Below are 108548 nucleotides of genomic sequence, written 5' to 3'. Positions count from 1 at the left end.
TGATGGTATCTACTATAGCTTGAATTTTCCATCTAAGCTGAGTTCTACTCACACATGTGCCCCTACCTCAGAGTGATCAGTTCTTTCTCTTCAGAAATGTAAATCTTAAGGTAGCTGTTCTGGAGGTATCTGGGGCCCTGGACCGGGAAGCTAATCACTGCTGCTCTAAAGACATGAAAAACTCCCTTTAGAACAGAATTTAATTTAAACATTAATTTTGTAATCCGTTATTTCAGTCCTCTCATAACCACCAAATGCGGCTTAATTTTTTTTTGGTAAAAATAGCAAGATTGGGAAATCCGTGTGACCACTAGATGGCACGAACTGCTCAAACATACTGTCCAAAAGAGTCAAAAAGCTGAAATTTATCAAGGAGAAGGTACAGAAAATACACATGAGGAACAAGTGCTGAGGGTCCTTAGAGCCCTACCATTTGCTATCAGGTTAGATGAACTTCCCCAGAATTTCATGATGAAGACAAGATCTCAGTAAGGTGTTTTGTGGTATGTGTCCATTGGGCAGTTCAATGAGTTGTCCTCTCATGGTTGGGATTCCTTTGGAAGGAAGTTTTCATGCACTGTCCTCCCTGAAGCACTTGGAGTTAGTGCTGGGCAGAGTCTGTCCCTCAGAATAATTAAATTGTGTTAATTTGTCTCACACCCATGGGAAATGCTCACAATTTCTGTATCTTATGAGATAGCCAATTTCCCCTTCCCATATTGAACGTTTTATCTGAAAATTTCCAGCGACCCAGGTAAGAACAAGATGTACCTGCAAGGCAACACACTTACCCAGGGTGCCTATTGCCCTGACATTCACCCTACTATGCACCAACAGTTCTGGAAAATGATATATGGACATATAGAAAAGGTTTTCTTGGTGCTTCAACTTTCTTCTCTTTATACTGCCATTCAACAGAGAGATACCAGGTACCAGGACTCAGCAACCTGCCTGACTGCCCTGATGACCTCTTCAAAGTGGGTTTCACAGCAGTCCCCCAGACAGGGTCAGACATCCTCAGCACCAAGGCCCTTTGGCAGAGTCTTTAGGCCTATTTCATCAGAATAATATCAGATTTTGAAGTTCTGAAATGCTCTGCTGGGCCATGGTGCACACAGCTAATGGCAACAGGGAGATCAACAGCCAGTGGGACCCCAGAAAAGCCCTTTCAGGAACACAGGCACCTCCCAAATATTGTCAGAACTCAGGACCATCAGGTCCCATCCAGATGTTTTAGAGGAGATTGATTAGATAAAGTCCTGAAAGAAAATATTTAGTGTAATTCCCTGAACTTCACCCTAAGTCATTTTACCTCTGGACATTTATCAATGTCTATGCCTGTGCAACCCTTTGGGACTCTTGCTAATTGCTTGAGCAAATTGCTGGCTTTGAATGCCACTAAATTCTACAGTTTGTTAATGCTTTGGGTAGATTTAGTTCCTGGTTCAGTTGGCCATTTAATGTAGGTGCCTCTGCATGAGGTGGGTGTCTGGTGTCCCATTCTTCTACCTAGAAAAATAGAGAACTGGAAGCCTTGAATTTATGACTCCATGCAGCCGTGGCACTGATGTTATGACCAAATGCAGCTCTAATCTTGTTCCCTCAGCTTCAGTCTGGAGTCTGGAAAACCCCTGCTCTTGAGCTAGAAGGTGCCAACATTTTCTTTAGCTTCAACACTCCCCACAGGGTTTATTTAACTGGTACTGTGAAAATAAGGAAGACTAGTCCTACCCATGAGCCTTGCATGGAAAAACAGGGGCATGCAGATATGTGAAGGCAGAGCATCACCAAGGTGCATGTGTTTGCATGTCAACACAGAGAGATTCCTTGGCATAACATGATCCATTCCAGGTGAAATGTGTGTGGAAGCTCAGTTGTTAGATCATGCCTCTCTCCAATGTCTTTTCTCATGCTGGCTGCAGGCATGCCAGGCAATTTAATTTGCTGAGCTCCCACCCAAAGAACAGCTGCTCATCTAGTTAAGTCAGCAAAAGTCAGCACCAAACACGTCTAATGTGAACACACCTGAGTAAGTGCTTATCGTGGTCTCCAATGGCATCCCCAGAACAATGCCTGCCATGTTCACCCCCAAAATCAGGAGACTGTATTCCAAGGAGGAGCAAGAGGGAATAAGGTGAACAACCAATACCCCAGGCTTAATGTTCGCTCATCAAACCTGACTGCATCTGAACCACACTAAAACACACCTCAGTCTTATTTAGCTACGTGCTATGTCCTTATGTGCCCTTGCTGAGGAGAGTATGAGCAGAACTGGCTGCTCCTAATCACTTTGGGAAGGGCAGTGCTTTTCCCAGCTCATTCTCTTATGCCCGTTAGTTATCCCATACCTGCTCTAGGGTCCTGTTTTGGTCTGAATATCCTCCTTTCACCAGATGTGCTTCAGATCAGCTTTATTGCAATATCTTTGCACTGTCTCACTGTTTTGATTTACTCTGGCCCTCAGCTCCTCACCTGTGCAATGGGAGAAGCAGAGTGGCTGTAGAAACAAGCTGAATACTGATCAGGAGGCAAAGAGAGATAGCCGGTGAGATCTGGATGTTTTTCCAAATGCCTCCTGACTGCCCAATGGTTATTTCAAACGGGCAAACACGTCCCCTTCCTGCCCAGGAACTACCGTTACCTCTAGGGTTAGCAGGGTAGTTTTGACTTGCTTTTACAGAGGTGCCTTGGTTTCCTCTAGGTTTTCCAAATCAGTAGGAAAATCATTCTATATGTATTGTTTTAAATGCCCGTTTCCAGCATTTCTAAGCATATGCTGCAAGACATTTTATTCATCCGTGTCCCCTGGTTAGTGCAACATGGACAGAGCAGGTTGAGGAGCAGCCCATCCTAATGTCAGTAGTGAGGGCACAGGAGGCTGCAGCCCTACTTCTCATGTTACTGCAGTGCACTTCTGTGTCTGAGGGAGACAAGACATGCAGGAGCTGAAACAAACCGGACCCAGATGAAAAATACTTCAAACCATTTTTTTGTGTGTCCTTAAACCAGGTCTCAACCTGAACCATTGCTTTGAAGTCTTTCTTGATTCCCACCTGGATGGTTGAGCCCTCTTCCATCTCCCTTTGAGAGAGGGAGCTGGTGAGGAGCTGAAGACAAGGCTTTGACTATCTCTGGCAGGGACCAGATAAGCACAGCAATCATTTGGGGTGTCTCTGGGGGCCTGCCCAACCTCCCTCCAGTGTTCTCCCACTATCTTCTCTTCTCCAGCCACATAAGCACTTTGTCATTCCCTGCAGTGCTGCCCAGCTCTGCAGCTCCCATCGGGGATGTGGCCACTCCAGAGGCCTTTGTACCTGCCAGTGGTGGACTGGTCCCAGTGGCAGAGGGGCTGGCCAGGCTTTTGATTCTTTCCCTCCTGCTGGCAATGCCAGAAGGGGCCTGTGTGTGAACACGGTGTGGACTCAGCCTAAATCTGAGCCATTGATTTGCTAAAGGGGAGTTCCAAAGGTGCTGACCTTGCTTTCCCTTCCCTTTACTCCAGCACCAGCTCCTCTCATCCCTTCTGAATGGGGACCAAGCACCTTCCTGCTCCTCCATTACACGTGCTTTCAGGTGGGTGCACATGTGTCTGTCCAGAAGGAGAAACTCCAGTGGCCCAAGGGTGTGTTTATACATCCCAGCAAGGCCAGAGAGACATTGAGCCACTCACTGAACCATCACTGCCATGGACTGGAGCAGAAGCAAAACAGCTTCAGTCCCTGATGACCCAAGAGCTGGAAAGGAAAAAGAAAATGCAGTGGTTCAAATCCTGACAGGTTTGTGCATGAAGTACGTAGCATCTGCAAAAAATCAAACAAAAAAAAAAAACAAACAAAAAGAAAGAAAATTTGGGTCTGCTAGATTTAAGAAGTTACTGCTGGCATTGAAAAATGAAGTAGTAAATGTGTCTGATTTGGGGATAGGTGAGCGCTGCAGATGCAAGTTTGTGAATGCCTGGGGATGAGCCATGCCTTGTCCGTGCCAGCTGGCACAGCCGTGCCTGGAGGAACGTCCCTGGCAGCTGAGAGGTGGGGACCCAGCCTGTGTCCACCTCCGTCCTGGGGCTGGTCTGGGAGACAGAGGGAAGAGCAAGAGGCTCACTCTGGCTTTGCCTACCTGAGAAATGGAGCCCAGGTGATAAGAAAGAGGGGTGAAAGTGCTGGTCTCGGCCATCTTTGCTGGCAGGAAGGCACCTGGCTGCCTGGCAGGGTGCCAAGGTGAGGGTGTGGAGGGAGCCCTGCCCTGCTCCGGGATGGCGGCCCCGAGGCAGCTTTCACAAACAAACCAGGGCTCTCCAGACTGGGGAGCAGGAGAAGCTGTCCCTTCAGAGGTGGTGAAACCGGAGGGTTTTACCCCTCCTGGGTAAAGCCCCAGCCTTGAATTCTGTCCTTGGATCACACTCCCCAGGGGAGTGGGTAGCAGGGTGCTTTCTACCGTGGCCTGTGGCATAAGCCCTTCAGGCCTGCCCGTCGCCAAGGCTGACCCCATGAGGAGACACCCCAGCAGCCCAGCGTGTCCTTCCAGCTCCCACCGGCGCTGGGCACCAGCCTCTCAGGCGGGTGCCGTGTGGCAGCAACCATCTTAGGCCCTGCCTCAGCGCCCAGCCCGCTGGAGGGAATGTCTCCTCAGCCTTCCCCCCCCCGCCGAGGGCCACCATGGGGCTGGGGGGCTGCTGGTGCCAAAACAGGGACCCCAGCACCACCCCTCTCTGCCGCATGAGGCGAGATGGGGGCTGAGGCTGAGGGTGGCATCAAGAGGGGCATGGTGGTGGCTTGTGTCCAGTGGTCCATGAGACCCCTGGCTGAGGGGAGTAGCTGCGGGATGGAAACCCTGCAAGGATCCCCCGCAGCCCCTGACAGCGTGGGAAGCCGCCCTGAGTGGAAAAGGGGCCGGTCCTGAGCTGGGAAGGAGGAGAAGAGGGTGGGTCGTGTCGCCTCCTGTCAGCCTCCTCGCAGCCTGTCCGGCAGCGCAGGCAGCAGCTGCAGGCAGCAGGGCTCTCCTCTCACCTGCGGGGCAGGGAGCCCCGGCCAGCGCTCCCCCTCCACCATGATCCTTTGGCTGTGGCTCTGCTGGGGTTTCTCCACCTCGGCGGGGCAGCCCGACTCGGAGCTGATGGCAAGGTACCTGGAAGAGGAGCTCATGGCAGACTACAGCATCAGGGAGCAAGTAAGTTTTAAGGCGGTCGTCATTCGGGAGCGTCTGGTGTCCAGGGCTGGCTTGTCCCCTCTTAACCATCAGTAATCGACACGCAGGGCAGTCTGATAAAGCTGCATTTATTGCAGCCATCCCTGCAGCGTGCCCGTGGCTGTGGCAGCAGCTCAGCTCCATGGGAGGCTGCTACTAACAGTTGTTGGAGGTGTTAAGCCAGGAGAGTACAGGCACCGTCCTGTGCTGGGTGCTACTGCCTGGGGATGGGTCCAAAGCTGACATCCCCATAGCTGTGCTAATGAGGCATTTCACAGGGACAAGGGAGTTAACACCGTGTCCTGGCTGTGGGCCAGCCTGAGTAATTCAGAGTATTTCAGGCTCGGAGGAAAGATTTTCTGCCTATGGTCTCAGTCTTACCATACTTGATTTTTAACTCATGCTGGATGAAGTGAACCACATGAGTTTCAGCTTGTAAAATGCTTCTTGACCAGGAGAGAAAAAAAATATATTCTGCAAGTGAGGGCTGTTACGTTATGTCATTGTGTGGCTTAGATTTTCTGGGGAAATAGGGCTGAAAGAGCAATGAACTTTTTGCAAGTTAGCAAGAGAGTTTGGGTGGTGGTTTGGGAGGCTGTGATTTAAAAGGCTGAGCTTCAGATCTGTGCTCATGTCCTTCAGGTCCATACCAGCTATCATGTGTGACTATCAATCAGCTATCAATCATTTATCTAAATTTGATCTGATCTGAGAGGCTCTGTAGTATCTGAGACACCTGTGTGGGACTGGCAGATACGAAGCAGAAGCTATGGAAGACCTGTGCCTTGCTGGAGGCCAGGTGGGATACCCTAGCATGTCTAAAATGTCACTAGATGCCTGTATTATGGCATCTTCTGCCATACAATAAGCAGAAAGTGTTAGACTTTTCATATGTATCTGTACCTGAGTTGGTCATTCAGTTGCTCATCCCACCCATGCTGGAATGGGAAGAATTTCTCTCCAGAAGTGCCCATCTCTCTCCAGTACAAGGACCTCAGCAACTTCGTTGTCAATTATGATTACTGTGAACACATATTCCTTCTTGGGGAATTCAGCTACAAACCAACATTGTCTTGCAGACCCACCTGTCCAAGTGGGAGAGAATATCTCCATCACTGTCCTGCCAGTGGAGTGATATCTGGGTACACTCACTTATCTACTTGAGGGGGAAAATCAGTTGCAAAGTTCAAGCAGCTGGCTCAGAGTGTTGAAATAACCTGGCTGGTCTTGCTTGAGGCAGATGAGGGTGTTTTCACAGGAGCTGTGCTGCTGGCAGATCAGTGGCAGCAATAACTTCTGACAGAAAAGCAGTGATGTATAAATAGAGGTGGTGACCTGGTCCCCTGGGACTGCCAAATCTAGAAGAGGACATCTGTCCATCCTCACTGAACACAAGAGCCAGGTTACGAACAGGCAGGTGCTTCCCTAGATCAACATACTACACTATAAACAAATCTCTGACAGATTCTGGAGAGCATATAGGGCTGCGTTTAACTGTAACATCCTGGAAGGATCTTCCTACATAAAAGCAAGTACAGACACAGGTCTTTGCTGGACTGTGGCGTTTGCAATAACTGTGGATTATTGTTGGCTCATCCAATGATTGGCCACTCTGCTAAGGTAGTTGATAAGGTTGCTAGCTATTACCATTGCACTAGAGGTAGTTCTTCTGGACAGGTCTTCACAGGTGGTTGAGTTGCTACTACCCAGCTTATTCTCTGTATACTATGCTAAGACTAGCAGATGACAACAGCTATGGGGTCACTACTAGCAATTATTGGACTTTAATGAGTGCTTCGTAAAGCTTTAAAGCTAAAGGTTGACGATAACTTGGAAACTGTTCCATTAGATGATGCTAGTGAAGCTGGATGGTTCAAAACACTTTGATGGACTGATCAGTATCATAAACCCTGCAGCAGTGCTTTGGCATTAGTCATGAAGTCCTAGCAAATAGAATACTGTTATCTGGTGACCCTTAGCTACTCACCAGTGTCTACTGGCTATCCTCAAGACTTCAGAAGGTAGCTTTTGAAGGAGACAAGTCATACAAAGCCTTCTTATGCAAATAAGCAAGCAAACAAAATGGGTGTGTGGTGGAGAAAGATAAAACCAGTAACCAAATTTCCAGTTTCACCAATTGGTCAGTAAAAACCATAGTGACTCTTCCATACAGGACAACAGGTGGATTTGTTCCAAAAGGTAAACCTTTAGTAAAAAAGAGTACCGAGGAGCACTGATCTCTCATCCCTGCCTCTGCTCCAAGCAGGACCAACTTCACAGACATTTGTCTGGCTTGTTCTGAAGAATCTATAGTGATGGAGACCCTGCAGCCTCTCAGCAGGCTCCTGAAGTGCTTTACTTGCCTGAGAGAACAGACCCAGACAGAAAGTTTCTTCCAAAATTTAAACTGCAGAGAATTCTCTCCCCTCCTCTCCCCTCCTCTCCCCTCCTCTCCCCTCCTCTCCCCTCCTCTCCCCTCCTCTCCCCTCCTCTCCCCTCCTCTCCCCTCCTCTCCCCTCCTCTCCCCTCCTCTCCCCTCCTCTCCCCTCCTCTCCCCTCCTCTCCTCTCCTCTCCCCTCCTCTCCCCTCCTCTCCTCTCCTCTCCTCTCCTCTCCTCTCCTCTCCTCTCCTCTCCTCTCCTCTCCTCTCCTCTCCTCTCCTCTCCTCTCCTCTCCTCTCCTCTCCTCTCCTCTCCTCTCCTCTCCCCTCCTCTCCCCTCCTCTCCCCTCCTCTCCCCTCCTCTCCCCTCCTCTCCCCTCCTCTCCCCTCCTCTCCCCTCCTCTCCCCTCCTCTCCCCTCCTCTCCCCTCCTCTCCCCTCCTCTCCCCTCCTCTCCCCTCCTCTCCTCTCCTCTCCTCTCCTCTCCTCTCCTCTCCTCTCCTCTCCTCTCCTCTCCTCTCCTCTCCTCTCCTCTCCTCTCCTCTCCTCTCCTCTCCTTCTCCTCTCCATTGACAATTGCCTGAGGGAGCTGTTTTTCCTTGTTTCTAATTTTACAAGATGTTGGCTAAAATAATGAAGAAGGAAATAAAAAGTGGTTTTTACAGTCTAGCAGAGGAGACTGTTTAATTTCTCCATTGGGCTTTCCTAAGCTTTGCAATGCGTGATATAAACAGACATAAAATCATCTATTTGGCAAGGAATGCTGTTATTTCAGTGTAAATCAACAGAAAGGGCAAATCAGGTAAAAAAATATCATTGCATTCCTCTGCTCTCTGGAGTTTCACCGACATTTTAAGAAGTCACTTGGCTTCCCTCATTGACAAGAGACTTGTACTTTCTGTTTTGGGAAGGGATTTGGTTTGGAGACGTTGCTAAGCTGAGGCTTACATCATGTGCAGGGAAGAAGTCAGAGGAGTTGTTGTGAAGGGTGATACGAGTATGATTGCGTTATCATAGGCGAAGCACTTTGTTTCATAATAAAATCTGTAGCTGAGTTTAAATATCTTTATTCCCTTTTTGCACGTAACTAGTGGTTTTCTGTCACTGAGCAATAAACCCACTGTACCTGTGGAGAGTTTTTAGGCAACAGATCTGCTGTTGAGGTAATATCAATAAAGCTGAGGCTGTAACGTTAATTTATACAAGTCCTCCCTTGGAGCGGGTCCACATGTGCAGCAGAATGGGCTTATGCTTGCCAAGCCCCACCACACGGGTGCGAGGTGTTAACCTGGTCACTGCTCAAGCTCAAAGCAGCCACACTGTGCTGAGATGAGGACAGCCTCAAGTGATTGGTCTTGTTGTGCCCTCAGCCCTCTCCCTGCCCAGTGTCTGTAACCCCTGATGAGTGCTCTTGCATGGATGTAGACCACTTCTGGACTGGGGAACGGGCTTTGGCTTTTACTCGCCTGAGGATGTAGATGTGTCCTGCATGGCATTTGATGAACATTGTGGACCATTGAGCAGCCCTTCTCATCATGTGCCGTATACCATGCAACAGGGCAAAAACAGTGACACAGAGCCTTTGTGTGACTCCATAGGAAGCTATAAGGGAATACACTTCCAAGGCCAAGACATAATGTCCAGGGCTCGGGCTAAAGGCTGAGGGTCCTGTATTCATATAGAGGGTCTCTTGACAAGTAGCATTTGCAAAACACACAGTACCTCCTCGCCTGCGAGAGCTGCATTCCACTGCTGAGCTTTGATCAATGAGTCTGTTAATATAGGGGAGATTCAGGTTTTAATTTTAACCAGAGGAACGTTTGAACCTGGCCATGGGTGATCAGTCACACAAACCCGTGTCTGGATTTAAACAAGTGACATGTCTTCTGTAAGTTGACTAGGCTCCATTAACTCCCTTAACTCTTTGCAGGTTGCACGCCGTGTTCCAAGACAGGCCAAGTTTTTGCAAAGGCTGGTACGTATCACACTGTGTCGTTATTTTACCTCATGGGAATTACACTTGCTCTATGTATATATTTGTGTGCATCCCTGTGCCCAGGAATGAACTATGTCAGTGGGTGATGGTACAGTGAGATTCTAGGTAAAAAAAAATCTTCATTTTGATCAATGCAACAGGTACAGGTTCTTCTGATACTTCCAAATCCATCTTCTCAACCCCAGATTTGGAGAGAGAACATCCAATGTTACAAACCTTAACCAAGCAGTGAACATAGGCCTGATGAAATGTCATTGAATTTGAAGAGAAAGGGAGAGTTTGCTTTCAAATTTGAAGATCTCTGTTGTTCTCTGTCCAAAATTTACTGAAGAAAGGAAGAAAACAAGGAAGCCAATATCCTTCTTTTAGCACGGGAACCTAAGCTTTAAGATGTAAACCTGCAATTGTGAGGTGTACAGCAAATCTGTGAGATCTGGCTGTATTGCTGCACTGATTGTTGCACAGCTTAGATCAAAACTTTGGCTAAAGAGGCAGACAGTGAAATTGCTGTTCACGGCCAGTTATTTTTCTGGCTTTTCTGAGGTATGGAGGATTCCCAGTTGAGAACTGGAGGAACTCATTTCACACACTGAGCAGCCATCATATGGTAATAACTTCTGGTCCTTTTGATCTTTGACAGATTTGAATCAGCAGCCTAGAGGAAAGCAACTCTAAGTCTTATTACCAGTTTGTTACTTCTAATCTGAGATATGGTCAATTTGTTTTGATGAAAGGAACTGATAAAGGTAAAAACATGGAGTGTATTACATTGATCTTCAGCTCTCTTCTGTCTTTCCAAACATTTGACGTAAACAAGCATAAAATCATTTTCTTGGCAAGAAAATTTCAGCTCCCAGTTCATCATAATCACCAGGACACTTTCATAAAGCATCCAGCCAACCTGCCTCATAGTAGTGTGTTAATCTGCTACCTTGGCATTCCCTAGCTTTATTTTTAATAGGGATAATAAGTCATGGTAATAACAATATTAAACAAATGGTTTGTTTTGTTTTTTCCTTCTGCTGCCTCTCATCTTCTGAAGGCCTTAATAAAAAGTGGAGAAAACAAACAGGCATTTGCGCAGCTGTAAGTCAGAGGATCAGGCGCTGATGGATTGTGCAAGAGCTCCAGGGAACGCACAAGAATCGCAGAGTGGAACTTGGGCTGACCGCCAACCCCGACTGAGCAACCTGTTTGGAAACTGCCTCTGCCCCCACCGTTTATATTTTCTACATACAAGGAATGGCAGATCCCTTCCAGGGATGAGAAGATGAATCAGTTCTTTCATCCTCAGTTGTATGTGATGCCCTTATTCAGTGGTTGCTTTCTCCAGCAGCAGCTCCTATCTACCAGGAAGAGGGAGAAGTGCCGAATGTCTTTTTTTCATTTGGTTTTGCCATTCCTCAGTCTGTGACAATATCAGAGCTGGAGCTTGTTCAGTGGTATAGAAAGAGAAGACAGAGATCAGTTGAAGCCAGTAAATAGTAGACTCAGAAAAACCCCCTAAGTGATGTGGTTCTTCATATAAAATATCATTAAGCTGTGGAACTACAAGATGTTCAGGATGCTAAAAGTTTACATGGATTCAAAAAGCAGCTGTGTAAAGTTGTAGAAGAAAAATCCGCAGAGGTTTACTAAGCACAAAAGTACCACCCTTCATTCAGGAGTTCCTTCAGCAACAAATTACTGAAAACTGAAAAAATATTTCTGGGTAGTATCAGTGCAGGTTGGACTGATTTTACACTCTTCTCTAAGCGTGCACTATTGATCTCTGCCAGTGGTAGCCTATAGGGTTAGAATTGCTTTTGTTCTCACCCAGCATGACCATTCTTATGTTCTTGTCATAACAAGGGCAAGTCCATGTCCTCTGTCATATTCTAAAGACTTTCTGACTTCAGATAAATCCATCACTGCATTCACAGTGTTAGACTCAGTGTTGAATCTGTCACTGAAGAACCACCTTGTATCTCAAGTAAAAGGCAAAGGGCTCTTTGATCCTCTTCTGCTGTTGAGCTGTCCACCATGTTTGAACCCACAGCTTATGATGAAATGTGGAACATGGGAGTGGATGCAGGACATCTGGAACCAAAGAATTTGCTGTAGTTTCAGATTCTTTCTTTTACTTCTGTTATTAAATCCTCTATATCTCTTGCTATGCCACAGGCAATTAGTGGTATGAAAGACTGAAATGAAACATCAGCTTATTATATCTGGAAATGTTCCTACAACACTACTTCAGATCAAAACCCCTCCATCCTCTCCACCTTCAGGATAATGAGACTGGAAAGCCAAGCCTATGTATCAGGGAAGGTCCTAAGAACAGCAGGATCTAGTTCTAGTCAACAGCGATTGAGTAAAAGCCACTAGTGGCCTAAGGGGGGACGTTAGATCTGAGCAGATGTGTTCTAGGCTAGATCCATCACACTGAGCTGTCTGAAATCAGTGAGATGAATCATGCCCTATAAGTGCTAATTTCTTGCCATAGTGCTCCATGTGAGCTGAGCCTGTGCTAAGCAGGACGATTGTGGACACAGAGCACATCACACATTCTCCAGCTGTTAAAGATATCTGTCATGGTTAGGTTCATTTGAGACACATTTATCAGAGTCTTTCCAAGCCTTGAAAGTGTAAGCAAATGGGGTTTTATTTCTAAGTCTGTTAACGGTTTTGTGTTTGTTTCCAGAGGATCCTCATTCTTCCATTTGCCTGGAATTCACTAGCCCAGCAGCTTGGTTAGTTGGATGCTCACTTATTACTACTTCTGATGCCATCAGCTACTGCAGAAATGTTCCTGTTTCATACTTACTCATACAACCACGTGCTCTCTTTGTTAAGCTGTTTGTCAAAATAATTTTTGTTCAGAAAAAAAAGCCTGGAAGTGCAGCTGAAGAGCATGTTCTTGTCTTCACAATCCTTATGAGGCTGTGACTTTTTATCAACCTCAATAGGAAGAGTCTCGGTGTATTTGGCTTAGTGAAGTTGCTGTGTATTTGCAATGTATTTTACTCTTTAGCTTCCTTCTGCTTTTAAGGGTTCGGTCTTTGACTGTTTAAGGCAACATTCAGAATTTGTTTTACATGGACTGCTTATGGTTAAATACACTGAAGTCTTCCAGGAAGAAAACTGTTGAGCTCCATGGAGATGTTGCTGTCAAAAAATCACATTAGACTGGAGAAATGCTCCAGCCCGGGACTTATGCACAGAAACACATTCCCAAGAAGCAGAAATTGGCTTTCAGCTTCCATTGCTACATCATGTGTCATTTATTGCAGTCTCTGCTGCTTCTCTGCTGGAAAGAATCCAGTGTGGGCTAAAAGTCTTAAAATATTTTACTTGAGACATCACAGTGTCAGTGTTTCTTATTAAATTTCTTCCATCCATTGGCTGAGACCTCCAGGATGGATTCTCAGCAGAGGGGGACTCAGTTGACTCCATTGGCAGCTAACTTACAGATCTGATTGTATGAATTTGAAGATGGTGCTTCATAGACAGTGATTTCAGTCTTTCAAGAGATCTTACATCTGCTCTTGTGCACATTCCACAGGGCAGTTTCTCTGACATCACTTCTGGACCCTATGGGGCCATATTTTGGGCTTCTATTCCCAGGCCATAAGGGACTAATCCTGATCCTCTCACACAGTCAGAGTTTAAGGGTGCAATTTAGGATACAGGTGGCTTTTATCAGTGACTTTCACAACATAAAGGCTGGCATAATCAGAGCTCTCACCCTGCCTGGACCCTTCCCAAGCCTGGAGAATGACTGTGGCCTTTACTCTTGTGTGTGAACGAAGGCAGTGACACGTCTCTGGTTTACCTTTTGCAGCTCACCTGAAATTTTGAGGGCAAGCCCACCTTGCCTGCTGTTGACTGCTTTTCATAGGGAGTCTAATACTCATAGGGTGGTTATCTGCTTGAGCATATTAAGTGTTAAACCCTGTGAAATACTGAAGGGGTGAGTTATCTAGCTGTCAGCATTAATAGACAACCTTTTGATACCCACAGGAAACCAGGCCTCGGATGTCTGAATTCACTGTGAAATCCACAATCATTTCTCGGTATGCTTTCACCACGGTGTCGTGCACAATGGTGAACAGCGGATCTGAGGCACGTGAAGGTGTGTTTGAGATGCAGATCCCAGCTGCAGCCTTCATCTCCAACTTTACCATGTAAGTAAGTAAGTAATGCTGACAGCTGGGTGGACAATGGTTCTCCCATCCCATGGGTAGCTCTCTGAGATTTCAAAAACTGGCTAATCTGCAGTAGGAATGTATCAAGGTCTTTTTGAGTATCTTTGGGAAAAATAAAACCATACACATGGTATACTCCATCTGATACTGGTCATGGCCCCAAAGCACAGAGCAAGTCCTTGGATGATGGGGTGCTAAGATTCAAGCCCTCAATGTACATGGGGAAGAAAATTGTTCTATTTCCCATCTGAATGTCTTTTAACAACTTCCTTCTCCTCCTCCCTCTTTGATTGGGACCAAAAAAATCCTCCTAGACCTCAGAAACCTTTCCAATTAAAGTTTCAGCAACACTGGCACACGATAGTTATCCCGCCTGACTGTGGTGTCTAAGAAGCTCCTTGTTGTTCCAGGTTCTCCATACTGTCAATGCAGGAGGGGAGTCAGCTCTAACTAGCAGATTCAGGTTCACTTGCTGCTGGAGGTGCTAGTGATTCTCTGTGGATAATAGAGCAAGTAGAGCACAACCAAGCTCGTATTGAAATGACTCACTAAGGAATAAATTAAGCTCTTGGTTTCAAAAACATATTTGGTTTGGTCATGCTCAGATCCCTCCTGTGGGTAGATATTGAGGCCCCAACTTTGGACCTGACCATAGCAGGGGACCAATGCTTTTAGAAAGACTTTCATTTGGACTGAATAGGAGGAAAACCAGTCTTTTGCCATTGGCCAGCCAAAATGTATATTAAGGGCTGTTTCCTTATGGTATTCATGGCCCTGTAACTCATTCCTAGGGAGAAGCGTTTTAGTTAGGGAGGCAGCTAATTGAGAGCAGTCATCCTGAATATTGCCATGTGTATCGACACAGATGGTGGATCTGAGACCAGACAAAAAAACTTGCTCGTTGGGATTCTTGGCAATTGTTTTGCTTTCTGGTTTGCATCCTTATGCTTTGGAGATTACCTACTGAACTGACATTTTAGAGAGGTAAACTCCCAGACTAAAAATGTGTTCTGCTGGTATAACCAGCCAGGGAACTTCTAAGTTGGCTTCTGTCTCAGTGACTCAAGTGGACTCCAGGAGAGTTCCACCAGCAGCACACACAGCCTATTCACATGTGTACAGTCTGTGAAGCCTTCTACAGCAAGCTGTACAGCTGTCACTGTATGGGTGCAGAGTGGTCATGCTGACATCTCTGGTCTCTCCAGGAGCATCGGCAACAAGACTTACTATGGGGAGGTCACAGCGAAAGAAAAGAAACATAGCAGCGATGACAAAGCAACGCACAAGAAACCTCCGAGCCCTGCAGATGGAAGGTAAGTGTTCTGCATTTGGCTGTGCTCTGGGAAGCGATGTACTCTCCTCCCATCTTTATTTTGGCTGCTTTGGCATACCCATCCATGGATTTATAGGAAGAAGCAGCTAAATAGAACGTTATCTGCACTGCCTGATGTCATTCCCATACTCCAAGTCATGTAAAACCGCATGTGGCGTTTTCTAATCCTGTTACACAACATTTTCACTTCCAAGATGCTCCAGGATGTACTTGAGAGGGAAAGAAATCTTGTTACTTCCTGAATAACAGGCAGGAAAATTAAGGCATACAGAAATTCAACGAGTTACAACTTCAAGACTAAAGTTAGTCAGTGGCAGAACCACGAGTAGCCTTTTGCAGTCGTGTTTGCTTGCCCTGTTCTCAGTGCTTGACTGTGTTTAGTCCTCTTGGCCAAGCACTGGCAGAAAGTCCCATCCCTTTAATGATCTGAAAGCCTATAGGTTCACCCGAATACAATTCAGCAGCAGCACTATGGGCTATTTTTCCAGGTGCCCAAATTCCCCCAAATGTGTCTCAAAGAGATATACCACGGGATGGATTTTTGCTGCTCTGGAAAACCCTGCACTATTCCCAGTTACCTGGGATAGTAGCACTATTCCAACATGAACACATGATCAGGAACAGCTAAGCAGACTATGATTTTCAGACCAGAAAAATGATGAACTGTGAGGAGGGAGAGAGAAATCTGAACTAATGAGTAATACATGGAAGGAGAATAAGGAATCTTTATTTTCTGTCTTTAATAGAAAAACTAGAGAAAATTGAATGAGATGATCAAATATCAGGTTCAAAACAGCCAAAATAAGGTATTCTTCACATAAATTGTGTTTCTTGCCACTGGAAACTGTGAACGCCAAATTTAATGTAGGTTCAAAAAGTGACTAGACAAACTTATGGTAGGAAAAAACTATCATGAACCTTTAGCAAAGGATGCTGTCTTAGGATCCAGGCACAGACTGGCAGAACCAGAAAGAGTGGAGAAGAAAATCACTATATTTCTCTTGTCCTGTCCTGTTGCATCCTCCTCTGTAGACGGTTACTACCTGTCATTGTGAGACCGCTGCTATCACCCAGAGACGTCATTCCAACTGTCCTAAAGGGTAACATTAAAAAAAATTATCTTTTTATTTGTGTTAGAGAAATCAAAGTCTCAAATCTTTTCAATACTCACTGAATTGTGGGCATCACCAAAATCTTATATCAGTGAGTTCTGAAATTACCCCTATATGGCATTAAAAGTTTCCATTCTTGTCATGCGGCTTTTTTATTTTCCTTTCACAAATAGCAGTGTCTGGCATCATATCCATGCCTGGTAGCTGGACACTACAGTGCACTGTATGGGAGACAGAGCATCTTTAGTTATCTCTGTTTAACAGAAGGGCAACTGAAGCCAATAAAGGTTAAAGGTGGGAATTTATCTCACCTCAAATCGGTCAACAGAAAGCTGACCGTCAGTTGTATACTGGGTGACTGATGGCACACTGTGGCCAACTGGAGGAGAAGAGTCCTTTTAGAGAAGTGTCCAGTGGTGGAATTGTCTTAGGGGTCCTATTTCTCCCCATTGAGTATGTAGCTATAAAGAGCTAATATTAGGGAAGAGGAATTAATTTGTACTTTGGTTAAGATATTGCAATGACTCCACAGTGGCAAAGTCAAGAATTAAATATGGGTCTTGCAAACCCTCTGTGTAAGAGACCAAGAGACAGCCTTTCCTCTGGCCCTGCTCTAGGTTATACATGTCTCATATTCCTCTCCGTAAGAAATCATCTTGTCTGTTAAGACCTTTCCTCCAGTGGAAACATCCTATCTGCCTAGTGCTTTGTGAAGCATTATGATGTTTTCTTTCTTCTTGGTTTAACATATTCAATGATAGGAAATACTTTTATCAGACCAATAAAATCCAGATTCATCATTCACTGGAGGAGGTGGTATGGGGTGTGAAGGTGTCTTTGCATTTTCCTTCCAGGGATAATGGCTATGAGACATTCAAAGCTTCTGTCTTCATTCCTCGCAAGATGCAGGCCAGGTTCCTACTGCATTATGAAGAGCTTTTGCAAAGGCGACTGGGAAAATATGAGTATACAGTCAGCATCCGGCCCCAGCAGCTGGTGGGGAGGTTACGAGTGGAGGTCAACATCCTGGAGAACTCAGGCATAGTTTCACTGGAAGTGCCTCCCCTTCGAAACAGCAAGCATAAAGGCAATGGGAAAGTTGAAGGTAAGGAGAGATTTTATGATGACCCATGGTTCTGTTACTTGTTGGGCCTTAATCTCTTCTCGAAAACTGGACTGGCAGTGTTGAGAATTCTCCAAGGCAATCTTGGATAATTGTGTAGACTGGTGTTTCATTCGCTTTCCCTCTGGTCCAAGTCTGGCACTAAACAAAACCCCAACATTGTATTAAAGCAACATCATCTAGGATCAAGGCTTTATTAGAAACTAGAGGACACACCTCATGAAGACAACAAGAAAAATGAATGCTAGCAGCTCATTAGGCACAAATTATTCTGGCAAATTCCAACTATGACTTTATTTAGAAAGATACATTTTTTACTTCCCCTTCTTAACTCTTGCTGCACTCACTGTATGATAGGTACATTCCACCCCAGAGGTGGCTACATTTGAGTGACAAGCAAGTCTCTAAAGCATTGCAGACCATCTGCGTTTTCTATTTAGCAATCTCTTATTCACTGGCAGGGCAATCTCCGAGTTCATGAAAGCTGGTATCATGGCTACTACATGAAAGGGATTTCAGGATTATGAACTCTGTGAGGTTCGATGGTGAGAATTCAGTCTTGTCATAAAAACTGATGGTTTTTGGTCTATTTTTTGTAGATGACTGTGTCTATGTGGCATCTGTGCATAAGCATGTGAGAACTTTGAAACTTAATGAATATAGGGCTGATCCCATTCAACTCAATAGGATTTTTTTTCTATTGTCTTTGTGAGCTTTGAACTGAGCCTTCAGGCCTTGTGATCAGCATTTGAGCAGGCTCTTCCCTGGCTTCACATCTCCTGGGAACTGTTTATTTTAAATGAATTGTTTTTTCCATCCATCCATGCCAAGGCAGATAGGAAATCCTGCATTTTAGAACATGGGAAATTCCAAGAGGAAAATCTCTGTTTTGCCAAAGCACTAAGTGCGATCCGAGTATCTTATCTTACCTCCAATTGTCCTCACTCACTGTTCAGACAGTGTAAAGGTAATTTTTCTAGTGTAAACTAACAGTGAGGGGCACAGGATACCGTGATTGCTACATGTTGACAAAAAACCCTCACCAAAAAAAGAGGGTGAGTCTGACCTGGAAGCAGGATGTGGAGTTTTGTGGGACTCGATCCTCAGTTACTCTTAGTGACATAATGCCAGCAAAATCAGTGGAGCTATTCATATCTGCCTGGTAAAGACCCTAAAGCACGTGAACTGGAATTAAACTGATTGCTCAGTGTGATCCTACTGGTTTCATCCAAATCACAGTGAAATGAAGGCTCTCAGTGACTCGGACTAGCTTCAGGTCAAGCCTCATACAGCTAATTAGTCTCTCTGCCATACATCCATGTACTGTGTGATAAATGTGCTCTGCCCCTCTTTAGGAGGGACAGGAAGCCTTTTTCACCTATCAGGGAGTATCATAGTGCATTGCGGCATATAGTTTCCTGCAAAGCATCTGGTACTGATCAAGGTTAGAGACAGACTAAGCAGAGCAGACACACTGTTGGTCTAGTACAGTATGGAAATTCCTATATGTAAATGACATACAGGGAAAACTCTTGTAACTTGCTATCCAAATGGCAATCTGTGAGCACTGATCATTCTTGGCACCATGCTTCAGATTTAAAACAGGTCATATGGACCCGAGCTCTAAGATTCCATAATCCTCCCTAGCCAGTAAAATGTATATAAAATATATGTCCCATTTCAGGATGAGTAAGGCAACTGAAGCTCACATTCCGTGTGCTTTAACCTTGCTCAGAATTCAATTACAGACCTTTTCTATCTGGAATCGCCCTACACAGTTGGTGAAATCTGTTTGCTGTGGTGAAATCATTGTTATGGAAGTCACTGAAATGCCAAACACACTTTTAGGGTCCATCATGGGCTGTCAGGAGTGGGTTGTTTCTCTGCCAGATCAAGTCTTCATTGGTACTTAGGTGTATGCCTCTCAGATGAGTGTATAGGGTTAATGAATTCAGTAGGTTTGCTGAGCTTCTTTCTGATCTAAAGCAAGACGAGGAGATTAGGGCATCACCAGTAGCCAGATAAAAAAAAAAAAGGAAAAAAAAAGAATTGGCAGAGGGTCTCGGAAAGGTCTAATATAGGTCGCAGAGAAGGACAGCTTGTTTTGGATAGGAGGGATTTATTGCTTGTGACCCCTTCTGGCCAACAAGATCAAGTACACTTGGAGCAGACAACAGGAACTTCCTGCCTTGCTAAATGCAAATGGAAACCAGAAGAATACTCCTAGGGAGGGCAAGGCCAAGGCAAGGAGCATTTCCACTATATCCACTATATTCTAGTCAGCTGTCATCTCTCAAGCTTGATCCAAAAAGCAAAACATCTGAGTCGTTAGATCCTCCCCGCAAAGTCTTCTTGCTCATATGACACCTAAAGACCCAAGAGCATGAGATCTGAACATCCATTGAAACCTCCAGGGAAGGCTATGGGTTTCTAAATGAAAGACAGGTGAATTGTGAGTCTTACATTTAAAGAGTGGCTGCTTGGCAGACAGTCTGCAAACTGGGAGCAAACCAAGAAAAAGACAGTGTCTGGTCTCTTCATGGACTCCTGTGGCTTAAAAATCTTCAGTATCACTTGACTGGAGTGCATGGTAGCAATCTAGTAAATGAGTGGCCAGCAAAGGATGCCAGACCAGATGCTGCTGTACTGTGCTACCTGTGGTGCCCCAACTGAGAGGTCATGACTTAAAAAAATGACCAAATAAGGAATGAAGGCCTGCACATTGGAAAATGGTACTGCTTGACTGGTTTGAGTTTGAATATGTCACGAAAACTCTCTTCCTCAATTTCCTATGTCTACAAAGATGTCTATAGTATCTCATGGTTAATGATAAAATGTAAGATTTTGATAAACATTAATAAATTACCTTGAGAGTATTGGGTGAAAAATGTATTGTGACATCAAGTCATCAGTTAAATTGCATTCTGAGTAATATGTCCAAAGCACTACCAACCTGAAGCCATTGCTGCGGATGGGATGTAGCTAAACAAGTCATTTAGGTACTTTTGACTCTGACTGACCTGGATAAGAAACTACATTCTTTTTTTTCTGAGTACAGGTCAGAAGATCCAGTGTAAGATAGGCAAATTAAGTTGAAAATCAAATATGTTTGGCTTTGGAGTCATCCACAGCTCCAGATGATGAGCACCAGCAGTGACTGATGTTCATAACTGAAATGCCAACCTGTTGCGGCAATAAATGCTGTTAGCAAAACTAATGAAAAAAATAATAACAATAGTTTAGATGTCCAAAAGTGGAGGAATGGCTGATCTGCCTTTATTTCATTGACCAGTCCTCTTACATTTGTGGTGCTTTCTACATACTATCCGTAGAGCCAATGTACCATGCAGGAAGCATAGTGGAAAAAACAATTTCTCTGTTTAATGGTCATTCAGGATTTGCACTTTTGACTCGAGACAAACTGCCAGTATCCATACAGTCTGTGGTGAACAGAAGAGATAAAACTTAAAGACCTGTAGACAGAAGATGTCCCTTGACGAGAAAGAATGAAGGACACGTTTTTTTTGCCATTTATAAAACAGCACAGAAATCACAGCAGCAGGAGCAGGAGCAGTAAGGAGTCCAGTTCTGCCTGGTTTTGTCTGTAGGGACACATGATACAAAGGTTGGACTTGGTTCCACGAACTTTCAGTGATTTATGAAAAGTAAAGCTGTGCTTTGCTATAGATAGAGGCTCTTGGAAAGTCCTGCGTACATCCTCTCTGAATATGGAGCAGAGACAATGTGATGACAGGTCTTTCCAGGATATTTCCTTTGTCTGTGACTCCTGTACACACAGCTGCATCTGGGAGTTGCATTTTTCCCAGAGGAAGGTATTAGGCATGTAAGTTTTGGAAAGTGATCTTTTGACATGTACAGTTGTTGTCTTCTGTCACATACAAACCCCAAAACAGGAGACATTGAGGCCAATGATCCTGGCCTTCTCTGGTGACCTCAGAATGGAGCCATTTTCTGAATGATGTCCTACCCAGCATCCTCATGGATGACTGTCCTCATCCTTTTCCTCCAGCACAGAAGTGTGAGAACTAGTCACGGACTTGGGCAGGGAGCCACTGGGCTGCTTGAGAATGACTATTTCTCTTCAAAGTCATAGGTCTCAGAAAGTTTTTTATTTCTTGTCACAGTTGTCTAGAAGCTTCCGTCAGTTAGCAGAGGAGGAACTTTGCATTTGAGCTCTAATCTTGACTCTGCCAGTCTCTAAAATAGTTTAACTGTTCATCATATGAGGACTACAGTTTCATATGAAAAATGCTTTTTCCTGCTCTGTTGACTTCTTTAGCTGAATTTGGTGGGAAATTTGTCTAAAGGCCCTGTTAACTACCTCAGTATGAGCACAGACCAGCTCCAGTCTTTGGAGCTCATACATGCTCTGTACTCTGCAATATCTCATAGATTTTCCTCTCTCAGTCACTTGTTTGAAAAGAACCGGGACAATAAACAGAGGAGAGTAATTGTGATCCACATATCAAGTGCTGCCTAAAAAAGAAACCTGGGGGAAGACATAGTTACTGTATTCAAATATACAAAATCTGCTGCAAGGAGGAAAAGAATACTGTGCTTTTTGTGTCAATAACAGAAAGGACAAGAAGCCACGGGTTTATAATCCAGAAAGAAAAATGTAAATGAGACATTGAAAATGTCTAACAGTGAAAAAGTGAAGCTCTGGAAAGGACTGGCAGGTACTGAGTTTCCATTACTGGAGGTCTGGAGTGTTTCCAGACCATGTCATAAAACCAAGTAGGAAGGGATTTGGTCTGGGAACATGAGATGAATCAGGTAACCCGTCTTCCAGACCTGATTTCTATTATTCCAGGCAAAAAACAGATGTTTTGGACCTTTCCTATCAGACTATTTTTTGTTTTTCGTCTCCACCCTGGAGATGGGAGATGAGAGATGAGCAGTTATGAAGAAGATGGGAGAGCTTCCCTAGCTATTCCTGTCACTGACAATGGCTATGTGAGGCATTCTTGGAAACCTCCTCTCCAGGAGTTCCTAAAGCACTGTCTGTGTTACAGGGGATGACATTTCTCACCTTCAAAGAGTGTTTTGAGGAGTAATAGAGGAATGCAATGTGATCCACGTGATCCCATCTAGATTCCACAGTGCTTTACAAAACTGGATACATGTGATTATACCCATTTAACAGATAGGGAAACTGAGGCATGGAGTGGCTACCTAACGCAGCTAATTCCAGATGGTCAGAGTCTATAGAAATGCTAGGACTGGAACTCATGCTCTTGTGGCACACAGCATATTGTGCTCACTCATCAATGTACTTATGGCAGAGAGACACAGAAGTGAAGTCCAAAGGCCACAGCCACAGATGTAGGTGTGCAGTAGGTATAAGGAGAGAGCTTCTGTTTCCAGTGTGAGACTGACTTTCACTAACCCCGAACTGATGTGTCCAGGCAGCCTAACCAATGACAATGTTTGCATTTCAACAGTTGAGAAGTAATGTGAAACCCTCAACTAGATCAGAAAATATAAATGAACTGTTAAGCCATTTCTATGAATTCTGGGTATTTCCCACACACTATCAGTTAAATGGGATCTGGGAAGTGATAGAAGACAGATGGAAAATCCGGGAAGGCCAATACAAGCAAATCTGATGCATTGTGTATTAAAAACACATTACATCTGTTGATTCATCAGATCAGAGGGCAGCTGTAAAAGTAAAAACAAATCAAGATGGAGGTAAAATCTTACAGATATATTGATTTATGACTTTCCTTTGCCAGGAGAAATCTGAACTGTGCACAGATTTTAGAATAAATGTCAAAGCTCTGGGTAATCATTTCATAAGCCCCCTTTAAGATCCAACACTAGTGTCCTTAAGTGATTTTAATGTACTGACTAGGACCTCTCTCTCTGTTTCTGTCAGGATGGATGGGTTGGAATTGGCATAGTCAGAGAAGTCATGATGCAGACTCAATTCTTGACTTTACTGAAATTGAGTAATATCTGTCATTCAGCCTCCTTGGACGAGACTTTTGCTGATGAGTTTGTTTCACATGCCAGGTCCTGCACCTATAATTCATTTGTGTAGAAGTTTGGCCTATGAGAAAACCCTTACCTGCCTCAATAGTACGGTCTTGTGCCTTGTTCATTCAAGTGTTGTCACAGGACAGCTATGAAAGCAAAACCAAATCAACATGGAAGTAACATCCTAGAGTGCTATTGATTTATAACTTCTACTTTCATTCCTTTGCCCAGAGGAGTCTAGATCATACATAGCATTTTAGAGTAAACACGACAGCTTTGGCTAATGTTTTTATAAACCCACAAGAACCCTAGTCCTGGTATTTCTATGGACTTTGACCTGTGGGAAATCAGGTGAGTTAGGTAACCACTCCATGCCTCCATTTTCCTACTTGTTAAATGGATATAATCATATGTATCCAGTTTTGTAAATCACTGTGGGATCTGGATGCGAGGTGGATTGTATTCAATGTTGCACACAGATGTCATGCTGCATTCCTCTTATGCTGCTCAAAGCACTTTACAAAGGTGGAGAAGTCCCACTCCTCATTACATAGTGTTATAAGAAACCCTGGAGAGGAGCTTTCCAAGACTAACAGCACCTTGTTGTTGTGATCAGTATTGTTAATGGGCACATAACTAAAGTAATCCTAAAGCAGATGTCTGTGTCTGGACAAGTGTATCGTACCCTAATCTCCCCTGACACTCTTGAACTGATCTGCATTGAGCATGGAAATTTTCTAGGAGGCGTAGGTAATTACATTGTGAACACCTAAACCAGAACTGAATCTCATCCATCTTTCTTTTCCCTGCCATACCAAAGACTTCTTGGGCCATCTTTGGTAAAGAATTTAGACACATCCCCCCTCTCCCCTCCCAGTATAATTAAGCAGCTCATTCCCACCAAATCAGCACATGAGCAGATATAATAGAACTTCTGTGCCTCAGAGGAGTGTTGGAATAATCACTGTGAGAGCTGAAGCACCCAAGAAGAATATCAGTTGAGAATCTGTTTTGGTGTTTTCAATAGCTGGTTAGGATAAGGGGGAAAGCCCTCAAAATCTGGGGAAGTTCAAAGCCAAGTCTGACCTTTGGCCAGTCCCATGTAAGGGTCCTTAAGGGGTTCAGAAAGAATGAACAGTTGGCACACCAAAGGAGAGTAAGGTGCGATTTTGGCCACACAGAGAGACAACAAGGAATCTCCGTATCCCTCAACTTTATAAAATGAACACAGCTAACAAGACAAGCAGAGGTTCCTGCAGGGTGACTCAGACCTAAATTATTATCTTTCTCTGAGATGCCCTCTGAAAGGCACATCTCTCTTTATTGACTCAGGAAGGGCTCTCAGAGACTAGGATGAGTTATATCTCACGGATGCAGTTTGCATGACTGCACTAGCAAGTGTTGCATTTTGTCTTAATCAGTAAGACTGAAATTGCAGTGACTATACTGATAACTCTTTGCTGAACATAAAGGCAGCTAAGATGACTTGTTCAAATGTAGACATTACACATAAGACGCTTGTCAGGTCAAGCGATCAGTTAGTCATATCAATCCCACCTCACATGCCTACAGTACATCCGAACAAGTCACCTCAAGAACTCTTTATAATCAATGGGGAGAAATCTGCAGTATGATTCATCTAATCCTAGAGGAAACATTTAAACAGGTCAGATGAATCATACTTGCATTGACTGGCAGGATCTCATGTATAGGATCTGCATTCTAGATGTCTAGAGTTGGCTGGAATGAATACCACATACATGTCTGAAGTTGTGTGTTCGTTATTTGCAGAAAGCAATTAACAGTCATACAGAGAACATCTGGCCTTAGAGTTCAGTGACCTCCAAACAGAAGCGAGCACAGGAATTTTGCCTAAACATTTATATCCCTGATAGCATTGCAATGTTGGTTTCAGTTTAGAGTTAGAGGGGTGGGGTTATTAATTTCTTCTTTTATCACTGGTGAGCTGAATCTTTAATCTCAGTATGTAACTGTACCAGTTGACCTGACTCCATGGTAATACTGTGTGTGCTGTGCGTAGACATCTGTAAGACAATGAGAAAAACTCGTAATAATGTGGTTTTATCTCAACAGGTGATGTTTCTCCTCCTCCTTCTACTGTAGTCGGACATACCAAAACCTTAGCTAAAGTTACGTTCAATCCCAGTGTTGTCGAGCAAACCAAGATTGCCCGAAACGGCATTTTGGGAGACTTCATAATTAGATATGATGTCAACAGGGAGCTGAGTATTGGGGATATTCAGGTACTGTACATATGACTCACCTTTTCTGTTTTATTAACTATACCTGAAATGGTTCAATTGTCTTGCATGCTCCAAATGTCCTAGAAAATGTTTTCCAAGTGAAGACTACTTCTCCATCTTGTGAGAACTATCAAAAATAAAACCAGTCAGCTGGCAGCCACAGGATGGACTTAAAAACCACAGGTACCTACTTCATTGAGTTACTTTTTTGTATCTGCCTTTCAGTTTCTCAATATACTGGCTGTATATACCTGGATACAAGGCCAGTTCCCCAATGCATGTTGTGATTCTGATCCCTGGGATACGTTATATCCTTACTGCATTTGGAGGGAAACCCCAGTGTCCACTGTGAAAGAAGATGTGGAGAGCTCTAGTAGGCTCCCCCAGTCTAGATAAACAGGGGACCAGAATTAAGAGGGATACCAAGGAGCACTCATATCCTCCAATGTAGACACAGACATTGAAGGCATGATCAGATGTGCCCAACCAAATATCTCATAATGGTGTGTGTGGAACATTGCATCATGATCTACCTTCAATTCCTGACTTCTTGCTCTTCCACAGATTCTTAATGGGTATTTCGTGCACTACTTCGCCCCCATAGATCTTCCTCCATTGCCAAAGAACGTTGTATTTGTGCTTGACAGCAGTGCTTCCATGGTGGGAACAAAACTGAAACAGGTGAGGTCCTTGCATCTATTATAGACTCTTTGGCTGTAAGGTTGCAGAGAGCTTGGTTCAGGCTTCATCTCACCAGATAGGTTCTTCCGCAAAATGTTTTCTATGTCTGAGGTGAGAGGAGGTTCTGAAGACACCTCAAGGTCAGATGATTTACCTACAATGAGAAATTGTCATGTTAATGGGAATGGGATAGGAACAAGAAGTGCAGAGGAACAAGAAGTGCAGAGGACTTCATCACTCTGTAAAAAAAGGTCGGTGCTGTCCAAACTGAGCTAGGATGCTGCAGGTAGGATTGTCCTGGGCATTTCTGTTCTGAGCAGTTTGAAGAGAGGCAGATTAGGGAGAATTCCCAGCAAAGTGCATTCAGGAGACCATTGTATCCAGCTTAACTGCTGTCTTTAAATTACCTTGGCAAAACCCTTAGCAATGTATAACTCAATGGGTTCTGTTGAAAGAAACGTCAGTTTGTCCTATTTGAGAATCTGAGTCTTTCAGCACAAATCTCAGATATTTTTCCAGGGCACAGATCTTAACATGAGCCAACATACCAAGCTGAAGGGCACATCACCAATGCTTAAAATTGACCTTTGACATGGAGGGTTCAGGCTGGTGTCTAAATGTTTTTGCTTCTTCAATTCTCTGAGCTGGGCAGATGGAAACCACCTCCAGTTCAGGAGCCAAGTAGTTGGCTTGGAAGGGCACCATGCCTGGAGGAATATACTCTTTCTCTCAGCATAGTATTATCAGTCTAAACTAGAAGCAGAGATGAATTAAGACTTCAATTCTGTTCTGAATGATTTGACAGATATATCTCAGGTCTGCACTCACACTGGAGAGGTAAGTCCAGTTTCCAGCTTATATATCTGTGCAGAAAAGGAGAAAAGTCCTGGTAGGGTTAGTATTGTTTCCTTCCATTTGAAGACTTGCCCCACAGGCATGAGATACGGGGAAGTTATTTGGCTTCTCTCTGTTACAGAATCACAGAATCAACCAGGTTGGAAGAGACCTCAGGGATCATCGAGTCCAACCGTTGCCCTGACACCACCCTGTCAACTAGACCATGGCACTAAGTGCCACGTCCAGTCTTTTCTTAAACACATCCAGAGATGGTGACTCCACCACCTCCCTGGGCAGCCCATTCCAATGTCTAATAACCCTTTCTGAAAAGAAATTCTTCCTAATGTCCAACCTGAACCTCCCCTGGCGAAGCTTGAGGCTGTGTCCTCTTGTCCTATCGCTAGTTGCCAATGGCCACATCTTTACTTTCTACTTTCTTACCATGGCCAAGATAATGACAGCGGCAAGTGACACTTTCCACATGGGTTGACACCAATATGGGGCAATTTCAGCTTGTATGGATGATGTTTTAACTCTACTAGAATGACTGAAGGCCAATGGCTTGGACTGGTACCTTGGCCAGTTAAGGAGCTCTAATTAGTCCATTCAGGCTCCTTGGTTGCCTGCCTGGAACATGGTGATATTTCTGGAACATGTGGTTATTTGAGAACTGTTTTTTCCCTTGGCCACCAACACCAGCCCAAATGTCCTTGACAAACACAGACCATGGTAATTCTCTGACACTTCTCTGCCTTTGAACAAGGACATTGGGGGTTTATATGCCTTTCTCTCTCTGCTAAAAACTTTACTATCTGTTTTCAATGGTGATCATAAATCTTAATTTAGAAGTTGTGTCCGCTAATAAATCAAATTATCTCCACTGTGAGCTAAAATGAAATATGACTTTTATGGCTCCTAATTATCTTCCCCAGCGACTGGAGTAGCAAACAGAGAGTTGTTAACAAACATACCTAGGACTATGCTGAATGAGGTCTTGAATGAAATGCCTTTGAATCTTTACAAATTCCTGTGGATGGAGCCTGGCTCTTGACTTTCTGTTATCCTTCTGCTGAAAAATGTCTATCTTGCCTCACAGAATAAACATGTACTGCACAAATGCACCCAGTCCTGCATGCTGAAAGCAGCCAGTCAGCGATACAGTGCTGAACCAGGGAGATTAAGACTCTGAAGGGCTTTGGTGCTAGTGTGAGCTGCGCAAGTAGTGCCTCAGGTTAGCAGATTAACCTTGTACTATGAAAGCTTTTATTCTCCCCCTGAATGCATTAGTGTTTCATTTTCATATACTTACTAGAAACAACATCGCCAGGGATTAACCCTTGAAGGTCTACTTCATAGCCCAGCTAGCTCCTACTGGTAAACAGACATGAATCTCAACTAATTAGCTACAAATAGGTGCCTCTTGAGCCTGAAGTGAGAGAAGTGCCTAGACAGAATCTTCATCAAGGGTGTACCCAATTTTTTTCCCTGTTATCTCAGATATACTCTTTTTTTCTTGAGAACCACTGGTATGTAATGGTGGAGTGCTACGTGCAGGAAGCACTTATCTTCATCTGATTTCAACTGCTCCAGAAAATAGAACTTTTTGGAATTATGACCTAAATCACAGAAATCCCACACAGACCAAAATCTATGACTGGCTGCATAATATGCCTCTTTTGGTACACTAAGAAAGTGTGATCACTTACAACCATGACCCATATCTGCTCAGTGGCCTTTTTACCCAATTGTTGTTGTTATTAAGATGTTTGTTAAATTACAGACACGTCCCCTGGTGGCAGGATACATCTGAGCAGAGGAAATGCCTCCTTTTCTTCTTTTCTCTCGGATTTCATGCAGCTGTGGTGATCTACGGTGGTGTGTAGGGAGCTGGGAGTTCCCATGGGACTGCCTTTCCTCATTTCTCTCTACTGAGTCATATGCAAGATCAGCTAAAAATACAGTCAGCACTTGTAAAGAGTGCTTTGCAGGTCAGCTGCGGTAACTATGACAAAGGACAGTTTTTAGGGTTGTATAAGCAAGGATGAGAGACATCAGCTGTGCACCCTTTTCTACAGTAGCTCAAGGAGATCTTTTAATCTTCACTCAACTGCTTTCATGAAGTTAATGGCAAAGTGACTCAAAATGGGTCAGGATTTCATACATCCTTTAGTTCCCACAATCTAATTGTGAGTCATTTCTTCTTTTCCTCTCCCAAGGTTTCCTTTTCCTACATGAATTTTTACCTGTTTGTGCCACCTCTTTCTTCCTTTCTCAGTCTTTGAAGCAACAAGATGTCCAGACCCAGTTTCAAACACATACAGTGAGACTGGCTGATTAGCTTAAATCAAATCATTAAGACCCTTGAGACATTCCCCTCACATCACTGAGGCATATATTAACTTTGTGGGGAAGATCAGCTAACGTGCATATTCCTCCTGCAGTTTGCACAGCCTCTGGACTCTGGTAATGTCTAACAGACTCAACTGCATTACAGCAATCCACCTCCACTGAGGATCTGGGCTTTTTTTTGTGACATTCACCTTCTAGCACTGGCAGGGAGATAAAGGTCAGGAAAAGAAAACTGTTGAGCATCACGATAAAAAAATTTGTCATGTGTTCAAGACTTTGCACATCATTACTGCTGTTCCACTGGCAAGGCAAATACTGGTTTTGTCCTCACAAGCTTTGTCTCTTCATTTGCAAAGAGACAGTAAGCTCTGTGTGGTATAGTTGCTTTTAACAGGAGCCAGAAGAGCCTGGGGAATAGGTTGTATCTGCAAGGTTTACTGGGAAGTAAAATTATTTGCCCATTGAGCAGTCTGACCTACTGATTTTTATGGTATTTTGGCTTTAGCGGTGGAGGGGGACATAGCAGTTTTACATTGGTATAACGAGGAGAAAAAGGGGCCAGTTACAGGTTTACCACCTTCTGATTACCATTATTATCCCCAGCTTCACTAAACATGGTGGAAAAGGACCTTTATCAGCCTGCAAGTCAGTGTTATAGAACGAGCATGTTCGAAGCTATGCATGTGTCCAAAGAGCATGGATTTGCAGATGTTTTGCAGACATGTGGTAAAATGTAGTTGTTTCAACCACAGATTCATTTCACCTTACCTTTCCCACAGGCAATAAATGCCCACACACTCAGTTAAACAGTTGGCTACACCACAAGCCTGGCAACTTGTCAACGGTAGTGTGCCAGACTGTAATTTTCTTTGAGGTTAATTGTGCTAGGAGGAACTCAACTGAAGCTGGGACCTGCTGCGTATTTGCAAATGCTTCAGTTTATTTGCCTGCATCCATCCAAGGGACACTGTCGGTACCCTTGATCTGTGACCCACACTGTCTGAGCCCTTCTGAGGGCCTGAGTGCCTTATATACACGCATCCCTAAACCTCTGAGTAGTTTCAGGATAGTGGGAGAGTAGACAAGCACCTGAACACTCAATGTTCTCGCTCCAAACTCCACTGACTTCTGTTGGTTGCTGCAGAGCTGGCTGTTGCCCCTTTGACTGCTAACCCAAATAATGGCTGCTGCCCAGGAGAATGACCTTAAATCACCGGGGGATTTTGGAAAAAATGCTAATTCTAATTACAGCCTTTAGTGAGTTTAAAGCTACTGTGAAGAGGAAAGATTTGTCAGCTTTTCCATTTATTTTGGAAAAAAACAGCCCAAGTGAACGAAGAGCTGCATGCAGTGTCTCCAGCACTGAAACCTTCACGCAGCTGCCTCCTACTTGGGAATACACAACAGCTGTGTCATCTTAGTCCTCACTGTAGATGTAAATATAGAGTATAGGAACTACTACAGTAAATAAGACATCAGATTCATACAGACCTTAATTGCCCAGCTTCCAAGAAAGGTGCAAGTACCTGTCACGTAGCAAAATAATCTACCTTCCCCAAACCCTAAAATTTATGAATAATGACAGGGTCATATACAGAGAAACAAGTAACCTTCAGAGCAAGATGCCCTCAGATGTTCAGGACAGGAAGCATCTTCTTCTGGTCTCAGGACTAACAACCAGCATGTCCCCAGCTGATTTGCTCCATGCTGAGGCAGTAGAAGTAGAGACAGAAGTTCCCAGGAAGACCCCAGACCCAAATCACACTGGGAAGTCAGCCCATGGATCAGGGTCATTGAGGTCTATGACCAGGCATAGCTATGATAGAGCTAGAGACAGCTACAGCACAGCTCTTGGTCTGAGACTCAGACTGAGACTGAGGGCCCAGACTGGAGCTTAAACAGACAGGAGTGTGGGTGGAGGCCCCAAGTGGGGCTAGTCAGACCCATTAAAGTCTATTAGTATGCTCAAGGCCCTGGCATACACATGCAAGTCTATGAAGCTGTAGATATGTGTTTCTTTAATAGTCCTTTCCAAGCTGGAATTGTGTTTTTCCAGTGGCTGGAGCAATACCTGGAAGCCAGACCTGGCTTCTATTCATGGATCTGTTATGTGAACTTAGGTAGGTTATTTTCTTTGTCTGTGCTTGTCTCTGCAGAGTCTTGTCTGTTTAGCTGGCAAACCCATGGCTGGGCTTATGGCTGTATGAGATCCCCCAAGTCTAAAAAACACCAGATCTTTGCCAAGACTTAAGTTATTAGTCTATCGCTGCTTGCAACAACACTGCTATCTCCAAGTAAATACCCCTTCACCCTAATATGGGGTGTGTACTACACATTGCTCAACTGGGACAGTCTATTTCTAACTGTGAAGAGCAGTTGAAGCTCAGAAGTGCTTGTGGGACCTTGTGTGGAAGCCTGCTGGAGTAAGGTCTTCCATGTTATATTACTGTATGAAGTCATCAAACAGTGTTCATAGGCAGTTCTGACCCTGAGGTCGACGTGATGTAATTTGAGGTCCCTTAGGAATGAGGGATATGATACCACCTGTGTCATGAGGAGAGAGCTTTTGCTTGGATAGGTACCCCTGATGTAGTGACTACATCTTCTCCAAAATATCTGCTCTCTTTTCTGCAGAGTTTTGGGCAAAGACTTGGCCTGTGCTCACATCTGAGGCAGTAGCTTGGGATGGAAGTTGGCAGGGGAAGGGTTGGAGGCAGAGATGTGCAGGAGGGAGTGGGGATCCTGGAGATGCTGAGGGGATTTGGAAATGGGGAAAATGGGAAGGGGAGCAGGTGTTGGAGGACTGTGAGGGCCTTGTGGCAGACTCTCAGGTGGGAAAACAGGCAAGTTTGCTTTTTTTTAAAGAACAACTTAGATCTCTTGTATTGCTTAATGCTAACCCTGAGCAAAAGTGCTGCGTCTTTGCTCCAACCGCCCAACCATCATCACCATCCCTCACTCACAGGAGATGAAAATGGGGAAGTCTCATGTAAAAGTAAGAGGTATCACAGTTCAAGGAAAAGGGACAGGGCTATGAGAGGAGGTGGCTACAGAGTCACAGCCTCTGCAGCGGGATAACAGATGTTTCATCTCTGTGGAAGTACAGCACTCCTTTTCATGGAGAAATAACACCTCCTCCCTGAGCAGGAACAGTGCAATCTCTCCTCGGTGAAATAGCACAGATCTTTTCTCCATGGAGAGGAAACATCTCTCCATGAAGGAGCAACACATCTCTCCTAGCAGGTTACACACACAGGTAGGATGTGCGTGAAGAAGGGGCTAGAAAGCTGCAAACCTGGCAGGCTGCTGACTGCTGAGCCACCCGCTGTGAGAGAGTGTCTGCATGAAGAAGAATGGAGGCTAATCAACATGAATGCATAGCAAGCTGTGTCTCAGCCCAACTCCTGCTGCATAGCGTAGCAGTTAATGGTTGCTGAAATCGAGGGGATGTGCTGTGGATGGTCTCTTGGGCATGTCAGCTCTTCCCAGCACTGTGTTGGCAGCTGATCTGTGTGACAGAGAATGAAAGTCTCGAGTTGCTGGTACAGTTTTCATGTGCTGAGACCTACTCCATCTTCTGATGATGGGCAGAGGGAGAGGTGTCAGGCTCTGTATTGAGGGCATGGGGCACTTTTCCCTTGGTGTTGACCTTTTTGCTGCTAGCTCCATGGAAATTGTTTGTCATGCTGACAAGGTCAGGGTTTGAGTGTCTTACTGGCATGTTATGGGATCTGATCCCACTTAAAATGAGCTAAGCACAAGATAAGAATGTGGCCTTCATGCACTGCTGTGTCAGTCTGGCTGTCTGCCCGGGTAGCCCCATGGTTTCCAGTGGCATTATTTCAGTGTGGCACCGTGGGGCAGCCTTTAAACTTTTCCCTTTGACTTATTGTACAGAAACATTTACTGCTCCATACTGCACTGTTGATAAGGACTTGAAGTAACAACGCTTGGTGCTGATAAAAGCTGGCCTCCTTAAAACTTTGTACAGGAATTTATTTATATCCTCAACTCTGCAATGAGATTGCAAAGACTGAGCATCTACTCTGGGCACATGAAACCCTAGTTCCTGAGGAATCAGATCATCTTGCAGTTTTTCATGTATTTATCCTTACTATGCTGTTGGGTGCTAGAGAAGTAAGTTACTCCAACTGATAGCTAAGCTTGCCCACATCCTTGAAGATGGTTTTATCTTCCATTGAGCAGAAATCCAGTGCTTAAACACCCTGGACGAACGTGGAGCTAAGTGATTTACTCAATGTTAAGTGGAAAATCTTTTTCAGAAAAGGCAATACAAACAGTTGCTATAAATGATGGGGAATTTCTTTTGCATACAGGGAAACTACAAAGCAACTTTTTCTAAGGCCATATAGGGAGTCAGCAATGTTCAAGTTATTAGCAAGGGATCCATGATGTTCACAGGAGAGAGACTGGACCATGGATTGGAGACAGATCTTTATTGTCTGGAGCTCTACAACCAAACTCCCTCCCATCACAGGCCAGTGTCAATGTAAAACAAAACGCTTGTTGTCCAGAACTGTGAAGGAGTTTTCCTTGGTTACGTGATCAATGTCTGCCAGGAATAAAGCACAAAGATACATTGACAGGGAGAGGGTGAGCTGCAGTCCCTGAACTGCACGACGCTGCCTGCAGAGGAAGAAAGGGCAGATTGTCCTTCCCAAGAGGGGGATGGAGGAAGGCAAAAAAAATCCAAGGATAATCTTCTGTGTTAAAACCCATTTTTGGTACAAAAGTCCCTGTTCCTTGCAGCTGGCATTTGATCTTCATTAAGTGAGCAGAAAGGAAACAGGGCCACAGAGGAAAGCAAAACTCACAAGATGTGGCTTCAAACCTTATCAGGAACGACCCTGCCCAAACCTTTACTCTCTCTGCACCTCAGCTCCTCCCTGTAAAATGCCAGTGGAGCTCACCTTTCTCTTGGCTACTGGATCCCAAACCAAGTCTATGGCAGTACGTTGTCTGGCCTTGATAGCACCATTTCAGGTGTGACTTTGATGCCAGCCTTTCCTTAACTCACAGTATTAATCCCTCTGACACACTATGGGCAGAATTGACCAGATATTGCTGTTGTAGCTTGGAAAAGCCAGCTCTGGACCTTTTTATCATCTGCCTGTGCTTGTTTGGAAAGTGAAAGATATGAACCAAAGCATAGAGGATATTGAAGGGTAGGGGAGAGCTCTTCAGTTTTTTCTCCCTGTGCTTCCTTGCAGTGTTTTGCAAAACAACGTATTTACTTGTACTTTTCTCCTCACTGTAGGAGATCTGGTTTCTGAGCCCTTCTCTGCACTGTTGCACCCTCAGACAAGTTACTGGACAGAGCTGTGTGTTCCTAATTCACTTTGAGCTTTCATCTTGTGCCTTAGCTCCTTTCTTGTCAAATACAGTTTCTCACAAGGGATCTGGAAGGACAAAGTAAAGCCCACTGAAATTTTGTCTTCTAGCTGTGGCATCCTTCAGTATATGGTTGCAGATGGTCCCATGTCTGCTGTCTGCAGACTGTCCTCATGCAGCGCTTTCAGCTGATGGGTGCTGCTTTCCAAAGGCTTTGGTTGTGAATGCTTTCCTCTCCACTAGCCATGCTCTTTAGACTGACTGATCTCAAGCACACGAGGTTCCCTGGTGCTGGCTGATGCTGGAAAGGGGCTGTGTCACTGGTGTCGATGTCTCACTGCCCAGCTGTTGCGAGGGCGGATGCCAGCTGTGTTTGGGCGTGCAGGGTGCCGCTGAGCCTTGCCAAGTGATCTCAGAGGCACTGGCAGAGTGGGTGCTGGGAGAGATCCCTCTGCATCCGGAAGCCGTTTCCAAGAGGGGCTGAGTTATGCTACAGTGCTGTGGAGACCCACTCTCCATACAGAGCTGAATTAAGCACGAACTGAAAGTCTTTTTATTTCTTTTTTTTTTATGGACTGTCATGGAGCTTGCACAGAGGATGTGGGCCTAAGATGAAGCACTTACAAGTGCTCCTAGGCAATGGAAAGTGTGAATACGTGGGCTTGGGACATGCATTATAATGAGGTGCTTGAATTCCCCCCTTGCTTCATAGCAGGGCCAATGTCTGGCAACGCCATGGCATCGAACAACCACACATTGTCTCCCTTTGAACTGCGCAGCTTTCAGGGTAGCCAGGCTTCACCCTCACCCCGCTCCTCAAACAAACAAGAGACTGTGGGAGAAATGTCACCGGGACTCAGATTCCTCCTAAAAGGTGCCCAGATGGTCTGACATCATCCCAGACGTCTCTGAGGCAGCTCTTTGACCCAAGAAAGGGCTGAAGGCTCTCAGCTCTCCCATGGGAGTGTGTCTCTTCCCATGCTTTGCTCCACCAGTGTTTAAGCAAAGTGAGGTCTCTCAGAGCTAGCCCCAAGGGCTAGGTACAAAGGTGGCACATCACAGCTGAACTGGAGTGTAGCTGAGGGAGGCAGTTCTCTTCCCTGCTGTTGCTGGGGGTTCCACAGCCCCTAATCATCTTGGCTGCGATGCAGGGCCCTTAGCAAGAATGAACCACCACAGCAGCAGTTACGTTGCATGTCTAGGTATTGGTGTGGAGGTGACAACAAAGACCAGAGTGGTGGCTGTGAGCTGGCTTGTCTCTGACCGTGTAGGCTTGAGAAGACACTATCTGCACATGGGTCATTTAGGAAGTGTGAGCCCATCTTCAGCTCCTCCCTATTTCTGAATCACAGACAAAAACTGTGATCACTCCCTGGCAGCTATGGGCATCCCATCTGTCCTCAGCTGTAGACCACCATTGTTCTGCTCCAGATTTGGGGAGTGATATTTTGTAGCCCTGGAGGTGGCAGTTTCAAGCCCTAGGTTCCAGCTGTGCTGACTTCTCATTCACCAGCACAGCTTCTCGACTCAAATGCTCTGGAGTGGCAATTCAGCCTTCACTTTTCAGCTCAATTTCATCCATGCTAATTTGGGAGAAATGGAGGAATCTTCCTCCACTGAATTATCCTCTTTTAAATCCTTATTTAAAACTCATCTCTGACAGCTGCAAACCGTTCCCAACTGGTAAAAATAGATTTTTTTTTTCTTCAGCTGTTCTGTATTGCTACTTCCCGACATCCTCTCCTTTAATCCTTGCTACACCCTCCACACAAAAATGCATATACCCAGGCAAACAAGTTGGGAGAAGTATTTTACCTTACAGCACCTGGCACAAGGGCGCTGGACCCTTAAACTGGGCTTCGTCAGTGCAAGCGGGTTAGATCTGTGCCCAGCTTATCTCCAAAATGAATCAGTGCTGTATGCACAGCCGCGGAGGAAGGATCTGGCCCTCACCAGGGAAGAAATGGTTAATCTTCTGCCTCGAAGGAGAGCGCCTTTGGCATGAGTTTCAGTGCAGTGAGTCACTGGGGCCAGGCGGGAGTGGAAGTGCAAAGACCCCATCGGCAGCTTGGGAATCCCACGGCAGCCTCAGCCCTTGGCTCCCTCCGAGCCAGGAGAAGTTCCAGCTGTGGCCTTACAAGGCCAGAACCAGAAACCTGCTGCCGTGTCCCCGACTGAAGCTGCTGCCAGGCACTCTCTGCACGAACAGCTCTGCAAATCCTTGCCTGGGGGCTGGTGGAGGCTGGAGGAGAGGGCTGGGCACCAGGAGCATTCAGTCATAGCTGCATACTTAAGGATTTCAAGCAGTGCACTTTTACCAAAATATTCTTGTTATTTAAATTTGTTTTTGCCTGCCAGCTCCTGAATCGCATCCAACCCTCCGGAGGGAAGTCACGTCTCTCCCGCAGCCCATTTATGGGTGAAGGATATTGGTAGCAAAGTGTGTGTTGCCACGCCAGAAGGACTGTAGTCTTTAGGATAAACCTGGAGGTACTTATGAGCTGGAGATGAAAACACATAGGGTGAGCCAAGCAATTCAGAGCATTTTGGGGGAGGTGGAGAGTCAGTTCAGCTCCTTATGACTCCAGTAAGCACTATAATGATCAGGACCAGGCAGGATTAGGTCTTGAAGTGAGTCCCACCTTCTCTATAGCTGAGCTACTCAGCCTCTTGGAGGCAATGCAGGGAAACAGGCACTTCCAGACAATGACTCAGCCCATCCTAAAACCTATCCAAAACAGATGGGATGGATCACTCTCTGGAGGTGTCTTCCCCTGCCTAGAGAGGGATTAGATGCAATGCCTAGCTTTCTGATGACTGAGTTGGTAAAGCTGAATCCCACCCTTCATTTCTACTGAGGATGAGGTAAAAGCTACAGGAGAAGGAACCATATGGCCTCCCTCATTCTGTTTGCTTTGGAGCAAAACCATGTGCACGCACACACTTGTACAAATGTTTGTGTATATATATATATATATTACATAAATTCAAAAGTTTTTATTGAAGTTGCAGAGGCAGCACATCATAGAGATGCCAGAATCCAGGCTGTCTGTGCAAGTGCATTAACATATGACAGAACTTTTTCCTGGGAAAAACTGACTCAAACTCCATGGAAATGACTTAACTGTGACAAAAATAAGAGTCAAAAAGGAAAGACAGAATGGAAGGGGAGAGAGAGATGGTCCCAGCCTCATATTTGGCCCCTGTATGAGGGTGTGGGAAGTGCTGTGTTTTCTAGGAAAGTCTGCTTTGGTTCCCTCCTGACACCTTCTGCAGTTCCAGCTTGGATGCTGTGTACATCAAACTACACTGCTGCTCTGTGTTGTTTCACCTTTTCTTTCCTTTTCTTTTGGCTGAACACAGGCAAGAATGTCAAAAGGAATTTCTGAGCGCACTGGAGGTGAGACACAGTCTCTCTGCAAGAAGGCTAAAGCAAGATTATTTTTTCTCTTGCCTTGTTCTCAGAAACAACAGAGCAGTTTGGGCCCGATAAATCCCTCTGAGACAAGTGCAGTTTGACAGAATTGTAAAAAAATGAAAAGAGGGTTTTTGTAATGAGAAAGGTCAAGTGATGTTAATTATAATCAGAGCTATAATATGGATAATGAGATTTGGGGAGTTTCCCTCCAAATCATTGCTTCTAGGCACCTCTCTTTCTCTTCCCTGTCTACCCTGGGGGGGAGTGGAGGGGGGACGTTGCACGTGGGGAGCTGTCGTGGCCTCATTGTTTCTTGCTTTAACATAGTGCCCACAATGTCCTTCAGCAGAGGTTGGCATGAAGGCCTGACCACACTCACACAGGATAGAAGCTTCTCCATTTTCACAGAATAACAGAACGTTAGGGATTGGAAGGGACCTCGAAAGATCATCTAGTCCAATCCCCCTGCCGGAGCAGGATTACCTAGATCATATCACACTTTGATTGCATTTTTTTGAGGGACAAATGCATGGGCCACTCTTGTTATCATGAAATAAATCCAAGAGTCCTTTTCTCCACTGTGTGATTCCTGCTTTGCCCTTCTAAGCATGCATAAGAGATGGTTTGGCCCACTGGATTGAGAGCTGGAGACTCTAAGTTTCAGAAAGCTCTCCCTTTGTGGCCTTGGCATCATTACTAAAGTAGTCTGTGCCTCAGTTTTCACTTCTATAAAATGGGACTGTGAATGTTTGAGTGTCCTTCTGAAGGGCGATGTCATGTATTATCTGATGCACTTTTACAATACAAAGGCTATTGTAAAAGAGGAGATGAGAGAGCATAAAACTTACCCTTCTTTTTCAGATAACTGCTATTTAACTCATTTTAGCAAGTTCTCTATGGACGGTTAGACTGGGGAGACAACCTTCCTGTTTGAGGCAGGCATTCATCTTGAAGGTTTATTTGGTGCACGTCATGGTGAGAACTTAGTGCGGTTCTCCCCTTCTCTCTGAAAGAGCCTCTTCCATCAACATTTGGTTTAGCATTCTTATCTGTGAAACATTCATAAAACACATGGTGGTGAGACGTGGAGCAATGTTCCAGCTAAGCAAATTGGGGGATGAATCCTGCAATCCCTACAGAGGAAAATGGTTTATACAGAGGACAGAAACAGACAGGGAGGGACTCCAGACCTGGCTCCAAAATGTTTGAAGCTATGGGAAATATTCCCCTTAACTTCAGATGGACTGGAAGCCAAGTCACCAGCTGGGAGGATTGGAGATTCCACTGTGGTTCATAATTTGTTTGCAGTTGCATCATTGCATCAGCAGCTTCAATGCAGAATCCAGAGGGATACTGATGACACAGCTTGATCAGTCCTTTGAGCTCCTTTCCAAACTCTCTTTACATAGCAACATCAGGCTTAGAAACATGTGGTTTCCAGCACTGCTGATTGATTACCTTTTGTATTTTTCTGGACAAGCCCTTCACATATTTCCCTGATAGGCATGAGAGAAACCTTTAAATGCTGAAGAGTCCTCCATATTATTCCTTGCATAGCTTTCCTTGGAATTTGAAAGGCTTAATGGTGGCCAAGAAGGGGCAGAGCTGAGAAGCTGTTGATCCCTCTACTTACAGATACTGCCTCATATTCCTCCCATGTGTTTTGCATCCAAGTATAGGGTATGTTTGCATGGACAGAGGCTGCTTTTGGGCATCTTCTCAGCTGATCTTACTAAGCTGAAGTTTGTATCCATGTGAACACAGCTGCATGTCTGCTAAATGAAAGTTGGTCACACTGGGGAGAACTGGACACAACTGCACTCTTCCTGTTGGCTTATCCTCAGTGGCCTGTCTTTCCCATTACCCAGGAACCTTAACCTCTCTTGCTATGAACTCATCTTGATACCAGCTTTCCTCGCTCTGGTTGCCTATATTTACATAGGACAACAAAGAGCAGAGCAATATAATGTTGACATATTGCTGGAAAAACAACATACCTGGTACAAAACTGACAAGCAGGTAGAATCTGCAATGGCTAGTCAGGGCTTCTTTTTATATCTTATTAATTTGAACATGTTAGCTTAAATGTTTGTTAATTGTTGGAACCATTCATTGGAGAATGTCTATACCAATTGGTATTCTAATTATGGACAGAGCAGTTGCATCGTTGACATATTTAGAGGTATTTCAACTTACAAGTAACCTTTTTAACCATATGGCACTTACAGCAAGTCTGGAAGGCTTTAGAAGAACTCCACGAGGCATTTGGTATTAGTCAACATTATTCAGTATCCCATAGTTCAGAGCACGGTTCTCCCAGTCACAGGGAGCTTTTATCCTAATTGTTATGCACGATTTTTAAGTTTAGTCTAGACATGTGTCTCAAAACTTTGCAAGATATTGTTTGGGCAAGAGTTGTTCTTGCGTCTTATATTTGCATAGCACCTGGCACCGCAGAGATCAGGCCTTGAGACAGGGAAGGACATTTCAATTTTCTTCGTAAGCCAAACTGGCAGTGTAGAGATATCTATAAGATCAGTAAACATCTTAAGAATTAAATTCTGTCCCACTAAAGCAGTGATAGTTGTACCTACTGGTCTCTCTTTTCTTCTTTTTCTAGACCAAAGAAGCTCTCTTCACAATTCTCCAGGACCTAAGGCCTGAAGACCACTTCAATATCATTGGCTTTTCCAACCGAATAAAGGTCTGGCAGCAGGACCGGCTGGTGCCAGTCACTCCAAATAATATAAGAGATGCCAAAAAGTACATTCATAACATGTCACCTACTGGAGGTACGATCCAGAGATATGAATGGGATTAATTTTGCTATCCAATTAACTACACAGAATGGAGAGCGGCGAATGTGGTCCTGTGGCATGTAGCAGTAAAAAGACATTGGGTCGTGGGACAAGGGGGCACTTCCCTACCTCCACTCAGGGTTATGTGACACAAGGATATGTGCCCTTTATTTGTGTACATGATGGGGAGGTGTCCCCAGATCCAGTCATATGACCTCATATACTTATTAAAGCCAAGTTGAGCCCATTCTCCCATTTTTCTGGTGAGACTTTCAGAGTGGGAAAGTTCCCAAGATTATTTTTTGAGGACACAGGAAAAAAATACCATATCCTGGTGAAGGACACTCAGGGCCGGTACTTGTGCAGTTTCTGAAAGCCTGTGTAAAAGCAGGCACATGGTTTTGTCTGGGCTGGAAACTCCATGGATGGACAACCCAGTGTGGGCTGCAGGATTGCCTTCTGCAAGAGCTGGCTCCTCACCTAGTACTGTCATCTTCTTGTCTCTATCAAGGAGCAGCCAGAATGACATTTAAGAATTTCTTGTCCTTTTTTTGCTTGTGCCTTGTTGCCAACAGTGAAGAGGGGAGAGGAGGAGAGCCCAGAACAGTGGCAGAGTGCAGGCACTATTTTTAATTCAATTCAGTGGTCTCCTATGAGGCTATGGACACTAGTATAAAAAACCATAGTGAGGTTTGTAATCAAACATACTTTGGCAGCTATGCCCATCCTAGTTCAGCACTCCCCAAGTAAGCAGAGAGCTGCAAAATTACCTATGCAAATCCTTCCCCATGCAAGCAGTCACAGCTGGTTGAAGGTCAGACAGGGCCTTTCCATGGCTGCCCCTGAGCAGTGACCACTCCTAGCAAAGGAAACTGTCTGATGGAAAAACACAGCAAACAGGATGGTTTGCCGTACTGTTTGTATTGTGAGAGGAAGAGTTTAGGAAGTGGTCAAGGGACCTGCCCAGTTAAACAATTACCAATAGTGGGACTAAACTCAGACCACAAAGCTTTTTACTCCTGAAGCACCAAAACAGCTGTGCAGGGACCAGCTGAGTTTGCCCATGAACCTGCCAGAGAACAAAAGTAAAAGGAAATTATTAACTCAGATTCAATAGGAGGGTGCAATGATTCTCCACTACAAGCCACTGGTACTTTAGTTTTGGCTAACTGCATTTTCCCTGTAAAGGTGCTGTTGCTTGAGTATCTTCCAGTGAACATGAATGCACTCAGGCTCGCAGGCCACACACACGAAGAATGTGCTGTGCTTACACCGCTGTGGCATACTCACACACTAAAGAAGTGGGAACAAAATATTGCTGCTAAATATTTGTGCATTTGGCAAAAGGCAGTTTTCATTGCTGGGTAGCTCTCATGTGGCTGGGTTTGAAGTGACACTATCTGCAGCATGGGATGGTTTTCTTCTGTTTCTGTGGAAAAAATTCTTTCTGAAAGTTTGGATCTGGATGCAGACTGAGAGTATTAGGATATTTAGGTGCAGGGTTTTGGTTCAAAACCATTTTGCAAAAAACACAGTCTGGATTTTGAGGACTTTTCAGAAGTCTTAGCCCTTTTCTTGTCTTGCTGCAGTCACTGGAGCTGTGCATGCTAAGTTTCTAGGTACATGATGCATGGCCACACCTGCTGGCACATTCTTGATGATAACCTCCCCAGATCTCCTCTTCTGGACCCCTAGGAGGAGTCTGTTGTGTATGGCTCCTAACACATTTCACTTGCTTTTTTCTGAGAGTTATTTTTAACCCAGAGGTACTGATCTTGCAAAGATTCCACAACCAATCCCTCTTTGCTTTGACTAGCACAAAAAATACATGGACCAAGGAGATATCTGTACTGTTTTCTTCCTTTCTTTTTTTTCTGAACAAACAGTAGGTTTGAGTCCTTTTCATGGCTATTCTTCTAAAGTACATCTATTCCCTCATTTACTTTCTGTTTTGTTCCTCTCTCCCCACTTCAGGCAGCTCCATTCTTCACTAGCCAGTTGTTTTGTGAAAACACACTCAGCTATCAAAGCAATTTCTCTTCCCTTTAAACTTTGTTAGCCCCTGGGGGTTGAAGAACAAATCCAACCCCTTGTATCCCCATTTGAAGGCTTTTTTCCTCTCTTCAAATCTTGTGCCCTTCAGACAAAATGAGCAGAACTTGTTTTCCCAGTTCAGATACCATCTGGGAGAGTCCCTAATTAAGCTTAACTGGTTTTGTATGAACCTGCAGGACATGGTATGTGCTGTGACTCTGCTTACCACGGCTGACTATTGTACATCGAGACATTCAAGGATACAGCAATTTCACATACATAAAAAACTGTAATTCATAATTCAATTCATAAGACTATAAACACCAATCCCAAACTGGTGCTGAGTAACAGAGCTGAGCTGAGTTAAAGGGTTAGTGCAACCTCATGTAGAGAAAAGGAACATCCTGATGAACAGAGATGCTGTCATCATGCTAAAGGGAGCTTAGGGAAATTATTTGTACCACTCTCAGAAGAAGAAATGAACTAATAATTTTGGTACCTTCCCAGGGACTAATATTAATGGTGCTCTCCAGACTGGTGCAAAGCTGCTAAATGATTACATTGCTCAGAATGACATCGATGCCAGGAGCGTCTCTCTGATCATCTTCCTCACGGACGGGAGGCCCACTGTTGGGGAAACACAGTCGTCCAAAATCCTCAGCAACACCAAGGATGCCATCCGTGATAAATTCTGCCTCTTCACCATCGGCATTGGCAATGATGTGGACCACAAGCTGCTGGAGAGGATGGCACTGGAGAACTGTGGCATGACGAGGCATTTCCAGGAGGATGAGGATGCAGCCAGCCACCTCAAAGGGTTTGTTCTGCTTTTTTTGTGCTTATAGCTGAATCAGGTCCTCTGGGCAAGGGTTTTGGGAGGAAAATCCTCTAAGGAGACATTGCAAGAGACAAAATTTTCTCTGAAGCTCAACTCTGGTTGAGAGAGGCAGAGTATGCTCAGACGCTGAGGTTGCCTACCCAGAAACTGTCTCCTTCCTAGCAGACCCCCTGAGCTTCCCAACCCCTCAGAACAAGGCATTTGTCTCCCTAATTCAGATCATTGTTTTGGGCATGTAAACCCGGAGAGATGGGAGGCATGAGTGCCACATCTCTGCAGGTGGACAGAGGGAGGAAAGGATGCATTGCTAACTTCAAATCGACAACATAAACAGCATGGAGGGTCTCAGGAATGAAGATCCCAATTAGGGGCAGAAAATTATTTCTTTATTTTTTTGAAAAAGATAACCTTATGTCTAAAATCCAAAATATTTGACTTTGAAAAAAAACCAAGGGGCATTCCTGGGATGATCATGTAGTTGCTTCATTCCCTCATTCTTTGTGACCAAAACTCCTAACAAGTTTCCTGTAATCCTCATCATTCCGCAGGACCAGAGATTGTGTTCCTCTTTTGTGACTGGGGAGCCGTAGTCGAAGGGGAGACCCTAGTGAGGAACAGCAAAAAGATATCTATCTGAACCACAGCTCTCTCTAAAATGTCAGGCAGCGTGTCAGTACTTCCAGGCAAAAATGTTTGGATTTCACTTACAAAATGATAGTGTTTTGAACCTCAGAAACCAGAAAGAGACAGTCATTGTGCAGAGATCTCTTGCCTAGTTAGTGTCTAATTCATAGAATCATAGAATCATAGAATGTTAGGGGTTGGAAGGGACCTCTGGAGATCATCGAGTCCAACCCCCCTGACAGAGCAGGACCAATCTAGGGCAGGTTACACAGGAATGCATCCAGACGGGTCTTGAAAGCCTCCAGAGAAGGAGACTCCACAACCTCTCTGGGGAGTCTGTGCCAGTGCTCTGTAACCCTTACAGAAAAGAAGTTCTTCCTCATGTTGAGGTTGAACTTCCTGTGCTCCAGCTTGCATCCATTGCCCCTTGTCCTATCGCAGGGCACAAGTGAAAAGAGGTTGCCCCTTTCCTCTTGACACCCAGCCCTCATATATTTATACACATTAATCAGATCCCCTCTCAGTCTTCTCCAGACTAAAAAGCCCCAGATCTCTCAACCTTTCCTCCTCAGGCAGGTGTTCCAGTCCCTTCTTCATCTGGAGCAATGAGACCATGCACTGTCCACTAGTGCTTTTATTTCTGTGGTGATTATGCACGGACAAGAGTGTCTTCCTTTTAAACCAGATTTTGTAGATCCATCTGCCACTCTGCCCATGTCATTTGCTTCTCAGAACATGCATTTTGGATAGCAAGTGGCATTCCCTGGCCAATGAATGATGTGCTGATTGATTGGGCCACAGGAACCCAGCACTGCAAGGACTTGTCCAAACACCTCTATCTGATAAACAGCTCACTGTTTATCAGCCTCAGTGATGGCAAACCCATTTGGCATCTGGTGCCAAATTTATTTGGAAAGGCACAATCACTTACTGGAGGCCAATTCAAATCACTTTTGGAGGGAAAATCTACATGAGTGCCAGTGTCATTTCTGATTGTTGTGGTCAGTGGGTTGTATTTTTAGACAGATAATTCCTTGCATTGTACTATAAGACAGATTGTATCCCTCACTCCACTATTTGTTATACCCCGGGAGTTATTTCACAGAAAGTTCTCAGGTTTAATTCACTCGTATTTTAAAATGCATCGAGGTCTCTGCATCAAAGACACTGAGTGCTCAGAGATACTTTAAAATAAAGCCAACTAATCCAGGCATTGGGTTTCCTTGGATAGAGAATAAAACAGAAAGTGTGACTCCAGCTTCCAGACAATCTGTTTAAGCAGATGTGAGAAATAAATGCAACCTGAACTAAAACAGGGCTGAGGCCAGTTCTTTGTTTATTTACCAAATTAGACTCAAATGACTTGCCAAGAGAAGAGGAGTCTGGCATTTAAATGGGAAATACAGCATTCTGGGAGAAGCTTGGGAAGATCCATCAAAAGCACATCGCTGCAGGGAAAACACAGTACTATAAACTTAGGCCTTGGACCCTTGTAAAGGCTTTCTGATCTGTCCAGTGCAAAGTATTCTCAGAAGTATGGTAGGCCATGTTAATAAAGCATTATAGGGTTAAACTCTCTGGTTCCACGGAAGTCATTGCTTGTTCCAACAGAAAGTCAGCAGTAAGGTATCAGTGAGTTCTCTTCTGCCAGTCCTCCTGTATTTAGCAGTTAGGATTCCTCCATTCCTTGGAAATGTGCTCATTTATGGGGGCATAGTGAGATTCCTTCTTGATTTTCTTTCTCCTCTGACCCTCAGAAAACCATGTTGCTGCCTGTCCCACGCTAACTACCCCAAACTATTAACTAGGGCTCTTCCAGTGATACAGAAGCTTTGGCTCAGATACTCTCCAGCTTTGGTGGACCTAACATCTTGGTGTTACAGTTTCTGGCTCTGGAATACTATGCATAACAGCACTAGAAAACTGTTGGTAACAGCATCTCTTCAAAGTACATTTTGAAATAACTAGGGTACTTTCTTTGAGCCTCGGAGGCCAAGAATTTACATTTGATGGACAGACCCTCTTAAGCAAACTTAAGTGGTCACGAATATCTCCTTGCAGAACTCTTGAGTCATAGTGCAAGGTAGGTGACTGACAGACCATGCTGGGATGCTTCTGAACATACTTAAGAGATGCTGTTTAGATGCCTGAGAAACACTGAAAATTAAAATGAGGCAGGTGATAACTCTGGTTGAAAGGGTTACTCTGAAAGTCTGGAAGTTGTGTAATCCAGCCTTCTGCTCAGAGAAGAGCTAACTTCAAATTTAGGTGAGGTTTCTCAGGGCCTTGTCCACTCAATTTTTTAAAATCTCTAAGGGTAGAGACTCTCCTGTCTCTCTGGGCCCAGTTACAGTGGATGCAGTAGATAGATAAACTTGGGGCCTGTAGCTCTAACTGCTCCTGAATGTCTTAGAAGCCATATTAGATAGTCTGACTGTATCCTTGGCCATGTATAAGTGCAAGAGTGTGTGCATACACTTGGATGAACAGTACTAATGGTGAGAAATGTGTCTTTCTTTCAGGTTCTATGATGAAATAGGAACACCCCTTCTCTCTGACATCCGTGTTGATTACTCTGAAGACAATGTGGAGCAAGTCACCCAGAACTTCTTCCCTAACTACTTCAATGGCTCTGAAATTATAATAGCTGGCAAACTCATCAATCACACGTCAGATAGCCTCCACGTGGAGGTGACTGCTAGCAATTCTAAGAAGTACATCCTCCTCAAAACAGATGTGGCTATTGACCTTCCAAGCAGGAATGATATCAGAGGTGTTCCCGGCCTGGAAGATGGCAAAGGTGATAAAAATTACATCGAGAGGGCATGGAGTTACCTCACCATCAAGGAATTGCTTAACTCCCGGTTGAAGAGTGATGACAATCAGGAAAAAGACTACTTGATGGAGAAAGCCAAGTCAATGGCCCTGACTTACAATTTTGTTACTCCCTTCACTGTTCTGAAGATGAAAGAGGCTGGGCTCCATTCAGAACCACCTCAAGAGGAGTTTATCAGCCCTTCTACTGATGGCATCGGTGAAAAGTTGCAGAGCTTGCAGGGACACAAGGCACCACCAGGTATGAGAGAAAAATAACCATGTGCTGGTAAGAAATCTTTTCACATAGGTGATGTCTCATGACTGACTTTGGCAACAGGGATGATCTAGCCAATGAACAGAGAGGTGGTAAACAGAAAGCTGAGATTTTCATATTGATTTTGCTAATTGAGGACTGGGTGACCTTAAGCAAACTTTTTAGGCATCTGACTCACCCCCTTGAAGCACTTACTGCTCTGTAGAAACTATTGAAGAAAAATTGGTATTCTAAATGAAGCTTAAAGTAGCTGCAGGAATATGTCACATAATCTCACTGAAAAATATTTTGGGAACATTATTATACTATGGCTCTTAATGCTGCTCAATAAGTAACTGTAACAGCCTTCCTTCCCTGCTTCTAGGTATACACAGACAGCAAGATAAACAAAGAATTAAAATCTCCAAAACTTCAGGTTAGTGCCTGTTTTCATGCCTTTAATAATCCAAAATAATAGCAGTCGATTTATGGAAACCTCAGTTGCATGCCACTGTGGTATCACCGTCCCAATGGATGAGCCAAAATCCTGTTTACTAGACCTGCAGAGTAGGGAGAAAAATTAAAACAAAACCAAAATACATAGAGGATCAGTAATGAGAAGAAGTGTGAGGTAACATAGCAAGGCAGATGATCTACAACACTTGATCCTCATGTTTGAGACTTCTATAGATCAGGGGAGAACAGGAAGCACATCTTCTCTGTACTAGAACTAGCCAAAAATTTTATAAAGTAATGTTGCTGAACCATAAAAAGTATTGTTGAAGGAAAAAAAAGAAAATTATATAGTGTTTTGCTATTTTCCTGTTGGTTCTGCACCTCTACTTAACATACTTTCATACATTAAACACTGAAGAATAAACACAGATCAAGAATTTAGACTTGCATTTCATTGGATAAGGTCAAATTTACCTTAAATACTAGGGGTTTGGCTTCTCTTATTATTAATGACACCTATCTGGTAGTTGACTGTAGGTCAGAGATTGTTGAAAAATTAAGGTCGTAGGATTGTTTAAAATCTGCTGTTGACTGCTCCAATCTGATATTGAGGACCAGGAGGGTTCAGTGTGAGGTGTGCCCATGAAACGGTCCTTGGTTAGAGGATACATTTTTTGTGTGCTATGCGGGATGTAGCTTCCCAACAGAGTATGGAGAAGAACAGTATAAAACACTTGCATGACAACTCTCATACATCACTGAAATAATATTCCAGGAAGAAAATATCCTGATTTTCACCTGGACTGCACTGGGTTTTGAGTTTGCATTGAAAACCCAACCTTTTCTGTGAGAAAAACAAAACAAAACAAAATAACCTTTGTGAAAAACAAAGCAAAACTTGGCATTTCCTGGCAAACTCCATCTGACCCTCTAAAAACAACAAGCTGGGAGGTCTTAGAAAAAACAGGGACAAATACACTTTGAAAGGCAGTTCTGTTACATTCTCGGACACTGCGGTTCTGTGGAAGTCTCTCACACGTGTCTCTTTTTCCATGTCTTCTCAGCGGATGGAGACCCTCACTTCGTCATTGATTTTCCCTCCAGCAAGTTCTCGGTCTGCTTCAATATTGACGGACAACCAGGGGACATTCTCCGACTGGTCTCTGATCATAAGGAATCCGGTGAGCAGCCAAGCAAAGCAATTGCTCATGGAGGAAAGCTGAAGTGCAAGGCCAGCTCTCTAGCATTAAGACTAAGCACCAAAGTGCTTCATAGGCAAGGAAGTGTCAGGAAATTAGAAAAAGTTGCTTTTCTGGCCAAGCAATGGAAAATCAGTGCACATCAGTTTTCTGGCTCTAATCACCTGGATTAGCAGGGGTGGTAAACTGTTCATTTGCACTTACTGACCTCCAATTTTATCATGGCTTATGGGTAAATTCACAGAAAGCCTAAGCAAGGAGGAGGGCTGGCCACTGTTACATACGCAATTCATCCACAGAAGTGTTTGCCAACAGATTAGACCTAACCATAAAGGGAACTTTCCTTTATTTGTATCCAAACTTTTCCTAGTTCAGGTCTTCATTGACTGGAATCAAGGGAGCAGCAATTACATGTAAACATCCAAGAGACTGACTTGAGTGCATGAGGACCACACGGCACCCCTTCAGTCCTGCTAGATTGGAGAGCTCAGTTCCTGATGATTAGACCCAGTATGGTCTGGGGGTTGTTCTTGGCCAGGGCTGCAACAGCCGCAGCTGAACGAAAAGCCACAGACATTTTGCATATTTCATGTAGTGTTTGCCTGAGCCATGCAGCCACCTTCATGCTGAGAGATTACACAGGGGATTCAGCTTTCTCATGCAGAGACAGTGCATTTCTTTCATGGTACAACTTCATCAGTCCTCTAGTTACAAAGACACAACATGCAAATAAAAGATTTGGCCTTGCCAAGATTGCTCCATTATTGGAACTTCACTCTTTACTTACAGTGCTGTTCGCTTCAGGACAGAGCAAAGTATCCAAACAGGCTAACCAACAACACTGAGGCTGTTTCAGTGAAGGGACCACCAAACTGGTTACCGAGTCATGACAGCCTTGAGAAAACCCTTACGATTCAGGATCTGCTTTGCCCAATCCAGTCTGATCCCCAGGGGCCCAAACTGTGCTCTGATCCGATCTGGAATTCCAAGCAGGGCAGCTATAAGCAGATTATGTCCTGAGCAGGGAAGCGGTGGGAGGAAGGGGTGTGAAAACCAGAGACAATGCACAGACTTGTTTTACAAAGATAAACAACCCCACAATAAAGTTATAAGAACTCTGTTCTGGGTGGCAGTGGTCTAGCCTCCATACTTCTGTGTTCGTGCCTGTCTTAGTGAAGAAGGTCCAGCTCCTGTCAAAGTTTCCCTTAAACTCCTTTCACAAACTACATTTGTGCAACCACTTGAGTGATTCTGTGGCTTAAACGCAGAATGAGCTTGAGAAAAACAGACTCCGTAGCACTAGCAAGTCGAGGCTATGAAGACAGAAATGAGAGATTCCCTCAGCAACGATGGGATATGCAGAGATTTCATCTCAGTGTTGATGGCTTGGGTCTCCCTTGGGTTAGTCACAAGCCTCCTCCTTCATTTTTACTGTCTAGTACCTGTTCAGAGACCTGTCGGAAGTGAGACACAGCAACAAATTGGTGGTCTAGGTAAATCATACCACGGTTGGTCAGGCTATAGCAGTCAGGAGGATAAATATTTGTCTTACGTGGCTCAAAATCCCCACACATCATCTCGATGATAGGTAGGTCAAGGTTGGATAGAGCTTAGGAAGTGGCTGTGCTGTGGAGCAGCTGATCCTATCCTGTAGCACTGTGTACACAACGTTAGGACTAATGGGGCTGGGGGCACCTGTCTCCAGGGAAGGCCAGTATTTCTGAGCTTGGGTAAATTTAGGTGCTCTGTATAAGGTAATCATTTTATAACAGACTGGTTTTACTGCTTTGAATACTGGTAGGTGAAATAATCACAAGCATGATGTGGTGAATCTGCATGTCCTCAGTTGCAAGGCTTGTATCTTTGAGACAATAGAACTACTCTGGGTTCCAGCTTTCATTTATTGATTATTTTCCTGCAAGGTGTAACTGTGAATGGGCAATTAATTGGAGCTCCTGCACCACCCAACGGCCACAAGAAGCATCGGACTTACTTCAACACCATCACTATCCTCAGCAATAAGCCAGAGAGATCTTACCTAGAGATCACACCCAAAAGAATCATCCTGGATGATGGGGAAAGACTTCTTCTGTCCTGTGATCGGAGTGCCATTGTGCGAAGCAGCAGCCTCGAGGTGTCCATCTCTGCCAATTCCAACATCACTGTGACGATAGGAGACACAATCAGCTTTGTCATCCTCATCCACCATTACAAGAAGCCAGCCCCATATCAGAGGAATCACCTGGGATTCTACATCTCCAACAGTAAAGGCCTCTCTTCTGACACCCATGGGCTACTGGGTAGGTAACAGGTCCTCAGGTTCAGAGCTGTAAACCAGACAAAAATGATCCTTCCAAACAGTTTTAAGGGACAGAGACAGGAGGTAATGAACAAGGCAGGCAGGGGTTAAATTCCCAGGTGAGACTTTTACATCCACTCTCAAACAACTTCTCTACTGATAGTATCCCAAACTCCTCTTCCACCTTTTTCTGTATGAGCTATCTCCCACTATCCTAGCTATGTGGTTGTGCCTGTTTTTCACATTTCCACTCTTTTTATGGTTAGCACAATTGTCATTAGAACACACATGCTTGATGCTCCCAATACAGAAACCAAATATTGCACAAGAACCTTGAATAAGGCACCAGCAAGAGATTCTCTGACAGCAGTTCTAATTCAGAATAGCCCAGCTGCTAATGTGCTCTCAGGGACATAGCAAAGTAGGGTCTGACTCTCTCTAGGCAGAGAGGACAGTCAACTGAGGTCTCACAGATTCTGAAAGAGAGCTCTAGTCACAGAGCGAGCACATTGCCAGAGATCATTGGCTCAGCCTTCAAGTACTGCGGTCGCACATGTCCGGAGGGTCTGTTTTGCAGGAGTGAACTGTTTACACCTGAGCCTGATTGAGATCAAGAAACACTGGTACTTTTTGTGGCCCCTTTCTTTCAAACATGAAGTGAAAGAAGAGCCATCCCCACATTTTAAGAGTAACTAGGCTTTAGGAAGGCTCAGAGAATGTCTAGATGGTTGAGTTCTTTCAGCCAATGAGAAGCAGTGATGTTTATGGCCGTGTACAGGTGCAGAACTCTAAGACTGAAGCCATAGTTTCTGTGACATTCAGGACCCCCCCAGGTTAAGCATGAGATGATTCCTCAGGAGTGGGGTTTTGGATTCAGGCCACTTGCATGCACAAACCTCTAAATCCACAGTTAGGTTTGGCCTAAAAGACCTTACCCCCAATAAGGCAAGGGAAAAGAAATTGGAGCTTCAGGCCTAGATCTTCCTTCTGCTGGCTCATGGGCATTGCATGGGTTATTATCCTCTAGTAACTGTGGCCCACAGAAGGGTACGTACTACAGGCAGCTCAAAAGGCTCTTTAGCTCAGGCAATGTATGTTGATGAGTGAAAAAAAAAAAAGAAATAGGCTTTGATTCTAATCTGTATCTCTGTGTTTGTATGATTTAGAAAAGAATCGCAGGACCTAGATTCATCCTGCTATTGCAGAAGCAGCCCTTTACAACCCCAAACGCTAAGAATCCTCAAAACACAGCCTATTAAAAAACCCCCACAAAACAACTTACAAAGAGGCACAAAACAGCCAGTCATGGACTCTATTTCATCTTGCCTTGCAGGTCAGTTCTTGAACCATGAAGTTAAACTTCTTCAGGAATCTCTAAACACAAGCCATCAGCAGGTTGGTCAGAACCAAACAACAGAAGCATTAAAGCCAAATCCTACAAATACCCTGAAAGTGAAGGGACGGCTCGTTCCTGTTGTGTGGAAGCAGAGGAGGATCTACAACGGCCAGCAGGAAGTTGACTGCTGGTTTGCCAAAAACAATGCGGACAAACTGATCGATGGGAGCTATAAAGACTATTTGGCTTCTCATCCTTTCGACACAGGGACCAGCTCTGGGATAATTAACAGCCTGTAAGACCGATCACAGCAATGCATCGCAGCAGCATGTGTGACAGTGGTTCCCTTCTAAAGTCTCCAGAGCTAGGCAACTTAACGAATATTTCTTCACTTTTTGGTGCCAAAGAAACCAAGGCTTTTTGCCCTTGGAAATCAGCTCTCTCTCTTTCATGCTAGATGAACATTGTTCACCAAATTCCTGAAGACAAGGAGGTTTGGGGGGGAAGGGTTGAGGACATGGTTAAAGGTGTGATCGGTGCTCTCCCAGGGGGAGGGGAGGAAGAAATGGGCCAGCATCTAACAGTGCAGAGAGCTGCTGGCCTTAAATAAACGCATGCAGGGATCTGTGCAATACTCCCAGGGGCTGGTGAGTCACCCAGTGAGAGGCACAGATCATACAGCACAGTGCCTATCTAGAGAGGCAACCTTGGGTGATACGCCTTGCAAAGTGTCTTGGAGCACCTGCTCCAACCATGGTCCCTGGGGAAAGGAGAGAGAGAGAGGGAGAGAGAGAGAGAGAGAGGGGTGGGTGGATGTTCATCTGCAGTGACCCATTAGCATCAAAGAGGTAACAAAGAAATCAAAACTTTAAATCAACAGGCCACAAGAGGGTATTGCTTTCTTGGTTATTGGGATGGGGTCTGGATTTGCCACTAAGGGTGATGTTCCCTGAACCACTATGGACCCTTAAAACAATGGTGAAAACCTTCATGTGGTTTATTGCTGTCTCAGTGCACAGGCTGCCTGCTTAAAAAGCACCTCTGGTCTTCAGCAGCAACAGGAGTGGTGTAGGCTCCCATTCCATGAAGCATCTCATTTAAATAACATTGCAGGTTTAGTGATTTCTTGAGTCTTGACTCCCCCAGAGAGAAACAAAGTTCCACCATGAGCTTCCAACACACCTGCCGCCTCCTTGAGCAGAGCATCACTTCTCCTTAGCAGAGATTTAAATTCTCTAAAGGATGATGAACCAGCACCCGTGATAGCTTATGACCCTACAAAGCAGCCTCTTGAATTTAGACTAGACATTTCTAGCTGCTTTTCTAATCAGGGAGGAAGTCTCTATTTACTCCAAATTGTCAGGAATATTTCATCCCAATTTCCCTGGCTTCTTCTCTTTCCTCACACTGGAGGAATTTGTAGACAGCAGGAATTTGGCAGCAGGAGGTTACAGAAGGGTCTGCCAGCCACCCCCACTTGCAGGTGGTTCTGCTCTACAAAGAAACCTCCAAACCCAAACTGCAACGCTGTGGTCTATTTTAAAGTGAGGCATCACTGAATAATGCTATAGATCAGCCACAGGGGAGTTTTCTTAGTAGAGAACTTGGCCAAAGAGGATTTCAACAACCCCAAAGACATTTACATGGCAAGGCCAAATTGAGCTCACGTATACTCTGCCTTTCCAGGACTGAAAGGAAGGAGGGGGGAGTGTGGAAGCATCTCCAGCAGCTAAATGATATCCATGTGTTGGGAGAAAACTAAGGAGTTGCCAGAGACCTACATAAATAGGTTCAATCTTGACTGATTTTTTTATTGCATATTTAAAAATTAAATCATACTGTTGCTGTAGGAGCTCCAGCTGCTGGGGGTGTGTGTTGGGTGTGGTGGTTTTCCAGTTGCTTGACCATCCAGTTAGCACTGCTAGCACTGTGGCAGCAGAGCAGGTAGAAAGCATGGTTGGTTATTCCCACCATGTGCTGTGAGGAACAGGGAAACAGCTGAAAGCAAAGAGCTAGATTTGATTGCACACTGGAATGTCCCTACAGAGAGCTCACTCAGTGCAAAACTCATGCCAAGGCTCATGCTTTGGAACAAAACATAAAAGACAAAACTACTGCTTTGGGCCCAGCTATCTTGAGAAATAGCTCTCCTGCAAGGGAGAACTGAAGGCAAGACCTTCAGCACAGTCCTGAGCGTCCAATAACCAAAGAGGTTAATGCTCTGCAGCGTGCTCATGGGCCAGAAATGAGATGAAAAAGAGCATCTGTAATGTTGACTTCTCCACCTAAGCAGACAGTAGGAGGATCACCCAGCCCATTCCCAAATAACCTCCCATTTCACTCGCACAGGGTGAACACGACAGCGGCAGTGAACTTCTAGACAGACCAGGGTTTGGCAGGTGTCTTCTTCATACCGTCCTTACTGAAAAGAGATTTCTTTGAAATCTTCACTCTCCTCCCACATTTTGCTGTTCAAGTGTATTGCTAAGGGGAGCAATTGGCTTAGGCTCTCCTCTCATCTCATCTCTCCTGTATATAGATATGTATATATATACACACACATATTGCTAACGCTTCAGGTGCATCATTACTCCTATTCCTCCTCCTCCAGCCAAGGAGATATATTTCTTTCAGGCCCTGAAAAGAACAGTGACCAAGTCCCACTTCCCAGCCATACGAAGCACCTGGAGCAATATACTCAAGTTCTCGTTAAGGCTCCAGTTATCCATTTCACAATAAATATTTTACAGTGAACAATGCAGTGAAGCTTTCATTTGGCAAAGTTAAAATGAGCCTTTGACGCTAAGGTTATGTATGTTTTATGCTGCTGAACAAGCTCATGTTACCAGATGCCTGAAAGAACCACTTACAAGTTAACAATAGGTTGGGAACTCAAGTAATTTCAGCAGAAAATTAAAGGTCAGTGATGTTCTTCAGCTTCTATACACTTGATAGGAAACAAGAAGTGTGTTAGGTGAACAGACCCTAAGTGTCCACTCCCACCCTAAACTGAGAATGAATTTAACCACATAGAGCAGACTGACCCGAGCTTTAAATACAGTAGCATAAGACATGGGAAACCAGAATTTATGCTCCTGCTGCCCCAAGAACAGTAAGAGCAAAGGCAGGTCACGGACCGTAAACTTCAAGCTTTCCCCATCTATAAAGGGGGCATCACAACACTTCCCTCTCTCAGAAGGAGGTTGTGTCCAGGCTTGGTCCTCACAACCCTTTGTTGTAGCACGGCGAGCTCCCATGAAGCGCACCACGACAACTGCACATACAGGCACACGTTTGTTCTCATCTCCAAGAGTGCCACAGAGCACTTTGTTTTGCGGTGATACGGTTAAAGATTGCAAGCTGCTCAGACAGCTCAGGAATGAGGGCTGAGCAATCACTTTGGAGCGCAGCGGAAACAACTGTACACCACCACTTCAGATAAGGGAATGGGACTCCTGAATTTAGGGTTGCTGAAACAGCACCGGCTACACAATGCTCAAGGGGGACAACCTTCCCCCACATCATGCTTGCCCAGCTATCGCCTCCTGCGAGCCTGTTTGGCCAGCCTCAACCAAGAGCTAAGTGTCACATTTATTCTCCAGTCAAGATCACATCACTCACCTTCCATTTTAGGACAAGGACTGTGCTGTGGCTGAATTTGCACTCTTCACATACTACAGGGGCAATGGGCACAAGCTGAAACATGGGAAGTTCCATCTGAATATGAGGAGGAACTTCTTTACTGTGAGGGTGACAGAGCACTGGAACAGGCTGTCCAGGGAGGATGTGGAGTCTCCTTCTCTGGAGATATTCAAAACCCACCTGGACGTGACCCTGTGAAACATGCTCTAGGTGAACCTGCTTTGGCAGGGGGTTGGACTAGATGGTCTCCAGAGGTCCCTTCCAACCCTAACCATTCTGTGATTCTGTGATACAGCATTGCAGTGTGGGGCCCTATAGCAAGAACAAAACAAAAATACCAGTACACTTTGAGAACGTTTCTAATAGGGCAGCTGTTTTGATCTATTTTCAGTCAAGACCTTGAACAGCACAAGAATTATTCCAGCCCTTACCAGCACAGAACTCCACCAAAGCAGAAGTTGCATTGTGAAACTAATTTCACTAAGCAATATAAATGATCTATTCAGAGAGCTGTGTGCCATGTGTTCCAAAAGCCATTTGACATGCCAGCACAAGTAGGATTTTCACCCCTCATTAAGTAAGGAAGAAACAAAAAGGGACTTAATTTCCAGAAATACAGTATAAGGCTGCGCAGCTGCAAGTGTAGCCAAGCACATCTAGTTCACTAAGGGACATGCAAGCCTTTGATTTGCATCTGATGCTTCTAAACTACTTTGAAGTTCAGGGAAAAAAAGAACCAAAACCCCACAAAACCAAAAAACTTCACATGCTCTCAGCTCAGCTTTTAAAAGCCTAAAGCTGTCTAAGTTGGAAAAATCCAAATCCTTTCTTTTCTACTCCTTAATAAAGAGTGTTTTCTTGGGAAAATACAAGGCAGGGAGGAAAAATAAAAGATAATTCCTGCCCAACACCTCTGGGGACTGTCTTGCACTAAGCAAAGCCTGTTTAAGGCTCAACAGGGTCTATCAGTTCAGTTCAGTGGATCCTGGATCAGGCCCTGCTCCGAGGACTATCCACCATTTGGACTCTGTATGGGTCTCACCACAGCTGTGTATCTGCACCCAGTCTGGGAGTGCATTGTGCAGCTGCTCTGTGCTCTCTCTCCCCCCAGGAGAGCTGCAGAGTGTTTTGCATTTTTCTGTGTTTGTAGATAAATACAGTACGTTAACAAGAGAGCGAGGGCAAAGCCCTGCACCTCACAGTTGGAGCAAAAGGCACCAGGATCTGGGATGACGCAGGGGTCTTCTCCTGCAGCAGTCCTACCTGAAGCCATTCTCTTACCCCCAGAAGATCAGGGCTGGTCAACAGGGCTTCAGTTGACTCTTCAGATCTAGTTTTTGAATCAGGTCCTGCAGAGATTTTATATGTTTATTTTAAACTAGGTAAAAGGAAAGTAGTCAACTTCTAGTTCCTGGTAAACATGCACTTGTACAGTGGCAACTGGGATTGATCTCAGACTGCTCCAGTCTGGAGTCCAGCACAGGCTGATGCTGCACATCAGGTCTTTGCACTGAAGTGGCTCAGACAACCCATCTACAGAAACAAACACTGTGGCTCAGCTCTTCTTCTGCAGGTTTACTAGGATAGCCCTGCTGGAGAAAGACAACCTGCCCTGTGAGGAACTGGTCAGGAAAGATTTCAACAGATCCCTTTCCTCCCCCTTTACAGCATTAGGATATTGCAAAATATTAAGCACATGAAGGCATTTCAATTATGAAGCAGTTTTAGGTCAAATATTTATTGCATTCCTTATAAAACAGTAAAAAGCATCAGATCCACTGAGACAATCTTCCCAGTTTGGGACATTTAAATACATATTGCAAACCAATTCTTGTGAGCATTGTGCATATAAAAGTGTCACAGTTCAGGTAGTACAGGATATATCATTTTTTTCTTTTCTTTTCCATAAAAAAAAAGCAGACAATCTTTTGATTTCAGTCTTTAGCCCTGACAAAAGTTACACCCAGCTGGCCAGCCAGAGGAAGTACATATCCATACCCTAACCCCAACGTGCCTGCAGTGTACAGGTTAGGGTCAGACAGGTGAAGCAGATACTGCTCAAGCCTGTAGAGGATGCACAGACACCATCCCAAAGAGACAACTGCAGAAGGTGAGGTCTAGATGAGGCAGGCAAAAGGATCTCTGCAGATCCACAGGGATCAACTAGCATTCCCCACCCTGCCCTTCCTCGGCCAGCTCAAGGATCACAGTGCTGCTTCTCTTTCTCCACCTCCCTTGTCCCAGTGTTGTCAGATGACCACCTGATAGCTGGGCTGCTTCATCTTCTGGTTCGTTCCTTGGAGTCCTGAAATATCCTGGTCACTTTCAGACTGATCAAAATCCATGTCTGGAGAGAGTAACACCTAGAAAGGAGAACAGATAGATGCTGATGGAGTGAAAGTTCTCAGCTCTTCTTTATACTGCTTGCTGAAGGGGTCAAGCACCTCTAGAAGGGTTTGCTGCAAGATCTAATCTTCTCTGGCAGATGGGAAAGGTCTCGAGGTCACCTTGACCATCTCTCCCACAACAGCCAGACAGATTTGGGCACAGACACTGTGATGATCTGGTGCCCCAGCCCCCGCTTCCCCCCTTGAAAGCAGAACAGGCAGCTGAAAGCTCTGTTCACTATGGGACAGGACTCACACAGGCATGTATGTTCAGGCCAGGCTGCAGCCTTGGTGGGATGTACAGAAGCTAGGCCACGTGTTTTGCAAACAGCTGCACCAAATGTAGACCCTTCCCCAGGCCCCCAGCTGCTTGTTATCTCCAGAGCTCAGCCAGGAGAGCAAGCAGAGCTACAGAGTTAGCTTCAGCCATGGCCAACAAGTTCAAGACTGGTGTCCTCACCTGGTAGCATCTTATTTCTACCTGGCATAGAAGCTCCTGGCTCAGTCTGGATTGTGGGAGCCAAAATAGAACACTGAGACCTCTCACCAGTACCTCTCCAGGTAAGAAAGCCCAAAGCTTTGCTGCATGATCAAAAGGCTGCCCATTGCCTTCAGGAACACCTATGCTCTCAGTAGCTAACTTCAGATTCGAAGCTACCAACAGGCTGTTCTGAGCTAACTGGCTGCCTGGAGTGTTTGCACGATGCAGACGGAGCCACGCGTGGGGCATCCTCCAGCCACATCATCTGGAAGAGGAAAAAGGCTGGATTTTACTTGGGCTATGGCTGCACTGACTGCAGAAGAGCTGAAACCCAACGCCAGTCAGCAGGCTCCACGGATGGGCAGTTTGCATGGGTAATATTCAGGGCTTGACATATTGTTTGCTAAACCCCATCCTACCCCTTCTTACCTCCAAAACCCAGCCTTGGGCAAGAGAAGCCCTACTGTCATCACCCCTGACAGCAGCTACCTCCAAGCACAGCTGAAGTGCAGTCAACCCTTGTGCTACAGCTTGTGTCTTGCCCAGCAGTACTCAGGAGCTCAGCCGAATCACGGGATTTTTGGTAAACACTAGTCATCCACACCAGAAGCCTGGCCAGGTCCTTGGCACCTCAGCACCCAACACTACAGGGGGGCTCAAGCCTAACAGCACAGTCAAGGGCCTCCAGTTTTATTTCCCTAGATGAGCAATGCCAGCAGCCCTTTCCCCCACTCTTCACCCATCACAGAATCCAAACAGCATCACTAGTTCATGGCTGATGTGGATCCAGGTCCCACAACCACACCCACAAGCACAGCTTCCTCCAGCAAGGCAGCTTAGACCTCCCACCCAAGCCTCAGCCCCATCTGACTCCACTTTGCTCCAAAGACTGAACCAATGCACTATGGAGCTTCCCTGTGCCTGACCCACACCAGCCTTCCAGCTCAAAGGCACAAGTCAAGGGATGATGCCTGAGCTTTCAGCCCAGCGCGTTCACACACAGTCCCTAACAGCTCAGCCAGTCCCAGAGCCCAGCGTTCCCTAGGGCAAAACCAGGAGCATGGGGGAATTAGTCTTATCCATGGCTGTCTCCGGGCATAGCTGTGAATTAACATGCCCTCCCCTTGTTAGCACTTCAGCAGCACTACAGGGCCAGTCACCACAGCAACAGAACACCTAAACAGGAAAAACAAACTGCAATGAGTCAATGACTTCAAAGGAGCAGAAGAGCTGCAGGGGAAGATTTCCTCCCCACCCTCACACACACTCCAGCCCCTGCATCTGATGTTATCTTCACAGCAGCATGTCAGACACTCAAAGGACAGCAGCAGATCAGATTAAGCTCTCTCATGTCCCCCTCATTGGTCTCAAGGAATTTTTTTTTGGTTCAAGACACACACTGGGAAGTTTCCATCTCTTCGAAGTGAGGATTTCCTCTGTTTATCATATCAATATTGTGATGCTGCTGAACCTGAAAAAATGGGTGGGTAATTAGTCACACGCAGCATTGTAAACTCACTGAACTCTGACAGGCTGCAACAGGCTAGTTTTGGGGCCTAGTTTTGGGGCCTAATGAACTGGTAATTTCAGTGGGTTTCAGCTGCAAACTCAAATCCCCTTGAAGCCAGGCATGGATGATGGAGCAGGCACTGAGCATTGTGCATCCAGACCCATTCAGGCTGCTACCTGCCCACCATACAGCTTGCACAAAGCTGCTGGAGCCAACAGTCCCCCAGTAACCTCTCCACAATTCCCCAGGGAGCTTCATCATGAGACCTCATCGCTATGACAGTCACAGGACATACCCACCCTCAGATATAGTTTTCAAGCCCAACTCTAGTCTAGGAGTTTTCAGCACAACTTGGACAAGGCGCTTCCCCTGCAGATGCATCCAGGTCAGGATCACAGCCGGTCAGTGGCACAGCTGGGAATGGGCCACGGTTTCCCAGCTCCAGGACAATGTGCTGCTGTCTCACTCAGCAGTCCTCAAATATTTCACGCATTCCTCCCCGCACCAGGAGGCCAGCAGCTTGCAAAACAACCTGCCTCACGCTACCAAAACAGGGCTGCCCATGTGCTCTACCAACCCCCCCTGTGTGGGAGGAGAGGCTGCCTGCTGGTTTGGTACTCCATCTTTTCAGATAACCATGCAATCTCAGTGGCTGAGGAAGAGATTGCAGAGACATGGGAATTCTGACACAGGCTGTAAAACAAAAGCAGCTCTGGGGCCATTCCCCCACTAGCCATGAAAAACTGTTTGCCTAAAGCTCCATCAGCCTAGTGTAGAGGTAGGAACCATCCCACCCATCCTCCTGCATCTGAACTTAGATGAGCTGCCATGAGTCAGTAGGACTGACAGGTGGGACGGTTTCCTTCCAGAGGCACCTCTATGCCCACCTTCATTTAGCTTCTCCATAAGGACCAGGCACCTGAGCCCACAGAATCACAGAATGATTGGGGTTGGAAGGGACCTCTGGAGATGATCTAGTCCAACCCCCTGACAAAGCAGGTTCACCTAGAGCAGGTTGCACAGGGTCATGTCTAGGTGGGTTTTGAATATCTCCAGAGAAGGAGACTCCACAACCTCCCTGGGCAGCCTGTAAGTTCACCCTGAGTTTGAGCTCTTTAAAAATCAGTTCAGCGAAGTACCAAGCAAATAAAACTTGCTCTTGGGGTATTCTTCAATACTTAAAAGCAAGCAGCATTGCTATTGGCATTCATCAGCATCTTCAGTCATGCCAAAAGTCACAGCTCCTATGAAGGGAGTTACGATAGGTGCTGAACTCCATGCTGACCAAAGGCAGGCCCCCATGTAGTGTATTAGCTTTCCTTCCAACCTTAAACTAGGTTCTAGGTTTACCCTAATGGTTCTTACAAGTACCACTGTTATTAGACTGAGTTTTGCTTTAAGGCTCATCTCTGAAAATATAAGCCTTCAGAAAAGAAACAGAAACTCACCCACCTCCCTTGGGGAAAAAAAAAAAGCTCAAAAAAAGATCAAATAAAACATTACTAAAACTAACTTGTTTTCCCAAGTGGAGAAAACAAAGAAATCACTGATTAGATCTGGCACTTGCAAGGGCAAGGGAAAAAGACTCAGGTCAAGGGCAGGACACACGCAAAACAGAAATAAGGGCCATGCAGATGAACACATTTCTACAGCCTGAGCAGCACTGAATTCAGACTGGCACTCCTAAGAGATCTCTTTCCATCTCACAAAATAGAGGGCAAAAAAAGACTGCGTGAACATTTACCAAGGCAGAACACAAGTCTGAAACAGAAAGCTTTAAGACTGACTTAGAAGGAATGGTGAAATTCTTCCAGCCATATGAGTTTGCCCCTCTCAGAGTTTCAGTGTAAAAAAGTTCAGCAGTTGCTCCATTAAAGGAAGAACCCATTGTTTCATCTGTGGCTCACCAGAAGAGCCTTAAAACCCACAAGAAATTGCCAGTTCTTTGGTCTGCACTGCAGCCATGGAGTCAGTAAGTTACACCAGGGTCAGGATTGCTGGTTGATGGGTTCCCTCTTCCCACCCAGCCAGTCTACCAAGCCAAGGACAAAGCTGGATTTTCCTGTTACCCCTATAGAAAATACTGAGTGTGGGTTTTTAACAGGTTAACGTCAGCCCCCTCTTTCCATTCTCCTTCCTCTCTCCCCCTCCTTTTCCAAACACAAACTGCTAGTTCAAGTGAAAATAATGACACTCTCTATGGGCAAGATAGGCAGAGGGTTGAAATTTAAGAAGGCAGCATGATGGTGAACTGTTGGCGCCTGCTGCTAGACATCCCTGATGAACCCTGATAAACTGTGGGACTCATTAGCCTCAGCCAGCTCTGTCCTGTACAGATGCTTCTCACCCTCCCTCCTTTCTCCTCTGTTGGGCAGCAGGGAGGGGAAAAAAAAAAATTCCCCCACTTGAACAGGTTATTAGCAACAACGAGCCCAGTAAACCCTCATTTTCTGTTTTCAAGCCTAAATTCCAGCCAATCCAGCTGTAGGACCCAGCCAGCCAATATGATCTTTAATTTATATACTAAAAAGTTAACACATGAAGCAGGAGTCTATGGCTATACCTTGAGGCCCAGTGCCAAGAAGAGCATTGGAAAGGCAGGTCACCCACTTCTGTATTCCTTCATTATCTTCTTTCTCTGCCCAAAACATTCGTTGGGCCAGAGGCATGGGAACACATCTGAGCAGAAAGGAGGCAGTCCCCATAGACTGCTCCAGAAACAAACCGGTCCCCCCTTGGTAGCTCCACTGCAGTGATGGATCAGAGGGTTTCAAGATGAACAGATGACCTGCACATTAAAGGTCTCAGCAAAAATTTGTCTGAGAAAAATAGTCAAGTACTTGGAAGATGGAAGAAGCCTTTGACAACAATTGTCAGACAGTGGGAGTCAAAGTTTCCACCCCCTGAAACAACCTGTCTAGTTGAGCTACCAGAAGAACCTTTCCTATCTTCTGGAGATTAACAGATATCTTCCCTCCAGATTATCCAAAATTGAGCCAGAGGCCAGAAAACACTTGGCCTGCCTTCAGCAGAGCAAGGCAGATGACCAGCTCCATTTCCATGGAAAAATCATTAACTGCAAAACAATCTGCGTATTCACAGCAGCAAGCCGTCTATAAGACTAGATGCTCCAAGTTTAGGTTTGAAAGGCTGGAAAGGAGTTTGGCGTCTCAACTAGAGATGTCACCTCCTTACCCTTGTTTCTGAGCTGGTGTGATTTTAACTGATCTTAAACCTTCAGGAACACACCAGCATATCCAGTCAGTAACGTAGATCTTCACCACCACTTTTACATTTGGAGCAGACCTCCAACCTAGCTCTTCCAAGGAAGTTAACACTCTTGAACATCAATCACCCCTAAGAAAATGGAACTGTGCCATAACCAAGGAGACGTTCACGCCCAGAGTTAATCCACCTTCACATCCTAGGTATGAGTTCTTAGCTTCAATGCATAACCATCAAGACATACTGGTACTGCCCACCTCAGGCCTCTCTTCCCTCCTCTCTCCAAATCAATAAAAGATTTCTCGAGGATGCCCTCACCACTCACACCACTCAGGAAACTCCCTGGGGCACACTGTCCACATGTTTCTAGTAACCTCACCAAGCTACAACTGTTTATCTGGAGGCAGGGCCAGGAGGAGTGACTCACTTGTCAACAGCTGCTCACATCTGCCTGCCCTTCCTGACAGAGGGAGGATGCCTCCAACACCGCATCCCCATGAGCGGCAGCCGCTTCCCCACTGCACCCTTGAGCTGTCAAGCCATCACTGCTGTGCAGACTGCCAAGTACGCCGTTAAACACTATTACCTCTGCGTGCCTTGCAATGTCACCAGTAGCTGGCCATCCCACCCATCAGCAAAGGACCAGAGTTACTCTTTATAAAAGAGCTCTCAGAAAGCAAGAGCTATTTCTGTTCATCCTAAATTCCTCAGCAGAAGCTACTCCAGAGGCCAGCCTGCGACTGCCAGAAGCTTTCTTATCTGAGCGAGTCTCGCCAGTGAACTGCACGATATCAGCAGTCATACACAGAGCACTTTGAAACAGGGTCTGGGTGCCAGGGGAAGGAAGGGAATTAAACCCAGTGACTCAGGTTACGGTCTCTGCCCAAAAGCCAAGGAGAAGCACGCACCACCTGCCCAGCAAATCACGTGTCATTAACAAGAACAAAGTCTGCTGGGACTGGAGCACTTCCTCCCCCCCGTAACTTCTAAGTGTCAAGCTCAGACTACCCAAAATACAGCTTCCTACAGCTAAGGGACCATCATCTGGCTGAAAAAATACCAAACGCTGACAAAAAAATAGGATTCCCAGGTAAGCCTTGTCCTCTAAAAAGGATGTTACCAATTACAGTACGGAAAGCAAGCTCTTCTAAGCCAAGATTAATTGCAATTAAAAATGGGAAAGTTGAAAAAGATGGTACAGAGTTACCCACCAGCTTTAGCCTGCCACTCCAACAAGCCCACAGAGGTTAGTGCAAAAGCTAGCTCATCTGTCACGTGATACTGTCATCATTTAGGGCTATATTTCAGCAATGCTTTGTAGGTTGTAATATTGTTCTTTGTTAGACAGGGCCAGATCACCCCAGAAAACATCCCTCTGTTGACCTCAGCTACAAGCATGGAAAGTCAGTTTGACTTAGCAGGGTCATCGATCACATGCACAAAGCATCACCCTAGGTCTAGGCAACGTGATGGTATGCTGCATGGTTCTGGTGAAGCACACAGACCACGCCACAAGCTTGCAGTTTGGTCTCAAACACAGGATATCCTTGGTCCTACCTGAGATTCCTCAGTCTTCCTAATCCGAGGAGTTTCTATGGATCTGTTGATGTCCAGGGTGTCCTTCTGCTTATATTTCCTCATGATCAAGCTGTCCACAACCCAGAACATAATGGCCTTGGGGAGAAAGAAGTTGCATGAATAGATTGCAGAGACCAAAATACAAAGTCATTCAATCACAGCTATTTCTTCTCCTTTTGGTTTCTCCAGATGTCCAGCCTTGACCAACCTAATTTAATATCTTAAACTAACCCTGCATCAAGTGTGCCCATGGGGGCTGGATGAGTTAAATTCCCAAGATCCCTTCTCACATAAACCCTATTGATTCCATAGTTGTTGAAGACCCAGTGGAAAAAAAAAAAGAGAAGAAAAAAAAGACGACCACAGTAGGCCAAATTTCCACCAGGAAATAACCCCTGAACCAATCTCCATCCCAGGTTCACCTGCTCTGTCTGCATCAGTTTCAGTTCTTTGAGAACCAGAGTTTGCTTTCAAATAAAGAAATGCAGCCTGGGGTGGGCAGAGAGGTTGGTAGCACAGGCCAGTAAACCCAGCTTCGTCAATGCTGCATCCATTGCAATGCTCATGGTGTAAACTGAAAAGAGTTCAACTCACTCCTTGTCCAGGGGGGATCTGGATGTTAACACCTTGTTCTCACATCCCATCTTTGCAAGAACTAAGCAGCAGGTCAAGGATTACCCAGAATCAGGGGAACCAGGAAAAAGCTGAGCTTTCAAGAGGTTTTACCAAACTAGTTTTGCAAAGATCAATAGTTCTGGGTAACCTGAACACCTTGCCTTGCTGTGATGCTATTTGAAGTCTACCCAAATTGCTAGATTGCCAAAAGTCACCACTGACAAGCCATCCTACAGGAACTGAAAGGGCTTTGGAGCATTCCCACGCCTGTAGCTTGCTGCCAAGATGCAGCTCTCAGCTAACGAGTCCCAGCTTTCTTCAAAGAGTCAGCCACCAGGAATTAGGAACAGAGACCATGGCAGGGCAGTAGTGACATATTTGTGTATTCATGACAACAAATATATTCATTTCCACTCCCCTCCACCCTGTCCCAGCCACTCCAATTACTCAAGGCTGCCCCAGGCCAGTTCCTGTACAGGCTCCTCATTGCAGGGGACCATAACTTCCAAACCACCCCACCCAGTGCTTACAGAGGCATCACTTACATTGACTATAAACGGCACAACAAGCATGACCAGGATGAGCTCCAGCTGGGGGTTTGGGATGTAACCCAAGAGGATCTGCTGAAGCTGCAGAGGACAAAGCGTTTAGAAGCATTATTTGAACAGCTCTGTTGGGAGATCTTTGCTGTAAACTGGTTGCCTTCTTACACCAGCAGTCCCCTAGCTAGGGCTCTGCAGCCTTTGCTTTAGCCCAGCTCATAGAAAGGTTACATGGGCTATTCCTTTAGCCGAGCTGCCAAACAAGGGATTTTGTACAGATCAAGAAATAAGTACTGCTACTCTTTCAGTTTAACTACCCATGACAACTGGTGGGACTTTCCTTGGAGCCTCGCTGCAAAATACAGACACCAGCCATGCATGACAAGCGTGGAGAGGAATCCAGCAGCATCTCTGGATCTAGCAGTGTGTGCTGCTGAACATGGTCGTGTTCAAGTCAGCACTGTAGGCTACTTGGGTAGAAGAACAAGCCCTTAAGAGGAACAGATAAGTGCTCCCAGATTGCTGTAAATAACTCCTCAGTCAAGTCACATCAGCCTGTGAGGTACCAGCCACTATGTGTAAATGTACTCAATACTGGAGTTATCCATCAACACCCAGAATTGGTTTCTATACCCATCACACCTACCTGCTACCACATATGTAGCTACAACTGCCACAGGATTTTTATTTTTATTTTTTTTAAAAGAGAAACTCATGATCAATTCAATTACCGTTGCATGAGCTACCATACAGAAGCAGTTGGAGGTGGAAGGACAGCATATTGCTGGGATAGTTGTTTCCAAATTAACCTCAGAGTCCCCCTAGCTTAGGTATGGGATCATGAAACACCAACATGAACTGACTTGACAAGATAATGGAGAAATCCTCTGGCAGAACTGAATGAGCTCAGCTGTCAGCCCAGCCCATTTTAGCCTTCCAAGGATGGAAGAGAAAAATCAAAGCAGTATCTTATTCCAGTAGCTTTTGACTAGCAAGAGAATGTACCAAAAGCCAAGCTGTTATGAAAGTCATGTTTCCCCAAACTTAAGCAATAGCTAATGACTACAGAGAGATGTCAACAAGTTGTAAGGATTAAAGATCCATGATGATGGGGACCACTAAGAAGGCAAAGCTGACAAGAAACAAGCCACAACAGCTGTGGCTTGAAAAACACAGCTCAGGAGCTTACCTTTGTCCAACCTGGGATAAGCAGGACAAGGCTAATCACAGTCTTCTCAAAAACCATTATCAGCAAGTAGAGGATACACTGGCCAATCCAGGCAGCAGCTTGTGGAGGGTCACCTGGGAAAACAGCACACTAAATCTGACACAGAGGACAGGAGGAGAAAGTCTTGCAGAAAAAATGCCTCATGCTTGATATCTGAGCTGATTAGAGGGACAGGGAAGTGTTTCCATATTGCAAGTTTTGCAGCAAGACAAATACTCAATACCAAACTTAGAATTAGCGGAGAGATTTTCTATCTATAGTTGTAGGACAACATGCCTGGGGTAGAAAGGTTTGGGAGTCCCTGCTGGGTCTACAAGTCATTACTCCATTGAAGATCAAAACACACGAAGGTCTAAGCTCAAATCTTTCTAGTGAAAAAAAGTAATTCCAGCTTCTATTAAGAGAAAATTTAGCAGACTTGCATCCCTTACTAGTTGCAGCTCATTTTGCATCCTTGCAAACTGATGTGGAGAAATAAGTGCAGAAAGGCAAAAATGCACCGCACTTCCACTTGTGCAGACTCCCTGTATCAGCTCAGCTACTTGTCTTTCACACTGCAGTTGTGATTTTGAATTAAACTTGGCTATAAGCAAGAGAGCTCTCCCTCGTGACACACCACGTACACCACTACCACCACCAGCCCTTTGTTCTAGAAGCTGATTCTCTTTTTCTACTCCTGTTAGGGCTGATTTGTAAATGGAGATGAAAATTAAGACCACCTCCGGTTAATTTGAAGGGCAAGCAAGTAACAAATTTCAAACACAACTCAAATAACCCTACTTATCCCACAGATGCTAACACTATCTGTATTTATCTGCCTCCTGTCCTGCTTTCCATTCCACTAACCTGCCCCTGAAATCCACCAAGAGGAGAAAAACACCACCAAAAACCTTCTTGCCTCGCACCTCCTCCCCCATTGCCTGTCCTTCCTAGATCAACTGCTTCGCTGAGCAGAAGTCCTGCAAGTGTCCCACAAGGCAGGCAGGCAGCTTCTGTAAAAGGGGTGAGACACAGCTCTGGCTCTGCCTGGAGACCTGAAATTCCCCACGTTTATCCAGAAACCCCAGCACTTGCAGCCACGCCTGAGCTCTCCATGGCCACAGCCAAGCAGTATCACAAGTGCTTAATGGAAAAGCCGTTCCTGGTAACTCTAAGGAGACCAGATCAACTTCTATGACTCTTGGTTTGGATTACAAATATGTTCTCCTCCACTTGGGGAAAGGATGCGCAGAGCCTTGGAGATGCATTTTTCTCTCTCCTTCAGCCACCAATGGGCACTGCCAGTATCCACCCCATGGTGTTGAGCTACCTTGAGCTGGATGGATACAGGGATTTGAGAGGAGGAAGCCCTTCCTGTAAAAGGGTGCAAAGTATCCCCTCTCCTCAAAGTGCAGACACTAAAATCCTTTATATAGGGAAAGCTCAAAAGCTCAGAAATCTCACCATCCTACTCAAACGGTTCCTTACAAGCATGCATTGCTTTATGGCATCAGTCATTTTGTTTGCCTCTTGTCAGAGTACCAGAGTTTTCATTTCTCTTCACCTGGGCAAACGTAGGTGTCCACAGAGACAGGTTTCCCCCCGTCCAGTGGCTATGAGGAGTCTTGCAGGAGTAGCTCACAAAATCCTGCCCCTTTTTGACCAGAACACATTCCTGTGTGATATGGTCTAGGCAATCCTGCTCCGGCAGGGGGATTGGACTAGATGATCTTTCGAGGTCCCTTCCAATCCCTAACATTCTGTGATTCTGTGATTCTCTGAATGTCAGACTGATAATCCTTTCCAAACTAAAACTAATCCCAATAGCAACCCCCAAGAGAAAACACTGCTGGGCTGACCCTCCTCTATACACTGACCAGTCAGTATCCTGCACACTCCTCTATTAAAAAATAAATCATTACAGGCATCATCTGCAATTTGCTCCCTGCCAAGTCTTACCAACCCACTTGCCAGCAACAGTCTGAAAATTTCTGGTCACCATGTTCAATACAAGCAGCATAAGCTTTTGGTCCTAAACAGAATTAATTTTTTTGCTGATGAAGGAAATGGCTGGTTACATGATACTCGCTGTCTGAACAAGAGACAGGGGCTCCACTGCTCCAGGTTTTAGAGCAATTCACTCAAAAAGAATCAATGCTAATTAAATATGAATGTTTCCAATGGGGTACTTACCAAGTAATAAGTAAAAGCATATTTGTATTGTTAACAACGATAATGGTACCGTATCTATTACATGTGCTTGCTTCAGCCCTCTGTAAGCACCCTGCCAGCCGGTTATCATCTTGCCAGGCTCATCAGAATATCTCAGCTCTGCAAAACCGAGCTACAGTATCTCTCTTTGGAAATATTCAGCATTTCCTCTTACCACTTGAATATAAAGATAACCCCTGGCCACACTTGTTTCCAGTGTAATCAGGCCAGAATTTAGAATAGCATCTGTGCAAAAGAACCCAACCCACCGTGAGATGCCAGCGCTCGACGTGCTGTCGGACAGCAGCAGACTGGGAGCTCTGCCCCACTTTTCTCAGCACAGTACTGTTGAGACGTGGTAGGGGAAGACAACACCAGTAGTCTGCAAAAGCACATTTATCCAAACCACTGTGCAAACCTCCAGGCGCAGATACCAGCGGCACATACCAGGATTTAGTCAGAGCTGGTATCCAACCAAGCCCAGCTCCAGGGGAATCTGCTTCCCAGCAAGGGCAAAACAGGTTTGCATGTATATTTGTCCTCATGCTGTCATTTGTTAGCAACGTACCAAAACATTTGCCTCGTTGCAAAGCTACGGCTAAGAAGTAGAGGCATCCAGCTAGTGCCTCCATGCCAGAGACCTCCAAAGGAACACCTTGCATCCCAACATTTTAATTGCTCAAGCCATGATCAAGAAGGAAGCAAAGGAGGGCAGAGGGAAGGACCAGGAGGCCAGGGGTGCAGAGAGGCTGCTGAGCTGGGAGGACAACAAGCAGGGAGCGCCAGACCAGCAGGCAAGTGCACGGAGGGGGGAAGGAAGAGGGAGTCAGGAAGGTTACGTGTGAGTGCAACCACTGAGCCCGCAGAGGATTTCAGAAGGCGCACGTCCCCGCTCCCTGGCAGGCAACAGCTTAATGGGTGGTCTGTGGAGGAGACGGGAGCAGTGTTACAGGCAGCTGGCAATTAAAGGCCAGTGTCAGAAAGGCTTTGATCCTCCTGAAGCATAGACAGCCTCTCCTGATAGAGTCAGGTGCCTAGTTGTCTCTGGCACAGGTTAGGTATAGCAGGGCTTTGTGCCCCATACCCCAAGACTGACCAATCCTCCTACAAACCCTCAGGTTACTATCGCCCATCAGAGCTCAGAGTACAAACAAAACAAGAAAACAAACACATCCATTACTTCCTTCCTGCATCTGAACTCTTTCCCTTTTGCTCTGTGTTGTCAGCTGTGCTGTCCCCAGGGGGGAGACAGGGCTGGCGGCCACAGCACCCTTTGCAAGTCGCTCTTCTGTGATCGTGATGGCACTTGCAAAATACTTCCCTCTACTGCCTCAGCTTGCCCAAGGAGTAACAGCAAGTTTGAGATCTATCCTGAATACCTGCTCCCTTCACAACCTTTTGGGGACAGGAGGTCACTACCACTCACCATCACAAACAGCTATAGTTCTCAGTTTTGTGCACCCAACAGCCCTAACCCTCAACAAGCCATATTTACAGACAGGTTTTGGCTAACCAGGCTGGTACACAGACACCAGAAAAGACAACCTGCTTCTTAATCCACCCTAGGCACGGACTTGCCCATGTCTCCAAGGTTAGCAGCTCCTCACTCAAAACATTTTCCCTTCACTTTCAGTTAGCAAGAAAGCCACCAAGTTGCTCTTGAGTTTTCTTGAGGTTTGACAACCTTTGGAAAAGGAAAACCTTTTCTCCCTTTGCTAGGGAACAGTTTTTACTGTGCAACTGCAAGATCCCACCTAGGGAACCCCACTTCTCCAAGACCCCAGTTAGGCCAGCTTCACTGGCTAAGTGTGCAGGGCATGTACAAGTGGTACAGCAAGCCGACGCTACCAAGCAGGACAGGCCTGTACCCCTTACTACCCACCACATCCCACCTTGTCAAAGGTGCTTCCATCCCAGCATGGAGCTTCAAATGTTCAAATTTCTCAACTCTGATCCTTTTTGCATCACCCACAAAAGATGCTGTGAATCTCCTCCACAGTCAGAAGGACATCAGCACTTCTTACATGCCCAGGATAGACAGTGGAAGGATATGAAAAGAGACCCACAGATCTACACAGAGGCCAGATTTAGCCATCTGCTGTCACCTTAAGCAGCTCAAAATCGCTACTGTTTTGTGACCTCTTCCTCCTCTGCTTACATTCTGAGCTTTGTTTTCAGACTATGAGATGAGATGTTTCTGTACAGGAATCCATCCTGGAGCACAGAATGAGACAGGACTTAATTTCCACCCCCTGACAAGAAGATCAGAGGGTGTCTCCACAGTTACTTTTTACTGCATCTTGGTCTCACAAGCACAGGAGGCTGCCCAGTACCAAAATAACTCAGAACAAAGATGAAAATGAAACAGCAGCATGGCCCACAGGGCTGCAAGGGTGACTTCAGCTATAAGCAGACAGTGGCTTGTTTCCTCTTCACCAAGGAGGTCAGCTGTCTGCTCCTTACCTCAGCAGGTTTGAAGTCATCAAGGACCATTGATCCACCTCAGTGGTCATCATCTACGCCTAACTCATCACTAATTCATCTAATTCTGACTAATGCCAGTAACATACAAGTTACTACCTACTGGCATCTCATCAGGGAAGAGGGAGCCTTTGGTGTGGTCCTTGGACAAGCCCGTAAGACAGACTGGCCACATCATCTCCTCCTTCCACAGTTAGGAAGTGAGGCTGGAAAACTTGAGCTGATCCCAGCTAACCATGCACCTCATTTAGGTGTTGGCTTCCTACAGCAAGATGGTCAGAGGCATCCTCAGATGCACCTTAAATATCTTTAATGGACCAGTTGCTGTCCAGAGGTGCCCTGCTCCATGGATGGGAGATGACTCTTCTTACATGAAGTGTTTCTATTGCATAAATCTAGGTGAGTGCCTGCAAGACTTGTTTCTGCCACACAAGATGGCCAGCCAGCAAAACCAAATCTGCTCCCTGAAGGCTAAAACCAAATAGATGCCCTCCTCATCGCTCTTGTGTCCAAAGCTGCCCTTTCCTTGTAAAAGAGGGGTGGAACGAGTCCAGAGGATCTTTGCAGCCTATGCACCACATCCATTAGGAGAAGCCACATATCATGCTCCCTTTGAGCACTTCTCCAAAGCAAGGGCAATTTCTTGTCTCCAGTCCTAGTGGGAAGGTAACCCAGGACCTCTCACCTCTACACATTGACTTTATCATCAGCTTCTCCTTTTAGCTTAATGAACATCCTTTGCTCAACTCTTCTCACAGCCATCTCCCACCCTGACAGAAATAAATGTCCCCCTTCACCCCAAAGGACACACACGCTACATTTAGACCATTCTCCTTCAGCAGCATTGCTGGTGCTTCCCATCCGACCATCAGCAAAGCTTCCTTGGTGCAGACCTAGGACCACTGGTGCCTGCAGCAGCCTCACGCAAACGCATGTCTCACGTATTCCGCTTGTGCGTGGGAGCCCAACTGCTTGGAGAGCAAAAGCAGCACTGCTTGAGGTATTTGAGTTGTTACCACACAACAGGATTAGTTTTAATCCAGGCTGTCTAATGTACCAAGCTGTCAGCACAGCCCACACATTACTGCCAGACAGCTTTACTTACAGTCTTTTTGGACTGTGCGTGCACTGAGCAGGTAGGAAAAACCTTAACCACAGCCAAAGTGCAGGGTTCAGGGGGATTGAGGAAAAGGAAATATTTGAAAGCAAGGGATTTAAAAGGTTTTTATTGGCTTTTTCCAAGATACTCAAATGGTACCTCCAAAACCAACAGATCTAATTATCAGTGCCAAGTAGAGGAGGGTGAGAAATAGCAGTAAAACATCTGAATTGCACAGAAGTGCTCACTTTGAGGGCAAGAACACATTTTCAGAGACTGGGACACCTGACCCATCAAAGCAGCCAGATGGGTCCAGTGGACATCCCAGACCCTCTCTGGCATGTTCTGCATCCGAACTAGAAGTGAGCACACAGCTGGAATCAGTCCCCAGTTTGCAGTGTCACACCACTGCTCTAGGTCTCTGGTCCCTGGAGATACTGCTGTTGCATTGGAGTGAACACTGCTGCTACCAGCCAGATCCAGGAGGGTTCAAAGGTTTGCACCACTGCTCAGAGCAGGGGACCTGACCACACACTTAACCACTTGAGGATGATCCTCAGTCCTCTCCTTACTTTTCCCCCCTGGTCCTAGGGGTGGAAAGGCCAAGTACGCTAAGGACAGGACAGCCCCGCAGGTTAGAGCTATTTTCAGCAGTGTTTCCTCAAGCATTAGCAGCCAGCTCCCTTGACTGCCTCAGGACGTGGGAATATTTGTTATGGAAATTTTGTACAACATCACAACAGGGCCAAAAGCAGCCTACACAGGTCCTCAGTTAAACTCAGCGGTTGGCACAGAGCACGTTCTCCTAGAACTAAATTTGACCAGCAGAGTTCAACAGGCCACTAAACAGACTTTACAGGCCTCCGAGCAACATGCCTTTCCATTTCCAGACAGTGCACGTGCACAAAGCATCAAGCTTAGACTAGTCAGTGACCACAACCACAGTCATATACAAGTCAGCATCCAGAGAGGCATTTAAGCAAGAACGTCCTCTTTTTCTCCCCATCATTTCTTAATGCTCCTTTTCAGCATTTTACTTGCATTAAGAGATGTTTCTGCAGCATGCAAATTCATAGCGTATGCTCACCCAAAATAAATACTCCAGTATTTCTAAAGTAATACTTTAGAGTTATTCGACACATCTACAATGCCAAGGCACTGCAGCCATCCAGAGTTTCCCTCTAGGGAGCTGCTTATTGCCACGGAAATCCGGGAGAAGAGGGCTTGAGCAGTTTGGAGGTGGGGCAAAAAGCTGAACCAGGCTGTATCTGCATGTTCTGACTCCAGCCAGCATCTCATCTCCCCTGCTCTGTCTGTACAGATCTAACAGCACCTCCAAGACCTTGGGTATCTGTCTCTCAAGCCCTTTGCAGCTTAAACTCTGCTTTGCTCTCCTCCCTGCAGAATTCCCCTACAGGTAGAGCACCTACAGACATGGCCTGCTGCTACCCTGCTAGAGCAATGGTGCACAGAGCATTTGTGGAGTGAGTTAGCTTTGAATATACGTAAGGTAACCATCATTCTCCAAAGCCTACTTGACAAGATGAAGAATAAGCCTCTCCAATCTTTGATCTTAGGAGCCAAGCATCTTTAGAAGACACAACAGCCTTTTAAAATGCAGTTTCCTGTGCTTAGAGGCAGTCCAAAGAGTAATCAAGAGCTGTTGGGCAAAGACAGAGGAATATAAGCATATTGGAGCCTTTGACTCTCCACTAGCTAACAAACAGGTCATTCCTGGCTGCAGCAGTCTTTGGCTTAGAGCTCAGGCACAAGCCAGGCTGATCTCAGAATGGCCGTCTCCTGTTTTTTTGGAAATAGGAAAGTAATTGATTTTTCTAAACAGTTCTGGACAGCTGGATGCTTAAAATAGCAGCATAGAATCAGGTGCTTTCCCTTCCCTTTGCTTCGCCATCAATCCAGCTATTGCAGTCACACAGGGAGAACCACCCAGGGTTGTGGAGACAGGCGTACCAACAGCAGAGCAGAAGGGACTGCTGGAACCCAACACAAAGGATAACTGCAGCGGTTTGCGTCAGTTGCAGGGCTGCAACCAAGAGCTGGAGGGTCAGAAAGGAAGCAGTTGTGACAGATTTTTTTTGCTCAAAGACCATGCAGGTAGATGGGTACTGGCTATACTGGACAAAGACACAACCGTCCTTTCCTGATGGTTGGAGCAATGGCACTCACCACTGTCTGCAACATGGATTTGGTGCTTTCCTGCCCTTCCTCCTCTGCAGGACTGCAAGAGATGCTTTTGCTCCTCAGGAGAATTGAGGAAAGCAACACAAAGTCTGTTACAGCAATTAAGCTAGAAAATGAATCATATTTCTGGAGCCTGTATCAATCTGTACAAAGTTTACTAGCATCTTCCAAACTGTTTTGGAAGTTACTTAACACCCGAGAGGAGGACAGCAGTGTTTTCCTTCCCTAGCCCTACAGCAGGATTGCATTGGATATGCTACTTGACTCCTACCTAACTTTTCCATTGTGGTCACTCTGGCCAGAGACCTGCACCAAGAGCCAAAAGCAGTGCTCGGTGGATGAGATATTTAACCCCCAATTCAAGAGCTAAATTCAAGCAGAAACTTTTTTTTTTATTAATGAAAGCAAGATTTCCTCAGAGGAGCGAACTGCTGCTGTAGTCTAAGCCAGCCTTCACGAGGGGCCAGCTACAGCTCAGTGGAAGTTCATTACTGCTCTGCGAGGTTAAAGCAAGCTGTCAATACACTTTAACATTTCCTTGCTTCTGCTCAACTGCAGACGTGGCACGTGAAGCTGAAGCTGTGCCCTGGGATGGCTGCAGTTGGGCTTCAAGTCCTTGTTCCTCAGAAGGGGAAAAATGCCAGTCCCTGAACCAAGAGTGTCTGGATTCTTCTGCTGTGTCATCTGAATGGCTTTAGCACTCTGTGCTTGGCTTCTCAGCTCTTCGAGAAAGAGCCATTAGGGAAAAAAAGGTAGTGCCCACCAAAGGCATGCTGCTGGGATGCTGAACCTGCTCTGGAGAACACTGCAGCTTTTAAAGCCACTCTCAGGTTTGATGAGAGCCAGCCCTGCCATATCCCATCATTTCAACCCATCTGTTGTCATCTCATTCCCACTCTGTAAGTGCTTCTGCTGTCTCACAAACCCAACCATCCCCTTCATCCTGTGCCATGACCCACTTACACATACTGAACGTGAGCTTGAGTAAGAGCTCACAAGTCAGTGGGGTCTCCACACCAATCCTAGTTTGGTCCAAGTTTCACCAGCTCAGTTATTAGACCAGCTACTAAAAAGACAAAGGAACAAGACTACCTTCAGAACAGACTTAATTATTAAGGTCTTAAAGGTGGGAATGTGATTGGTATGATAGGTTGTATTTTCTAAAGTACGACTGAATTCGTCTTTATGTTAGATATAACCTAAAACAGGCAAAGGGTTAATTCTTCCCTTTGCTACGGCCACTGCTCTCCTGGAAGCTGGCTCTGCTCTTTCTGAAGATACGTGCTACCCTCTAGTGGGGATCGCTGAGAAAGGCTCTTTTGAAACTTTCTCCATCTCAAGGCAGGAATCAAAGAAAAGAGAGGCCAGACTCGGGCATACTTAAAATTGTGGGTGGTGGTGGGTTTTTTTTGTGGGTCAGCATCCTGCTGATGCCTACTACAGCTCAAGGCAAATACAAGAACAATTCCATGTTTTGAACTAAGAAGTTACGAAAAAAAAAAAACCAAATAACCCCACAAAAGTCACCATCACCACACCCAAACATCTTAATTCACCATACACACGTCCTGGGTTATATTATCCACCCAAGGAAATGTTCAGCCTTTCATCACCAACCTGCTAGGTTCAAGCGTGCTTGGCAAGGCAGCAGGCAGAGTTACCTGCAACCTAGTGATGTCCCAGCATTTAACACGCTAATTACTACCACGCTTCCTGAGCTCCTTGGAGAAGGGATAACAGAAGCAGGCTGCTCACATGTTTTATCCCCAAACTGTAGTTTCTGCCATTTTCTTCTCCCCATTCATAGCTGGGAGCAAACAAGCCACCTCTGTGCAGAGCAGCTGACACCTACCGTATTCTCCGAAGACCAGGTACGTGTACTTCTTATGCTGCACGATCCAGGAGACAACTTTCACACCAAGCCAGATCAGCAGCATCCCCAGTGTGGCATCAAGGAGGAAATTAATAAGGTAGCTAAGAGCAGAGGAAAATTCAGGTTTCAGTTGTGTTCTCAAGTCCTATTAAAAATATTTTATTTCAATATGGGAATCCATAAAAAAAACCCCCAAGATTTAAAAAAATCCCCACTTAACAGTCCAAGCTCACTTCCTTTCTCTTTTATTGAATTTTCCTATAGCCTTACCAGCAATTTCTTAGTTCAGCAGGGAAGGGAGCAGGCTCCACCAACTCTCTGGCATGGCTCATTTATTCATGTAGCATTAAATACTTCCTGGGCTAGCTTTGCTTAAGAGTTACCCCAAAAAAGGAGGCTTTCCATTTGCAGCATCTTTTGTTCTTGTTAGGATGAAATCCCAAGTTTCAGGGAACCAGAACCAAACATTTCTGGAATATCACACAAGAAAATGGAAGCTTCTTGGACACCACAGCTGCTCTGCAAACTGTGCAGCAGGAGAGGCAAAAAGTCAATTTTCCTGAGCAGCTGCAAGAGGCTCCTACGAGCAGAGACACAGGCAGAGAGGCAGAAGGTCTTGGGAGAGGTGCTGAGCCCTGGCTCAACAGCAGGCATCCTGGGGTACCCAGCAGCCTTCAGTTCATGGTCTCCACTGCAGATCCAGGAGCTGAACCCATCCCTACCAGGAGATTTTGGCCCATCAGGTTTGCTCTGCAGCTTTGGATGTTTAAGCCTCACTGGACAGAGTGCCAGAGGCAGGAGACCTGCAGGGACCTTCTGGGGATTGCAGGGTCCAAGCTTTAATCCAGGGCCTGGTATTTTAATAAACCCCAGAGAAAAACAAAATATCACTCAGACTAATGTTTTCTGGCCAGTTTTCCATTACTGGAATATTTTCTGCCAGATCAGGCCAGATTTCTACAGCATGAAGAGAATACCAAGCACGGAGCTACAGGAATGAACATTTCCTTTTCCAGAACTTGACGCTGCCTTTGAATAAAGTCACTGAAAATAACAATCTGCTTTTGATATCCACTTTGAAAACATGACATTAAGTTTTTCTACATCCAAAGGCTCAGACTAGCTTACTACAGCTTCCAGCTGAAGTACTTTGACACAAACATGAGGCTTTGGTCATTTATAGTGGGCAGGACAGGTAGCGTATGAGCCTCAAAGCCCAGGGACAGGGCTGTAGAGCTTTAACCTGCCTGGTTCAGGATGAGAAGTCAGGGAGCACAGGGAAATGTAAAACACACATTAATAAAAAAAACAAACCTGAAGGGTACAGCATAAACACAAAAGGGTTTATGTTAAAACAGTGTCTGTTTAAAAAAAAACAAAACCAAAAACACAACTATGAATCATTTTAGAGGTTATATTTAGCCCCAAACAAACTTGTGTCTGCTTAAAGAAATAGATCAAGGTGCAGCACTTTAACATATTAAAAGGAGATGGGCCAGAAGGTTTTCAGCAGCATGTTGAAGCCTAGAGGAGTTTCTCAAAACAGGATAAAGTTAATTCAGAAACTAAATTTGTAGCTGCGAAGCAGCTGGTCTGAAGTAAAGGTGGCACTTCTACATTAAGACTGAAGTCTGGCTTAGAAAGGCCCCAAACAGGACTATGGGAATATATGTGGTATATGTAACAACTGAATATCCAAAAAAATATTCTTATGTTGGACAAAAGCCTTCACCCACACAGTGAGGAAAGTATTCTCAATACTGCTCTGAGACCAGCCAAACTGCAAAGTCCAGTGTGCAAACAAATGGCACATTTAACAGTTGCAATGGTTTGGGACACCACTGCATTATTTACTGCAGCTTTTTGCCAGTATATTTCAAGGTGCTTTTCATCATCAGTAAAGTATGGTCACACTGCCTCATCTCCATCAGACCAGGAGACAACCCACACCCTGAAAATAAGCTCAGCATGGTTTATCCCCACGTACTACTTTAAATGGATCAGTTTCCACCATGTACGACCTTTTCCAACAGGCTCGTTTCCTCCTTTTACAAATGCAGGACACGAATGCAAGCACCTTGTGTACTTACAGAGAGCAAGGGTCCTCTTCAGTGAGATCTGACAGAAAAACATTGGCAAAGTGGATGAAGAGGGCACCTATTGCTTGCTTGGAGGTATCATAAAACCTGGAGAAAAAAGGCAAAAGGATCTGTGCCCTGGAGCACCAGGAGCAGAGCAGTCACCCAAGTGAAGGCCCTGCAAGGATCTGCTTTCCTCCAAGATTCATTCATGATGCTCAAGAAGTTGTACATGGTGAAAAGGCGCAGTTTGGCTGACTCCAAATACATAAGAAAAAAAAAGATATCATTTCAGCATGTAGCTGTTCAGTCTTGCAGATCTGAACCCGACACTTGCTGCCGAGTTTTAGCCTGCAGCGAAGGGCAGTTCACCCTCCGCTGCCCAGCCTCAGTTTCTCCAACCAGCAGTAGGTGCAGGGAAGGCATTCAGCTATGTTTGATTTTTGCACCCGTCCACAGGGAATTGAATTCCCAAATTATTTTAGAGGAAGAATCAAACTGAGGAGACTGACATGTTTTTCCATCGCTAACGTTGGCTGGTAGCTCCATCCTGCCAAGTCAGCCTAACCATACACAGAATCGATCAGGTTGGAAGAGCCCTCTGGGATCATCGAGTCCAACCATTGCCCTGACACCACCATGTCAACTTGACCATGGCACTAAGTGCCATGTCCAGTCTTTTCTTAAAGACCTCTGGAGATGGTGACTCCACCACCTCCCTGGGCAGCCCGTTCCACTCACCTCTCAGCAGCCAGTAAACCCTACAATACAGAGATGCTTTCTAGAGGTGTCCGAAGCTGAGAGCAACACCCAGCTACCTTATACCAACACACAGCCAAACATGTTGCCTGGTCTATGCCTGAGCTGGGTCAGGGGACTAAGTGATTAACTGAATTTAAAAACAAAACTTGACCCATGTGCAGTTATGCCAGGAGACAGAAGAGGACCATAATGTCTCCGTTCAGTCACCTACAGTAAAAACAAGTTTTTCTGCAGGAGCTAGTGAGGGAATTTTACTTCTAGGGGGCACCAGCTACTTTATGGAGGTTTCCTCGGGAAGAGGCAGCAGAGCATTTCATTTAATGACTAAATACCATGCAGGATATTCAGAGGGTCTAGAAGATTTAGTGTAAGAGGAAAATAATATTATAGATATATGGTCTTTTCAAGCTCCAAATTAAAAATCTCACCATATCCTCCAGGGACGCCTCTCTTCCTTTGGTTCCTTAAATCGTTTTACTGCAAAAGAAATCAGAGAGGTTTCGTTAACCAGCAGAGCTGAACTGATGCACGTGTGCAGTCTGTGCTGGTCTTCAAGGCAAAAGCAGACAAAAAAATGTGGAAGACCCTCAGCATTTGCCACTCTAAAGCTGAGCAAAGCCGAAGGACCTGGCTCCAAACTAACCAGAGATGACGTATGCACCCACAGGTCAGAGGGATGAACAGCAAAGGTGTTTGGGAGGGAAGCGTGTGCTTCTGGCAGCCTTCAGTAGCAGCATTTTCATGTCATGGGAAGTGACCTAAGGGAAGCTAGGGAGGGTCCATCACTACCTACCACCCCTAATAATTCTTCCAGGCAAATGGAAATTATGGTAGCGACAGTGAAATTATATAGCCCAAGAGTCTTAAGCTTTTGAGCCACAGCAGCACAATAAAGCCACCTCCTCCTTGCAGCGAACCTTCGAGGAAGCAGGCCCTTGGACACATCTCCAGCGTAAAGGTACCAGTGTCAATCCCCAAAACCCTGTGAGCTGGCATGGCTCCAAGCTTGTGCCAGCTAGTATTAAAACATTATTTCACTACCCACTATTTTGGATGCCCACTGACTACCACCATGGAGCACTAGTCTGAGACATATCACTTCAGTACCACCAACCACATGCCCTGAAAACGATATTCGAAGCAACTCTTCATTCTTTGAAAACATTCAAGGTCAGGTCGGACATGGTTCTGAGCAACCTGATCTAGCTGAAGATGTCCCTGCTCATCGCAGGAGAGTCAGACTAGATGATCTTTAAAGGTCCCTTCCAACCCAAAACCATTCTATGATTCTTTAAATGAAGATCCTCTGGCCACAGAGGAGTTTGCTCCTTGCAGCTCTTCATATCTCTCCTCCCCTAAGTCACCCTCCGGTGCTGTCTATGGCAGTTGCTGCTCTGAGCTTTCTCCTGTTACTACCCAGAGATACAGCAAGGTGGATTTTTACCTAGTTTTGCTTAGAGTGGGGTCTGAGCACTGCAGAAGCACCCCAAAGGGTCCCAGTTAGTTCATCATAGAGATTTGATGCTCTCCTTGGGTTCAACCAGCTTTTACATGTGCAAATAGGAGCTGCTAAAGGCAAAGTACCAAGTACCACATCCCATGCACAAGTCATTTCTGACTGCTTTGCTGTCACTCCTGCTGGGAGCTCATTTTAGAAAATACCACCTACCAGGCCAACTCTTCTCCCTTTAAACCCACAGGCACTAATGCTCTGGAACAAGCAGACCTGGAAGATGCTTTTCCACTACAACAGATTTATTAATTAGAAGAAAAAAAAGCCTCAGAAGGGCATTCAGTGGCACTGTCTTGTTTTGTTGTTAAGGTTGCTAACAGCTACATCTAGAGCTAGAGGCATCATCATTACAGCTGCTGCCCCAAGCACGCTGCCTCCAAACCTCAGGCAGACACGGAGGGTGCAGATCCCCAGCCTTGCCTTGGCTGCTGGAACCTCTCTCCTCCTCACTGGTGCTAATGAGCTCAAGATGGGAGAACAGATCAAATCTGCTACAGTCAGTTCCCAAACACGCTGCCAGCTTAAACAGGATTCAGAGTTAAAAATAATGAGCTGTGACATTTTTTTGAGGGAAGTGGAAAAATATAGTAATTCAGTGCATCCTCTCTAACCCCTGACAGTCTGGCTGGGGACACGAGCAGAGCAGCTGCTTGGTGGTGCCATCTAGTGAAACCAGGAGCCTGGAAGCAGCAGGACACACCAGTATGAATCAATGTGCGATGTACAACCCTGTTGGAGAAACCACCCCAAGAGTACATATTGTAAGCATTAATCACCAGATCCTTCTGTACACCCCAGCTGCACCTGATACCTGGCAGGTCACTGCCATGAGTACTGAAGAGTGCGCAGACTGCAGAAGCCCAAACAGACCATCAGTTAATCTATTTTATCACCACTAAGTCTTCACCCTAGGAGCCCTGGAGCCTACTCTGCTCCTTTAAAAGGCAACCAAAAGCCAGAACAGACACACAGCATCACACTTGTCACAGCTATTCTTCCTTTATTTCCCCCCTCCATGTAACCAGCCACTGCCTTCAAATTTACAACCAAATGAACTTTTTTCACTGCTGACAGTTCTTGGCACATCAGGATGCTTCCCAGGGCAACCTGGGGATATGAAGACAGGGACCCAGAGTGCCATAGATGAAAGCAGGGACATCAGAGCCACATGCTTCTGTCTGCTCTCCAGTGGGGTAAGGAGATGCACTTTTATAGACATGAGTTTCCTTGCTGGCTGTGGGAGGAACAGGGCACAGGCAACACCTCTGGTTCATTTTAGATCACTAACACTCCTGATAAGGCCAGCACAATTTTAAACACAACCTGGTACCCAGCTCTTTTTCCAGATTTACACTCCATACACAGCTTGGTACCCAGCTCTCTTTCCAGATTTACACTCCATCCGCTGGTTAGTCTTTCAGCTAATGAAACTGCAGAGAAGCCAACAGCTTCTGTCCAAGTAAAAACTGCCCTTTTAGAGCCAGGAACTGATCTAATCCAGGCACACCACAGTAGCTGGTCCCATGGCCATCCCATAAAATACCCACAGGGAATCTGAGTGACTCAGGTGATAACCTGAAACAAGACTTTTTTCTCCTCTGCTCAGTGAGGAAATACACAGCCTTGACAGCACAACTCATACAGGCTCCACGTACCAGAAGGCAAACCCACCTCCAAAAGCAGAGTCAGCAGCAGGCTCAGTAAGGGCTGGGAAGAAGCACCAAAACATTAGCTGGATACAGCTCTTTGCTGTTCTGCATCTAGACAGTAGTTAACTGATCTGTTCAGTGCAGCTGCCCTTGAGCACGCAGCCTGCCAGCAGAGCCCTACCACCTGCCCCAAGGGACAGCCTGGGCTCCTTCCCCTGGGAAATGCCTTCCTGGTCCAGCCTGGAAGGATGCAGGGACTTCCCTGCCAGGTGCCTCGACATGTCAGAAGTACAACTTCCTACTTCTTTTACTGGCAAGGTGACAGGGCAATGTATGAAAAGATGATTCCCCCTAACTTGAGGACTTCAGTCAGGCACAGGGTTCTCGGGGCCACTCTCAAATCCACAAAAAACCAGCACTCCAGTGACCTGACCCACTATTGCCATTAACAAGTAATGAAGCAGCACTCATGTCAAGTTACACCAGACATTGCTGCAGCAGTTTGTCCTGTCCCTGCCCAGAAAAAACATCTGGTATCCCTTATCCAGCTGAATCCCACCACAAGATATCCCAGCAGCAATGACTTCCATCAGCACAAACAAGGTCTATCATCACCGATGCCCTTCAAAGGGCTATTTGCATTTCACCCACCCACAAGGAAGAGATCCACAGACCAACCAAGCAGTCTGCATGGCCAGAAGTATTTAAATCGAACCCAATAAGCTTGGTCAGCACATGGGGGAAAGAGCATGATGCTGCAGAGAAGCTGTTGGAGGGGTCTGCAGGCCACCAAGCCAGCCAGCTGACCACTAGCCCAACCACAAGAGCACCAGGGATGATTTTCATTATTCTCTTAACGAGAAGTGACATGTTGTGTATCCACAGCCACTCAGGCTAGAAATACAGTAATTCAGTGTGGTAAGATGACAAGTAAGAGGTACGAAGTTAATGGTGTGGCACCCTGTTGAACACAGCTTGTCATGCCTCATTAGATTTAAGAGAGTTATCCAAGACTCTGTAATTATCAGAGACAGTAAAACTGTTGTCTTAAAGACAAAAGTTAGTATTATAGAGAAATAATTAACTGCTTAATAGGGCATTTACTGCAGAGAGCTGCAGCAGGGCTGTCTCCAAATTAAACCAGAAATCCAGCCAAGACTACCAGACCTTAAACAGGCAGCAGAGTTGTTTGGCAGCTGTGACCCAGAGGTTAGGGGTGATGCTAAATCCACATAAAAGTAGTACCAGGTCTTTGAAAACTCAAGGAGCTGATGAAATCCTTTGAAGCAGCACTGCTTCTTTTCTGTTTTGGGAGCACAGGAGGGCTCTGGAGCAATGGGCTGAGCAGCAATTCCAAAGTGTCCCTCTCCTCTTCCAAGCCCTGCAGAGAGCCAAGCCATGGTGTGCACAGCCACAGGCTCAGCTGGCTGGGGTTGGAGAAAGTTTGAAGCCTCCTTTGCTCTTCTCAAAACATGTCTCCACCCACTGGGGTCAACTCAGTTTTCTACGAGCTGCAGGCATGGGTTTGCTACCATGGCTCAGACAGATCAGTCCCCCCTGAAGATTTCTTTTAAGAAAAGTTGTGCTTGCTTATGCACGCATCAAGCAAACAAGAAGTATGTGATATTTAAGTTCTAGCACCTATAACCAATTAAAAGTGTAGTTTAGTGCACACAGAGCTGCACAAGATGGGAAAGAACCCCTGTCCAACTAGATTAAATGTGAGACTAGCATGTACTGGGTCTACACCAGAAGACAACAGGGATTTGTCTTCCCAACAGTGCTACCAGCCCCAGCACTGGTTATTTTAACTCTGCTTCCCTTCTCAGCTTTGTCCATTTGTAAAGCGAGCTGGCTTTTGCAAGGAAGCAATGTTACTGCACACCTCTATAGCCAAGTGATCTTCCCAAACTGCCAGATACCCACAAACCTAGGTAGGGCAGCAGTCTGGACCACACCACAGGCCAGGAAAGCCCAGGTCCTCCAGCTTTCCAGAGTGCATTTGCTCTCCACATGCCCACATGCTAGTCACTGCTTTTTAAGTCTTTGCAAGCACATCATAAGGGCTCCCGATCTCACTTTGTGCCTCTTCACATCATCACTAAATGGGAAAATAGTCCTAGTAACATAGGAAGCAAGTAAAATTCACATGAACCTTTAGATTCTACCCCCCCAGTCTTTCTAAGGAGAAGAAAACATCAGTGGAAGTACAGGCAAGCTTTCAGACAAATCTTTGGAGTCTAAGAGCAGTAATGAACCTCAAAGCTGAATGCAGGCTGGGAACAACTGCTCCAGGGTTAACTTCAAGTGGGGAAGCTTGAGAAATCAGCCTCAACTCACATTTCCACCCGTGGTGTGAAGTCTGGATGTTTGTAGCATGTTTAAGGCAGGTCCTAGCTAGCATCAATGGCCTGAGTTGCCCCTCTTATCACAGAGCAGAGCTATTTCTGTTCTGAAGATCAGCAAATTTGGGAGTCGCGTCAAGTCAACCACCTCTCTGACAGCACAAAACCACCCAGCAGCGCGTGCTGCTGCGACAGAGACACTACAGGTCAATAGGAGATGCTGTGTGGAATAAAGCTGAACACACCATGTTCGTGGCTGAGGGTCCTTGTAACAGAGCAGGATGCTACAGCAAGCACCATGAAGAAACAAGCTGCTAAACAGAGGAAGATGGAGACTGCTTGTCCAGATTCTTCCTGCAGGACCCAACCCTGCACTGAACCTATTTCAATCTGATCCTGAATTATTCCATTTAAATTTCAATTAACACTGGGTGGATGTCAACAGTAAAATAGTTCACACTGTAGAAATGAAGTCTTTCTGAAGGAAATGCAAAGACAGTCCTCGAAAACAAAAGGAAGCATCATGAAGTCCCAAGCTGAAGCGTACAGGCTGCTCCAAGATGCACAGCCCTGCTGCAGCACGGACGTGAAGTGCTGCGTGACCATTTAGACTTGCCACGTGGTCCAGAGCATCTCAGGAAAAGGCTGGGCAGATGGGATGATGCTCCCAGAAAAGTCATGTCTATCCCATTCAACAGGAGCAAAGCACCACTGAGATGACAGCTTGCCTTGAGTTGGTGTCCTCATAAGTTACCTCTCTCCCCCTACTTGGCTCCAGTTACTGCAGACAAAAAACTGTTAAGTTAAACAAAAGGGAAGGAAGATGAGTGACAATTTGAGAGACATACCCTGCCCATGGCTGAGATAGGGCAGGGCAGGAAACAAAATACTCCCAGGCCCTTCCTCTTCGGTCAAGGACAATAAAGATTATATACACTTGAAACTCCCTGAGGGTCACCAGGCTGGGTGGAAGTTGGACATCTGAATAAGAACCTGTGAAGTGTAAAATAAATAAAATATTTCCTATAGATCTGTAAATAGTCAGAAAACTAGAAGATAAAAGCTCAGTGACAGCTGTCCTCACATTTTTTTTTCTCCAGAGTAATAAGCAGCAGACGTTTATTACAGTGTGTTCTTGATGAAGCAGAAAGGGGACAGCTTTGCCTGCTCTGGACTCACATAGTTCCCTGACCCTGAAGTTACCCGAGTCTGCTGCAATGCTGTCCCACAGTCTACTTTTGCTTTTAAACAAATTCTCTGATTATTATAACCAATTAAGACAAGGACAGCAGCAGCCACCCAATTCCCTCGTGCTATTCCTCATTCCATTCATGGTGGAGCACTCCTGTGTGTAACATCCTCCTTGCATCCCCCATTGACCCCACACTGCATTCAGGCAGCTCTGCTGCAGATGTGTGCATCAGCACAGGTGCCTTTTACCCCTCTTGGAAAGAAAACCCCTAACTCAGGCAGAATTAGCTGCAGTAGCAACTAGCTGCTGACTAGCAAAACAGACCACAAAGTCAGGTTTCTACAGAATTAAAGGGTGAAAACTTATTTGTCTAGGAGAAGCTTAGGTATGCTTGGCTGAGGGTCAGACTATCTCCTTGATAAATCTCACTGCAATCAGCCACAGGATTCAAAAGTTGAGGTTTGGAAGACAGACATCGACTCAACAAAGTTTTTAGGACTTGATTTACTGAAGACACAAGCCTGACCCCACTGAACTCAGTGACAGGCCCCAGAGGATGAATACTGAAAGTGAACCTGATATTAGAAGAACTCAGAGAAAGTGCTGCAGCATTAACACACTTAAACTGTGAATGGCCCCCCAAAAAGAAAGGCTGCAATGGCCAGAACTGGTTACGTTGTCACCTGCTTTTAAGAGAGGGGCTAGCTAGATTGCCTACTGTAAAGCCCATCTCTGCGGCAACACTGCACTAGCCAAGAGCGTCAGGACAACAAAGCTGGTGAAGGGTCTGGAGAACAAGTCTTATGAGGAGCAGCTGAGGGAACTGGGGCTGTTTAGCCTGGAGAAAAGGAGGCTGAGGGGAGACCTTATTGCTCTCTACAACTACCTGAAAGGAGGGTGTAGTGAGCTGGGGGTCAGTCTCTTCTCCCAGGTAACAAGCGATAGGGCAAGAGGAAACTGCCTCAAGTTGTGCCAGGGGAGGTTTAGATTAGAGATCAGGAACAATTTCTTCACTGAAAGGGTTGTCAAGCATTGGAACAGGCTGCCCAGGGCAGTGGTGGAGTCACCATCCCTGGAGGGCTTTAAAAGACAAGTAGATGTAGCGCTTAGGGACATGGTTTAGTGGTGGGCTTGGCAGTGCTGGGTTAACGGCTGGACTCAATCTTACAGGTCCTTTCCAACCAAAACGATTCTGTGACTTTATTTCTGGCCTTTGTAGAAGAGGACTTGGAACTACTGTACCAGGGAGGAAGCAGAGGCTCTTCCCCTGCCCAACCTACATGTTATTTATAGGCAGTATAGTCTCCAATAACACATTTCAACCTGTTTTGAAGGACACACCCTTTCCCAGGCTTTTTCCAAGCCCCAGGCAGGAAAGAAGCCAACATGCAGGATACAGAGGCCAAAACCCTGGGGTCTGCACTATTCTTAGCCTGAGCAATGCAGCTACTCAGACAGCTCGACCCGAGACACAATGGGAGGAAGCAGCAGCCACCATTTGCAGAGAGCAGCCAACGTGCGAGATGAAGCGTGTGCCTGAGCTGGAAAAAGGCTCAAAACATAAACCCTCCATCAGTTCAGGGAGCAGCAAAAGTCCTACCAGTGGTTTAAGGAGACAGATTGCTACTGACTTACATCTAGTGCAGACTAGAGGATGTATTTAGTCATTCCCTCCCAAATACCCTCGTACTAACGCTTCAAGAACGTAAGCACCTGTAGCAAAACTGGCAGAAGGGATTTGTTAAGGAAGGAAGAGGAACAGCATACGTTCTAGGTTATCTCTGGGTCTGCAAGACATGAAGCAGCAGGGAAGTATATAGATTGAACTAGCTCCTACTGAAGATATCCAGCTATTGCTGGGCTACTCTACAGCAACTTTTGGATAAGAAGAGTTTATTCTGGGATAGAGTGCTCCGACGTGCAAGAGGAGCATGCATGGACAGCAGGCACTCAGGAAGCTGCTTCTGGAGCAATGGTCCTATGCAAAGTCCTGCACAGTGCTGCACACTGGAGCTCCCAGGCTGATGCAGGTGGACCACAAAATAAATAAATAGTTCTGCTTTTTCCTGAACAAAAAAGAGACTTGGCCATCTTTCCTCCTTGAGGTCTCACCTAACAGCTGCTCCTCTTCCCTTTCTTGGGTAGTTCCTGATGATCAAGGTGTGATGATCATCAAGGAATGATGACCAAGGCACATCTATTCCTATTCCCTATACAAATCCAGAGTTATCTGCAGGTCCAGTGCTGGGGAAGCTCTGGAGCAGCACCACCTCCCCATCATCCACCCTGCAGACACATGCCAAGAGCCTCAGCTGGAGCATTCACCCATCTGGGAACTCCAACTGCCCAAATGAAGGCCACACAGTATTTCGCTATGGTTCTCAGTTTTAAGCTCTACCTTGTACGTCTTGTTTCTACGTGGATTTTTACAGCTGTCATCACAGCCAAGTGCCAGGTGATCATAAACCATAGCTTCGAGATAACAAGCATTAACCATGCTTCGCACATCGAGAACACAGCACATTATTTAATGACACAGTAGATCTTACAGGAGACATGGACTGGGGCTGGGCTCTAGCTCAAACGCAGAGCATGTTCTTTAACTCTGTCACAAGGGAGGTAGCAGTGAATCTCTCCACATAAAGCATCACTACATTTCAGGTCAGTCCCTTGAAAAATGGGCTTTAAACAGGGAATGCTGTATCTTAGGACCATAAGATTTAAGATCATTAAGAGAACACCACCTGAAGAATGAAGTGATGCAACCGAGCTGGTAGTTATCATTCAAGTCTGTCTGCCATGCAGTTTTCTCACAAATGCTATTTAAAAAAAAAAAAAGAAAGCTGGAAGTTTAACAGACTCCTCCCAAAACTTTACTTGCTCCAACCCTTAATCAGAGAAGGCTAATTTCCCTGTAAAGTTTATTGTACACAGTTAAAAGTCACCTATAACATCAACTGTTGACCACATGTTGCAGAACCAATTCAGCAAGGTGCTTTGCAGCCCTTGGATCACAGATAACTTCTCGTGCAGTTCTAGTTTGCCAGCTCATTTCTCAGCTCACCCAACCCATTCGTTCCTTCAGAAACCAGGAACCTCACAATCTTCACTTAGCACGCAGCTTTCACTGCTCGGTTCAGCTCTTCAAAAGGTGACTTCCAAGAAGTCAGCGTAGTCAAGAGCTGAAATTCAAAAGCTTTGTAGAAAGCTGCGTTCAGCTTAATGAAGCACATCAAGTATTGCACAGACCTTCCACCTTACAAAGCAGAACATGTGTTTTTAAGCTCAGCCAGTTTTCAGATGTACTGGAGCAGAAGAAAAACGCCTTGAGAGTCCTGCCATATGTAGCTTTTTGCTTAACCCATAAACCTACACGTAAATTACCAGTGCAGTCCGCAAAGCCCTGTGCTTCGCGCCTCCAGAGACACAGTTAACCTTTGTGGTTTTGTTTTCCCCTAGAGGGAGAAGCACCTGCAGTGGTGAAGTTCCCATTTAAATATACATAATCAAAAATCAAACACAGTTATGCATTTGTGTTAGAGGAAGCAAAGTCAGCAGAGCCTGTCTGGGGCACAGCGAGCCTGTAGTGCTCTCATGTCCTGGGCAAATTTATTTCAAAACAGAATGGAAGTCTGGACAGATCAAGTGCTCTACTATTTATTTCTTCTCTTTCAACCCACACTTCCACCCACTCTTATGAGAGACTTTCAGTGTAAAAGTTAAAACACAAGACAGAAAGCATTGAGGATTATTTTGAGGCACAGAAACAGTGCAGCAACTCAAACTGTGTATAGCAACAAGCCTGAACTTAGCACTAGGGCAGGATCATAGAATGGTTCAGGTTGCAAGGGACCTTTAAAGACCATATAGTCCAAACCCCCTGCTATAAGCAGGGACATCTTCAACTACAGAATCACAGAATCAATCAGATTGGAGGAGACCTCTGGGATCACTGAGTCCAACCATTGCCCTGACACCACCATGGCAACTAGACCAGGGCACTAAGTGCCATGTCCAGTCTTTTCTTAAACCCCTCCAGAGATGGTGACTCCACCACCTCCCTGGGCAGCCCCTTCCAATGGCTAATGACCCTTTCTGAGAAGAAATGCTTCCTAATGTCCAACCTGAACCTCCCCTGGCGAAGCTTGAGGCTATGTCATCTTGTCCTATCGCTAGTTGCCTGGGAGAAGAGGCCGACTCCCACTTCACTACAACCTCCCTTCAGCTTGCTCAGAGCCCCGTCCAACCTGACCTTGAATGTTTTCAGGGATGGGGCATCTACCACCTATTTAAGCAACCTGTTTCAGTGTTTCACCATCCTCATCGTAAAAAATTTCTTCCTTCTATCTAGTCTGAATCTACCCTCCTTTAGTTTAAAACCATTACCCCTTGTCCTATTGCTACAGGCCCTACTAAAAAGCCACAAAAGGTTGCTTAAGTTTGATTTATCTCATGGAGACGAGCACCATGGCTTCCATCAATCTGTCTCAAATTTCAGATGCTTCCATACACTAGGATACTGTTTCCCCCTTTTCACTAACCTATTGACCACTATCCTGGAGAAGAACGCACTGGAAGGTCAGATGGTAAGTCCACAGGGACCATGGAAACACCTGCAATGGGGTAATACTTCTATTCCTTACCAGGGATTTTCCACCACAGTCAAGAGCCACCACTTTTACAGTTCGTCTGGCAAACTCCTGTTCTGTGGCCCTGCCTTGGGACAAGCTACTTGGACCAGAGTATAAAATATCACCCTACTTGCTAACAGCACACCTCCATCACCAGGCCCTGCATGGTGGGTCAGCACCAGGGTCCCTACTGCAAGCAGCTCTACCACCTTAGGCTAAACTAAAGGCAAGATGTGCTGGAGGAATGCATCCAGCAGTGATGTGTAAGAGGAGATAAAGGGACACTGCTGTTGTATCAGGCAGGATCAAGATATTTTCAAAAGTTGAGCTGAAAACCAGGTTTCACTGTGTGAAGAGGACTACGGAGCTCAGTCCAATGCAGCTCGCCCTGCCTGGCACTACGAAATCTCTCCAAGAGCTAAGTCTATTTTGACACCTGCAGCACAAGTGCTACTAAACTTCATTCAGGAGCTCAGAGGGCTGCCAAGACACTTTCAGGAAGAGAAGAATTTGGAAGAGAAGTAAATGTTCTTAGATGTCCTCCACACTGCTTGTGGTGGGGTAGAAAACAAGTATACCAGCTCCAAGGAAAGCTTTTTCCATTCACAGTGGAAAAAAAGATCCTTTAACTCCCCAAAATCTGTTTCTCTTTCACTTCAATTAATCCTCAAAAGTGGCTATGGTGAAAATTCCTACACAAGATCTCCCTTCATTTCAAAGGGTTTTGCTGTCCAGGCTGCAGATCCGGACAACTTCTGCTAGTCTACAACCACTTCCTCCAAAAAAAAAAAAAAGATTTAAACAAATAGCAGCAACTGCAGGGATTCAACCCTCATCACACCCAGCATCTCTAGCTGACATAAACTGCAACATGCTTTCTCCACTCAGCTGAGTGATGATGAAGGCAGAGCTACTTCAGATGGAATTGCACAATTATCCACATGCCTCCATGTCATGGCCTCCCTAAGGGCAAGTTCTTGCACAGGGAACTGGATTGCCACACGCATGCAGCTGCTCAGCTTTAATGCCTCTTCTTTCAAGTGTTTGTGTCTTAGCTCTTGTAGAAAGTGCCCTTACAGCCAAACTGCCTCCAAAGCCACCACAGGCAGGTGGGAAGGATAACAACTCATTCTCATTTGATTAGCAAATGGGGCAAAGCTGCAACCAGAGCAAGCCCTGGACCATATTGGAATGAAGCTTGACTACAACCTTAAAGACCATCTTGGTGGAAAAGCAAGAGAGTGTTTGTAGGCTCAAATGAACTCTGTCATCACTATTGCTCATGGTAGTTAGCCAGACTAATATAACCACACTAAACAGCTTTCCTGATGCCCTACCAAGGCTGGGCATCATTAACTTCTGAGTCCTGTTTTCACCACATGAAGGACCCATTTCATGTACCCCACAGCAATGGGGAGCAACCACCCCACTCATCCCATTCAGACAACCATGCAAGACTGACTGCCTCCTCCATTGAGTCCTCCTACCAGGTTGGCAGTAGAGAATCTCTCCACAGCCCCAAGAGACACAAATTCAAGGACACAAACTCTTCTGATAACGACATATAAACTTATCCTTCCTGCAATGGGCCATACTTGGGACCCACATTATGGATTTATATTCTGTGAGCACATCCGATGCACACACACCTGCAAAACCTTGCAGAACACCACATTGCTGTTAATCTGAGTTCCTCTAGATGCTTTCAAGTGCTATGAACACTATCTGCACAATTTGGAAATCTGCAAATTCAGGTTCTCCTGTAGCTAAGCTGAACTGGTACTTTAAAGTAGGAGGAATGCAAAAGGCATTGGCTTGGGTTCAGTCAGGAATTAAATTCCACTCACTGACCTGCAACATCCCATTAAAGCAGAAATCACAGACATACAAACAACTGAAATACACACCCAGGCATGTCACAGTACCAAAGGAAGAAGTATCAAAGAAGGGCTGATGCTGACTCCAGTGACAGCAGTGTCCCAAGATCTAGATGAGGTAGTCATCCAGCTGGGACTGCCCAACTTGATGCTGGGCTGCATGGAGTGAAGATGCAATCAAGGTTCCCAGGAACCTTTTTGACCAGCACCAGCTGGTCAAAATATGATGATGATATCATCACCAGCTCAAGAGGCTCCCATACCTCCCAGCTCCTAGAGCCTTCTCCTCCCCAGGAGGCTGCCAACTGAACTGACCACACAAATAGCCCAAAAGCTGCTTCAAAGCAAGTTATTGGCCAGAGTAAAGTTGCTGGTAAGCCCACTACAACCTTAGCAAGTTAGGAGTCCACATACAAACAGCCCCAGCAGCAGATCTCAGAAAGCCTCCAGCTGGGAGTGTGTGAATGGGGCACAGATAAGAAACAGCTGGGGTGAATTAGGGACCACCAGCCCAGCTGCAGGCAGAGGAGGTGCTGCGGTTGAGATCCCCAGACTGTAAACACATCTGCTTTTGGGGTCCCAGCCAGCAGTTTCCTCCGCAGCTTTAGTCATCGATCGGATTCACAATGAAACCACATAGCATCAGCTTTCGGTTTCTTCTCATTAACCAAGAGGTTGTTAATGTTCAAGGAAATATTAGCCCTTGCACCAGGACAACACTTAGCCCACGGTTGATGATTTGCTAGCAGGCGCTGTGTAGCTTTCATCTACAGGAATATTTTGAAACAATTAACTGATGCCCTTGATTTTATGGGAAATCCCATGGAGTTTACGGGACAATTAACCCGTACATGCACATCACTAAGGGGAACAGAAACACCAAATTAATCTATTACTGTCAATATTTGGTGAAACACAAGCAGTGAAGTGTTGCAACTGGGCTACTCCAGCTGGAAAAAAAGCTATCGCTTATCGCAAGAAGAACTTCTTGCAGTTTTCCCTGGCAGCCCAGCATTAACCACAGCGCCAGAGCCTTTGAAAGCGGTTTCCAGAAGGCAGAGAGAGGCAAGCGAGCCTCAAAATCTGCAGCTGTTTAGCTAGAAAACTTGGAAGTTTTAGTTCACCTTCACCACAGGCTTTTAAACAAGCAAAACAGATCGAGTTCTGGCATGTTATTCGGCTTGCGTTAAACCACTTAACCCTAAAAAGCAACGCACACGTTGCTCTGAGTAAAATGCAGCTGCAGCACAAAGCAACAGTAACTTTTTTTGGGTCTTTCAGTATTACTGTCCCCACCTTTCCTCACTAGTCAGCTGCTTTCTCTCACCACCACCCGCCCCAGCAACCAGCAAAACCCATTCTCTCAGTAGTCTCCTTTCCCCGGCCTCTCCAAGCCTTAAAAGTTTAAGCACAGTTAAACAAAACAACGCAATTAAGGGCGCTATTACTCCAATCAAGCAGCGTTGTACCTGGCACCCACACGAGGTTTGTGAGCTGCTTCTTCCGTGTAAACCACCGCGTTACCCCGTTAGTTTTCACCCTTCATTAACATTTTTTAAGCGACTGGGTAACCGCTCCCGCAAGCGGAGCCCATGTCGACAGATTGTAGCTGCAAGTTCGTGGTGCAAATTAAGGCTCGAAACACGGAGTTTGCAGAACATCTGGCGCCCGAAGTGCCGGCTCCGCGCAGCCGGAGCCCCGCACCCCCGCGCTCCCCCCGCACCGCATCCCGCAGGTATGTAACGCAAAACGCGGTGCTCATAACCGGGCATCCCGAGCCCCCCGCGAAGGCACAGCCGGTTCCCCCCCAGGGGCAGGGGGCCGCCAGCCCGGCCCCCCCCGTACTCACACATGAGGGTGCTGAAGGCGCACAGGGCCAGCACCGCCTGCAGCAGCACGCCCGAGCGGCCCAGCAGCGCGCCGCTGCCGCAGCCGTGCGCGGGGCCCGCCGCGGCCATGGCGGGAGGAGCAGAGCGGTAAGGAACAGAGCGGAACGGTGCGGAACGGCCCCGCCGCGCACAAAAGCGGCGCCCAGCTGCCACCGCCCCCCGCCCGGCCCCCGCGGGGGCGGCCACACCCGGGGGCGGGGGCGGGCGGGGAGGGGGTGGGCCCGGCTGGGGTAGGGATGGGGGTGAGGATGAGGATAAGGGTGGAGATGGTGATGGAGGTGATGGGGATGATGGGGATGGGGGTGATAGGGATGGGGGTGATGGTGATGGGGATGGTGGTGGAGATGGGGGTGATAGGGATGGGAGTGATGGGGATGGGGGTGATGGAGATGGGGATGGGGGGGATGGGGATGATGGGATGGGGATGGGGATGAGGGTGGAGATGGGGATGAGGGGGATGGGGATAAGGATGGGGATGGAGATGGAGATGGGGATGGGGATGAGGGTGGGAATGGGAGTGGAGGTGGAGATAGGGATGGAGATGGTCATGGTGATGGAAGTGGAGATGGGAATGGGGATAGAGATGGAGATGGAGGTGGGGTTGGGGTTGGGGATGGGGATGATGATGGGGATGGTGATGGAGGTGGAGATGAGGATGGAGATGGAGATGGGGATGGGGATGAGGGTGGAGATGGGGATGAGAGTGGAGATGGGGATGGTGACGGAAGTGGAGATGAGGATGGAGATGGAGATGAGGATGGGGATGAGGGTGGGGATAGGGATGGAAATAGGGATGGAGATGGAGATGGGGATGGGGATGAGGGTGGGGATGGGATGGAAATAGGGATGGAGATGGGGATGGGGATGGGGATGGGGATGGGGTTGGGGATGGAGATGGAGGGTCCCGGTGGGAACTGGGTTGCTGGGTTGGGGAAGTCATGGTGAGGTTTGTGATGTTGGGTTGGAGGGCCCCCAGCGGGGATAAAGGTGCTGGGTTGCGGAGAGTGGGTGAGTTCCTGTCAGGGTTTGGGATGCGGGGCTGGGGGAGGCCCAAAGGTGTTTGAAGTGCCAGGATGGGGAGGTCCCCATGGGGTTTGGGGTGCTCTGGCTGCAGAGGTCCTGGCAAGGTTTGGGATGCTGGGCTGGGAGAGGCCTGGTGGTGTTTGGAGTGCCAGGGGGTCTCGGTGGTGTTTGGGGTACCGGGCTGGGAGAAATCCTAGTGAGGTTTGGGGTGCTGGGTTGGGGGAATCCCAGCGGGGCTTGGGGTGCCCTGATGGGGAGATCCTGGCAAGGTTTTCGATATTGGGCTCGGGATTCCCAGTGGGGTTTGGAGTGCAGGGCTGGGGAGAGTGGGTGGGGGTCCTAGCGGGGTTTGGGATGCTGGGCTGAGGGAGTCCCAGAGGTATTTCAGGTGCTGGGTTGAGGGAGTCCCAGAGGTATTTGAGGTGCTGGGCTGCGGGAGTCCCAGGAAAGATTGTGGTCCCGGACTGAGGTGTTCTGATGGGGATTGGGGTTCCAGGTTGGGGAGGTCCCAGTGTGGGGTGCTGGGCAGAGTTTGGGATGTGCCAGGTTGGGGAGGTCCCAGTGTCCCAGAGGGGTTTGGGGTGCTGACTTGCAGAGATCCTCGTGGGGTTTGGGTTGCCAGAGTGGGGTTCCAGGCTGGGGTGGGGGGGCCCAGCAGAGTTTGGGCTACCAGTCTGGAGATGGTCCTGGCAGAGTTTTAGGGTTGGGAGGAGTCCTAGTGGGATTTTTGGTACCAGTCTGGAGAGGGTAGGAAGGTTGCCAGAGCGACTGGGGGTACAGGGCTGGGGAAGATAGAGTGAGCCCCAGCAGGGCTTGTGAGAACTGGGAGGGAGGGGAAGGGAGGCATGAAATCACCCCAGCAGGTTTTGGGGGTGCTGATCTGGGGGTGGGCAGCAGGGTCAGGGGTTCAGGTGTGGGGTGAAGATATGGATTGTCCCAGCAAGGTTTTGGGCTTGCTGGGCTGGGAGAGGAGTGGGACAGTGCTAGTCAGGGATTTGGTAGTGCTGGGCTGGGAGATCATGGAGTCAGCCCTGGCGGGTTTGAGGGTGCCGGGCTGGGGGCTCCCAGGATGCTCAGGGCTGGAGCATTTGCCCTGGTTAGAGAGGCTGAGGGAGCTGGAGATGAGACAGCTTTGGGGACAGCCATAGGAGCCTCCTCATCCCTATGAGAAGGACATCAGGAATACAGAGCCAGGTGCTTCACAGTGGTGCACGGTGGGAGGACAAGGAGTAACGGGCATGAATTGAGGCAAGAGAGGAACTGGCTGGATGTAAGGAAAAACTTTTTCTCCAGGACAGTAGTGACACAGGCTGCACAGTGAGGCTGGACAGGCTCTGTCGTTGGAGGTTTCAAAACTGGATTAAACCCTGAGTATCCTGGTCTGATCTCAGAACTGACCCTGCTTTAAGTAGGACATTGGACCAGACACCTCCCCAGGTCCTTTCCAACCCAAATTATCCTATGCTTCTACTCCTGTAGTCCGTGGCAAGATGACTTGAGCCATTGCAGGGTCTGCTGATGGGGTCAGGGTCTCGACTGCAGCCTCAAACCTGTTTTTATTTGTTACTCTGTGTAATACTGGTCCCATCCCCCTCTACAGCCTCCTCCTCAGAGGGCAGGTTTCATTTTCTCTCTCTTTTCAGTATGCTCGAGGCTGTCTTTAGGGAACATGGAGGTCACGCGCCTGAGCTTTCCTCCCTGACTTTGAGAGGTAGGAGCTTGCATTCAGTTACAAAGCCAAAGAGGCTGCAAATCTCATCATATCATATGACTCTGAGCAACAAACCAGCGGTAAATGTTATTGAGACACTTAAAATCATGGGAGCTGGCCCGCTTCCCAGGTGGGTCCTGTTTACAACACAGGAGGGAATTGTGTTATACAAGGGCTTGGGAATCCCCTGTGCTGGTGAGGTCCTTACTGCCAGCCAGTTTTACCCTCCTCCAGCTGCCTGCCCTGAATTTCCCCAGCCCCTCAGCTGAGCCAACACCCCCCCGGTACCAACCTGCTGACTCTACGTCGCTAAAATAAACCCCCTGTCCCAAATTGTCCCTCCTTTTTTTTTCAAGGGTGAATTGAATTTTGGGTTGATTGATAGGTGTTCATTTAGCTCACCCACTTCAATCCTGAGTTCAGTCAGCAAGCTGAAAGTTTGATCCTGCTAACTCATTTTCAGCTGATGTTATACGTGTAATTGTTAGTTTCATAAAAAGGTTCATTCCCCTGGGTCAGTAAATCTGTGTTTTGCAATCAGTTGCCTTTATATTAAATTCTAAATCAAATATTAAAGTTGATACTCTCATATAAGCCAGTTCAACAGACTGCATGTAGAAGCATCTGTTAAGCAAATACATACCTTAACGCAGATTTACTCAGGCTATAACATTTTGCATTTTCTCAAATTTTCTAGGCTGCTAAAGAACCATTTGCAAGAATTGGTTGCTGGATGATAATTTTTCACCTGGGAATTGCCTCAGACTCTATTTGCCCAGGTACGGCACAGCAATCAGTGAGCACACTGAAAAAAAAAAAGACATTTAAACTAGATTGGTATTTCTTAAACAAAATTTCATTTTCTATGAATAACCTGCAATTATCTGTAAGAGATGGTACCTGTGATGTGTCAGTGGATTGCACGTGTATGCACAAGGGGAAAGTCTTCCTGAGTCTTCCTCCAAACCAGCTGTGCCTCCTCCTGTTCCTGCTAGCCCAGTTAATGGCGATGTCTCCCTGCTGCTGCATTCAGCAGTGCAAAACTGTCTGAGGCCTTATTTTCAAGTGCTGATACATTTACACGAGAGCACAGTACCTCACGTGTGTGAAAACAGGCGTATAAGAGGGCAATAAACAGAAACCCCCTTGATTTCACCCCTTGTTGCAGGAGAAGGCACGTATCCTTTAGCAGATGCTGCTGCTCAAAACTCCACCATGACACGACAGCTTTGCTTTATCAAAAAGCATGATTTGCACTTCAGAATGGTTGGGTTTTCTGAACCCATGCAAAAAGCCCTTAAGGCTCAGCTGTATCTGAGGTGGAGTGTGGGAGCTTTGGCTACTAAATTCTCCTATATTATTTTGGCACCTAAGATGCCCCACAGCTGTCTCCCTGTTTTTTTCCTCAGGGTTTTCCATCCCTCTGCAGATGCACAGGGAGGCACTGGATCCTGTTTATACCCGGCACCATTCCCAAAGTGTGCGTCCACCTGGTTGTGAACGGTACAAGCTACAGCGTGAGCTGCAACCATCAGGGCAGCTCAACCCCGATCGTGAGTCAGAGAAGAGCAGACTGAGGGGGGATCTTATCAATACTTTCAAATACCTTAAGGGTGGGCGTTAAGAGGATGGAGCCAGACTCTTCTCAGCGGTGCCCAGTGACAGGACAAGGGGCAACGGGCACAAGCTGGAAGATGGGAAGTTCCATCTCAATATGAGGAAAAACTTTCCTTTGAGGGTGCCAGAGCACTGGCACAGGCTGCCCAGGGAGGTTGTGGAGTCTCCTTCTCTGGAGATATTCAAAACCCACCTGGACACGACCCTGTGCAACGTGCTCTGGGTGACCCTGCTTTGGCAGGGGGTTGGACTAGATCATCTCCAGAGGTCCCTTCCAACCCCAACCAGTTTGGGATTCTGTGATTGTGTGATTCTGTGGTTCTGAGTTCCTTGAGGATAATATGCTTTTTCCCTTGTCCTTGTTTAAAAATGCATATCAGCTTTTTTTTTTTGTTACAAAAAAAGGGTGTCTTGGAGCACTGGGAATTGTCCAGCCCATTGCAATGGCTACTGACAACCATCTGCATGTCACCCCTTCCCATGCACAGCCAGCTGGGATGTCTGACATGCAACGCAGGTACCGGCTTACATGCAGAGCCTTTGGTGTGGCTGGGCTTTGATTTCAAATCAGACCTGGGGGGAGGACATGTTTTTCAAGTCTTCCTCACCACACAGGCACTTAGCTGTGAAAAGCTGCTGGCTTGGGAGCAGGTGGGATGCTCGGCACCAGGCCAGGGGCTCCAGCTTATTTGCATTTTCTGCTCTTTGCACCGAGCTGAGAAGGACAACAAGAGTGCAGCAAATGGCATTCCCCTCATTCCCCTCTGTCTCCAAAGTCTCACTGTTTGTTTTTTTTTAGGTCTATTACTTTTTTTGTAATCTTGCCATGGCCTGCGATGCTCTTATAGCAGTCCTGGTGCAATCACAGGACAAAAAAACCAGTCCCTGCTCTGTACAAGCTACTCTTGGGTGGGAACCATCTCACCTGGCTTTAGGTGTCCCATGTCTCTTGGCTCCTTTCATAGCCAGTGGAGAGAAATAGCTTCTTGAAGGACATCTTCCTCTGACCCATTCTGATCAGCTCTCAGATGAAGTAAGTCTGCTCCATCTGCAGGCAGTTCAGTGACGGCCCCATGTGTCAGAAAAGAGTCACACAAACATGAGTGCTGGTTTTTACACCACCACAACATCGTTTTTTTCAACTCGCTTGCCCTGTAAGCACTCGGGTGTTTTGTACCCCCAAGGTCCCCAGTGTGATGGTAGGGATGGAGGAGGGGCAGTGGCAGGTCTGCAGATGGTTATAGTGATAAGTTGGAGGGGGGCACACGAAACTGCCCTTTCCAGGATGACACTCATGTAAATTATTAATCTGATTTTATTTCTCGTCTGATGGAGAAATTGCTTCTGAAAACAAGGTCTCTTGAGAAAACTTCCTTTAATTGATACTTGAACAGACCTTGTTTGTGCTGCCAGCAGGAATGATCCGTGCTCATTAAATAGCAGCTAGACCTTATTCATGCTGAATTACCCATTTTTACAAGGCCTGGCACATTTAACCATCAGTTCTAGGTTATATTCATAAGCAAGAGGCCAAGACCAATTTTCATATCAGCCAAGACTTTGTATTGCAGGATACTCCAAGGAGTAATTGTCAAGATAATTCTTTTGTATTTTCAGTAAGTGCTTTAGCTGTGTTATTATGAGATGTTCAATGTCTTTCTCTGAATGAATGGGAACAATTTCACACCTTACAGGGCCTGTGGTATTGTTGGCATGCTTGGAGCTGAGGCTTTCAAACATTGTTTGCCCAGCTCACCCTGGCCATGTAAGCCAGAGGGGCAGGCGACAGTGGCTTTCAGGTCTGTGCCAAACTGTGTTGATATGCAGAAAGAAGAAAGTCTCAACCTCCCTTTTTCCCTCTCCTCATTCAGAACACCTCAGCTGTGCAAATCAGCCCTTTGAGCACATCCCATTTGCCCTGCATGGCCACCCCTATGGTAGGAGGCAAAAGTAGAAGGTCCTACACCACCACAAAGGAACCTCCTACAGGTCCCACCATCCCCATGGGGATAATGGCCCTGCATCAGGGTTGACCCTCACAAGGTCATATTATCACCCTACATCCCTACAGAGATGGTTTTACACCATCTCAGCAGCTACAGACTTGGTTGATGGCAGAGGAGCTCATCTTTACCAGTGCTAGGCATTGGAGGCCAGACCCCACTTCTCAGCCTTGCAAAGAGCTCATGACAGCTGAGAAATCGCCTTTCTACCTTGCTGGTCCTCTGGAGCGAGAGCCCATCTTAGACCAATTAGCTCATGTACTGTTGGTAGGACTCTAGCTTAATGGAAGGATGACTTAATGATTAAGAAAACAAACTGAAACTCCAGTTTCGGGGGCTGGCTTTGCTACAGTATTTGTATGCTACCATGAGCCAGTCAATAAATCATCCTGCATTTTCCTCTTCCTCTGAGTAAACTGGAGGACAACTACAATTCTTTCAATTCTTCACATTTTGAAGACACCTTATAGCCCATGGATCACAATTAGTCCACCACAGTAGCAAGTGAGATGAGTTTATTTGAACCAACATAGCAGATGGTTTGCATGGCCTTGTTTTGTTCTGCAATGCAGTAGTCTGCACCTAGCCTGCAAGGGACAGCAGCCCTTCAAGTAATTACCAACACGATTTGCTGCACCTTTAACTCAGATCACTTTGCTGATCTTGTGTATAAGGAAACTCCTAAAAAGTTTAAGCTGGCACAACTGATGAGGGTGGTGAACTGCAGAGCTGGGGTGAGAGGCAGGGTTTTCTTAAATCAACTTCACCACTGAAACGGAGGTATCATAGTATTGTTTTGGTTGGAAAGGACCTTTAAGATCATCCAGTCCAACTGTTAACCCAGAACTGACAAGTCCACCACTAACCTGTGGAAGACCCTCAGTCTGCAAACAGCTGTGCTTTACTTGGGGAGCATAAGATTTGCTTGGGAACACTGCACTGAGAATAGTTTTTGCTTGCTTCTAAGATAAAGGAGCCGAGACCAGTTCACAGGGCTTTTTGAGGCATGAAAGAAGTAAACGTGTTGAAGGTCAGTTCTGAACACAGAGCTGAAAACAAGGAATGGTTGTTGATGTTTTGAGTCCAGAACACTGTCTCTTCCCAGAATGGGTGATGAGTGCTTAGCGTGTGAATGTTGATGTTATCTTGAACTGCCTAGTCTGGCTCCTGCATTGTAGCAGTTAAATAGGGTAGTAGCATAACAATAAAAAGCCTTAGGCCTTTCGGCTTCAGGCCTTTGCATCCTCGATCTCAGAGTCTGTGCCTTCCTTGCCGCCCGCCGCACTAACCCATGTCCCTCAGCACCACATCTACATGGCTTTTAAATCCCTCCAGGAAGGGTGACTCCACCACTGCCCTGGGCAGCCTGTTCCAATGCTTGACAAACCTTTCCATGAAGAAATTTTTCCTGATATCCAATCTAAACCTCCCCTGGCACAACTTGAGGATGTTTCCTCTCGTCCTATCACTTGTTACTCGGGAGAAGAGACTGACCCCCACCTCGCTACAACCTCCTTTCAGGTACTTGTAGACAGTGATAAGGTCTACGCTCAGCCTCCATTTCTCCAGGCTAAACACCCCCAGTTCCCTCAGCCCAGTACCCTCAGGTATCCTATATACCTGTGTCCTAAGAGGTAGCAGGAGAAAGACAAACAGAGTGTGTCAAATTGGAGTACAAGCACCCACCTAAGTGTACCTAGAGGCAGCTCTAGATTTCCTGAATGCATTCATTTTGGTAGGATATTTAACTATTATTTGTAACACTGCAATGCCAGGAAACTCCACCTGAGATCAGTTTCCTCATGGGTGCTGTGCAACTGCGTGTGGGACAGTCATCACACCAGAATTTTAGACCTGAAACATGTTTTTTTTTAGTGATAAGATAATCCCCAAGTTTGCAGCTATGTAGATAAGAATAGAATTGGTTGAAAGGCTCAAAATTTGCTTTTCAGATCAATTTCTTTCTTGAAAATTAAACTTTCTTCTCAAACCATAAAACAAAAATTACAGTACAATTTCATCTTGCTCTCTGTACCTCCCGGCATGGGGCTGAACTTTGGGACCATGCAACATTTGGATTTGTGGCTGGGGCCCATCTCTTGTAAGAATGGGATGGCCAGATACAAGTTCCTTCAAGCTTGAGAGGATATTTGAATTTATGGCCATTGTGGCCTGAGCAGAACGCCCTAGGTCTGAATTGCAACAGAGTGGATTTGGGTTGGCATCAGGACGCTTTTTCCAGGACTAAGGCTAGTTTTGAAGTGCAATAAGTTGTCAGGGGCAGAGGGAGAAATTCTGCCACTGGAGGGTTTTAGACTATCTTTTTAGATAGTCTTCTCTCAGGGACAGCTTAGGTAATTTCTGCTCTGGGGTGGGAGGATGGGTGAGTTGATCACCTAAGTACTCCATGAACTGCATTTTTCTGGGCTGCCATGCTTCGTAGCCAGCCTGTATCTCTAGCCTCTCCTCATGATGTGGAGTTATTTATTGGACAGAAGGCACTGTCCTAATCCTATGCTTTTGGAGATCTGACTCCTAATCCTGCTTGGAGGCACTACTGACAATATTTCAGCTTGTCAATCGATTGAGTCTGTCTACAGTACCTGAAAGGAGGTTGTAGCGAGGGGGGTGTTGGTCTCTTTTCTCAGGTAACAAGTGATAGGATGAGAGGAAATGGCCTCAAGTTGTGTCAGGGGAGGTTTAGATTGGATATCTGGAAAAATTTCTTCACTGAAAGGGTTATCAAGCATTGGAGCAGGCTGGCCAGGGAAGTGGTGGAGTCACCATCCCTGGAGGGATTTGAAAGATGAGTAGATGTGCTGCTGAGGGACATGGTTTAGTGGTGGACTTGGTAGTGTTGTGTTAACAGTTGAACTCGATGATCTTAAACCTTTATGATTCTGTGATCTCTGGTGATCATCGAGATGCATGGTTACACCACTATCCTGTCACCCCCCTCTAAGGACAGACCCGACCTGGACTTATTTCAGGCAGGGATCATGTTGAGGTGGCAGTTCTTGTCCCTCCGCCTGTCTCACACCCTTCCACTCTAGGAGGGATCAGACTTCTCAGGAAAAAAAAAAGGGTAAAAAGAAACAAATCAAATCAAATATGGTTTTGTTCTTTACAGCTCTTCTGTCTTTCTGGCAGACCTGAGATTTCCCCAGGGAAAAGGAAGCCTTTTTCTCTGCACGGTCATGGGTTTGGATGAGTCCTTTCAGAGCTTTTGCTGGATGTGGGAATCTGACTGCCTGGGTAACTATTTATTTGAAAAGACCAGTTAGGAAATGGAGACCTACCCAACTGGCGAAATGTTAAATATTCACAAAATTCAGGCAGCATGAACCAGAGAGGACCTTGATTATTTTCCCCTGAGTTCTATCTCTCGTTGAGAGTCTGGAAATAAAATGCTAATTTGCCAAGACCTGGCAAATATTCACCGCTCCCCAGCCTTTCTTCCATTAGCACTTGAAAAACACAGGTTCCCTCACAAGCCGTGCTTGATGTTTTATAAATGTTATAGCTAAGGCATCATTTCTACTTCCTTTAATGCATTTTTTACAGCTGCAGTAGAGATATCATTTTGATTCAGGCTGCAGACAGTCATCCTGAAAGAGACCTCAGTTACCTCTCCTGGGATATTTCCAAAGCAGCAAATGCTACCTAACTTTAAGCTAATAACCTGCTCAAGGACTCTGTTTCACATTTATGGTTTAATCTCAGCTGCGGAACTATGGGTTAGGGGCATGATGTAGTGTCACAGGAACAAAAAACTTTCAGAAGAGGGCTTGATCCTCTAGCTGAGTTTCACTCTTTGGATTAATGGGGGTGTTTTCTTCCAGGAAAACACTTGAGTGTGCCGGAAAAGGGGTGTTAATGGTGTTGGGATTAGAAATGATGCAGTGAATATTGCAGCAAATGAGCCTTCTTAGGACTGAGGAAGAAGCCTGACTTCATCCTGGAAGCCTCACTAAAATCTACCCCTGTGCTAACCTACAGTGTTTCTTCCCAGGGACTGCTAAAAAATATCAACTGTCTTAAAAGCTTTTTGTTTCTCTCCTAGCTTGTCTCTGATGAGAAACATGCACACCCTTTCTTCAGGATAAAAGTCAAGTGTGGAGACTGCCAAGTTCTTGGTAACTGTACAAGAAGCACAAGAGAATCCATAGTGATCATATTGGAAATTAAATGGGAAGGAGGAATAAAAGCAATGAGACTTGTGTTATTTTTCTTAGGATCCTTAGGATCCTACCCAGGAAACAAGACAGTGTGAGTCCCAGCCCACTACACCATCCAACATGCAAACATTGGGTTTGTGCTGTAGAAGGCAAATGTTGTGAAAGGCAGAAGAACTGATTAGGCTAAGCCAGTTCTTCCTGGAGGACTGAGTGCTGGGATCTCAATTTTGGGTTCGATCCCTGCTTAGTGACTTCCTTTGTTTAAGCACAAAAAGTCACAAAGAAAATATCAAGGGAGGAGTTGCTCATTTCTCCTGTGACAGATAACCTGAAATCTGGTGGTGGTTAGTAAAACAAGTTGCTCTAAAATAGACACTTTATTTAAAATAATAACTCTACTGTTATTATTTTTCATTCATTATGATATCCAGTGGTTTTCCAAAGCAATGAGCACAGCGATGAGGATACTTAGGTCAGTCCTGTGTTTTTTGAATTCAAGGGCAATCTTTTTCCTGGCTCCAGCTGGCGTTAGATCAGGTCTGTAAGTTACACCCTTAGATGAGATCTGATACAAAACAATCTCAGTTGAATGAGTCCATTTATTGGAGATGTGTTTTCACATTCTAGTTCCTAAGCACTGGACTCATGCCACAAATAGCCAACACACAACTTCTCTTAGTGCAGAAATATTATAGCATAAATATGTACACATGCTGAGCTCACTGTCTCCTTCAGTTCTGGAGGGGAGGCTGTGACTGCAGGGCATTGGGTATCTTGCTTTTTAACAGCTTAAGGTCTTTGACATAGAATCGTAGAATTGTTTTGGTTGGAAAGGAGTTTTAAGATCATCAAGTCCAACTGTTAAACCAGCACTACCAAGCCCACCACTAAACCATGTCCCTCAGCACCACATCTACACAGCTTTTAAATACCTCCAGGGATGGTGAGTCAAACGCTTCCCTGGGCAGCCTGTTCCAATGCTTGATAACCCTTTCAGTGAAGAAATTTTTCCTGATATCCAATCTAAACCTCCCCTGGTGCAACTTGAGGCTGTTTCCTCTTGTCCTATCGCTTGTTACTTGAGAAAAGAGACCAACACCCACATTGCTACAACCTCCTTTCAGGTAGTTGTAGAGCGATAAGGTCTCCCCTCAGCCTCCTTTTCTCCAGACTAAATACCCCCAGTTCCCTCAGCCGCTCCTCATCAGACTTGTGCTCTAGACCCTTCACCAGCTTCATTGCCATGTAGCCAAGCAGTCAAAGCTGACTACTTAGGCTTTCTCAGATTGTGTCTCCTCACCCCATGCCTGAATTTAGCACCTGGAATAGACAAAAGGATCCTTGAAGCTGTTTACAGGGGAGCCCTGGTGCTCAGCCAGATGAGCACAGCTCACAGACCAGGCTGTATTTCTTTCTCTGATTCCCGAGCTCTTCAGTGTGTGGATGCAAAGCTATCCGAAATGCCTGGCAGCTGTCCAGAGAAGCTGTATCCCAGAGGAGTGAGGGGTTTTTACTGCATTTCCATCTTTAGCAGGAGAAGAGAAAACATTTGAAGGAACAGGAGCAGGACAGTGGCCACTACAGATGTTCGCACAAATCCATCCCACCCTACATGCCTGCTCTTGCTTTCCATAACTACCTTAAATACTTTCCGGAGTTAGTTGCAGATTTCATTAAATTTTAAGGCTTTGATTTCTTTTATTATGTATTACCATTTTTTTTAACAGTGTCTATGAGGACCTTTCCTGAAAAGGTTTCCCAGAACAAATACAACCAAGCTTGTTCCCTCAATGGCAAGGCAAGGGTAGAAGATACATCTGTGACTATCTTGAACCTTAGTCAAGGGTTCAGGCTATATAAGTTGAAAAAAACCCCAGTGTCTTGACAAAAGCTAGGGCTGGATTTACTTCTGAGCACTGGCCCACAGCAATGGGCAAGACACGGTGACCTGTCTTTGGTCATCTAAAAGTTGAATCTAATCCAAACTAATCCTTGTCTAATCCAAATTACTCTAAATTCCTCCAGCCAATGGGAGGCCTCTTTGGGTAGCAATTCATTACCCTCCTGACCTTAAGGAGAGCCTGGGCAAATGGCTTAGACAAGATGCCTCAACTGCAGACTGTATCACTACATTGCTGCTGGAGGTGAGGTAGGTC

The 108548-nt window shown here is 45.8% G+C and overlaps 2 protein-coding genes across 4 annotated transcripts; one reads left to right on the top strand and one right to left on the bottom strand.

Annotated features, from left to right (window-relative positions):
* The first annotated feature begins 4952 nt into the window (after window positions 1–4952).
* Window positions 4953–55593, top strand: ITIH5 (inter-alpha-trypsin inhibitor heavy chain 5). Its single transcript, XM_068401921.1, has 14 exons — window positions 4953–5166; window positions 9493–9537; window positions 13561–13724; window positions 14951–15058; window positions 17045–17295; window positions 25411–25580; window positions 26145–26261; window positions 40838–41009; window positions 43557–43866; window positions 47034–47587; window positions 47967–48017; window positions 49102–49218; window positions 51159–51536; window positions 52869–55593. Exons 1-14 carry the CDS (start codon window positions 5047–5049, stop codon window positions 53168–53170), a joined length of 2859 nt encoding a protein of 952 aa, XP_068258022.1. The 5' UTR covers window positions 4953–5046; the 3' UTR covers window positions 53171–55593.
* Window positions 55594–58224: 2631 nt separating this feature from the next.
* LOC137663841 (store-operated calcium entry regulator STIMATE-like) lies at window positions 58225–95943 on the bottom strand. Of its 3 annotated transcripts, XM_068401435.1 has the most exons (8): window positions 95821–95943; window positions 81193–81241; window positions 80015–80110; window positions 77904–78025; window positions 68041–68153; window positions 66855–66938; window positions 65674–65790; window positions 58225–58876 (listed from the first exon to the last, which is right to left on the bottom strand). In XM_068401435.1, the coding sequence occupies exons 1-8, from the start codon at window positions 95927–95929 to the stop codon at window positions 58763–58765; spliced, it is 804 nt and encodes a 267-aa protein (XP_068257536.1). In that variant the 5' UTR covers window positions 95930–95943; the 3' UTR covers window positions 58225–58762. The 3 variants fall into 3 exon arrangements, with proteins under 3 accessions (XP_068257536.1, XP_068257537.1, XP_068257538.1); XM_068401436.1 differs by lacking the exon at window positions 66855–66938; XM_068401437.1 differs by lacking the exon at window positions 80015–80110.
* Between the last annotated feature and the right edge of the window lie 12605 nt (window positions 95944–108548).

This window comes from Nyctibius grandis, chromosome 5, assembly GCF_013368605.1.
Source record: "Nyctibius grandis isolate bNycGra1 chromosome 5, bNycGra1.pri, whole genome shotgun sequence".
In the NCBI taxonomy this organism is placed as follows: Eukaryota; Metazoa; Chordata; class Aves; order Nyctibiiformes; family Nyctibiidae; genus Nyctibius; species Nyctibius grandis.
This window is presented reverse-complemented; position numbering and strand designations above follow the sequence as displayed.

Excerpts from the sequence above, each read along its gene's own strand:
- ITIH5 (XM_068401921.1), top strand. The coding sequence starts at position 5,047 with ATGATCCTTTGGCTGTGGCTCTGCTGGGGTTTCTCCACCTCGGCGGGG. Across the intron at positions 48,018-49,101 it reads TAAAATCTCCAAAACTTCAG|CGGATGGAGACCCTCACTTC; the intron begins GTTAGTGCCTGT and ends ATGTCTTCTCAG. Across the intron at positions 49,219-51,158 it reads CTCTGATCATAAGGAATCCG|GTGTAACTGTGAATGGGCAA; the intron begins GTGAGCAGCCAA and ends TTTTCCTGCAAG.
- LOC137663841 (XM_068401435.1), bottom strand. The coding sequence starts at position 95,929 with ATGGCCGCGGCGGGCCCCGCGCACGGCTGCGGCAGCGGCGCGCTGCTG. Across the intron at positions 78,026-80,014 it reads GAAGAGGACCCTTGCTCTCT|CTACCTTATTAATTTCCTCC; the intron begins GTAAGTACACAA and ends CTCTGCTCTTAG. Across the intron at positions 66,939-68,040 it reads TTATCCCAGGTTGGACAAAG|CTTCAGCAGATCCTCTTGGG; the intron begins GTAAGCTCCTGA and ends TGTCCTCTGCAG.